The sequence below is a fragment of the Protopterus annectens genome, chromosome 10.part0 (assembly GCF_019279795.1).
Source record: "Protopterus annectens isolate FY-2018-M chromosome 10.part0, PAN1.0, whole genome shotgun sequence".
Lineage (NCBI taxonomy): Eukaryota > Metazoa > Chordata > Ceratodontiformes > Protopteridae > Protopterus > Protopterus annectens.
Window position 1 is genome coordinate 252,539,759 of NC_056744.1, and position 142,218 is coordinate 252,681,976.

The window sequence follows — 142,218 nt, forward strand, 5'->3', positions numbered from 1 at the left end:
TCCATTACTACCACAGCAAAAGAAAATTTGGAAGTGCATATAGGCAGGAGAGGGCACAACCAAGGTCATGGTGCTTCTGCAGTGCCCTCCTGGTATGATCAGTGCTCACAGTCACACAGCATTCCCACCACTGGCCATGTATGTGACATTTGGGAAAGGCAGTTTCTATGAAAGGGAGATGCAGCAGATATTTGCACTTCTTCCTTGGCTGCCATCAACCTGTACATACAAGATCCAGCCTCAGTACCCACACCATCTGTTGATGCTGTGTGCCAGCATATCTACTCAGACTAGCTTGTAATGAATGCCCCCATACATTCCTGCTGTGAATCTCTTGGGTTCTCAAGCCAGTAGAATCAAGGAACAGTGGATTGATTTATTTTGAAATTGTCCTTTATTGGAATCTGCCTGGGTTTATTGTGTTTTTCTCTAACCAATTAAGAACAAATAAAGTACAAATACCCCTGCATTTCGAGCATAAGATAGTGTACCATTCTTCCTAGGATTTGCTAAAGCAGTTAATGTTATACTTACTTCTGTTCACTCTATGGTGATTCCAAATGAAGTCTTACTGGGACCTTTTTCCTCTGGAACCCTTATGTTTTTGATTCTTAGCATGGCCCTGTTCAAGTCGGGATCACTATGCTGCAAATGCATCCATGGTATGCTGTAATGCAGGTATGAGAATATTGTGTGTGTGTGTGTGTGTGTGTGTGTGTGTGTGTGTGTGTGTGTGTGTGTGTGTGCGCGCGCGCGTGGGTGAATTTTCTATTTCCCATCCACTCATCAAGATTTCTCTTGAAGAGGGCCAGTGAGGTGCTCTGCTTGATATTTATGGGAAGTCTATTCCATATCATGGGCAGTCTCTGGGTTATGAACCTGTCCCTCCAGCTTGTTCTGTTGATTGTGGTAATAAGGTTGAGGTCTCTGGAGCATGTAGTGCAGAGGGATTGGGTTTTCTTTAGATGCAGCATTTCTAAGAGAGCTGAGTCAGATATGGCTTTGTAAGTCAATCAGAAATCACCTCTAAGTAGACGATCTGAGACAGGGAATAGTTGGAGTTTTTTTGAGTCTGTCCATATAGGACAAATGTGTAAGGCCTAGGATCCTCTTTGTGAGGTACTTTTGCGACCTCTCCAGTTGTTGCAGGTGACTAGTGAGGTACATGCTAAATAGGGCATTGTACTCATTGACTGGCCTAATGGGGGAAGAGTAGAGGGAGACAATGCCCTCTTTCTTCCTGGATGCAAAGCCCTTAGTAATGAGATGTGCCACATAGAAGGACTTTCTGACCACAGCGGCAATGTGGTGGTCAAAAGAGAGGTTGCTGTCAACCTGTTTTCCCAGATCTCTTATAATGCCTTCTGTGTTCAGAGGACTACCATCGATGTGGTAATTCATGGGAACTAGGTTTTTCCTAAAGGGGATGACGACACATTTTTTGGCATTGAGCTTAAGGCCATGGTTCTGACACCAGTTGTTGGTCTCAGTGAGGCCTTTCTGTATGATGTCAACATCACTTGGGGAGTTAATAATAGCTCCCAACTTGTAATCATCTGCGAACTTTGTCAGCAAGAGTCCCTTCATTTTGGCCTGGACTGCACAGAAGTAGACACCAAATAGGGGAGGACATAGGACCAATCCCTGTGGTACTCCACTCATAACTGGTCGGCAGTCTGACTTGCAGTCAGCTACTTTCTCACTGTGGGTTCTATCTGTGAGCCAGTTTGCAACCTGCCTAGTGATATATGGGTTGATGCCTAGCTTAGTGAGTTGTTCTATGATTTCTGAGTGGGGAATGATATCAAAGGCCATGGCCAGATCAAGTTAGGCTGTATGAACCACCTTTCGTTCATCTACCCTTCACAAAACCAAACTGTGCCTTGTTTATTAGGTCCATGATGATGCATTCCATAACTTTGCATATCAGATTTGTCAGGCTAATGGGGCGATAGTTCCCAGGGCCTGTAGTTACTCCTCCTTTGTGGAGAGGAATGACTGTAGCAGTGCACCATTCAGTAGGGGCAAAGCCTGAGGTGAGGCTGTTATTGAACAGGGCACACAGGTGAGGTGCCAGTTCACTCTGTAGTTCATGTAGAACACAGTCAGGGATATTGTCAGGTCCCATAAAAGCTGTATTCTTGGCCTTGGACAGTGCTGTTTTAACCTGTGCAGCAGTAATACTGGGTGCCTGGCAATCTACTGGTATTATGGCTGATCCCTTGGGGGAGAGGGGTAAAGTTGGCACTGAATCTGTTGGCCAGTATATTGGCAATATCTGTTGGCTCAGTATAGGAGGTACCATTGTGCAGTAGCTGAGAGCAAAGCTGGGTATTGCCGTGGAGATTTTTTACATAACTATAGAAGGCCTTGAGGTTGTCTTTACTATCTGCTGCAATTCTGTTTTCATAGCTAGCTTTAGGGGATTTGATGAGGGATCTCAACTTTTTGTTGAGGCTGATAAGGGAGTTTTTCCATTCTTGGGACTTCACCTTATTCCACATCAGTTTCCTCCTTCTGTTGTAGAGTTTATTAATGACAGGGGACCACCAGATTGGCTTCCTTTTTTTTTGCAGGAGAGCATCTTGATTCTATTGGGTATGGTGAGATCCTTGCATCTGTGTGCGTGTTCGTACAGTGCATTGGTGTATGATTTGGTGGTCATGCAACTATTCTCCATTTACATGGGTGCCATGAAGTTAGCCACCTCTGTTTTAGGACCCCAAAGTTAGCTTTAGAGAAGTTTTTCATGGTGGTTACCTTTGCGGGGGGTGGAAGGTATGTGGATTTCCAAGGTGATTAGTTTGTGGTCAGATCTAACCAGGGACGAGTTGACAATTGGTGTAGAGCAACGGTCGCCCATGTTAGTAATGACCAGGTCAAGGATGGTGCTACCTCTAGCATATATTCTGTAAGTATAAAGGAATTGCACTGCAATTCTTACTACTGCATGCAAAATGCACATCTCTTCCCAAAATGTCTCCCCTACACACCTAAGAAATACAGCATCTTAGCCATTGTCACCTGCCACAATTACTTGAAATATCACTTTGTGAAGAGTAATATTGTGATCAAACAGATTGTGGAAAGTAGGTTACACCTTCTGACAGACACCAAATTTAGTCATGATGATTTGCAAGTATGTACTCTTTGCTTGGTTACAACAATGTATCCAAATATTTCTTCTCACACTAGACTGTCTAAACCTTTCTTCTTTTTAAAGCAGTTCTCACCTTGTCTGATCCTTCCCTCCCACTCACATTTGTTGCCATATATACACAAAGCAGGCTGTCAAACCCCATGTTACTGTATGTCAGAGATCAATATTACCCAAGACAGATTTTTTTGGCTATCTCATCCGACTTCACACGTACTACTGGACCTTCCTCAAAGGATTTTTATCTGTACAGGTAAACTTAAGTACTGTTTAACCTAGTCAGCTCATCAGTACAGACAGATTATAGAAACCGTAGGTTAGCTCCTTCCAACAGCACTGTCCTGCATAGAAATCATAGATAGTGTCTATGCATGCAGTGCAGCAGGCCACTGAAGAGCCCAGCCAGTTGTCCTAAAATGCTTTAGATCACAGACTGTTTAAGAGACTTGCTCAAACTCATGCAGCAGACAAATGGTACCTAAGGGAATCAACCCCTGGACTACTGGAAGCAGCTTGTCAACAGCTCATAGCCTTAGTCCTCTGTACTAACATAGGAATAGGAAGTGAAGGCAAACTTTACAGAGGTAAACCAGATATTAGAATTGAGCAATAGACTGTAGACCCAGAAACACAGACTACTTACTGAGTGTCTCTGTGCTTCATGGAGATGACTACCATTCAGAAAAAGAGAACATTTTTATCTAAAAGTCAATAACACAGCTAAAACACGTCTATGTTTAGCCTCTTCTAATATACCCGGCAATGCAGTTGCCACTTAAGTTGTATTTTGGGTAATACACCATCAAGAACCAAGGCACATAAACTATTGCAGCACAACATAAAAGCCTATACCCACCTGAAGAAAGAGAGCAAGCCAAGTAGTAGCCTCATTATCGCCATCAACCCCTGCCTCTTTCCACATTGTTCTACAAAGGGATGGGGTATTGTGTCAGCAGTCACCACTTCTATGTGTTCAGTGCAATGCCTCCTGCTTGCTTCAACAGTCCAGCCTGTCACAGGTCTTCTCTTACACAATCCACCAGTCTCTTGACTGGACATCTTTGTTTCCTCTTGCCTTCCTCCTCTCACCCCTAAATCCTCTTCTGCTTTCCTGCACATAACTAAAGTACCGCAATCTGTTCTCTTTAACTTTTGCTGCAATTGATGATAGTTTGGTGACGTTTTCATTTTTTCATCTGTCCCACAGTGTGCATCTTTCTGCAAATAACAAGCACTTCATATCCATTACCTCAAGTTTCTTTAATTGTTCTGCCTTTACTGCCCATATGGAAGTACTGGTTACAAAAGCTTACCTTCAGCTTTTTTGTCACACACAACGCCTAACACTCTCTACATTTTCAGAAGGGAATGAGGTCTGAAACTCAATGACAGAAAACCACACATTTTGAAAAACAAAAGAAAACAGAGGTAAAATTAGGGACATATTGCAAATGTATTTTGAATATTCTTGCTTGCAAAGCTGGATCATAACTCGAATAATTTTATGTACAGCAGGCAGTCTTCTTCATTCTCGTTCACATGCACTGTATCTTTAAATATTTTTAACTGCAGAAGGGACTCTTGCTCCCTACCAATCTCTCACCCTGCCTCTCACTCGTTCATTGTCCAAGTACCTAAACCAATAGCTTCTACATAATCCATTAACATCTCTGTGATTCTCACTCCACACTGATTGTTAGAACATACATTTCTTGTACTTGGAGGTAACTAAGACAGAAAATAACAACTTAGCCACTATGGCGTACAGGAAACCTACATACTGAAATTCTTTATATGTTAAAAGTAGTCAGCCTTTTCATCAGAAAAAGGGTATTCTGAAAAGTCAATTCATTTGCATTTCCAGGTTAACATCAGATGACATTCAGTGTAAAGAAAATTGAGCTCTTGAAGAGTATGTTCCTGGAATGTGAATACCCTGTTACAATTATTGAGTGCCATGAATGCTGTTTGGAGTTGCAGAACAGATAAATACACACCTGTAGTGCTTAAAGGGTTAGAAAGAGCTCATGATGGAAGGGCACAAACTGACAGATCAGAACTATTTTGTCATACATTGTTCTATGGATGATACAGATGTAAGAAATATTACTTATCAAGAATTGGTTTCTTCTGGGTGATGCAACAGACTTTAAAGAGAAGTTTGACCAACTGACAACATGTATTTACAAGAATAACCCAATATAAAGAGCATCCTGGAGAGGGGTGCTAACAACAAGAATTATAGTGTTGGGGAACACAAAGCCAATAAGTGTGGTCATTGTAAGCAGTGCTGTTATATGGAGGAGGACTATGAAGGACTATTATGAGACAAAATCAGGAACTGGCAGTTCCAAAGTGATCTACCTCACTGAATGTTTTTCATGCACTGCATTTTACGTCGGTAAGTCAAATAATTCTCTGAATAAATCCGTACATCAGCACCTCTATAGTATTAGTAAAAATGACAGTAAAAGTGCCCTGGCAAGGCATGTCATGGAATGTGAACCCTTTGGGAAATTCAGATTCTCTGTGCTTGAAAAGATCAAAGTGGATCAGTGCAGTGGTGATTGGAAGAATTCATTGCTGCAGAAGGACATGAAATAGCAATTAAGGTTAAATGCTACTTCTCCACCAGGTATTAATGAAACAGATACAGAGCTTCAAAACTTTAAGTTAGTTCAGTCTTTGTACTGCTATCCCTTTAAAAATTTTGGCAGACTTTTATAAGGTTACACAGTTTCCTTTTCCTGTTTGTAGATAAGACAGCTTTTGCCTGTGTTTTTATCGTCTTTGTATTCTGAAGATGTCCATCAGTAGAACAAATGAAAGCACTTAATTTTATTTAGTTTTATTAATAAAAACTTGTTATTTTTGTATATTTGTTTTGGTTCCTTAATCATTGGCAGTATTTGGATCATTTTGAGGTTTAATTTTTGCACTTTACGCTCCTGAGTGGTTGCTGGCCGTTGTGATCTGTGGATGCATGGAGTACAGCAAACATACAATAACAGTAAAGAAAAAACAAAAAACTCTTGCATCACATTTAAATGTCATTGAATAAGAACCACTTAATAACAAAAGTAGGCATACAACAGAGCAAGGTTTTGCCCTCCCGCTATTTCAGTTTTGTGAAAAAACGTTACTTTTGTTATTAAGCATTCATTCTACTATGACATATATGCACACACACACACACACACACACACACACACATATATATATATATATATATATATGTGTGTGTGTGTGTGTGTGTGTGTGTGTGCATAGAAAGAGAGATATATACTCCATATGTTATGTTAAAGTCTGTATAGACAACATATTATGGTAGTAAAACATCAGGACTAGCATTGTCTACTGCGAATCATCTGTAAAAGGCTATAAAAAGAGGGATGGAAGCTTACAATGTGGCTGAGGCAACAATAAGTTTTGTAAGAAGATGTTTTAGAAAATGCCAGTAGAATTGAAGGCTGTCCTGTGACTTTATTTAAGGACTACCAGGAGTCTGTCTGTGGGTTTACTCCAGGTGTACCAAGAGGGTAACTGTGGATGTATTTGGGAGTTTTAAGACTGAATATTCAGAGTACAATGCCAAGTCTGTGAACTATGAGGGATACTGTGTTTCACCCTTTTTAATGTCTCCAATACTTTGGGTTTTCTAATACCATGATGGGAATGCGCTCCATTCATAGTCAAGGTATAATAAAAAATTTTTTCACCGATGGCTGAAGAGAGTACCTGTAGTAGCAGGGTAAATGAAGTGGTAAAAACCAGGTTCTCTCACCACGAAGCACTTAGGATATTTAACAAAAAGTCCGATTTCACCAACATGAAATAATTCAGCACCAGCTTTCAGCACAAAATTGACAGTAGTCCAGGAAAAATTAGACGAAGAAAAAAATTTATTGGAGTGTGAGCGCTTTTGCGTAGCAACTACTACGCTTCATCAGACAATACACAAACATTTAAAACTTCCATTTATATAGCAAAACACTGTGAAAAGGCGCCAAAGTTAATATGTGTAATTATATAGTTAAGTACTTGATCAATTAAGTCAAATGAAATGTATTCAAGCATTTCCAATAAACCTTATGCTTATGCAGTATCAGTCAAAATCAAGCAGTATTATATTGCGTGTTGTTTATTAATATTATGTTATTGTATTTTTGTATAGAACATTCAATGTTTAATATTTATTTGGTAAGCATTTTGTTCTAGTTGCGTGCATGTTTTTAAGGAAACAACACACAATATAATACTGCTTGATTTTGACTGATACTGCATAAGTTCAGTTCTGTATCTTTCTGTCTGTGTAGGGCCATTCATCTTCTTTCAGCTAAGGTCATGACACTTAATATCAACTGGGAATGTTAGGTTTACTGAGTGACTACTGGATGTTCATTATCTGTTATTTCAGATTCTGCTGACTGTATGTGCAACTGTCAGGATATAGATTGACAGGTAAAAGTATTCATTTATAGTATCACATATATATATATATATATATATATATATATATATACCATTATGTCTGTCCCTTTAGATTTAACTTTAGTGCCAGCAAATTCTGAAAGTATGACTGTTTAATTTAGGTAGCCCCCTGCTCATTGAATAAATGTTCTATTTTTCTGCTTTTAATTTTTAATTTATAGTATTCACTGGAAGATTAATGTATGGAATTGACTGCAGTGTTTTTTCACTAGTAGCTGAAAACTATGACTGATTAATCGGAAAAGTATAAAAAGAGATAAAACAGATAAATGAGGAACTAATCACTGAGAGAAAAAAAACAGTATCATTCAAAGTGATGGGGAATAATTAATTGTTTGCAAAATACTAAGAATCTAATCATTGTAATACTTCATGTTAATAAATAAATATGAACAAAATCAGCCTTTCAGATAAATCCTCAATATTTATTTAAATTTATGCACTTTATTAACACAGAAACACTGTGAGGCAGCAATGAATTACATGCTACTGTGCCACTCCTAATTTATCCTTAAATATTTTTCCACATTTCATATGAAGTACACTGCCCTACCATTAAATACCAGGTATTTTATAGCAGTTTTCTCATTTCATACACTGCCCATAGGATGAAATTTAACCTTGGTCATTAATACTGCATTCCTTGGGGCTGGTCAGTGTCAATATAATTTTTCTCACTGCCAGAGAAATAAAATGGGCAGAAATTTGCCAAGTCAAGTTTTTCATTAGTACTCCAGTAGTAGTTCACTGAAGCTCTGCAAAACTTCACTACATGTTAAGGGAGATTCAATAGGTCCTGCACTGAGGCAATAAAATTTAGATTCAGTAAGCGCCATGTAGAGGCACGTACCCCCGAGCAAACAAGGTAAACAGCATGGCATGTAAATTACAGCATAAGCAGCTGAACTGCATGCTATTCAACCAATCCAACATGGTAGAGCTATTCAACAAGTTACAAACTATCTGTATAGATTCCATGATGGTTTTTCCTGCAAACTCCAAAACTTTTGGAAACCGCCACAGAGAGAAATCTACACAGACAGAATGTTAGGGGTTGCTGCTGCTTTAATTCATTTGTATGTGCTACAGGCTGAAGCCAACACTGCTGCTGCTGCTAGGCCTAGGCTGAGAAGGAAGAGAGTTTTCAGGCCTTGTTTTTAACTTTTCACAACTAACATGATGTAGAAATTGTAGAGCGCTACAAGGTGGATATGGACGCACTACAGGAACTCAGTTACCTCTGTTGTCTTCAACTCCTAATAAAATATGAAATAAACCAAGCAACGCTAATATTAAACAAGTGTTTAAAAAAACAAAGCTTTCAGGTCAAACAAATCCTTCATCAGTGTATAAAATACTAACACATACTAACCATATTTATACTATCAAAAATCACACAGCCATTAATTAATCAATTGAACAATTAACATCCTGATTAATAACAATAATGAAAATTTTAAGAACATAGGTCTGTATTTCAAGCACATTTGTTTATGTCTTAATACAGGTTTTAAAGAAACAGTTTGATTTAAAGCCGGTAGTACATCTGCACTAAGACATATTATCCACTGATATTCCTTCATCTCAACTTTATTATTTAAGTCTCCACCACTTACATCTTTATATACTCTATCACTCTGAAAGAAAATTTATGTGCATTACCATATTCATTAACATGTTTAGCCAGGGAGTTGGTATTAATCTTTCTCCTTATTTCCGAATGGTGCTCAGTTATTCTTTCCTTCAGTTTTCTAGTTGATTTCCCAACATAAAATGCCTGACATCTTTTACAGGTAGCCAAATATATTATATTTGTTGTAGCACATGTTGCTGAACTTAAAAATACATAATTCTTTTTTGTTATTGGATGTTGAAAAATATTATTTTTATTAATAACATCACAGCAACTACAGTTTTAACAAGGCAGGGTACCTGGTTTAACTATTATTACCCCACCATTCTTAACACACATCATTATAACACAGCTTCCATTTCAAATTCTGTCAGTTTCTATATGAGAAGCTGGGTATCATACATACCAGCTATGGGACATATATCTGGTAAAGATGTTAATATACACCAATTATTATTAATAATTCTTCTTACCTCAGAAGTAGCTCTATTATATGTTGTCACAAAACATAGTTTACCTGGGTTTGTGTTAGTAATTACAGAGGATGATTCCATTGTGTTTACTAAAAAGTAGGGTTTTGTACTATCTTCCCTACAGCCCAGAACATACTCAATTTCCATATCTAAGGACTCATTGTTATAGCCCCTTTCTATAAATTCATCCTTCAATTTCTTTATTTGTTTCTTACATTCTTCCACGGAAGTAATGAGTTTACTAATCCTAATAAACTGGGCTTTAGTAACACTCTTAAACACATGGGGGCATGCATGCTGCTCCAATGAAGGAATTTATTCCTGTGTGTGGGTTTTTTAAACAGTAGTTTGAATTTCAGTGCCATCAATTAAAATTCTCACATCCAAAAAGTTAATACTAATTTCTGAACATGTTATAGAGAAGCATAAGAAGTTAGTACTGTCATTCAAATAGTTTAAAAATATATCTAATTCATCCCTACTACCATGCCAAACAACAAACAAATCATCCACATCTCTTAAAACAGCTAATATTCTGAAAGTACTGCTGTGGCCATGGTATACAAATTCAGTCTCCCACTTATCCAGTGCTAGACTGGCATATGTATTAGCAATGGGAGTACCCACTGCTATACCAGATACTTGGTGAAAGGTTCTTTCATTAAATACAAAATAGCTATTAGCTAGTACTAACTGAAGAAGTTCACATATAGTTTCACTAAATCTACCAGAATATTGCCCATTTTTTACTAAAAGTTTCCTTACAGTTTCTACACCGTAATTGGTATGTATAATGGTAAAAAGTGACTGAATATCAAGAGTCGCCATCAAGAACTTGCTTGTAGTACCAAAGGATTTATATGTCATAAACCAACTAGAAAGGTTTTTCAAAAAATCAGCAGTATCCCGTATATAACTTTTTACATACAATAGTTGTTTAGATAATACATTTTGTAAGTGTACTGAAATGGGCTCCATTGCTCAACCCCTCCCAGATACAATTGGTCTCATGGGGGAGTTTCCAAATTTTTATGGACCTTTGGTAGCCCATACAAAATAGGTTGTTTAGGATGTGCTACAGTAAAATACTGGTACAGCTCAATGCTAATGTCATTCAACTGTAAATCATATATCATTGTATTGATGTCATTTATAGATTTATACACATCATCCCTACTCACACACTTAAAAGTACTTTCATCAGCTAAAAATGAGAACATACTATTGAAATACATTTGTTTATCCATAATGCTAACAGCACCACCTTTATCTGCTTCTTTTATAGCAATGTTATCATCCTAAATATTTTTTTTCAAAGAAGCGCATTCATCAATAGATAAATTAAACATCTTTCTAAAAGAACATTTATTATACACTTCTCTAATCTGTCTTTCACAAATGGTAGATAAAGCAGCAACCACACTGTGGCTATTTGGTATAAAGACACTAGAGCGTTTACATACATTACTTTGCAGTTTCTGCTGATGTTTAAATATGTTTTAAGTCTAAATTACGAGCAAAGACCTTCAAATCTGTTAATATAGAACTTAAACCATCAACAGCACAGGGAATGAACTTCAATCCCTTATTTAACAGTGTTAAGTCATATGTTGTAAGTTCTGTCTTAGATAAATTAGTTCACATTAACAGTACTTTTCAGAAAAGTTATTTTTGAATTCTGAAGTTACTTCGGCTTCTTCCTCTTTTCTTTTGTATAGAACAACCCTGGAATGCTCTCATTTCTTCATCATAACCTGTTCTGGTAACTTTGGGAGTATGACCATTTGTTCTGTTGGAACAACCGCCTCAGTGGACAGGGAGTTCCTTATCATTTGTGGGCATGTATCTGTTGCTGATTTTGATGGCGTTTCATTGGTCAAACTAGCCGTCAATCCATTTTGCTGAAGTTCATTACAGTCAAACTGTATATAGGTTCATAGGTAGGTACTAGGCTATCAGCCCAAGGGCCTAAGTAAGTCTAGCTAACAAGGTTCCCTTGCTTACGCCACCCCAGAAATGAATTTCCTGTGCCTCTATCAAGCAGAGCCACAGAAGTGATCCCCGGGGTGTATTTCCTATTTCTCATCCACTCATCAAGATTTTTCTTGAAGAGTGCTAATGAGGAACTTTGTTGACATAGATGGGTAGCTTGTTCCAGGGTATAGGAAGTCTCTGGGACAGGAATCTATTCGTTCAGCATGTCCTGTTTATTGTGGTGACAAGGTTTAGGTCTCTAGATAGTATAGCTTGGAGGGATTGGGATTTTTTTAGGTGTAGCATGTCCAACAGCTCTGGCTTTAAAATAGCTTTATATGTTAGGCAGAGATCTCCTCAGAGTAGGCAATATGCTACAGAGTAAAGCTGGAGTTTTTTGAGATGGTCAGTGTAGGGCATCTGTTTGAGGCCAATAATCCTCTTTGTGAGGTACTTTTGTGGCCTTTCCAGCTGCTGCAGATGTCTTGTGAGGTACATTCCAAAAGGGGCGTTGTACTCTATAATGAGTCTAATGAGTACAGAATGGAGGGGAACAATGACCTCTTTTTTCCTGGATGAGAACTCTTTTGTAATGAGGTGTGCCACACAGAAGGATTTCCTGACTACTGTGGCGATGTGATTATCACAGTAGAGGCTACTGTCCACCTGGGTCCCAAGGTCTCTCATCACACATTTGGCATTAAGTAAACTGCCGTTTATGTGGTAGTTCATGGGTACAGAGTTTTTACCAAAGGGGATGACAATGCACTTTTTGGCACTGAGCTTGAGGCCATGCCTCTGATACCAGGCATCTGTCTAAGTGAGGCCCTTCTGCAGGATGTCCACATCATTTGGGGACTCGACTATAGCTCCTAATTTGCAGTCATTTGAGAACTTTATTAGCCAGAGGCCTTCTATGTTAACCTGTACTTCAGAGAAGTAGATACCAAACAGGAGAGGTCCCAGGACTGAACCCTGTGGTACTCCACTTGTCACTGGTTTGAAGTCAGGTTTGGAGTCTGCAACTTTTACATTGTGGGTTCTGTCAGTGAGCCAGTTGGAAACCCATCTTATGACAGGGGATTTATACCTAGTTTAGTGAGTGTAGCTATAATTCCAGAATGGGGGATAGTGTCAAAAGCCTTGACGAGGTCAGGATAGGCTTTGCAAACCACCCTACCCTCGTCTACGGCTTTCACAACTGCCTCAAAGAAGTCGATCAGGTTCAGAAGGCATGATCTACCTTTCACAAACCCAAACTGGGTGGGGTCCAAAGGTTGGAGGTTACCAATGTCTTTGTTTTTGAGTTCCATGATGATACATTCCATGGCCTTGCAGACCAGGCTCATCAGGCTAATAGGGCAATAGCTCCCAGGATCAGTGGTGGCTCCCCCTTTTTGGAGTGGGATAACTGTTGCTGTGCACCATTCAGTGGGCACAAAACCTGACATGAGACTATGATTGAACATGGTGCTTAGGTGGGGAGCCAGTTTGTTCTGAAGTTCATGTAAAACACAGCCTGGGATGCATATTATTCTGTTGCACAGGATTTAAAGGCAAAGTAACGTCATCCACTTCATCTAAAGAGTTAGACTGCTTGATAGGAACAGGATCAACATTCTTAGCAGTCTCAATATTAAGTTTTATTTTTGGCTAGGCAAAGATCTGGCCATTGCTACAGTCATTAATGTCCCTGTTTAATTAATGCCTTTTAGTTTTCTCAAAGCTCTCATCCAATTTAGAGAACTTCAAGCAGTTTATTGTACTCGGACACATATTTAGAAAATAAATTAGATCCAGAAATGTGATTCCCTAACTCATGTATCTCAATATGCAGTTCTGCTTCTATCTTAACAAAAAAGCCATTCATAAGCTTCATATATTCTAAACCAAGTTGTAAGTTCATCTCTTGCCACTTTTGCAACAGGGCAGGATATAAATTGGCATATGAAGGCATTTTCAAGATCCTCAAACCATGAGGTACTATGCCCAACTCCAAATATGCCAAAAAACTGTAACATCGCCACTGTAGTGCCTTGAATTTTCTTACCTTCTTCTCAAGAGCAACAAATTGATGTAGATAATTACGTTCATTGTCACTTTGTTGTAAAGGTTTATTTTGGGAAGAAACAGTTCTTTTAGTACAATCCAAAAGTGGATTAGAAGATAAAACCAGGATCTCTTGTAGTTAGCAACTCATTTGCAGGCTGTGTTGTACAATTAGAGCTTCTCTGCATCCAGATGTTTGCACAAATCTCCAAAAGCCAAACAGTTGCAGAACAAAGCTTAGTTCATAAAGCCAATGCTGAATAAAATATGAAATAAACCAAGCAATGCTAATATTAAACAAGTGTTTAATAAAGCTGCCATGTTTTGTGACAAGATATAATAGAGCAAATTGTGAGGTAAGAATTAGTAATAATAATTGGTGTATGTTAACATCTTTTCCAGAACTATGTCCTATAGTTAGCATGATGCCCAGCTTCTCATATAGAAACCGTTATAATTTGAAATGGAAGCTGTGTTATAAAGACCTGTGTGGAATGGTGGGGTAACAATAGTTAAACCTGGTAACCTGCTTTGTTACAACTGTAGTTGCTGTGATGTTATTAATAAAAATATTTTTCAACATCCAATAACAAAAAGTATTTTTAAGTTCAGCAACATGTGTTACAACAAATATAATATATTTGTCTACCTGTAATAGATGTCAGGCATTTTATGTTGGGAAATCAACTAGAAAACTGAAAGAAAGAATAACTGAGCATCATTCAGAAATAAGGAGAAAGATTAATACCAACTCCCTGGCTAAACATATTAATGAATATGGTAATCAGGTTTATTCAGTTTTGGCTTTATGAACTAAGCTATGTTTTGCAACTGTTTGGCTTTTTGCGATTTGTCTTCAACTCTAGCCAGAGCAAACTGAGGGGAACCCATCCCAGTGATGAGAAAGGTATGTGTAGCCCTTAGAATCTTAGCTACAGGTACCTTTCAGAATGGAACAGGGGACATGCTGTGGGGGTCACAGGCATCATCATCCAGGATCCTCAACCAATTCCTGAGTGCTATGCTCCAACATGCTAATGACCACATATATTTTCCCCATAGTTCTAAGAAGAGGGCCAGAAATATGCAGGAATTCCACTGTATAGTACCCTACCCTGAAATACTGGGTGCCATAGGTTGCACATGTATTGAAATGAAGGTACCATATGAGAAACAGAGTAGGCTCTACATAAACAGAAGGGGCTACCACTCTATCAGCTCCCAAGTCATGTGTAATGCCAAAGAAATCATCTTGAATGCCTCTACTGGCAACCCTGGCAGGTACCATGACTCACAAATCTGGCACACCTCCCAACTGTATCAGATGTTTGCTAGGGAGGAAGTCCCACAGGATCATTTACTGGAAGAATGCTACGATGAGGCACACACTCAAGCCAGAAATATAACAGCGTATGTGTTTGAGCTGTGGAAGTCGTGGTTCAGGTGCCTAGATTCATTTGGGGGAACCTTGCAGTACAATCCATGGACATGTACAGAAATATTCACAGTGTGTTCCATGCTGCACAACATAATCCTGAGGAAACAGCTTCAGCAGGATCAGCATGGAGAAGTGGCACACATCCCAACATCAAGGCCAAGGTTTCCAAAGCCACAGACAGATGAAGAGTCAGAAGAAGAACCACCAGCTGCTGTAGTTATAGGGCAATGTAGGCATGCTCAGTATGCCATTGCATTGGCTAAGAGAAAGCATACCACACTCACTCACCACCTAGGGGCCTAAAATCGTTCTCCTACTCACATACGTACAGTAACATTGACAATGACTCCCACAACTGTTACCCTCCTCATGTATTGGCTGTGTACTGCTTGGATCAGACAGAGTCAGTGCTAAACTACAACTGTGTCAACTGCATTGATAAGGTAAATCTGGAACCTGGACTGCATTGTTTAATAATATGAATGTGTGGCATATCCTAGTATTTCATTAGTTGGTATGGTAAGAAAATAAAAGGTGGGAGATTAGTTCAGAAATCACCTTAACATGTGACAGCAGAGACTTTGTGCCCATTATTAAGTAGCAGGCCTCAGGCATCAAAGATTCACAGTCACACCTCTCAAAAGTACTGATTATCAGTGCATGCCCTCAGATTAGCACCATATGTTTGTACTGGAAAATCATTAAAGACAGAACCTAGAAAGTAATGATACACATCATAGTTTCTGACTTCACAGCCCTCACAAGATCATTCACTGTAAATTTGGAAAATGTTGATGCTATCAACTGTCTAACTTTCCAAGGCCAACATAAATCAAAGCTGCAATTACCAGTTCAACACAACAAAATGCATATATACTAAGCACTAAGTTAGCTATGCACCCTGAGCATCAGACACAAAGTTTATGTATCCCTGAATATAAAAGATAGAAAACAGGGATAGGGCACACATCACTTGCACAGGGTGTTGTGTAGGGGGAAGGAAGCCTAGACTGGCACAAAAAGTCGATGAGTGTGTATGAGTAAGAAAGAGAACAGGCAGACATTTTAATAAACCATCAAATGAACAGTGAGACAAAATAAGTAACTGGTGTGTGTGTGTGTGTGTGTGTGTGTGTGTGTGTGTGTGTGTGTGTGTGTGTGTGTGTGTGTGTCGGTGTGTGGCTGTAGGGGACCTCTAGGTGAAATTGGTGTGTGAGTGTCTGCATGAACACAGCCAAGCTCTGTTATGGCTCTGCACTTTGGTATGTTGGACAGGTGTGCGCCTTGCAAGGTAGAGGTGGCAGTTCATTGTTGTCATCCCCCAGCATGAGAACTGGCTCTGTCAGGAGTTGCACTGGCACATCCACACCCAAGTTCAGATGCACTGCTGCTATCAGAATGTGACTGATGTCTGCTGGATGAGTTCTCTTAACACAGATACCCAGGACCATGGCCCCATGGCCTGCCATGTGTGGATGCGGACAGCACACTCACTGATGGAGCACTGGAAGTACAGTTATTAAAGACATTTTTGGAGAGCAGCAGATGGCTGCCACTATGGGAGTGTGACCGGTCATAACCATGTTGGCTGACAGCAGATGATGTGGCTGGCCTATGCCCATGAGGATGCCATTCCCTTCCCAGCAGATGTTCCATCACAGACAATGCTCATTCTGTGATAGATGCTAATCAATCCATCTCAGACACCCCTAATTCCAACATGTCATTCATCTAATCTAATGAATCGGCAACACAGTGGAGGCAGTCCAATGTGTCAGACTGGGCTACATTTACAACCCTGTGCATTTGTTTGGAGCACCTATGGGAATTTGCTTGTGCCTCCATGATGGCCCTAAACATACATTGAGTGGCATGGAAAGAGACACCTGCACTAGGTGGAGGAGGGACACAGGTCCCCTCCAGGCACCCTTATCAATCATCCTGCATGGCACCTCACCCACACTTTGGTTACGATCAGAGTTAACAGGCACTGAAGCCACAGCAGCCACACTTCCCTGATCAATGGCCTTGCCTCCACCTGTCCAATATCTGAGGGCTCACTGGAATGGATAGGCATAGGCCTACTAGCTGAGTCTGATGGAATTGCAGAGGATGACTATATGTCAACCTCAGTGCCAGAGTTAACCTCTGTACCTTATGACTGCGCCTCAATTTGGCCACAATCATCATCAGAGTCTGCTGATACACTGACATCGATGGCAGAGGGCCCACACTCCTGCTGTCATAATAACCTGTGATAAAAAATCAACACACACAGGAAAAAAATTGATACCTGCACTACTATAGTCCAATATATGTTAACAACACAACAGTACTGCCACTATTAGCAATAGTATAGCAATACACACAACAGGTATGACATAACAGCATACATTAAAATATTTCTTTAAATGGTTCAGCAGTACTGGCATAAAAATATTTGGCTTACCATTTGCAGATGAGATGATACTCTACAATTCAGACAGTCCTGGAAAAAGTTATGCAAAATGTAAGGGAACAATATCACAATTAACAGTAACACAGGGGGTAATAATTTTACCCCCTCCACAAAGGTGGTCTAGCAAAAGACCCATGGAATTACAGACCCATAAGCCTGAGCAGCCTCATCTGTAAGGCCATGGAACATATCATTATGCATCTCAAAGACATAAATGACCTCCAAACCCTGAATCTTACCCAATTTGGCTTCATCAACGGCATATCCTGCCTGTTAAATCTGGTGATTTTTTTTGAAAATGTGACCGGGGCCATTGACGAGGGCAAATCAATGCACATAGCATACGTCAACTTTGCAAATGCTTTCAACACAATCTCACACTGAGTCATTACCGATAAACTTACCAAACTGAATGTAAACCCCTTCGTTGTAAGATGGGTTTCCAACTGGCTCACAAACTGAACACACACTATCAAAGTGAGAAATTCCACAGCAACTAGCAGACCTGTTACCAGTAGGGTGCCACAGGGGTCAGTGCTGGGCCCCTTATTGTTTGGTATATACTTCTCAGAAGTTCAGGTCAAAACTAAGGGGTTGTGGCTGAGCATGTTTGCAGACGACTGCAAACTGGGTGCAATTATTGAATCCCCAAATTATGTCAGTATACTCCCAGAGGGTTTTACACAGACCAACAACTGGTGTCTTAGTCATGGTCTCAAAATGAATGTAAAGAAATGCATCACCATTCCCTTTAGCACAATGTCCCTTCACACTATCAAATCAACAACAATACCATAAGTACTCACAAAGTGGTAAGGGACCTGGGATCACAAGATGACTGCGACCTTAACTTTGACCACCATGTATCTACTCTAGTAAGGAAGGGTTTCTATGCAACACAAGGTGATAGTAAAGGCATTGCCTTGAGAACAAAGGAGGTTATATCCCCTCTATATTCAACACTAATCAAGCCAGTAATTGAGCATAACTCCCTATTCAGCATGTACTGTAACAATGCACCTGCAGCAACTGGAAAGAACTCAGAGGTTTTTAACAAATAATATCAAGGGACTTCAGCATGTGCCTTACACAGACTAACATCCCTGCCACTATAGTCTGTAGTATATGGACTTCTTAGGTTGAGACTTATGCCTGGCTTACAGCGCAACCTCAGACCTAAACTTAATGAACTTGCTGCATATCTATAAATCAAAAGGGACTAGATTGATTTCAATTCTTTGCTGCAAAGTTGTTGGTGTGGCAAAGAGGGATAAGGCACCCATCCTATGTCCTGAAGATGTACTGGAGTGAGCGTTCAAGTATATGTCTATGTAGACATACCTGATGTGAGCCATCATTTTCTTGTGTGTATGTCATACAGTGATTTTCCTCATATCAGCCACTTGCCCCTTTTTTCTTTTTCCCATTTTCTGTCTTTGTTAGTCTAATTTTGTTTTGGGACAGTGTTTGCACAATGTGGCACTTTACACAATCATGGGAATGAAGGAAATTAATGCCGGATTTTGCTGTGCTTATCTCATTTTCATGTAGCATGGCAGCATGCAAACTGGACAAATGGACCCCCAGGAAGCAGACAGGACCCAGACAACCAAAAATAGAAAGCGGATGCATTCGATTAATACTACTGGGTATCACTCAAACCCACTACGCAGCGTAGTGTGGCAGGTAACAGCAATATCCTAAGAATCATTACTAAAATAGGCAATGTCATGTAACTCATCCTGTGGCAGCAGGTGTAAGTGAAGGCCTGGCATACAGATGGTCTTGGTTTCTAGTACAGGGTGTGCAACCTTTTGTTTCACTCTTGTGACATTGCATTCTATGGCAATGAACTGAAAGACAGACGAGTGGACTTTAAACCTTCTTGTGGCAACAGGTGTAAGTGTAAGACTGTCATACACATGATCCTGGGTTCTAATACAGGATATTCCAAACACTATTAGTATTGTTCTACTTCCCATTATAGTCACTCTCACTGGGAATTGATATACAGTAAAATAGCCATACACAATGATTAATAAAGTAAATGACTGCTTGCTAAATATGGAACAGCAAATATTGCATGTGTGGCATTGGCGGCATAGCCTGTAGTTTGTCCTACAGCCACCTGAATCCCCTGTGCCATAGACAGCAGGATAAATGAATCAACTGAGGAAGGCAACAGCAGTAAATACTGCGCCCTCCTCACTATCACTTCACAGAGAGAGGAAGACACACATGGTGAGTGTGGATCTTTACCTAAACTTACCTACCTACTGAAAGGGCAATGATGTCCGCAATCTAAAGCCGTGATGGAAGATTATATTTCATTATATTACTCTGAATGAAAAGCAGCTATCAGCAACAATATATTTGACTGAGACACCATCATTTTGCAACTATGCACAACATACAGCATCACGCACATGGCAGCAGTTGGACACCATTTGCATGGCACCACATTATTGGTTGTGCCAAAATGATGCACTCTTCTTATGCTCTTTATATAGCTACAAGTTGACAAATCTACTACAGGCTGTGTCCATAAAGTATCACTAATTAAAAATATGTCGCTTGAGGCATTTGGATCATTCATTTAGACATTCCATATGTCAACATTATCTTCCCTCATAACAGATTTAGAAGTGCTAAAACTAAGGAATCTAAGCTGGAGATTTTTAGGCAAAAAGAACTAATGATATAACTATCACAGGATCTAATTAACTGCAAAGGTTTATTGAAGACACAGGATTTGTTTGTGCATTTCAAAAGACCAGAGTTTAAAGTGATTCTGTATTTTTGGTCCAGATATACTTTTCAACATTTAGTGTACTCACCCCTACATCAAACAGAAACTCTCCATGGTAGCTATGTAATACCACTGCTGACTCAATTTCAGAACAATGACATGCTAATTACTTAGTCATTAAAGAAGTGCAACACGTATTAAACTATGTGTTATGTTTCTATGTTCCTCATAAAGAGAGCTGTTATCCATAAGTAAGGGGCTGAAATCATGGCTAGATTACTATACATATATCTACTTTTTTAAACTCCTGGAACAAATGGCAAAATGTAATTAATAAACAGCAGAAAGAATGAGTAGGATGATTAGAGGAATATAGTTGTGTTATAAAGGAGAAGAATGCACACAGGATAAGTTGGAGAGGTTAAGCATCAATACACAGTACAAAGGGGATAATATATACTATGTACTACTTACTATATATGGTTTACTATACAATAAGTACTGTATACTACATGGTATTTACTATATACTATACATTACATATTAAATACTATATAAATTATGTGGTCTCTCGTCTTGATGAACAAGTATTCATTAAGATTTATTTGATGAGGAGTAGACAAACCTTCATGAAGGGTTCCTATGGCCTCTCAGGAAGGCTGTAAAATGCACAAATAATGGTATCAAAGGTATAATTATCACTAATGTATAAATTATATTATATACTAATGTATAAATTAATTATCAATAATGTATAAAATGGATTTGCTCAGGGGCATTGCTGTTTGCTGAATGTATGGAGGTGTCCCTACAAAGAATAGGGAATGAACGGAATAAATGGGAATCATGTTACACTCTTATTAATTGCACTACAGGAGACATCATGCTGTCCAGACCTTTAGGTATAATTGGCATATGTGCCAACCAGATGAGTGTTATGCATGGCTGGCAGATGGCCCAGATTACTGGACTATTGATGGATGAACCAAACTGTAAAGATAGATAAGAAACATGGCTACCCATATCACTATCATTAAAATGTTTCAATAAAATCCTCCTCTGTGATTCCTTGTGAATGTTAAACTAAATTGCTGATTGAGTTGAATAATAACACACTCATACATGGAGCCATATTAATTACTTTATTTACATTATATCTATAAGGTTCTGTATCATTTTGCCAAAGGTAGCTTTGACTGAAAGAAAAGCAGTTAGGGTGAAAGATTGAAATTACATTTGACTAAAAAGCAATTTAATCAAAAATACTCATCACAATATATAGAATAAAAATCTGTTTTTTGCAAGGGCACAAGCCACCTGCACTAAAGTAGATACAACATGCTGATAGACATTACTAATCTATTCAGAATCTTCAAAATCCCATCTCCAAAAACTCCCACAATCAAAAATTACACAAGAAATACCATCTGTAGACTTCTACAGTTTTTGTCGAAATGGTTTACAGTACATGTATAGAGCCACACACATATATATGTATATCTATATGCATATCTATCACCTTGATTCCTAAATAATGTAACATAGACTGCAAATAGTAAACATTCCACTGATAAACAATGCTGAAAAGAAGCTACCTATATAGTGTTAGGATAAGGTATAGGATTAGGGTCATCATTAAATCTAGGACTGAAGTTACAGTTAGGGTTGGAGTTAGAGTTAGCACACATATGTAAGGGTTCTGCTGGGGACTCAGCCCTCCCTACATCACCTTACTTACTTACTTATGCTAACCCTAACTCTGACTCTACACTGCAACACACTACACTAAAACTGGTCTTAGCCAAAAAGTTGCAAACCATATGCCAACCCAAAACATAATGTGAACCCTAACCCTTTCCCTAGCCCTTCCACCATAGAGGACATACACATGCATACATACATATACATTCTCGCCACATCAAAACATTTGACATTTGTGTGCGTTTCTGTATTCTCATGCACTTGCTTTTCTATCTCGTGAGATTACAATCAGACTCATTCCTTTTGGAAGATCATGTTCAATTAATATATGTATATAAATGTGTGTGTGCATATATATATAAAGAGAGAGAGAGAGAGTGATACACATACAGAAACAATGTCAATTTCCTAGTACGCATGTGCCAATGTTGCTACTCTGTGCACGTGCCAATATTACTTGAAAAAAAAAAATCCCCCTGTGTGGGGAGTACCTGCTAATTATATATTCTAACTCAGAGACCACACAATCCATGGTTAAAAGGAATATTCCCTTACCCAGGGACTGTCAAACTTGCACACCAGTTATCTATCTGTATAGTTGACTAAATGCAGTTGATTAAACAGATGTTTATATATGGAAAGTTATAATATGTCTGCGCAAGTACTACCCAGGCAGTCTCGAATAGTACAAGTTCATCAAGTATATGTTACACAGTGCTCCGAAGTTCAATTGATATCAAAAGTATATGAATATAAGTAGGTTCTTTGTCTCTTCAGACCAGGAACTAAACTCTTAAAAGAACACCAATATCCAAATAATAAATCCTCCAAAAAAGACGAAACAAAACTGTCGACTACAGTTTATTGCACAAGATAATAGGCAGGTGAGCGCTTTCGCTTTTCAGCTTTATCAAACCATAAAATACTGCTAAAAAATCCACAGTATATATAGCCTTGTCTACAGTCAATTAATCAATTAACATGAGCTAAATTATACAATAAAACAATAAATTTCTTAAAAAGACAATATCATTCAACCATAAAAAGTATAAACATTCCTATAAATATGTAAATGATATGCCAAACAACTTCAGCAAACATACGATATAAAAAAATTTTAAAATAATATAATATACCAAACAACTTTAGCAAACATATAATATAAAAGATTTTTTAATCCAGGAAGTAACTTAATTTAAAAACTTTCTATATATATATATATATATATATATATAAATATATCTTATTAATATTTAAACCTTCTGTTCTTTAATTTTGGTTTTAATGGAATCTTATCGTTAAGTCCTGGATAATTATGTGCCTGTAATTTAATAATCCAGTCTGCTTCAAGTTCCTCTGTCCGATTCCTTATATCTCCTCCTCTTGGATTGGGTATATTAATATGCATAATCATAAAATTAAATTCATGTTTAGAACATCTAATGTCGAAGCTCTTGCTCTGAATGTTTTAGAAACAGATAGTCACAGTTTAGGAAATAATCGAAATGTTCCTACTATAATATCTAGTAACGTAGGAGAAAGAGCTATTAGTAATATAGATCACTTTTTATGGTCTTTTTTGGAGGATTTATTATTTGGATATTGGTGTTCTTTTAAGAGTTTAGTTCCTGGTCTGAAGAGACAAAGAACCTACTTATATTCATATACTTTTGATATCAATTGAACTTCGGAGCACTGTGTAACATATACTTGATGAACTTGTACTATTCGAGACTGCCTGGATAGTACTTGCGCAGACATATTATAACTTTCCATTACATGATTTACCTTGAACTCTGCAAGTATTTTTGTTTCTTGGTGGTGTTAAGTTTTATTTTATACTTATATATATATATATATATATATATATATATATATATATATATATTTTTTTTATATTTGTTGACTGGGAGAGTCCAACTGGATACTTGCCCATTTTAGTGGAGGCCCGGGGAGAAAAGCTCCACAAATCAATTAAGAGAAATTATAAAAGTATAACAGCAACAATCATATTTACATAGATAGTACATAAGCATGAAAATTAAAATTAGATACGTAGAATAAAAAAAAAACATCTTTACGATTTTATACAGTTAGAATGAACCAATGCACAAGTAAGAAGAATTACAGAATAAAATACAAATGTGAGAGTTGCATCTTGAAAGTTGCATCTTTTACAATTTTATACAGTTAGATTACGTACAAGTTTGACATAGACAGGTTGATAGTAGTAGGTAAAACATCAGAGATGAGTGGTAAGATATATAGACTAGATATTAAAGAAAGTGTAAAGATGGAGAAAGAAAAGACAATTTAAAAAAAAAACTGCGCCTAGCAGTATTTTAGTGCCCCTGTATGTATAGGTACTAACTGAGAGGCCAGGTGTAGAGGTGATACTGTGAAGAAGCTGGAAATTAAAAAAAAAAGCTGCAGTTCATCTTAGCGGTATAGTTCTGAAACAGAGACCATGAAATTAGAGAAGAAGGTGGATATGGTTGGGGAGGTTAGCCTAGAGGTAAGCATACACATCCATGTGAGTTTTAGGTGTTTTGAGTAGTCTTTTAAATGTAACCTTGGAATGTGTTGAGGTAATAGCAGAGGGTAGGGAGTTCCAAGTTTTACCAATATAATTAGGGAATAGGCTTGTCCCCTACTGTTTTTTTTGCTCTTGGTAACTTTGATTAGCTTTTTATCACTAGAGTGTAGTTGCCTAGGGTGAGTTTGTAGTTTTAGTAGGTTGGCCAGTACTGGAGTTTTATCTGGAAGTACTAGTAGGTTGTGTGCAAATGAAAGCTGATGAAAAGATAGGAGATTAGGACATTCAAGCCAGTCAAGTTGTTTAGGGAATGGCAGTGGTGGGATCGGTAGGGGGCACCAGTAGCAAATTTGGCAATTTGATTGTAGCAGGTGTTGAGCTTGACAGTTTCTGTTTTGGGTAGGTTGGTAAAAATAGGTGAGGTGTAGAACAGTGTAGAGAGGAGGTGAGTTTGAGCAATTGTTGTCCTGTTGGTTTGAGTTAGAAATAGTTAATTTTTATATAGACTACCCAGTTTTTTGTGGATGTTTTTAATGGTTTGATTTATATTCAGATCAAATTTGAGATCTTCATCAGTGATCACTCCTAGCAGTTTAGTATGAGTGTGTGGGAAGATAATAGTCCCATCCCTGGGCACAATATTAAATGGGCTGGGTATTGTAGTTGCTTTGTTTGGACTAAATAGCAGGTTTGTTTTTTTGGGGAGGGATTTAGTATTAGTTTTTTTTTTAAGAAACCAGGTTTTGGTAGTTTGGAAGACGTTTTGGGTGATGGAGAGGAGTTCCTGAGGATCACTGGGTGAACAGAGTAGCATTAAGTCATCAGTGCATTTAATAACAGTTGCCTCTTGACAGACACTGTAGAGATTATTGGTGAAAATGGAGAATAGAAGGGGTCCTAGGATGGACCCTTGTGGGACTCCTGTGGTGATTGGTAGCAGTGAGGGTAGGTTGTTGTCCCACTGAACTGCTTATTGTCTTCCTTGTAGGTAATTCTGAAACTATGCTAATGCATGGTTAGTAAGGCCCAGGCCAGTAAGGGCCTTAAGTAGTTTAGGATTGTTGACCATATCAAAGGGCTTTGACAGGTCCAAGAATATGGCAGATGTTAGGTTGCCTGTGTGTTTTGGCTGATGAAGTTTGTGAAAGAAAGTAGAGCAGTGGTGGTGCTGTGAGCAGGCCGAAATCCATGCTGGGTGGGAGAGAGAAGTTGGCTGTTGAGTAGGTATGGCATGAGTTGGTGGTGTACACATTTTTCAATTATTTTAGCTAGTGGAGACAGGATGGGAATGGGGTGATAGTGGGGTTGGTGGAGGTACTGCCTTTGTGGAGGAGGATGATATAGGAGGTCTTCCAGATAGGTGGAATAGTGTTTTGTGAAATAGATCTGTTTAGAAGGATGGATACTGGGAAGGCAATTTCGTTGGCAGTCAACTGAAGGTATTCAGCAGGGATGCCATCAGCTGCCAGCGTAATAGGATTAAGTTTGGTTAGCAGCCTTTTGATATAGTTAGTAGGGATGGGATGAAACTGGAAGGTTGTTTTGGGTCTATGCATAGGTATGGATCTATAAGTGGTGGTGGATGTGGACAGTTTTTGAACAAGGCTGGAGGTTGTTTCTATAAAGTGTTTGTTGAAGATATCTGGTATATTTGTGATTTCACAAGTGGAGGCAGGAGATGGTGTGGAGGGATTGCTGTGGTGGAGTAGTTTATTTATTCCTGCCAGAATGTTTTGGGATTGTTTCACTGCCTGTTTTGCAACTGTATGAAATTAATTATTTTTATCTAGGAGGACTGCTTTTTTGTATCGCTTCTAATTTTTTGGAATTGTTCCTTATCTGGCGGGGTTTTAGTAGTGCTCCAAAGATTCCAGGCTCTGTTCCTTACTGCTATTTTATTTTTAGTCTCTTTGGTAATCCAGGGGGCTGTTTTCACTTTGAGTTTTGCAGTATGGGCTGGATCATAGGCATTTAGGATTTTTAGGAAAGTATTACTGAAGTGGGTTACAGCTTCTTCTAGGGGAAGTACTTTTAGTATGTTTCAGTTATAGTGTTCTAGCTCAAGTCTGAATTTGTTAGGGTTGAAGATTTTTGTGTCCCTGGTTGTTTATAATAACAGACTAAAATAGTTCTGGGTTTTGAATTTTAGTAGAAAGGTGGGCTGGTGATCAGTGAGGGTGTCAGGAAGGACGCCTGCTTGGTAAGAGGTGTTAGTCTTATTTAATAAGATCCAGTCTAGGAGGCTTTCATTGATTCTTGAATGTCCTATCCTAGTGTTTTATTGGATGACTTGAGAGAAACTGTAAAGGTTGATATGGTTAGTGGATTTTTTGGCTGAACATGTGTTCCAGTCGATATTAAAATTGCCGAGGATGATAGTTACCTGGTGTGACGGATCCACACAGTTTACCTGATTTTTGATGCCCTAAGCCATTGAACTGCTGTGTGTTTGTAGGTGTGCTTGATGTTAGATTGATATGCTGTTAATTGAATAAATACATGATATGCTGCTTGATGTTATATACATACATGAAACCTAAAAGAATTATGCTTTAAAGGCAAGCCTTGCACACTGATGCTGGTATAACTGAACTTTAGTTAACCCTTGGAGTTGTTTGCCAGTTTAAAAGTTGTTTACCAGACAGAGGGGGATTTCAAAGAGGAACTATACCACAGGTGTGTGGGCAAATGGCTTTCTGAAAGGAGGAAGTAATGTATAAAACTAGACATTACGGGGCTTGTTGACAACTCAGGAAATGATTTGTAATGTTTTAAAAACAGTTCATTAGCTCATGAATAAACTGGTGATCTAAATATCATCAGCTGAATGATTACCTAATGGCCTAGGTGTAATCAATTGAACCTATTGACCCTATGGCATGCTCAAACCTATAAAAGGCTCAGAGGTTGGTAATAGACTGGAACTCATCATCATCCGGATCTGATTGATGCAAGAGCCTGAACTGAGCATACAGCATTGCCTGCCAGTGTCGGCCCTGTCTTGACTGAACAGATAGCTGCACTGAATAGGTTTGGAGTCCCCCTATCAGTGGCACAGATGATTTTCTTTTTGCATATGCTTGTAAGTACATGATTTAACAGTTTTTATAATTGTTAATGTGATAGGTCATAGGTTAGGTTTTGCATATTAATGTGATAGGTTTTTTTGCATATTGACTAGTCAATTGCTTTTTTTTTGTTACAAACCTTAATTGTTAAAAGCTAAAAATAAAATTGCTAAAGTTTGAGCCTTGGTCTCTTGTGTCATCTCTAATACTGTATTAACCACAGAATTTAGTAACCTGACCAGAACAGCTGGCGTAGTCGGCAAGGTCTGTGGTTTGCAGTAGATATGTCACAACAGCCAATGTTTTTTCCATTTAAGCACCTAGGTGTAGGGTTAAATAAGAAACAATCTGTAGATGCCAAAAGTAAGGGAGGGGCAAATGTTGAATTTCCAGCATTGTTTGGAAAATGGGACCCCCTTGCTAAGGCATTGAGTCCGGTTTCACCTCCACCTTCCCCAAAGTCCTCACCAGTAAACCCAGTAGACCCTGAGGAGCTGGCAAAGGCCTTATCAGGTTTAAAATTGGAGGATAAGGGAAAGAAGGTGAAAGAGGGAGTTGGAGCAGCTGGATGGCTGTTCTTTGAAGCAATACAGGAGTCCCTCTTGGCTTGGTTTCTTCGGGTCTGGGATACAGGGGGAGAGGCGGTGTCACTGAGTGATGAAGAGATGCACCAGTGTGCCTGTTTAGTATTTCACCCCCGGCTGAAGCAGATAGTGAACAATTGTGACCATAAAGATCCCCATATCAATACATTGGTGGTATGGTTAGCCTCAGCCTTCGGGCCACTTGGCCGGATGCTACAGCAGTAGCAGAGGAGTGCAAATCCTGGAAAACGATAGCTGAAGCAATCCAACAGCTAAGGGAAATGGCCATGTTAGCAACTATTTACTCATTAGAAATGATAAATGGGGAGTTGCATATTCCAAAAGGGCCAGACGGACAAATCTTTACTGGTAATATGAGGAATAAGTTAATTAAAAATGCCCCACAATGGTGGAAAGGGCAGCTTATCGCTGCCTTGGCAGGGTGTATTGGCCAACCGATATGGGATGTAATGTCTACTTTAAACCAGCTGGCAGAGCTGGTAGAAGAGAAAGAGCAGAGGAAGGCCAGAAAGGCAAATACAGACAAGTTAAAAAGCACGAGTAGTGAAAAAGTAACAAGGAGACAGATGTTTCTGGATTTGCTAAGATGGGGGGTAGAAGCTGCAGAAATAGATGGAATAACTACAGAAGAAATATACAAAAAATGGAAACAGAAGCAGAAAGGAAGAGAATCAGATCTTTCAGGAAAACAAACCCCTGCAAAAAGCCCAAACAGAAGTACCACTGAAGGGAAGAAAGGGTGGAATCAGTTGTATCTTGACATCCCCACTGATGAGGAGCTAGCACAATGGCAGAGGGGAGAGTTTACTGATGAAAGAGATTGGGGAGAGAAGGGGTGGAAAACCCCAATGGAAAAAATAGAAGCAAATTGACTAGAAGGCGGGTCCCCAGTAGCTAGAGGCACAGTTAGAGCCATTACACCTGGGGACTGACGCCCCTACGTGCCTCTTACCATTTTTTGGAGGGGAGGACCACAACACGTAATGGCTTTAGTAGATACTGGATCAGAAATAACTATTTTTGCAGGCAACCCCCGTAAATTTCGTGGACAGTCTGTAGAGATTGATGGATATGGGGGGGCAAAGATGATAGGTGTCAAAACCAAAGTAAGAATAGCCTTTGGGGATGGTATTCCTAGTGCCATTGTAGCCGTGATAGCTCCTGTACCAGAACACATTTTAGGAATAGATGTTCTAAAGGGTAGGACCTTAGAAACTACAGTAGGGCCATTTAGATTTGGAGTACGGCACTGTTCAGTCAATGCAGTCAAAGCTGTTGTTCGAGGTGATGCCAAGTGGGAACCTTTGCATATTCCCACACCAAAAGTGGTGACCAACATCAAACAATATCGCGTTCCAGGGGGCCATTCAGAAATTACTGAAACAATCCAGGAATTACTTCGTGTTGGCATACTCGAACCAACTGTGAGCCCATTTAATAGCCCGGTGTGGCCTGTCAAAAAACCTGATGGTTCCTGGCGTATGACGGTAGATTATCGGGGCTTGAATAAGGTGGCTCCACCTTTAACTGCAGCAGTGCCGGACATTGTTACCATTGTAGAGAGACTTTCTTCTTCTGCTGGGCTGTACCATGCAGTTTTGGACTTAGCAAATGCTTTCTTCTCCATACCTATAGCAGAAGAGAGTAGGGCTCAATTTGCATTTACCTGGGAGGGGAGGCAATATACCTTCCAGGTACTTCCACAAGGATATCTACACAGCCCAACCCTTTGCCATGGGCTGGTGGCCAGAGATCTGGCTAAGTTGCAGTTAAATAAAGTGACTGTATTCCATTACATTGATGACGTCCTGATTACAGGAGAAAAGCCGGATGTGGACATTCCATTGAAAACAGTGATTGAACACCTTCAGAGCCGAGGGTGGGCAATAAATGAGGATAAAACACAGCAGGGAACATCAGTGAAATTCCTGGGTATGATATGGAATGGAGCAAAAAGAGAAATACCTGCATCGGCCTTAGAAAGCATTCAAAGATTGCAGCCCCAAAACAAAACAGCAGGCACAAGCCTTTTGGGAGCAATGGGCTTTTGGAGAGCATTTGTACCACACCTTGGGCAAGTTTTACGACCTATTCACTATGTGACTAGAAAGAAATGTGACTTTCAGTGGGGTCCTAAACAGCAGATGGCCTTCGAGGAAGCGAAAAAGCCTTGCAACAAAGTGTGGGACTGGGTCCAATAGACCCACAGCAACCTTTTATTTTGGAAGTGACTGTTGCTAATAATGTCATGTCCTGGGGATTGTGGCAAAAGAATGATGTGGGAAAGAAAAGACCACTGGGATTTTGGTCTAAATCCCTGACCGAGCTCAGACTAGATACAGCCCTCTCGAACAGCATGTACTGGCTGTATATACTGCCTTGATTCATGTAGAGGGGCTGACCAAACAACAGACGGTGACAGTGAAAGTAGACTACCCAATCCAGGGGTGGTTACGAGACAATACTCTGATGACTTCTACTGGAAGCTGGGAAGAGCGTTGTTTGCAGTGACTACCAAACCCACCTTGACATGGAATTTGACCAGCACAGAATACATCAGAACTGTTTGTAGATTAAACTGTGACAGACATCCAGAGAAATGCACTGCCAATCCTGCTGGGGGCTTATATCAGAGACTGAATGAATCAGGATTTTCTCTGGCTGAGTCTCCATTAGATTGTTCCTGCATAGCCGAATTTCAAAGGGAAAACAGCACTGCAGAAACCAGATCTCCAAATTTGGAGATATATGCTATGGACAACAGTTCAACTGTATTTGATGGTTTAGGACATATAGTAAGATATACAAGAGGATGTAAAACTGTAAGTAGTGCTAGAATTGTTCAGCATGTTAAAACCATTAGATTTCACATGTGAAAATGACTCTTGCATATTGATCTTTGATTATCTTGCTAGTAAAAAGGGAACAAAACAAGTTTGTCCATTTGTAGCATTGCCTTTGCAATTCGGAAGTAATTGGTGGGTGCCTCAGATAGAATCTAATCTCATTGATTATAATGATATGCCCATTGATTTAGCAGGATGTGAGACCTGGCTCCAGGGGTGGGTGTGCATGCTAATTAAAAGAAAGCCTCATCCATGTTTACATAATGGGACTGGAGAATGTGCTTGGCATAGATATATAGTGAATGGGACAGACATTTATCAACTCAATGATACCACAGCTTGTGTAGTATCCTCCTGTAAGCTGGCTTGGAGTGATGGAACAATCACAGACAGTGGAGCACATTGTAAAAGTAATGCACATGCAATCATTGATTTTTGTACTGGGGAATTGATCAGATTGACTAGATGGATGGACATCACATTAAATGCTAGCATAGAACCATTGCACACTTTTCGATGGCCATCTCTAGTCCACCCGGACTTTAAACAAATTAAGCAGGAAGGGCAAGCTGTACTGCTCCTGCTGAATAAGACTTTACATGATGCGCATCAAATTGTAATTAAAATGATTAAAGACAAAGGTACCATTCTTCAAATTGCAAATGAAATTCAAGACATGACTGTTTCACATTGGTATGATATTTTTATGTGGTCACCAAAGGCTTCTGCCTGGTTTAACTTGCTTTGACACCCTTTATTGCTGACCACAATAGTTTCAGTGTTGTTCTGCTTAATTTCCTGCTGCATTTATTGTAAGGTCATGAAAAAATACAATAAGATGCTGTCAATTTTGCACATTATTAAAAGCACACAGCGATCATTGCTTAGTGCAAGGGGTGGCCTGTGACGGATCCACACAGTTTACCTGATTTTTGATGCCCTAAGCCATTGAACTGCTGTGTGTTTGTAGGTGTGCTTGATGTTAGATTGATATGCTGTTAATTGAATAAATACATGATATGCTGCTTGATGTTATATACATACATGAAACCTAAAAGAATTATGCTTTAAAGGCAAGCCTTGCACACTGATGCTGGTATAACTGAACTTTAGTTAACCCTTGGTGTTGTTTGCCAGTTTAAAAGTTGTTTACCAGACAGAGGGGGATTTCAAAGAGGAACTATACCACAGGTGTGTGGGCAAACGGCTTTCTGAAAGGAGGAAGTAATGTATAAAACTAGACATTACGGGGCTTGTTGACAACTCAGGAAATGATTTGTAATGTTTTAAAAACAGTTCATTAGCTCATGAATAAACTGGTGATCTAAATATCATCAGCTGAATGATTACCTAATGGCCTAGGTGTAATCAATTGAACCTATTGACCCTATGGCATGCTCAAACCTATAAAAGGCTCAGAGGTTGGTAATAGAATGGAACTCATCATCATCCGGATCTGATTGAAGCAAGAGCCTGAACTGAGCATACAGCATTGCCTGCCAGTGTCGGCCCTGTCTTGACTGAACAGATAGCTGCACTGAATAGGTTTGGAGTCCCCCTATCAGTGGCACAGATGATTTTCTTTTTGCATATGCTTGTAAGTACATGATTTAACAGTTTTTATAATTGTTAATGTGATAGGTCATAGGTTAGGTTTTGCATATTAATGTGATAGGTTTTTTTTGCATATTGACTAGTCAATTGCCTTTTTGTTACAAACCTTAATTGTTAAAAGCTAAAAATAAAATTGCTAAAGTTTGAGCCTTGGTCTCTTGTGTCATCTCTAATACTGTATTAACCACAGAATTTAGTAACCTGACCAGAACACCTGGGGCAAGTTTTGACTTGTCCATTGTAAGAAGGCTTCTAGGGTAGGGGTATTGTCACCTGGTGGTATGTAGAAGGAGATAATATTGATTGATTGAGTTTAGCTAGGAGGAGTTCAGTATTATTAAAGGATGGGATTTGAACATTAAGAGTGGTTATTGTTTAGGTTATTTTTATAAAGTGATGCTACTCCTCCCCCCTTTTTAGACAGTCTGTCATGGTGCAGGACATTGTATCAAGCAGGGACAAACTCATTGTCAATTGTTGCAGGCTTTAACCAGGTTTCAGTAAGACATAGTATGTCAGGGAAATAGGTGGATAGCAATGCATGCAATAAATGTACCTTACTGTTAATGCTCTGAATATTTATGCTCAGTAGTAATAGTCTGGTTTTTGGTCTAGTAATGGGTAGTTGGCTGGAAGAGAGGGATGAGCTAACTGTGGTAGTCTGTATTGAGTTAGGCCCTGGATTTGGGTGTATGTTTCCTCCCAGGATTAGCTGGTGGTTTATGTGGTATAAGAGTTTTGCGAGTTTAGTTAGGATGGCAATTTATTTGTTTGTAGTTGGTGTCCTAGGAGTAGTTGAGAGCAGCATGATTCAGTTTTATTTAAGCAGTTAGCACAATAACAGCCAGAAAAATAGCGTTGGAAAACTTGGATAGAAATAGTATGTTGGTAGCATGCTCACTGGACTCCTTAGCCTGGAAGATGTCACCAACATTGGAAAAGTGTTGTGCAGTACTAAAAATGTATAGCAAAATTCAGCAGTTTAAAGCACCCAGTATAACAAAAGCATTGCACAGACAATAAAAAGTACAGAATTATATAACAATAACAGCTTTACATACAACACTTAAGTGACGTCCACACTTACTCGGGGAGCAGAGGAAATTCCTTTCATAAGGATAAAAAGGCTGTTTGAAAATGGTGCCAGTTGTTGAGGGAAAATAAGTAACTGCAGAGAGGAAGTTGATCACAGGGGAGGGGCAGTTAAGTGCTATTTTAATGTGATGGTATGGGCTTGGGGATATGTGTAGGCTGTAGTAAGAAGTGTGAGGATTATAAGTGGAGGTATGTTTTGTTGGACTGCATAGGTAGTAGTAAGTGTGGTAGTGTGTTAAAGTTAGGATAAGGAGGATAGTTGTATTACTTGTGAGGATAGTGGATAACTTGTTATCCTGTCAGAGTTTCATATTTGTAGGTGGGGGGGTATGGAGATGGAGTTTAATGTGGGTAGGCTAATGGAGGGTTTCTGGTGAGGGTATGGGGATGGGCTTAGATGTGGGATAGACTAATGGAGCTTTTGTGGTGAGGGATGTTCTAATTTGTGACTGGCTGAAGTATTGATTGGAGGCAGGGCTGCACCGAGGTCCACAGGTAAGGAGCGTCAACAAACAATCAGTAAAACACTTAAGTGGCATGCACACTTACTTGGGAAACAGAGGAAATTCCCTTCATAAGGATGAAAAGGTTGGTTGAAAATGGCTTCAGTTGTTGAGGGAAAATAATTAACTTCAGAGAGGAAGTTGATTACAGGGGAGGGGCAGATGCAGGCCAAGTAGGAGGCAGAGAATGAAGGGAAATGTAGTCAAATACAGTTGCAATGGGATGCAACCCTTAAGGCAGCCTACGAGACTACAGTAGAAACAATCAGTTAGCAATGTGTGCCTCAAGACAGTGGAGCAGTTAAGAGTAGTCAGTTCTCTGAGGTAAGAAACGTACGCAGGTAACAGCAACCTATCACTTGTTGCTTTATTACTTCTGTACAGTTTTACAGCTCTTGGTATTAGTTGCTAAAAAGAGAAAAGACTGGAGAGAGAAAGTTCAGGGGAAAGAGTAGGGGAGTCCAACACTATTTGTTTGAATTAGTGAGCGTGCCACTAGTCAAATAAGCATTAAAATGTTTCACTACACAAACTTGCCAAGTACACCAGGAAGATTACTGAAACTAATAGTTTCCCTGCACATGAGATGAATTGTTGTATTTCTTGCCACGAGGAAGCTGTACAGGGGTGGGTGATCCAGTTAAGCAGGGTTAGTCAGGTGTGCTTTTTGGGAATATGAGAACAGCAGATGTAATAGGAAAAAAATGTTAAGACAGGGGTTTTAGGAGGGATCTAGGACAGAAGATATGATTGCTGAGGAAGTGCTTCAGCATTGTAATAGCAGAACTAAATAATTTTACAAAATGCAATCAATAGAATTGGTAATTGTAAGTTTTTTAAGGGACACAACAGCACAGTACACATCAGTTAAGTAAATGCTGCTCTACAAACAACGCAGCTTAAGTAGACATGAGGCAGTAAGTAAAAACACTGTATAGTAAGTAAAAATAATTTACAAAATGCACTCTATAGCAACTGCACTAATCTCTTCAGTTAACTATAGTACATCACTGTAGCTAACAAAACAGATATAATAGAGACAAGCCCCAGAAATACCTAAATAGAAAGCAATATATCAGTTATAATAGTGCCCAGAAAAACATGCAGGTAATACTTTAAACAGTGGTTATGGAACTTGGGATACAAAAATCTCATGGATACAATTAGATGTTAAAGAACCTCACAACTGCATCTGAAAGATGCAGGCAGCATGATTCAGTTTTATTTAAGCAGTTAGCACAATAACAGCCAGAAAAATAGCGTTGGAAAACTTGGATAGAAATAGTATGTTGGTAGCATGCTCACTGGACTCCTTAGCCTGGAAGATGTCACCAACATTGGAAAAGTGTTGTGCAGTACTAAAAATGTATAGCAAAATTCAGCAGTTTAAAGCACCCAGTATAACAAAAGCATTGCACAGACAATAAAAAGTACAGAATTATATAACAATAACAGCTTTACATACAACACTTAAGTGACGTCCACACTTACTCGGGGAGCAGAGGAAATTCCTTTCATAAGGATAAAAAGGCTGTTTGAAAATGGTGCCAGTTGTTGAGGGAAAATAAGTAACTGCAGAGAGGAAGTTGATCACAGGGGAGGGGCAGATGCAGTCCTACTAGGAGGCAGACGGTAAAGGGAAATGTAGTCAAATACAGTAGCAGTGGGGCACAGACTGTAAAGGAAAGGGGAAAGAGAGGTTAAGTGAACAGAAATGATCCCTGGGAACCTTGAGGCAGCTGAGCCAAACAGACCACAGTAGAAGCAATCAGTTAGCAATGTGTGTCTTAAGACAGTGAAGCAGTTAAGACTAGGCAGTTCTTTAAGATAAGAAACTTATGCAGGTAACAGCAACTTATCACTTGTTGCTGTATTAGTTCTGTATAGTTTTACAGCTCTTGGTATTAGCCTATTATTGGTATTATTATATGTGTGTGTGTGTATGTATGCATGTATATATATATATATATATATATATATATATATATATATATATATATATATATATATATATATATATATATATATATGGGTTCCTATGAGTTCATCGACATTTCAAATCACAGACACTCACCTGTTCGGCACCAAACCATCGACTTTCATATCATCGACAATTCGATGGCGATCTTCCCCCTTGCAGGACCCATGGTAGCGCTTGTTTCTGTGTTACAACGAGTAGGGTTTACGTGATTCTGTATAATTTACCTTGAAAGTATTGTTATTTATGTCGCACCAGAGAAACAAGTGCTACCATGGGTCCTGCAAGGGGAAGATCGCCACCGGAATTGTCGATGATATGAAAGTCGATGGTTTGGTGTCAACAGGTGAGTGTCGGTGATTTGAAATGTCGATGAACTCATAGGAACCATATATATATATATATATATATATATATATATATATATGTATATATATATGTATATATATATATATATATATATATATATATATATATATATATATATATATATATATATGTATATATACATATATCTATATATATATATATATATATATATATATATATATATATATATATATATTTATTTATTTACCAACTCCAAGGCTGAACTGCAGTGGAGGAATGGCAAATTCTCTGATTCTCATGGCATAGCAGTATTGCACACATTTAAAATGCCAGTATGTGTGATCAGCTGATTTATGACCATACATACCAGCTTTTATTCCTGGTCAATGAAAAAACATTTGACTAAAGAAATCTAAACATTATAGATATATGTATGTATTCCACAAAAAAAAAAAGACTTGTAAATACAGACACATGGAGTAAAGCAAAAATACAATCAGAGGAAAATAAATGCACAGATCACATTGAAATGTCATTGAATAACAAGCGGTTAATTACAAAAGTAGGCCTAGAAGAGACACGTTTTGCCCTCCCACTTTTTCAGTTTTCTGAAAAAAGTTACCTTTGTTATTAACCATCTGTTCTTTTATGACATTTTTATGATGCCAGAGTATTTTTTCTTGTGATTCACTATATGCATAAATACATATATATAGATATGCTGTTTTGATGTGCTCTATATACGCCATATAACATTATGCTAAGAACTTGATGGAAGTCTGTATAGACAACGTATTATGGGAGTAAAAAATCAGGACTAGCATTGTCTAATGTGAACCATCTGTGAAAAGCTATAAAAGGAGAGCTGGAAGCTTACAATGTGACAGATATTTCAGCCAGATTCAATAAAAGCCTACATGGTATGTTTATACCTTTTAAGCACCATTTTAGATTCAGTAAGCGGCTCTACACACATAGCTACAGAAACAAGGTAAACACTGGTATGCAAATTTACAGCATAAGTAGCTTGAGTGTATGCTAACTAATCAATCTGAGATGGAGGAGCTATTCAACAAGCTATAAAGCAACCATGTAGACTCAGTGCTGGTATTTCCTGTGAGTTCCAAAACCTATTGGAATCAAGCCATGGAAAGGAGTCTACACTGAAACAATGTTAGGGACAACTGTTGCTTTAATTCATGTGTATGTGCAACAGGCAGTAGTCTATGCTGCTAAAAGACCAAAGACAAGAAGAAGAAGAGTTTTCAGACACTGGGTAACTTATCACAACTTACATGATGTGGAACTCTGCAACCTCTGCCATCCTCAACTCAGAGCCAGGGAAAACTCAGGGGAATCCATCCCACTAGAAACAAACGTATGTGTAGCACTTAAAATTGTAGCTACAGGTACCTTTCATAGACCAACATGGGATATGCTGGGGGTGTCACCACTTCAATATTCAGGATCCTCCGTTAGTTCTTGAATGTCATGCTCCAATATGTCAGTGACCACATATATTTTCCCTGTACTCCTGAGGGTAGGGCCAGAAATGTGATGGAGTTCTACATTGTAGCACACTACCCAGAAGTAATGGGTGCCATAGTTTGCACACATATAGAAATTAAGGCATGACCTGTTGACCAGGAAGGCTCTCTATTAATAGAAAGAACTACCACTCTGTTAGCTGCCAAGTCGTATGTAATGCCAAGGGAATTATCTTGAACTTGTGTGCCGGTAACCCTGGCAGTTACCATGACTCATATATCTGGAACAACTCCCAGCTGTATCAGATATTTGCTAGGGGGGATGTCCCAAAGGGTCATTTACTGGGGGGAGCAGGTTGTGTACAGGAATCATGGCTGATTACACCCATCAGGAATGCACACACACCTGGTGAAGAATGCCATAACGAGGCGCACACTCACATCAGAAATATCATAGAGTGTGTGTTTGGGCTGCTGTTCTGATGCTTAGATACATCTGGTGGAGCCCAGCAGTACAATCCACTGAAATATTCACAATATGTGCCATTCTATACAACATCATCCAGAGAAAACAGCCACAGCAGGATCAGTGAGGGGAAGGAGCACACATCCCACTACCAATGTCAAGGTCACCACAGCCATACGCAGATGAGGAGTCATAGGGGACCAAGCAGCTGTTGTGGGTGTAGGCAGATGTAGACATGGTCAATATGCTCATGCAGTGGCTTAAAGGCAATCCATAGCACACTCACTTTACAACCTAAATGACTAAAACCTTCCTCCAAACTACATGCATAGATGCCATTGATGCCAGGCAGCTCTCACAATCTTTATCTACCCATATATTGGCTGTGTACTGCTTGCATCAGACAGCACTTGGCTAAAACTGTTGCAACTACTGTATTTACAAAGTAAGTACTGAACCTGGAGTGTATTGTGTAATAATATGAATAAGTGGCATATCCTTGCATTTTGTTACTAGGTAGTGTAAACAAGTAAAAGTCACCTCAGGCTTTGTGCCCACTGAATTGCGCACAATGACGGTTATCCCGTCCCACAAAGGGGGAGCCATCATGGATCCCGGGAACTATAGCCCCATTAGCCTAATGAGCCTGGTCTGCAAGGCTATGGAATGTATCATCATGGAAATTATAAACAAAGACATTGGTAATCTCCAAACTCTGGACCCCACTCAGTTCAGGTTTGTAAAAGGCAAATCATGTCTTCTAAACCTGATTGACTTCTTTGAAGCAGTCACCAAAGACATAGATGAGGGTAAGGTGGTTCACACAGCCTATCTAGATCTTGCCAAGGCTTTTGACACCATCCCCCACTCTGGAGTTATATATGAGCTTACTAAACTAAGTATAAATCCCTATGTCACAAGATGGGTTGCCAACTGGCTCACTGACAGAACCCACACTGTAAAAGTAGCAGACTCCAAATCCAACTTCAGACCAGTCAGAAATGGAGTGCCACAGGGTTCAGTCATGGGTCCTCTCTTGTTTGGTATCTACTTTTCTGAAGTACAGGCTAACACAGAAGGTCTTTGGCTAATGAAGTTCACAGATGACTGCAAACTAGGAGCCATAATTGAAACTCCTAATGATGTGGACATCCTACAAAAGGGCCTCACTGAGACAGATGCCTGGTGTCAAAGCCATGGCCTCAAGCTCAATGCCAAAAAGTGCATTGTCATCCCCTTTGGTAAAAACTCTGTAACCATAAGGTACCACATAGGTGGTAGTCTACTTAACACTGAAAGTGTGATAAGAGACCTTGGGACACAGGTGGACAGTAGTCTGTCCTTCGATAATCACATCGCCACAGTAGTCATGAAATCCTTCTATGTGGCACACCTCATCACAAAAGGCTTCTCATCCAGGAAAAAAGAGGTCATTGTTCCCCTCTACTCATCACTCATTAGACCCATTATAGAGTACAATGCCCCTTTTGGTATGTACCTCACAAGACATCTACAACAACTGGAAAGGCCACAGAAATATCTCACAAAGAGGATCACTGGCCTCAAACAGATGCCCTATGCAGACCATCTCAAAAAACTCCAGCTTTACTCTGTCACATATTGCTTACTCAGAGGCAATCTCTGCCTAACATACAAAGCTATGTCAAACCCAGAGCTGTCTGGCATGCTCCACTTAAAGAAATCCCAATCCCTCCAAGCTACATGCTCTAGGGACCTAAACCTTGTCACCACAATAAACAGAACATGCTGCAGGGATAGATTCTTGTCCCAGAGACTTCCCATATATATATATATATATATATATATATATATATATATATATATATGTATATAAAATGCTCCTCATTAGCACTCTTCAAGAAAAATCCTGATGATTGGATGGGAAATAGGAAATTCACCCTGGGGATCACCTCTGTGGCTCTGCTCGACAGGGGCACAGGAAATAATTTTCTTGGGTGGTGAAAGTCAGGGTACCTTTTTGGCTAGGCTTGTATAGGCCCTAGGACTGATAGCCTAGTATCTACCTATGAACCTATGAACTTATGGGTGATTTGTACAAAACATGTGACAGCAGAGACTGATATGATCTATATGTAACCATTATTAAGTTGTAGGCCTCAGGCATCAAAGCTTCACACAGTCATAACCCTCAAAAGATGTGATGGTCACTACATGAGCTCAGTTTACCACCATACATTGGTACTGGAAAATCATTAAAGAGAGAAGTTAGAAAGTAATAATACACATTGCAGTTTCAGATTTCACAACCCTCACAAGATCATTAACAATAAAGATGGAAAATCTTGATGCTATCAACTGTCTAACTTTCTAAGACCAATAGAAGTCAAAGGTATAATTACCAGTTCAACATCACAGAAGCAGATATACTAAGCACTAAGTCAGCTATGCACCCTGATCATCAGGCACAAAGCTTTTGTATCTCTGAATCCAAAAGATACAAAAGAGGGATATGGCACTGTTATCATTACTTACACAGGGTGTTGGGGGGACAGGAAACCTAGGCTGACACAAAAGGTCAGAGAGTGTGTGTAAGAGAGAGAAACATAAGCTGCAAGGCTGAACCATGTAACTGTTGTATGTGTATTTGTAGGAGTCCTCCAGGTGAAATTGTTTCATGAGTGTCTGCATGAAGACAGCCAAGCTCTGTGCTAGCTCTATGTCTTGGTATGTCAGACAGGTGTGAGCCAGGCATAGTAGAGGTGGCAGTTCATCATTGTCATCCCTGACCATGAGAACTGGCCACCCAGTTTGCTAGGAGTTGCACTGGCCCATCCACACCCATGGTCAGATGCACTGCTGCTGCCTGAATGTGACTGATGTCTGCTGGATGAGTTCCCCTCATGAGTACACCCAGGAACACAACCCTATGGCCTGCCATGTCTGGGTGTGGACAGCTCACCCACTCATGGAGAGTGGAAATACTGCCACTATGGCAGCATGATTGACCATGGCCACATTAGCTAACATCAGATGATGTGGCTGAGCTACACCCATGTGAATGCCGTCCCATTCCCAGCAGACATTCTATCACAGATACTGCTCATTACAATGTGTCATTCATCCAATCCATTGAACTGGTGACACGGTAGAGGCAGTCATGCATGTCAGCCTATGCCACATCTACAACTCTAAGCATTTCTTTGGAGTACCTATGGAAAAATGACTGTGCCTCTATGATGGCCCTTAACATAAGTTGAGTGGCATGAGTAGAGACACCTGTATCAGGTGGCAAATGGGCAGCAGGCCTTTCAGAGCATCCCTAACAACCCACCCGTAGCACCTTACCCACACTTTGGCTACAGGCAGAGTCAAAAGACACTGAAGCCACAGTAACCACACTTACTTGATGAGTTGCCTCACCCTCCACCTGTTCAATATCTGTGGGTTCACCAGAATGGGAAGGCATAGACCTTCTGGCTATGTCCTATTAGAATTACAGGGGATGGCTATATGTCAACTTCAGTGGCAGAGTCAACAACTGCATCCACCCCCGACTGTGCCTCTGTTTGGCCACCATCATTATCAGAGTCTGCTGATACTCTGACATCAGAAGGTAGAAATCCCACAATTCCACTGTCAGGATCACCTATGATAATAAGCAACACATACAGGAAAAAATGAATACCTAAACTACTATATTCCAATATATGCTAACAATAACAGTGTTGCCACTAATTGACAATACAGCAATACACACAACATTCCTGACATCAATATCGCACACTTACATATTTCTTTGTCATCGGTACTGACATAAAAATGTGTGGCTTACCATCTGAAGATGAGGGTATCCTCTGCATGCTAGATGATCCTGGAAGAAGTTAAGCAAAAGGTAAGGACAGCATGATGACAATTAACCATAACACAGGGGGTAATAATTTTGCCCCTTCATATGACCATTAACTATACTTTCATAAGAACTTGGATGACAACTCCATCCTAAGTTAATCAATCAGATTGTATTGTTAACTGTAGCAATCATCAATCTCTGCCAAAAAAAAATCTTGCGAAACAGAGGTAACATATTGATTTAAATTGTTTTACTATACAACAATATTCAGCAACTGGGATACAAAAGCCTACCTGGAAGCTGTTCCAAGGACTTGGTTGCTGTCCCTGAAACAGTAGCCCCAGTTGAGGACATGCTATTCTGCACTTTCCTGGGAGCTGTCTGGATCCCTGAAAGTGGACAGGAACTCATCATCTGGTGTTAGTGGTAGAAGTATAGAAGTCTTGTTACCTATCCAGTCACAGCCCACTGTAGCTGCTCTCCTCCATGAAGATGAGATCACATCAGTGGCTCTGTGATGCACCTGGTCATATGTCCTGCTGTGGCCACACACAGCATTAACATCATCTACAATCTGCATTCTGCGTGATATATCTCTCATTCCCTTTCAAGCAGGAAGGCACCATGTTGCCTAAAAGCGTCAATAATGCCATGATTTTAACCATCAGTGAAGGGTGGTCTTCAAAGACTGAGATGCCTGGGTGACATTGTCCTAGGTGTCCAACAAGACAATAAAATAATACACATAAGCATCACATAACTACAGAATAACTGTTCCCAGATAAAACAGAAAAGGTAGCATTTCAGAATTACCCACTGGAGAAACATAAAACAGTTTACAGATTTGAAATACAAACAACAGACTGGATGCAAAAAAGGAGAGTAACAATAGCAACATATCCTTGTTTTTCCATAACATAAATACAACTTTGCACCCCCTAAAAAACAACAGGCAAATGGCACATTTTGCTAGCAAACCGTATTTGAAATGCTAAAACTGCTATCCAATGAACTGTTCCTGAAACATGTCTACAGATTTAACACAGAACATTCCATTTTAAGGTATTGCCAATTATGCATACCTATGAAATGCCCTGACAAACATGCCAATGGCAGCCATACACTACACTTTTCACTAATGCATACAGATAAAAGTATAAAGGCCTTTGCTACAGATTGTTCTTAATTATGTGCCAGCATATGCAATATGTAGCTGACAAAATGCAAACATATCTTCTCAAGTTCAGTAATCTTCTGTGCAGATAAATCCCAATGCAATAGCCTCTTTTCTGAGTTCTCCACATAAACAAGTCTCCTCACCTTCAGTATGCCTAGCTACATGCTTGCCTTTGTATGGTGCAGATTCAGGGCTATTAGCACAATAAAAATGCAAATCAGGTGTGAACTCATTAGAATTGGTGAATCCCAAATATTTAGTTTATGCAGCAGATATAAGCATAGTGCAGGCACTCCCTCAGGGTTTGTTTTTAATGGATTGCAACTGTGTATGATTACTGTTTGGGAGAAGGAAAACAACAGCACTGCAGGCTGCCCTACATCCAGTGGGCGTGCCAGGTTAGACTTACAAAATGTTAGATGTGAGGTTGGAAATGCAAGTAAGCAGCACATAATTCACAGGTTCTGTTCATTAATATCCAACCACCCCATCATTTGTTGGCAACTACATATGATATTATTGCCATTTAATATTATCATACATTTTAAGGACAATGATACAGAATGGCTTACAGACTGCATGTCTCAGATTACTGATCAGATAAGAGAAGAATGACCAACAAAGGCAGACAGGTAAGACAGACCTGCATATTTGTAAGCAATAGACATAACTAACTGTGTGATCACTTAGTGCACTACATCCAAAAATAATAAACATACAAATAACAGTTGTATGGTTTCATATTACTGTAGATGATGTTGCAGTTGGTTGTATGCAGAATGATTTAAGTTCCTTGCTGTAAAGCTGTTTATGTTGCAAAGAGGGATAAGGTACCCTTCCTGTGCTCTGAAGGTTCATTGGAGTGAGAGTTCAAATCCAGACCTATGCAGAAATACCTCATGTGTACCAACATTTTGTAGTGTGTATGTCATAGATTGCCTTTCCTGATTTCAAATACTTGTCCCTTTTTTGGGAGGGGAGGTGCCTGTGTTTGAGAGATGAACCACTTAGTGCACTCATGGGAAATAGAAAAAAAAAATGAATGTCAGGTTTGGCTGTGCTTATCTTGTCTGCACAAAGCACAGCAGTGTGCAAACTGGACAACAGGCCCATGCAGAAAGCAGACAGAACACCTGCAGACAGGACTCAGACAGCCAATAATTGAAAATGGATGCATTTCATTAATTCTGTTGGGCACCACGCAAACCTGCTAAGTAAGGTTGCATGGCAGTTTACATGGGGACCTTAAGAATGATTAGAAAATGAGGGAATGTCATCATCCTGTGGCACAGGTGTAAGTGTAGCACTAGAGTACAGATGGTCCTGGGTTTTAGTACAGGGTGTGAACATTTTTTTACTGTTCTGACAGCGCAGTTTATAGCAATGAACTGAAAAATAATGAAGTGTTATTCCAACATTCTTATGGCAACAGATGTAAATGTAGGACTACCATACACATGGTCCTGGGTTCTAATACAGGATATTCCAAACACTTTTACTGTTGCTCTACTTCCCATTATATTCACTCTCACTTATAATATTTTAGATAGTGGAGGTGATATGAATTATTTGTATGAGGGATGAGGCACCATTATTGTGTTATCAGATGTATGCTTGAGGGTTTACTATGTACTATATTTCTGTAAGTATAATTCTGCTATTTAGACTTGCACTGTCTTCACACTTACCTAAGACACATACACAGTTGGAATTATATCCAATAACCTCATCAGGTCACACGCATACATGTATAACAGCTCAAACTGTATTTATGTATGTTTCCTGTCTATTCCTGAGCAGCACTACTTCTGTGACAAAGATGGAAAATCAACACTGGAAAAATGGTTTGTCCATTATGCCTATGTTTGAATCCAACAGTGTAAAAATAAATTTTATTAGTGTATAAAGGTAAATAAAAAGTGTCAGGTCATTACATTTATGTCCTCAGTCCTTGTCTGCAAACCTAATTCACCTAACAGTTACCTTCCAATTTCCAGTATATATATTTCCAGGCTACATCAGTAGGCACCCCTCAAACTAAGGCCAAGTGTCAGACTAACCTTCCAATTTCATGTATTTAATTTCTCCTTGCTTGGCACTGCTGCTCTCTGCTTAACATTGTGCAAATGTGGTTGACATTGTTGCTCAGGTTTGCACACCATCAGTAAATGTGATAACTGGAATTGTCAGGAAAGCATCAGTTTTCATTGGTCTAGTTCAACTGGTAGACATTACTGGCATTAGAGGGGGAAGGAGTTGGATTAGGGCACAGATGTGGGGTATCCAGGAGTTTAAAATATTTATTGGACTCCTGATAAAGCACCATAGCTAAAGGCTTCTGCAGGGGGACTATTCTGGCTCCCAGTACAAGTCTGAGGCATGGAATAGTTTGGCTCAGGGTGTATTCAGTGCTACTGCTATCCCATGCACTGGAGAGCAATGTAGGCATTATTTTAATGAACTATACAGGTGAAAAAGGGATACTCTCAACCGTTGGTTGGAGGAATTTGAGACTGCAAACATCTCACAGCTGTGTTAGTATGACAATAAGAGAGTACTTGTAAGACCTAGAAAGCTAAATATAAGCAAGACAGTTATGCATTATGCTCTTCTGTTCTTTTCTGTTCTTTCCCCATATTCATTGAAGTGTGAGTTCAATCATCAAGCTCATGTTGCTCAACTGGAGAGACTGAAGGAAGCAAGTGGTACGTATGCAGCAGAAGAGATCTGTTATTGTAACATTAAAAGTTAAAGACAGCTTTTTTGGCCTTTCATAAAGTTGTATCAAATTGAGCATGCATATCCCAACTGTAAAAGCAAGTATGCATGCATTAGTCTGTAGCACAAACCAGGTGTAACAGCCCAATATTAGATTGTAGTCAGAGGTTTCAAGTTCAAATACCACAATTCACAACTATACAATACTGTTATTTCTTCACAAATATTTGCATTAAATTAAAAGCTCTATACCAGTGGCAAAAATGCCCTGCTGTAAACTGTAATATGTATAATTGTATGTATACTTAAATGTAATTCTTCAGATAAAAGAGTTGTATAATTGTATTAATGCCTTGTATGTCACATATGTACTAATTTTATCTTATTTTTTTCTCTCACCCCCCAACCCTTATCTCTCTTTTTTTATTTTTTATTATGTGCCGTCAAAATGTCTCCATGTTATACATGTTTACCACATCACTATATGCTACACAGCACAGAGAGGTAGGCCAGCTCCATTGGATCAGCCTGTCCCCACTCCTCTGGCTCCTGGACCGGTGCCCAACACATCTGTGAGCCAACCTGGCAGAACTGCCTCTACTGCTCCTGCATTACCTGCACCCTCAGGTGGTACTGCTGTGGAAGCTGGTACAGTGGTACCCTCTGGAAGCAGTGGTGGAGATGGTGATTTCATCACCTGCAGGTGGTTGCCAAGGATGGTATGTAGGGTCATGCACCACACCATTGGTGTACTCTTATTCAGGATGGAAAGACTGCTCTCTCTCATGGTCCATAGAAAGAGGAGGAGACATCAAGCACTTCAACTACCACCAGTGTAATGGGACAGTGATAACAGTCCAGTGGGTGAGAACTCGATTCTCACCTTCTCCAAGCTTGATATCCATGCTCCTGTATTGTCCCCTCCCTCACCCCAATCATGGTGTCCTTCAACCTTTTGTGACCATCCCCATCCCTTTTGCTTGTCTTGTTTGTCTTGTATATTTGCCACTTGACCCACACATACCTATGTCCCTTACCCAACAGTCCTTTCTTATTGAATAAAAAAAAAATGGGCACCTGTCCCACACACAAAAAAAAAAAAAAGTACCATACATAGCTGTCCATTTCACATATGTGTCTTCTTGACATATTTGAATCAGTCCACTTGGGCTATACAACATGATTGCATAGTTGTCACCTCTTTATGGAGGTGACAGTCCAAATTAATTTAATATTCTGCACGTTTTATTTTCAGTTTGCATTATTAAAGAAATGGATAGCTATGGTTATTTTCTACCTCCATCTTGCACATTCCTGCATTGCCTTCCCTTTGTTCTTCCTCCTCTTGCTTCCCATTTCACCACTTTCCTATCTACCCCATTTTAACACCTTTAATCTGGTCAAAAATAGAATCACATACAAAACACAAAAGTAACAGAAAAAAAATCAATGCATCCCCTCACTTTTTGGGCTTCATGTTTGCAAGGAGTTTCACATCACACAACAATGCATAGAGACTATGAGTGGCATTAAAATGCTGCAGTTACCTCTATGCAATGCCAGTTAACCCAGCTGCTCCATGCCAACACACAGCAAAACGTACTATAAAGAATTCATGTCATTGCATTATCAATGTTTATTTAAAAGTCTTTAACAGTATTGGATTCACCTGCATTTGAACCCAGTATTGTATGGGTTCAGAAAAACATGTCAGTAAATTTACACCTGCTGCCACATAGTCAGTTAAACAGCAGGTGTGTTTCACAGGCTCAGTCCTAACTTTTAGACTTTTTACAATGTGGCTTACATTTGAGTGCTGCTTAACTATGCACAGACATAAAAAATATTTAAAATGTGTGTCTTGCATGCGCAAACAATTTGCCAACCGTAGCACAACTCCACTGCTCGCTGGGCTATGGAAAAGTAAATATTATTATGTATTATTGCTGTTTACTATCTATTTCCTGTCTATGACATGAAATTACATGTAAAACATGAAATACTGAAGGCCCTAACAATATGTTGCATATTGTCAATATAGGCATGTGTTGCATCCCCCCAAGCTCTGCATTCCTGGTGTCTCAGTACTTTTTCCACACATATATCACCTACACTACAGAAATTAATATAAAATGTTGTGTGATATGCAATGCCTCAGCCTGGTAACATGCAGAACTGGAACTATTGACCCATAAGCCTAAAAAGCCATATCTGCAAGGTTAGGGAAGGAATAAGGATGGACCCACAATGACATAGGTGACCTTCAACACACTTGACCCAACCCATTTTGGTTTTGTCAAAGGTAGATCTTGCTTATTAAACCTAGTGGACTTATTTGATACTAACCCCAAAGACCTAAATGAGGGATAATAGGACACACCATCTATAATAATTTATCCCAGGCCTTTAACACTGTCCTCTATTCAGGTATCATAGAGAAAATCTCCCATCTGGGAATTAACCCATATATTAGAGGATGGATAGCCAAATGGCTCACCAACAGAAGAACACTGTCAAAGTTAGGACTGCAGCTCCATCACTAGATCAATTACCAGTGGAACACCACAAGGATCTATGGTATGCCCTCAACTGTTTGGAAACAATTTATCTAAAGTCCAGGAAAAGGTTGATGGCCTGTGGCTTACCAGGTTTGCAGATGACTATCAACTTGATGCAGTCATATAGAGTCCCCCGATTATGTCAACATATTACATAAGGGGCTGACACAGACAAATGACTGTTGCCAAACTCATGGACAGAACCTTAAAGCAAAAATGCCTCATTGTATCCTTTGGCAATGAAGTACCCCTACTAATTATGATTTAAATAGCACCCGTCTAAGCTCAAGTGCAGTGTTGTGAGACTTGGTAACACACGTTGATAGCAACCTACACTTCAATCACTATGTGTCCGTAGTGGTGAGGCAGGCATTCTACAATGCACACCTCATAAAAAGGCCATCACATCCAAAAACTGGGAGGTCATAACTCTGCTGTACTCCACCCTTATCAGACAACTAATTGAGTATAATACTCCTTTCTGTCTGTACCTCATCAGACATCTGCAGCAAATGGAGAAAAAACAAAGGTTTGTGACCATGACAATCTAGGGCCTCCAAAACATACATGGAAAGACTGAAAGACCTGTCACAGTACTCCGTATCATACAGACTGCTGAGACGTGACCTATGCCAGCCTGACCTTCACAGCAGTTTCAGACCCTGCCCTATTGGAAATGCTGGGCATCTGCAAATCAAATGGGACAAGAATAATTTGCTCCAGGGATCTCAACCTAGCCTGTGACATAAACAGAACATACTGAATAGACAGATATATGCCCCAGCAATTGCCACTCCTTTGTAATAGGCTTCCACTGCATGTGAAGCAGTGCTCCTTAATCAAACTATTCAAGTGCAACCTTGACAACTAGATGGGTGATTGTAAATTCACCCTTCAGGTGGCACCTATGTCCCTCATGGACAGAGCCAGCTGGTGCTGATCCCAAAATCATCTCTGTTAACAACAACCATCTAATTATACTCAATAAAGGTACTTGTGTTTTTACACTGCTAGGCATGCAAATGTTCTAGGGCCATTAGGCTAGTAACCATCTATGAGCCTATGAAGCTATGAACCTATGCAGGCTTCCCAACATCTTCTTTCCAACATGCTGATGTCATCCACTAAAAGTTGACCTCCAGTCTTATACAAGTCAGACTTATGCCATGGTGCTTGGGTAAATCACTGAGTTCTGTAGTCTGTTTATTTAGATAGGTAGAGGTTCTGATCTTACTGTGGTCAACTGTGTGCTTCTCTAGCCAGAAGAGCAGAAGTGTGCATCCAACAGTTATCACTCAAATCCCATGGATTGACAGTATTTTGATACTTGCACATGTCTATACATCCATTAGATGCAAGCCTCCGAACATCTTCTCTCCAGCATGCCCTTCTAATGTCATCTACTATAAGCTGATCTGCAGTCTTGTAAACGTCAGACTTGTGTTGTGGCACTTGAGTGAAGTACTGAGTTCTGTAGTCTGTGCATTTAGATAGGTAGGGGTTCTGTTCTCACTACAGTCAACTGGGGGTGCATACGTTTGTGCTCTTGCTTAACATTATAGAGAACCTTCTACACCACATGTGGGATACTGTTATTACCATATTTTTCTCAACAGACACTGATGATGTCATCAACTATAAGGTGTTATCTGAGACACTCTAGGTCAGACTTGAGCTGTGGAGCTTGGCTTAAATACAGAGATCTGTGGTCTGTGCACTTAGATAGGCAGGGTTCTAGTCTCACAACAGCCAACTGAGTGTGTTTGTATTTGTGCTCATGCTTGACATTGCAGAGAGTATTATACACCACCGTGTGGGCACTGTTATTACCATATTCTCCTCAACACACACTGCTGATGTCATCAGCTATATCTGATTTGTGGATATGCACTAATTTCAACAGAACAGGGTCAGAGACTGCCTGGAGGTCAGACAGAAGTCAACTCGTCCTATACAATACAGATTACAGTGACATGGCTTTCAGTCTATCCACATACATCATGCCATGGTTTGTAGGACCTGTGTTTTCATGGTATGAAACCTGGTGGTCTGTCCAGCTGCTGCATGTGTTTGGTGATGTACATTCAAAAGAGAGCATTATACTCTATTAGTGTTCTGATGAGGTTTGAGTACAGTGCTGTCATACAGTCCTAAGATCTGAATATGATGGCATGACTTATGATATGCACAACACAGGTTTTCAATACCAGTGAAGGCACTTGGTGGTCAAAGTTCAGATTGCTATCTACATGTGATCCTAGTGCTTGCATCACTGGGTTTCGGCATAGCAGAACTGTTGTCAATGCTGCAATTAGCATGGAATTCTACTTTTCAAAAGGACAAAATAAAGACACATTTCTGCATTTATTTGTAGATCATGTGGCTTTGTCACCAATCATGTGTCTGTGATAGGACATCCTGTTGTATGCTATCATCTTTTGACTCAATGATTGTACCCAATTTGCAAGAGTCATGAAGCTTGGTAAGCCAAAGGCCATATACTTTAGATTGAACTGTCAAGAAATAGATTCAAAATAGTAAAGGGCCAAGCACAGATTCCTGGGGTATACCAATGGTGACAGCTCTACTGGTATAGGTTGATTCACCAGGTTTTACAGTATGTGTTCTGTCAGTGAGATAGCTGGTTATGCATCTAGTAAAGTAAGGGCTAATCCCCAGCTGGGAGAGTTTCTCAATGATACCTGCATGGGGGTGATGTCAAAATCCAGGCTGGATCAACATAGACAATGTGCATGGCCGTAGCTTCATCCAGGCCTATCACAAAGAATCAATGGGCTGTGACAACATCACAGATCACCTATGGCATGACTCAGCACATGCACCTTATTGATATTGTTGAATAAACACTTCTACACACCCTCTACATGTCTATGTTCCAGTAGAAGGGTGTACATCAACATGCATCCATCTGAGATGGGGGGGGACCTGATGTATGCATGTAGAGACACATCCTGAAACTCCTCATCTATGAGGTAGACCAACATCTCATCATGGACCTTTTCTAAATGGACACTAGTAATATCCCAGCTGTGTGCAACAGACCTGTGTGAGCTGTTAGTGCTGCATCCTGTCTGTTACATCTGATAGATGTCCTCTAAGAGGTCATTGAGGGCATGCACGATGACAACAGCATCATCCTTCCAAATCCACAATGAGGTATTCAATCAGCACTGCCAGATGTGGCTATAAATATATATATATATATATATATATATATATATATATATATATATATATATATATATATATATATATATATCACCAAGTGGGGAGACCAGTGGATCACATACATGGCTTCTAACTATGTTGACATGTGTGAAATGACATATATCTCAGGTCTACTGATCAGGTCCATACTTCAGGGTTGTCTGCTAGGGCCTTTCCTGTGTATTATTTAAGTGATGGGCATCACAGATGACATACACATCGAATGTCCAAACAGCTGCATGAAGGACTATAGATCATGGGCAATCATTGACTCCAATTATAATATTATTATAATACATACAGTATCAACACACACTAAAGATTGCTGCCACAGCCATGACAATACCTGCAATGACAAGAAGATATGGGGGGATGTGATACATCAGGAGAACAAGCACATAACCTAAGTATAATGTGGATATTACAACCTATAATCAGAACAATAGGTATGTGACTTGTATCCTAGGGTACATGGTAAGTGGAACATCCATCAGCATGTGGTCACAGTGCTGACTACTCCTTTTTATGTAATAAAACTATCGAGTTTGTGAAGGACATGCACATCAGAGGCCATAATACCTCCATAGTTCCTAGCTTTCATCACACCAATAACTGAGCACAACGCACCCTTCTTCATGTACATTCATACACATCTTCCAGTGATGTGTAACTGACATGTACCACCTTTGTCACAGTGAGCTGTCACATAGCTTATTAGCCATACCTAGGTATTCTTTTTGTGGCACAAACATTACTGTCTGATGGTGTGAACCCCCATCAAGTTGTTACACCAGATGCATGAGTGCTACCCATTCTAGTAATGCATGCAGTACATACAAAGATGTTTGACAACATTCATGACATAGGTAACATTCATAACAGTGAGAATTGGGATATATATATATATATATATATATATATATATATATATATATATATATATATATATATATATATATATATATATATATATATGCTACGCACACCAGCCAAATAGCCTGTACTGATCATAATGTCACATACAGGTATAGCAGTGTCCCTAACACCTCCAGCAGATGTTACAGTGCCAGGACAGTGGGCATGATTACCCTCATAGAGTGTGGATGTATCATACTAGCTATACAAGTGTGTTTGTGCAGAATCATCTCTGATCACTCTAAATCATGTATGTTATGTCAGAGGTATGGGATTACTGGTGGTATTATTTTGATATTGTCCCTGATTGAGGTTGCTTCTTTTAATGCTGTCTATGAGCCTTTACCTGTGTCCCAGTTGCTGGAGACCTCTGATGAGATTACACTCATATTCAGGCAAATCGCTTTGCACAGCTTCACAATATGCACCCTACCCCAATTGTATGTCAGATCCCTGATAGATGTCATCTGCATTATTCACACAAGGATGATTATCTCAAACAGACATCTTTCCCATTGTTATGTCACCTTGTGTGACAGTCACATAATACACATTTTCACTGTGCAATCCCTACTGTACCGCACATATATGTGATTGGTATTGCTGCTACAACCATCTTCTATTGACATGACCTCATCTGCTGTACATTATGTCGTTTCACCTGTCCTCTTTCCCTGTGTTCATTCCTACCATTCATCTGCATGTCTATATTCAATAAACACACCTTCCCTGATTGTTTACTTTACATAGCAGTCCATGTACCCTTAAAGTTCTTTTACACAACTTCAGTACAAAATACCAGGAATGGGGTTTCACAATACTCTGCACTGTAGATACACTGTAGTGTGTTTGGCCATATGCTTAACATTCATATCTCCCAACCATCCAGATTTTCACAAAATGTCCAGATGTGTTCCTTATCAAGTTTGTGGCTTTCTGCCATATTACTGGGATGATTTCAGGACTGATGTGACTCAATATTACATACATTTGAGTTTCAAACTTCAAACCCTTCAGAGGATGTACCTTAACACAATCCCCTGGTTATTCTAGAACATTTCTATAGTGCAAGTATGTCAAATATGTCCCAGTTTCTGTTTCCTTGCCCCCCCCCCATTATGTAGGCATTTGTCCAGATGTCTTGCACTAAGAGATTGAGAGATATCTGTGAAGCCCTGGTGTTCATTGGGGCATTCTGCGATCATTGTGGCATTCAGCGCAAAGCTGCGGACCATCAGTGCTCTGATTTAAACAAGAGTGCTATCCATGTTTGCTTACATGATTTCCTGTTGCCAGCCATGAAACCTCACTTATTTACATTTAAACTCAGTGCACGGCATGAATATGCAATGAGTGCTGCTGCTCACTGTGCGGCACAACCCACACATGTAAGCTCCATATAGGCTTTGCTTGAAGCCTACACAGAGTTTATTGAATCTCAGGGTTTGTCTGTCAGGGAGTGGGTTTTGATACCATCAATGGATAAGAAGATGTTTTGGAAAATATGAGTAGAATTGAAGGCTGCCCTATGACTCTGTTTAAGGAGTACCAGGAGTCTGTCTGTGGATTTACTCAAGGTGTACCAGAAGGGTAATTGTGGATGTATTTGGGAATTTTAAGACCAATTGTCCAGAGTGCAATGACAAGTCTATGAACTATAGGGGATACTGTGTTTCACCAAGAGATGTTAACAGTATTCTGACAAATATAGAACTGAACTGTAACTGAAAGTGTGTTAAATAAAAGCATGAATTTTAAAGAAACTTTGCTTTGACTTTTTCAATGTGAAAGAACGTCTCCAATGTATTGTATTTGCTATAATAATGGTTTCACTGGATACATTTGGATAATTTATACTAAATTAAATTATCACAGCCTACAAGTGTAAAACTGTTTTGCATTAATTATCTTACCTGAAAGGAAAGAAAGCAGTATCTGTTTCCTTGACTTTTCAACCAAAGATTATTTAAGCTCAGTTGTGTATCACTCTGTCTTTGTGTAGAGCCATTCAGCTTCTTCCGGCTAAGGTCATGACACCTAATACCAACTGGGAATGTCAGCTTTACTGAGTGACTACTGGATGAGCATTATCTGCAGTTTCAGATTCTGCTACTATATGTGGAACAGACAGGATATAGATTGACAGGTAAAATATTAATTTATAGTAATATATATATATATATATATATATATATATATATATATATATATATATATATATATATATATTATATATATATATATATATATATATATATATATATATATATGTATAAAACATTATGTATGTACCTTTACATTTAGTTTTAGTGCCAGCAAATTCCAAAAGTATGACCGTTAAATTAATTTAGGTAGATTTACCTTTTCACCCTGCTCACTGAATACATGTTTTTTCTGCTTCTAGATTTTAATTTATAGTATTTGCTAGAAGATTAATGCACAGGACTGATTGCACTGTATTTTCAGTACTAGCTGAAGACTATGACTGATTAATCAGAAAGTACAAAAAGAGATAAAATGGTTAAAATGAGAAATAAATCAGTGAGAAAAAAAACAGCATTGTTCATCAAAGTGATGGGGCATAAGTAATTGTTTACAAAATACTAAGAATATAATCATTGTAATACTTGATATAAATAAATACATATGAAAGAAGTTTTAACCTTTCAAATAAATCCTCAATAGTAATTTGACTTACTGCACTTTATTAACACAGAAAATGTGTATTGCTGTAAAATAGTGTAGGAGACAACAATGAATTACATCCTACTGTGCCACTCCTAATTTGTTCTTAAAATAATTTCTACATTTCATATGAAGTATGCTGCCCTACCATTAAATAAGAGATATATCTAGCAACTTTTTTCGTTTCGTATATTGCCCTTAGCATGAAATTTAGACCTAAGTCATTAATACTACTTTCACTGGGCTGGTCATTATCTATATAATTTTTCTAACTGCCAGAGATATAAAATGGGCAAAAATGTGCCAAGTCAAATTTTTCAACAGTATTGAAGCAGCAGTTCGATGAAAGACAGTTCATCAATATTTTATATGACTCTCATCTATTTTACTGTTAAGATGTAGTGCTGCCACAATACTGCGGAGTTGCTGAAACAAATTTGGGATGAATAAAATGTCCAGAAATGTAACTAGTTTCTGATTAAGAGGATGCTATTTTTTTCTTGCTTTCATCTACAGCTTTAAGGTATCAGAAGACATGTAGTGAAATGCAATTGATAAGTGACTGCCAATATAACAGAAACTGTACTGACTTGGCTTTATGCATTTATGAAATGTAGGCTCTGTTCTTCAGTTTATAGCACATTCACTGCTGTCTAAGAGCAGTGTATAGAAGGCTATTCAAGCTACCCTGATAAGCAGGTATTCATCAGGAAATCAGTAAGTGATTACACGTTTGACATCATACAAGCTGCTTCCTGCAAGTGGAGATGTTGGGGGTGGCAGAAGTTCCATTCCACAAACCCTTTCCAATTTCACAGAAATACTTTCTCTGTCCTCAGTCATTCAGTAAACTGTCTCCTAAAACAATTAGTAAAAGGTCACGCAGGAAAAACAACTGGGTAAAAAATACAAAAAGAAAAATCTAGCAAAGCTAGACTTTCCACTGTGTGATACCTTAAACCTCTTATATTAGAGGCAACATGGGATATATGCAAATTACCCTTTAAAGATATCATGTGTTTCAGCTAAAACAGGGCTGCTTTCTATATAACATATAAAGTTGCAAAAGACTGAACCTACTATTTATTTATGTCAGTATTTACCTATTTATTTTATTTTTAGTGTGTTGACCAAGCTATATATTTTTAGGCAAAACATAAGAAAATACATACTATATAACCAAATATGGCAATGATCCAATAAAACATGTAGAAGGAATGTGACAGTGATGATAATGCACAATGATTGGCTGACAGTTTTCATGGTATTTTTTTAATTAAGAAAACATAATGTATCAAAACTGAAAAGGCTCCCTAGTAAAATTTAACCATCTACAAGGTCTTGCAAAATACCCCGAAGTACTAGAATCTAAAAGAGGGTGATATTAACTTTGGGAAAAGTGGGGGACTGTCTAAGGAGCTGCACAAGTCAAGAACTTTTGTACACTATAAATGGATTTTCAATCCATTCATCCAAGATCAGCTTGACATAATATGAATCATGTTATGCCAACTTTAAGAAAAAATTAGAACAATATCTGAATACATACAATTATTCTGGATTTAGATAATGTGGTTAATAATTTCCCTCATTAGGAGTTCCAAGTCAAAGGATAATAATGCCTCTCATTTTCAAATTTACATTAATACATTAATCTATGTCCACAACAGTGCAATACTGTTTCTAATCACATAGACAAGTTGGATTTAGTATTCAACTCTTGTTCATGACTGTTCAGTTATATATGTGCAAACCATTTAAGTCCATAACTTGTTTCTAGTACTTCAGTGCAAACACTGTATGTATTAATGCACAATTACAGATCAGGTGGATTGAACATATACATATCATTTATATTATATGTCTAACTGTGGCTATCTGTACAATTATGGTTATACAATCAAACGTTTATTCTCTGAACCACTCAACTCTTTAATGTGTAGATGTAACTAATGAGCATGTCTGACAAGTGCTCAGTGGCAATGAGCACTCTGGACAGTAATGAGTGCAAAAATAGAGCTGTGCCCAGCCTGCCCTATGGCAAATGGTTTAAGTTCATGTCCAGAATACAGGTGAGCCTGGGTTCTATACTGGCACACTCTAACTTTTATTAAAACTGTTCCACTCAATTTTTACAAATAAAGGACAATATACAACTAATTATACATAACAATAACTATGCATAGCAGTTGGATATAATATGAATTATATGTGTGACTGAGTTTATACTGAAAATTATGTTTCCGTACATGTGCTGTGGTAGCGTTGTCACCTCACAGTAAGATGCTGTCCGGTTCGATTCTCAGCTAGAGCGTCTTCTGCATGGAGACGTGCGTGAATGGGCGTACCTTAGTTGAAGGTTGTGCGTCAGGCCTGGCAAGCCAGTACGTAAAAATCAACTGCCAATCATTAGCGGACCGGAGTTCCGCTGTGGCGACCCCTAACCGGGAAAAGCCGGAAGACACAAACAAACAAACTTAAAAGTGTCTTTTCTGCCCTCGGATGGACTTCATACTTGAATGATAGTGATGTACATGTGAACGTATAAACCAGGACCTGATCAAGTCACACACACATATACATGGTTAACCATTCACTCTTTAATGTCTCTATATAATTAATGAGCTTGACTGACAAACACTGCTTCTGTTACAAGGAGGTACAAAACACGTATGTGGAAGAATATATATTATCTGTTTTACATAGGTTTGAATCCTACATTGCACATTTATATTTATCAGTGTGTAAAGCCACACAAAAATGTGTTGGGTCATAAAATTTATACATCCTGATACATGTCTGAAAAGTTAAGTCATCTAATAGGTACAGTAGCATCCAACCCATGAACTAATATTATCTGTCACATTACCCTTTTTTATTCATAAAATGCTTTTCTCTCTGTTTGGTATTGCTGCTCCCTGCTTAACATCACACAAATGCAGTTGACATCGGTGTGTGGGTTTGCATACTGACCATTAAAAGCAATACCGCAAATTGGTGGGAAAACACTTAACTGTTGCTGTATGACTTGTGTGGACATGGCAGGAACTAGAAAAGAAGTTGCCCAATTTAGGGCTCAGAGATGGGGTGGAGAGGAGTCCAGAATATTCACTGGACTCCTTGAAAAGTGCCACAGCCATAGGCTATTGCAGGGAGAATATACTGGGTCTCAATACAAATCAAGGCTTTGAATAGTCTGCCCAAGGCTGTCTCCAGTATGACTGGCATTCTGTGCACTGGAGAGCAAAGCAGGCACCACTACAATGACCTGAAAAGGCACAAGCAGGCACAACTTAACCACTGGCTGGATGAGTTTAAGACTACTGACATCCCACACTTGTGTAAGTATACAGGTAAAGATGCTTTAAATTATAGTCAGAGCTGGAGATAGGTAAGACTGGTATGCATAATGCTCTTCTCTTTTTCTCTCCTCTTTATTTTACTGCTGTTCAGGAGAATGCAGAAAACAGGAAAGTCCATGCTAAACATTTAAGAAGAATAACAGAAGCAAAGGGCATGTATGCAGCACAAAATTATTAGTTTATTAAAAGTATTGCTCTTCTGTATGTCAGCAGTAAATTAAGCATGCATATGTTTACTGTAAAATCAAGCATGCATGTTTCATTCTGTAGTTGAAGGTAATTGTAGGAGTCAATTATAATAGTGTGTTCAGATGTTGTGGATTCAAATCCCACAGGTAACAAATACAGTGTAAAATAATTAAAAATTATTAAATATTAATTTCAACAAAATTGTCATATATACATTGTTGTTAACTTAATCTGTATTATTTCTAAAAGCATATGTGCAATATATGCATATTGCAAGAATTACTTGGAACAATTCTCAGTTCTAGTTGTAGTTTTTGAAAAAGTATAGTTAATGTAAAAGCAAAAATATATTACTATTATAGTAATTTATTGTATATGACATTTGATAGTTCTAATTATTTTCTTATTTTTTTTGTCTTACCCCAGCCCTTATCTCTTTTATTTTTATATGTGTGATCACAACATTCTGATGTCATAAATGTCTGACAACTGACAAAATGATTTCCAGCACAGAGTGGTAGGCCAACCACTCCAGCTCAGCCTGCCACCCCTATGGTGCCACACTGGCACTCAGCACATCTGGCATGCAACCTGCAATATTGCCACTGCAGCCCCTGCATTACCTGGGCCTTCAACATCAGGTAGCATTACCCAGGCAGCTGGTGTGTTAGTACCGTCCTGGAGTATCAGCGGGGGTGGGGATTTTGTCACCCACCAGGAGCTGCCAGGCATGACGCGTGAGGTCATAGAAAGTACCACTGGTGCACATCTCAGCCATCTGGAATGTTGAGAAAACAAAAACATCAAGCACTCCAATTGGCTGAGGAAGGTGATGGTGATTGCAGTTTTGAGGGTGAGGACTAGATTCTCACTGTCCCCATGCTTGACGGGCATGGGCCTCCGATGTCCCCTCTCTAGCCCAGATCATGGTGTCCCCCAACCTTTTGTGTCCCTCACAATCCCTGTCTCTGTCTTATTTGTTCTAAATTGTCTGCACCCACTTCCTCACCTACCCTACTTACCTGACCCTGATATACCGTCATCCCTTACCCGACATTCCTCTCTTACCAAAATTAAAATAAAAAACTGGGCTCCTGAATCTACAAAAAAGATCATACCATACATAGTTCTCCACTTAACACAAGTCTTCTCGACACACTCGATTAGAACCAACTGACTATACAACATGATTGCTTTGTTGTCACCTATCTGTGGTGAGGTGACAGACCAACTTCATCCAATATTCTGTCTATGTTCATTTTACACTGTTGAAGAAGTGTACAGCCATGGTTCTTTCCTAACCCCCTACTACTCATTCCTATATTGTTTCCCCTTTGTTCATCTCCCTGATTGTCCCCATTTTATCACTTTCTAATCTACTCCATTTTCACACTTTTAGGCCCCATGCTTGACACGCATGGGCCTCCAAAGTCCCCTTCCTATCCCAGATCATGGTGATCTTAAACATTTTGTATCTCTCACTATCCCTGTCTCTGTCTTGTGTGCCCTGATTTGTCTGCACACACTTCCTCACCGAATAATAAAATCCCTAATAAATCCCTTCAATTTTTGTCCACTTCATTTGTGCAGAGTTTGGTATTGCACAGCAATGTCAAGTGGTGTTGAATGGTTCTTTATATCCTAGTTACCTTGGTGCAGTGCTGCTTAAACTAGATCCACTAGAGGAACACACAGTTACAGGAGAGTAAAGACACTAATATTACATATTTACTCTAGTATTTATTTAGACTGCCAAATGTATAAAATGCTAATCCATATGCATACTGCTAACATAAATCAATTGACTGATGTTAATTTTTATACAATGCTTCACTGTACTCATTGCCTCACACATTTGCAAAAATTATCACATTTGATTATGTAATGCCATCCTGACTATATGTGTAAAAAATTAGATTGAGCTGGATTCGAACCCTGTATCATTTTCCTCAAAATATGAGCTCTCTGCTGTCACACCTGCTACCACATGGAAAGCTACACACCAGGAGGTTTTATCACACTCAATACTGTCCAAAGTGCTGATTGTTATGCCTCACCATTTAGCATGTTTGTGTGGAGGAAGGTGAGCCATTACAAAAATCAATTTTTTCCAAATTAAGCAGAAACCCGCTTTTGCTCATCGCTTAACTCCATGCAAATGGGGAAGGCATTATCAATTGTACTTAATGTCATTAACAGTTATGATGCAACATTTCCAATGGAAGGCCAACCCACTTAGGTCCTTAACCTTGAATTATCTTCTGTTTCTCCTTTTTCCCTTTCCACTTTACTAGAATCTCCTTGTGTTCTGACCTGAGTGTGCTTCTCAGCTGATAAGTATATATTTAGCAGTTTTTAACTGTTCAGAGTTGAATAAACCAATAAAATTGAAGTCAGTTCAGAATGCAGTTTGAATAAATTGCATTTATTTAAACTGTATTTGCTTTAATATTGCTACACACTTAAGTGTGCTAGCTTGCACTACACTTGAATTGTTTTTAGTGCAGTTTTAGCTGGTTTTCTGTAAAAAAAAAAAAAAAAAAAAAAAAAGACATTCTAAGCTTGGTTCCTGCCTTTCCTGTAACTGGTCTAGTCCAGATAAAGATTTGTTGTATCCAGGACTGTATGTAAGTTTCTGAGACTCCCAAGGCTTTCTGTGTTGGAGGGAAGCCTTCTAGCATATCAGTGGGAGTCGTAAGCACTAGGTAGCCTATCTACCACAAGAGGAGTGGGTTCTGGCCCAGAATTTGTAGTTTATTGGCCATTTGGGCAGATTTTCCATCTCTTTCAACTTTCTGGTTTAAAAGCCCGCATTTGTGCTTGTTTCCCACCTTTCCTGTAACTTGTCTAGTCCAGATACAGATTTGCTGTATCCAGGACTGTTTGTAAGCTTCTAAGATGTGCCAAAGCCTGCTCTTCAATTTTTCCTTAGATCTGCTAGTTCTCTCCTGTACTGCACTTTTACTAGCTTATATGTCTAGCACTTTGCTATACCAGACTTCTTGTAGCAATTATTGTAGTACACAAAAGTGCTACCAGCACTAAACATTCTACAAGGAAACAGCTCCAGTGCTTATTATTAATGTCCACCCCTCCAGGCATGTCTAAAGGTCAGTTCCCTGTGCTTTCTCCTATTAACCTGATGAACTTGGGTATCCTGAGGCAATGTAGCAACTGTGCATATACGCTGACAACTCTCTCCTCTTACCTCCCAACACACAAACTTGCGAGAGCTGCACTTCTATATCCAAATTGGAAGCCACACACTCTCCAGCCAAGACTGGACTAGCTGTTCAAGAGGAGAAGGTCAACACTTGCACTGCACCACATGGAACACATAGCTCTCCAAAAAACACACCAGCACTGCCTTCACATTAAAACACAAACCACACACCAATCTTCGTGGAAGATCTCAATATAAATCTACCCAAACAGCAAAGACCTCCAAGGCAGAAACACACTCAACCAACACAACACAACACTAATCCTGAGACACATAACTCTTTAAAACAGTGTGCCACCCAACCAAAGCCCCTAAGGCAAAACAGCATGCCCAGCACACTAGTCATAGGTGACTCGATAGTGAGGTACACTGATGTTCCACTCACTAGGTTGAATAAGGAGAATGTAACATGTGACAGTCAGCTTCCTGTCAGGTGCCAGGATCCACCACATAACGCATGCACTCAGGTCCCTCAACAACAGGTACATGTGGGTGTGAATTACCTGAGATGTACCTCCCTGGACTACATGAAAAGAGACATGGAGGAGCTCTCAGATTGATTATGTAGCCCAGATGGGTATGACCCTATCCCTGAGCAGCATCCTACCATCACCAAGAATGATACCACAGTACAAGCAGAAAATGATTGATTTCAACAATTGGCTACATTTCTGGTGTCATTCTAAGGGGATCCAGTATCTGTCTACCTGGAATAACATGATTGACAGACCTTGATGCTTTGCCAGAGATGGCCTGTATCTGTCACCCTTGGGCTTCCAGATACTGGCCAAGGCTCTTACCACTCATATAGTGCCTTTTTTTAGGTGGTGTTCCAAAGATCAAATCACCACCATAACAGCTACAAACAAATGTAATCTGAGGGACAAGCTGCTCAATGCTAGAAGTCTAAATCTCAAAATGCACTCACTTAAAGCACTCATTAAAATGGAGAACATCGACATTTGTGCTGTAACAGAGACCTGGTTCAAGGCAGCTAAAGCACCCCTGCAGCACCAGACTATAACTCATTCCACATCTTTCGGCCCCAGAACTTGGACTGAAGCTCCAAAGGTGGTGGTGTTTCCATATTCAAAAAGGATGCACACACTTCTAGACTGGTAGCCCAACATAACATATCAGAGATACTTCAGGTGCAGCTAACATTGGGTAGGACAGCAATTCAGGTCATAGCCTGCTATAGGTCCCCAACCATGTCCCAAGACTCACACTCCACGTTCCAAAGAACCCTGGAGAATATTAGGGTCCAACCTAACACTTTCATACTGGGTGACTTCATCTACCCATCCATTAACTGGGAAAACTATTCATGTACCAATACACTTGCCCAACATTTCCTGGAATTCATTAATTACAATGCCCTGGACCAGCTCGTACTTACCCCCACTAGAGGTAGCAACATCCTTGACTTGGTCATTGCTAACATGGGTGACCATTGCTCTACACCAATAGTCAACTCCTCCCTGGTTAGATCCGACCACAAACTAATCACCTCGGAAATCCACATCCCTCCCACCCCCCATGCAAAGGTAACCACCATGAAAAACTTCTCCAAAGTTAACTTTGGTCTCCTGAAAACAGAGGTGGCTAACTTCATGGCACCCATGCAAATGAAGATTAGTTGCATCGGCCGCCAAATCATACACTAATGCACTGTACAAACATGTACACAAAAGCATGTATCTCACTATACCCAATAGAACCAAGATGCTCTCCTCCAAAAAACAGAAAGCCAATCTGGTGTTCCCCTGCCATAAACAAACTCCACAACATAAGTAGAAAACAGATGCAGAATAAGATGAAGTCCCAAGACTGGAAAATCTCCCTCATCAGCCTCAACAAAAAGCAGAGATCCCTCATAAAATCATCTAAAGCTAGCTATGAAAGCAGAATTGCAGCAGATAGTAAAGACAACAACAATACCTTCTATTGTTATGTAAAGAATCTCCATGGCAATAATCATATTTGCTCTGAGCTACTGCACAATGGTACCTGCTATACCAAGCCAACAGATATTACCCATATACTAGGTGACATATTCAGTGCCAACTTTCTCCCCCCAAAGGACCAGTCACAATAGATTGCCAGTAGATTACCAGGCACCCATATTACTGCTGCACAGGTTAAAACAGCACAGTCCAAGGCCAAGAATACAGCTTCTGTGGCACATGACAACATCTCTGGCTGTGTTCCATATGAACTACAGAGTGAACTGGCACCTAAGTTGTGTGCCCTGTTCAATCACAGCCTAACCTCAGTCTTTGTCCCCACCAAATCGCACACTGCTATAGTCATTCCTCTCCACAAAGGAGGAGTGACTACAGACCCTGGGAACTATCGCCCCATTAGCCTGACTAGTCTGATATGCAAACCTATGGAACACATCATCATGGACCTAATAAACAAGGATATAAGGAATCTCCAAACTCTGGATCCCATACAATTTGGTTTTGTAAAGGGTAGATCATGCCTGCTAAACTTGGTCAACTTCTTTGAGTCAATCACCAGAGCTGTGGTTCATACAGCCTACCTTGATCTGGCCAAGGCCTTTGATACAATTCCCCACTCAGGAATTATAGTAAAACTCGCTAAGCTAGGCATTAACCCCTATATCACTACATGGGTTGCAAACAGGCTCACATAGAACCCACATTGTGAAAGTAGCTGACTCCAAGTCAGACTGCCGACCAGTCATAAGTGGAGTCCCACCATCATCGGCCCTGGGTCCTCTCCTGTTTGGTATCTACTTCTCAGGAGTCCAGGCCAACACAAATGGACTCTGGCCGACAAAGTTCGCAGATGATTCCAAGTCGCAGATGATTGCAAGTTGTTTTTAGTCGTTTTTATGTTCAAATCATCTGTTTAACTGTTGTAGGCTACACATTCAAGTGTGCTAGCCTTTTCTGAGCATTTAAAGTGTTTTAGAGTAAAGTTACTGTATTTTTGTGAAAAAAAAGAAGAAAAAAAAACAAAACAAAAAAATTATTGTTTCCCACCTTTTCTAAGCTAATCTAGTCCAGTTTTCAGGTTCTGCTGAATTTATGGCTGTAGTACAGGTTCCTGTGTTGCCCATACCTTACTTGGATAGAAGGAAGATTCTCTGTTCACCAGTGAGAGTGGGGAGCTTTGAGCAGCCTATCTGTCCCTGGAGAAGTGGTCTCAGCCCAGCAACTAGTAGTTTATTGGCCATTTTGGACTAATTTCTATCTCTTTCATCTCCCTGCTATAAAACCTGCATTTGTGTGTTTTGCACCTGTATACAGCTCAGTAAGCTCCTTGTGGTGTCCTGCAGAGTCCTACAAGCAGCAGAGTAACAAAAGAGAGACTTTGGATTGATTAAGTATCATTTCTCTGCATTTTTTTTGCTGTGATCGCTAATTTCATCTAAAACACAATTTTCTAGCGTTTTTGTGTTCTAAAAAGCTTATTTATGCTGCAAAGTGTACTTCTTTTTCTGATTGCACTTGTTAAAGTCATTTTTAGTTATTTTTGTGTTCAAATCATCTGTTTAACTGTTGTAGGCTACACACTCAAGTGTGCTAGCCTTTTCTGACCATTAAAGTGTTTTAGAGTAAAGTTGCTGTATTTTTGTGAAAAAAAAATTTAAAAAATAAAAAAATATATTCTTGTTTCCCGCCTTTTCTAAGCTAGTCTAATCCAGTTTTCAGGTTCTGCTGAATTCAGGGCTGTAGTACAGGCTGACTTACAAAGCCATGTCTGACCCAGCTCTATTAGAAATGCTACTTCTAAAGAAATCCCAATCCCTCCATACCACATGCTCCAGCAACCTCAACCTCATTACCACAATCAACAGAACATGCTGGAAGGGACAGGTTCATAACCCAGAGACTGCCCATGCTATGGAATAAACTTCCTATACATATCAAACAGAGCACCTCACTGGCCCTCTTCAAGAAACATCTTGATGAGGTGATGGGAAATAGAAGATTCACCCTGGGGATCACTCCAGTAGCTCTACTCGACAGAGGCACTGGGAACTAAGGTCAGGTGGCACTATGCCAGGGTAATCCTATGGGCTACACTTGTAAAGGCTCCAAGGCTATTAGCCTAGTACACACCTATGAACTTATGAACCTATATAAACTACAGTATAAACACCATATTATCTGCCAGCTTTTTCTGTCATAAACTACATGCATGATTACTTGTAAAGTTCAAGTTGTTTTCATTAAATGTGAACCTCACATGCTCAACCACTCTGCCATCGATCACACAAACCACTTGCTCAATAATGCACTACAGAAAGAGCTGATTGGCATGTATTACTATGTTTACTGCCCAGTTAATCTTCATCCCATTATAATTCATGTAAAAACACAACCAAAGGGAAGGCGCCTGTTACTGATTGAGCACATATTACTCAGACTCATGCCTGCCCTGCAACCATGCATTGATATGTCAGTATTAGTTCCCAAATGTCAACTACACTACAAAAATAAATAGCACAACTGCACTGTTACATCATTTAAACTTTTATACTGACATAGACACTGAGATTGTTTCTTATACATGTCTTAATCTGGTCATCAGTATATCACAAATATGAACACATGTGCATACACAGTTGCATCCATGCTGATCACATAATGTTTGTGCGTGTTTATGTGTGTGTGTGTGTGTGTGTGTGTGTGTGTGTGTGTGTGTGTGTGTGTGCGCGAGTGTGTGTGTGTGTGTGTGTGTGTGTGTGTGTGTGTGTGTGTGTGTGTGTGTGTGTGTGTTTGTATGTGTGTGTGTGTGTGTGTGCGTGCGTGAGTGTGTGTGTTTTTGTCAGTTTGTAATGTACACAACATATTGAGAAACAGGTACACCACAACAGCCACATTATATGTGTGTCTGTATGTATGTGTAAGTGTGTGCATATAGTTACAACAGCATGTGTCTGTATCCTACTGTCATCAATCCAGTCCCATGGATAGCAAATATTTCAACAGCTGTATATGGCTATACAGCCATTTCATACAGGCCTACCAATATCTTTACCCAAACATACAGTGGTGCTGCCATCCACTATAAATTGTCCAGCATCAGTGCAAAAGTCAGAATAGTGCTGTGGCACATGTGTTAAGTACTGAATTCTCTATCTTATGTAATTAGTTAGGTAAGTATTCTAATCTCATAATCTCACTGAATTCAACTGGCGTGTACATAGTCAGAAGAGTATGAGTCTGTATCCTACTGTCAGCAGTCAAATCCCATGGAGAACAAATATTTTGACAGTCGTACATGCCTACAACACCACTTAACAAAGGCCTCCCAACATCTTCTTACAAACATGCACTGCTGATGTCATCAGCTATAAAGTGTTGTCTGATACTATGAAAACCATACTTGGTGTTGTGGGACTTGTGTTAAGTACTGGGTTTTGTAGATAATTAGATAAGAGTTCTAGTCTTACTATGCTCAAATGGTGAATGTGTGTGTGTGTGTGTGTGTGTGTGTGTGTGTGTGTGTGTGTGTGTGTGTGTGTGTGTGTGTGTGTGTGTGTGTGTGTGTGTATGTGTGTTTTGTGTTCATAGTTCACATTTTACAGACCATTTTTAAAAAAGCATGTGAGACACTCCTACTTTCATCTTCTTCTCATCAAACACTGCTGATGTCATGAGCTATAAAGTGTTTTCTGACACTATGAAAGCCAGATTTGTGCTGTGGCACTTTAGTTAAGTACTGTGCTTTGTAGATAGTTAGGTTGGGATTCTAGTCTCACTGCAGTCAATTTGTGTGCGGTTGTGTTTAGTTAGTTCACATTTTAGAGACCATATGAACATATGAGACACTTCTACTACCATCTTCTTCTCACCAGACACTGCTGATATCATCAGCTATAAAGTGTTGCCTCACAGTACAAAAGCCAGAGTTGTGCTGTGGTGCTTGTGTTAAGTACTGTGTTCTGTAGATAGTTTGATAAGCATTCTAGACCCCTGCTGTCAACTGGTGTGGGTGTGCGTGCAATTAACAATCAGTATGGTGACATTTTTAGTATGGTATGTAAGTCCACAGCTATGTCAGACACTCCTCTGAACATCTTGTAATATACACTAATGATGTCATCTTATATAAAGTGCACTCTGACATTATTCAAGTAAAAATTGTGCTATTGCTGTAATGTTAAGTATTGTGTTCTCCAGCTTCTGCAACTAAACATTTAGAAATTCTAATCTGACAGCAAGCAACTTGAGTGTATATACATACAAATAATATTTTTGTGACAATTTTACACCAAGATGTGACTTCACTTCCATGTCAGACACTCCTCCCAACATTTTCTTCTCAGCATACAATGATGCTATCACACTGCATAAAGTCCAATGTGATGGTGTTAAAGTAAGACATATGTGGTGGTGCTAGTGTTACATAGTATGGAATTCAGCTTCTACACCTACACAGGTGTAATGTTTAAATCAGACCCAGTCTACTGCTGTGTGTGTGTGGTTGGTGGTGCATTACAGTCATTGTATGATCTTATGAATTGCTTTTCATTTCACTACCTCTTAGGAGAACCTTTAACATAGACCCATACATCCAACATCCCCTTTTTTCCTCTGGCCACAGGACATCCTTCCTGCAGAGGAGTGGAAGATGTCCTCATATCAAAGATGCATACAGTCATCATGCAGCAGAGTCCTTCTATGAGACTCTGCAAGCCAGCTCCACAGCACTGATTGCTAATTCTGTCATAGGATGGTGCAAGTGTCACACATGGACAAAGACAGTATGTAATGCAGTCAAACAAATACACACATGCACACAATAGCCTTACTATCTTCCATCATACAAATATAGGGAGTTTGCTTTAAATGGTATAATAATGGATAGGATTTATGTGATGCTGGCTGTAAGCTTAGTATTGTCCTATGACCCTATGAACATTTTGCATGTCAATGTTGCTGTCATTGACATGTGTTATGTTGAGGTAAGAGGGCATTACAATCTGTGATTTGAGGTAATGTTTCGGTGTCGATTGCTGTCATTGCATTACATGCTTCTGTTGTAACAGCTGTAGTAATATGCCTCATGAGGACTGTTGACATGGGATGATACTATCTATATTATTGACTTAGTAAGGCATGTGTTTTTGTATTGGAGCAGATAAATATTCTTCACATTTTTCATTCAACCATCACACTGACAATTGCAGTATGGCATGTGTGCATGTTTATACCTACCATTATTAAATGGTCTGTGACATGCTCTAATATAAATTTCTACTGATTACACAGGCACATAAGCCTTGTTTCACCCACATATTGTAATGGTGTAATATACACAAAAATATCTCATGTTTTGTTTCAATTGCAACCTTGTGGAATTCGTTGTATGTGCAATTGTGTTGCTATTCCCAAGGATTACTGAGGTGGTCACCAGCACCATTGTGTGACTATCCTCATGTGTGTCAGTAACTGCTCTGCATGAGCCACAACCAATTCTTTTGTAATGTGTCTTTATATGGTAGGATGCTTAAACACAGCTTTCCAATGAAAAATATATAGATATATGTTGTGCAATTGATGTAATTACTTGACACTGGGAGAGTTTTATGACTGTGTGAACAGTACCACTGTCTGGCACGTGATGCATAAACAAGGTTGTATTTGGGAGTGTTGCCACAAATCAATGATTTAAATAAGTGTGAAATGTTAAGGTGAATACACAACTAAATGTAGATCTGTTTATGGATGGCACCGACCATACTCAGCCAGAGAAAATAGGCAATCTGCTAGCTGACAGTTTGTCTCACATTTCACCCTTCTGTCCCCACTAGCCATCAGCCAAAGTATATATACAGACATTACTCATTTTATTTCCTCAGAAGAGCAGCTCATCTGTGTGCTCTCTAAGGCTAATAACACAAAATCAATGGGCCCTGACAACATCCAAGGTTACCTATAGCATGACTTAAAACCTGACCTAGCAGACACAGTTGGATCCCCACTTAAACACAGCCACCAGACAACCTATGTTCTGGCAGAAGGTTGTACAGCAACAAGGGGGGGGGGGGCATCACCTGATGCAGAGAATTTTACATCCATAACCCTGACTCCCTTCATCTGTGAGGCAGACCAGTGACTCATCATGAACCTTATCAAAAAGGACACAGGTAATGTCATGATGGTGCACCAAACCCATTTTTTGATTAGTTATGGCTGCATCATGCATGAGGAAAAAGTGTAATCCCACATAACCTGACCTGGCCAAGGCATTTGGCAAAAAATGTACACTCAGGTATTGCAGAGAAACAGTCTCAGGTATGCATCAACATCTACATAACCAAGTGGTTAGACAAATGGATCACACACAGGACAGACAATGTTGAAGTGTGTGAAGTCACCTCTAGGTAGAGTCCAGTGACCATTTCTGTACCTCAGGGTTCTGTACTAGACCCCTTCCTGTTCAGTATTTAATTCTCAGACGTCAATAGACATCCTTTGTCATACCAGCTTTGTGGATGACTGTAATTTGAGGACAATCATTGAAGCCAAAAAGACTATGATGAATATCCTGCAAAAAGTATAAACACAAAAATGATTGTGGCCAGAGCCATGGAGATACACTAGATGAACAAAAAACATGATTCGTTTCTTTTTTAAAACAAATACACAATTTAATTGCAATATAGACAGCACACCCCGATAAGCAAACCAAGTGGTACATGATCTGGGTACTCAGGTAGATAGTAAGTGGAACATCCACCAGCATGTGCCCATGGTGGTGACAAATCCCTTGTATGTAGCACAACTATTACATATCATGGTTATAAATATAACATTTATTAACATAAATGATGGTGAACTGAAAAAATGGATTTCAACACATGACCTACATATATTACCGAAGGATACATTTTGGACCTCTAGGCTGCCACAATAGGAGAAAAAAAGGTAGTTTTGAGATATCCTTATGAATATTTGGAGTACCAAAGATTGTGGGAATAAATGGAGAGTTATTTTTCAAAAAGTGAAAAGAGATAGACTGATTATACTTCTACCAAATGTTTTCTAACTATATATCAATATTTCTATCATCTATATCTGTTTCATTTTTGGACATCAGTAAATAAGTACTGGTGTCCTGAAGGATGTTGAAAACTTTGCCAATGTAATCAATTGTATCAAATAACCCCATTCTCCCTCTCTTGTCAGATTTCATAATTCTCAATGGATGTATCACTGCTGAGGGAATGGAGGCGGCCTCTTTCATCCTTGGAAAGACAGAACCCCTTTGTTCTATGACCACCACCATAATGCTACTATATGTCTTTTCACAAGCCTTTTCAAATGCTTGCACTAATGGGTGTGTAGTGGGTGTAAATGTCATTTTTTTGGTCTGAATGTGGTGTTTCTTCCATTCTCTGGACAGGACTTTTCTGTATTATTACAAAAACTGAATGTCCAAGTTAAATTTGCTAGTATGCAATTTTATATCTACTAAACTATGTGGAATGTCAAGATATTTACTTGGGATAAAACAAAAACATCTCTCAATGAAAATGGTTCACATTGAGTTTCAAATGACTGTAACTAAGATTGTAAAACAATTGTGGATTGAAACCCTTCATGTTCTACCATAACAGTGTCACCAATTCTAGCCTTAATGATCTCATTCCTTATAAACAGATTCACCCCCCTTCCTTTCCCTCTGTTGTTTCTTTGTCTTTTCCATTCTTGTAGATAACATGGCAGTAGTGTGAGAAATTACTGAAATGGATCCACCACTTTGTGAGATCTGAAGGCCACCCTCTCCACTCTACAAAGTGGCAGAAACTCTAAAGTGTCAGTAAAATTAAACCTAGAGTCATTACATCTCTACCACCTTTCAAATTGTTACTATTGTGATTACTAATAGGAAGATGTTGTGAATCATATCTGATAGGGTTCTGGGGCATAGGATAAGCAGTGCATTTATTGCATTGTTTTGCACCTCCAATTAATTTTTTGTTTTTCCTGTCACAGATTGTCTTAACCTGTCTAACACCTCAAACAAAAACAGCATCATATTGACTTTTATACATAGTAAATAACAAGTAATTTTGAATGTTATCATTTAGGACTTGTATCTCATCAATTAACATGTTAATGACAATTTGATTATGATGAATTAAAAGTTCTGTCAGTTTACTGCTCTGTTTATCATATAATACTGTTAAATCCTTATAAAGGGCTGAATTTATATCTACCCCAATCAGGAACTTAGAACATCTCGGTCCTTTTGGGACCCTTTTGTGTTTAATAATTTCTTCAAAAAATCCATTGTCTAAATGGACTCCATCTAGCATAAATAATTTCTTCTCCAAGAATTGAATACACTTTCCAGGAGTGTGTTTTAAGTCCACATATACATTAGGTGATGGAAAAAAAAACAGTTTAGGTAACCATTCTCCAAACCAATGTTGTCTCAAATCAATGTAAACCAAGGAATCAAACTATTTCTTGGTTTCAATAGAAATATCTACAGTACCTGCATCCATATTGGGGCCATGTTGCTAATATATATATATATATATATATATATATATATATATATATATATATATATATATATATATATATATATATATATATGTATGTATATATATATATATATATATATATATATATATATATATATATATATATATATGTGTGTTTGTGTGTGTGTGTGTGTGTGTGTGTGTGTGTGTGTGTGTGTGTTTGTATATTAGCAGTTGTTTTAACTGACAAACGTTTCATGGAATTACAACTAAATTGGACAAATGTGACTGAAAACCCACTTGACTGAATAATGCATTGATTGAAAATTTTATAGAAGCAGTGATTGACTCTGCATTTTCCTTTTTTTCTCTTTTCTCCACTGCTGTGTGACAGTGGAGTTAGTGTATTTAACCAAGGTGGATATGGGGAGAAAAGCCCCCCCACATGGGTTGGTGCTGGGGACTCCCCTCCCTTCCTTTTTAAGGAGTGTTTCCTCTAAGGAATTTGTCAGTTGGAAATGTTTAAAGTAAGCAATGATTGACTCTGCAGGTGTTTTCATATTTCTTCACTGTTGCATGTCTATGGAGTTAATATATTTAAGTAAGCGTTAAAGACTTTCAATGAAATATGATTCTGTATATTGAGATTTCAGTCATAATTTCAGTCAAATTTGTTCAGCCATTTGTGATTTGTTGAAGTGTGATTCATTCATAAAAGCTACACACATAAGTAGATAGATAGAATGATATCTAGCTAGCTAAATAGATAGGTGTGTGTATGTTTATTTGTGACAATAACCCTATAGTAGCCCCATGATCTAGAGGGATAAAGACTTTATTGCTCATCAGATGGCACTAGTGTTGAGATGACTGCAGGGGTAGAGAGGGATGTGAGTTGCTGACCTCTACTTGCTTATCCCGGGGTGCAGGAGGCAGCTGAGACTCACTGCAAAAAAGCAACATTATGAGTCTGTCAAGCTCCTTACTGCCTAAGTAGTGTGAAACTTAGGAGGATGTGCATGTGCTGGAGTGTCATGCACCTTCCATGGCAGCGATTGCAGAGGTCATAAGGCTGCTGTAGGGTGATGAAAGTTAAAGCAAACTCCATTGCAGCAACATGATGATACACCAGCGTCCTTGGTCTAATCAGCAACCCCAGTCATGTGACAGGTTGAGCTCAGAGGAGGCTAATGAGGGTCCTGTACCTCTAGTGAATGAGATGGCAGCTAGTGGCAGATGATGGTCAGCTGTGAGGGCAGACAAAATATATTTAGTTTATTTATTTATTTTACATTTGTTGACCGGGAGAGCCCAACTGGATTACAAGTCCATTTTCAGTGGAGGCCCAGGGAGAAAAGCTACAAGACAACAATTTTTTACAAAACATAGTTTTAAGGTCAGACTTTTCACATATAATTTCCATAGAAGAGACTTTGACATACATATTAACTAACAGATTCTATCTGTTATATTCTATTCTAACAGAACTAATACATTCATTCTCTACAATATAATATTACATTTTAGAAGATATTCCTAAGTTTAGGATTCCTGTGATAGATTTACTATCAGAGTAAAAGCAGAGAGACATAGAATAAGGCTTTGAGAGAGCAGATGATGCTCCCTATAGTTGAGAATGATAACATATTGATTCACTATATGTCTTCACCTGGTTTTAGTTGAGAAGGATAACAAATTGATTCACAATATGTCTTCTCCTGGTTTTAGTTGCTTATGGAGAGCTCAGCATTGCTGGGATAGTTTTCCCTAACTCCTGGAGAGATGGGATGAGCAGTAGATTAACAGTCCTAAGTGGGTACAGTACTATGATTGGTTGGCTTAGCAGAGTTACTTAAGGTAGGTGAAGTGTTCTAATGAGACATTAGCCAGGGGGGATACAGGATCACAGTCGATTATTCAAAAAGTGAGTTTTAACAAGTTTCTTGAACTGTGATGGGGACTTAATGTCAGTTATGTGGGCAGGGAGGGAGTTCCAGGTTTTTGCTATACAGTGGCTGTAGATAGACTTACCAGGTTCATTGTTATATTTGGTTACTTTAAGGAGGTTTTGTGTGGTAGACCTCAAGGGCCTGGCAGTTGTATAGGGTTGCAAAAGATTTTGTGGGACTGGGGTGTTTTCAGAGTTATGTATTATTTTGTGGGCTAGTAAAAGTTGATTGAGTTGAAGTAGAAGTGGTAGTTCTAGCCAGTTGAGTTTTTTTAGGCATTCACAGTGATGTGTTCTGATGGGAGAGGTTGTAGCGAATTTGACTATCTTATTAAAACAACTATCAAGTTTGTTTAGGTCAGATTTGCAGAGATTTGTAAGCATGGGGGAGGCATAAAGTAGGGTGGATAGTAGGTGAGTCCTCGCTATTGTAGTTCTGGAGTGGTCAGTGATGAATTTTTTATTGTGATACAGTAGGCCAAGTTTTTTATGTACTTTTTTATAGTTATAGAAATATTTAGGTCAAATCTAAGGTGATTATCTATTTCAACCCCTAAGAGTTTGGTATGATTTGTGGGGGTGATTGTGGTCTTGTTAAAGGAGGAGATGAAGAAAGAATCAGTGGGAGGTGTGGCTCTGTGGGAGCTAAAGAGTACTAGCTTTGTTTTACTTGGGTTCAGAATGAGCCTTTGGTTTGTAATCCAAGTTTCTGCTAGGGAAAAGCATTCTTGTGTTAGGGAGTGAAGGATGTCAATTGATTTGGCTTCCCATATTATGGTGATATCATCTGCATATTGTACTATTGAGGCTTTAGGAATACTGATTGGGAGCTGATTGGTGAAGAGGGTAAAAAGAAGTGGCCCCAGAATGGAGCCTTGGGGTACTCCTAGGGAGACTGGTAGGGAGGGAGAGAGTTGGTTTTGCCACATAGCAGCTTGTTTCCTTCCTTCTAGATAGTTTTTGAACCAGGAGATGGCAGGGATGGTAAGGTTTAGAGTTGCTAGAGAAAGAAGGAGTTTATTGTGGTTAGCCATATTGAATGCTTTGGACACGTCAAGGAAGGTGGCAGATACAAGGAGTCCATTGTTTCTGTGAGTACTGACAATGTTGGTGAATTCTGTTAGTGTGGTGGTGGTGCTATGGAAGGCTCTAAAGCCATGTTATTGTGTTGCTATTAGATTATTTTCTAGGATATATTTCATTAGTTACTTGTGTATTACCCTCACTAAAATTTTAGATAAATGGGGTAGTATGGCTATAGAGCGGTAGTTATTGAGTTCCAGGGAGGTTCCCCCTTTATGTAGAGGGATGATATGTGATATTTTCCATAGCTTGGGTATTATACACTCGGAGATGGATCTGTTAATTATGATGGAGACAGGATATAATATGGCTTCTGCAGTCAGGTGGAGGTATTCAGAGAGTAATTTATCTGTGGCTAGAGACGTTGGTTTGAGCTTGTGGAGTAGTTTTTCAATAGATTTGGTTGGTTGGTTCTGGGTGGAAGCTGAACTTGGGGCAATTGTTAGTTGGGGTAGGGGGTGAATTTTTAGGGGGTGTGGATGTTGTCATAGGGTTGGTTGTTTGCAAGCACATTTAACCTGTTATAAAATGAAAACCACAAAATATATGAATATGATTTTTGTCATATTTCTCCCATTTTCCAGAGAGAAAAAATACAGGATATATGTCAAATGAGCAGTAGAAATGGAGCAATAACACTGGGCTTCATATTTCACTTCTTTCTCTTTGGATATTTTGCTTCCTTGGCTAATATTTATTACATAGAGTTCAGCATGACATTGTCTACTGATAAGACTTAGCCTGTAGTAACATGCATTAAGTGTTTGACTCTCTGTTGGAGTTTTAAAATCAGAAAAGAAGTCAGGGAAGTCAGTAAGTTTCTTTCATTGTTTCTGTGCTTAAGCTAACTGATATGGCCATTTACAGCTGTTGTCTGCATTGCATGTTCTGTTTTTCATTTTTAACTGCTTTGAGTAACTCTATACTTGTATTTTTCTTCTCTAAGAAATATGTTGGCCTGGTGATTTTCTCAACCACCTATCCAATCCTTGTTGTGCTTTTAAGCTGGTTGGCTTTTGAATTGCCTCTCTTACTGTTAATTTAGCTTTAGAAAATCATCTCAGTCTGTTTTATATTACATTTTATTTCTGGATTTTCCACCACTTTTTCCTTTTTGTATCAAAATTACAGTTGTTTGTAACTTTAGCCAGGTCTGATGGCATAGACTTGTAGCTACACTCACAGTAGTGGGAATCCTGTCAGTTACTGCATGATCTGTGTTCCAAACTGTATTTTTATCAAAACTGAAGTTAACAGCAAGCATGTTCTGTCTTTTATTACATATTTAAGCTGTACTTGCCGTCCCCTGCATTTTGATACATTTGTTTCTGTATTTTTTCTGCCTTTCTCACATTTTACATAAAAAAGTTACAGTTACCTAAATTCCAGCCTGGTCTGGTATCACTGACCTGTAATTTAGATTCACTGCAGTGAGAGTATTGTGATGTACTGCAGGTCCTGTATCCCTGATTTCCCACTAATGTTTTTGCATTTTTTTGACTGGCTTACTGAATTAGCTTGTCTTTTATAACCTGAGCTGTACTCAGCACACTGATGTCATAGGATTTACACCAAAATGAGTAGTGTGTGCAAGAGATTTTTTCTACAAGAAATCTGCCTAGATAAACTGACTGCAGTGTTCTAAACCTAGGAACACTATCAACTGTGCTGAGTGTAAATATGACATTCTAAACCGTACTAAGGCATGTCAAGTATTGTAGTTTCCCCTAGGCTAAGATAAATAATGTACATTTATACAAGGAAGACGTCACCTCAGACTACCTATCCCAACAGGTACCATCACCCCTGCACCCCAGAATCAAATCCAGCTAACTACCCTAGCATGTGACAACCTCCGTACCCCTAAAGACAAACCTGTTAAAACCAAGGGGCAGCACTTTTCCACAATTTCTGTAACCAGCCTGATCGAGACTGGCATACTGAAATTATGTAGAAATTGTCTCAGGCAATGTATGAGATATATATATATATATATATATATATATATATATATATATATAGTACTTACGTATTATCGCAACCAGATTTTCGCGGTTGCGAATTTAGAATACTTCTGTACAAATGAGGCCACAAACCACTGTAAGGTGGTATTTAGGGTCTGTTTTTTATTTGTTGCGGACTAGCTTTACATTACAGGGTCTGTGAAGGGGAAGACAAACATTTGAGGAAACCCGCTTCCTGTTTTCAGAGTGCCTTACACATGCACGCTTGAATCAGAATGCCTGCTGTTGTTCTGACGAATGGATTCTTTTGACTTTGTGGAAGGAAGCCTTTTCGGGTCTTAAAGGGCACAAAACAAGGATGCCCATTATCCCCTTTAATTTTTGCCCTTGCTATATAACCCTTTGCCAATTATATAAGAAATAACATAAATATCAAAGGTTATAAACTAGATAATGACCTATCACCCAAGATCCAATTATTTTCTGCTGATTTATTACTAACTAGTGGAGATATTGAAACATCTATAGATTATGTAGTGAATGCTTTAGATTTATTTGAAAACATATCAAGTCTAAAATTTAATCATGACAAAACCCAAACACTCTTAGTGAGCAAACAAGTCAGCACTAAAATGAAAACCTTTAAATATTTTAATTGGGATACTACACACATTAAATATTTAGGTGTATGTATATTAAATATAATCTTAAAGAAATACTATCAATAAATTACAAAAATTTAGTTAATTCAATCATTAGGTTAGTTGATAATGGGAATAAAATGTTTTTTTTTTCTTTCAAAGACAGATTAATATTAATCAAAATGATACTACTACCAAAATACTCTTCATTAGGCAATCCCTGATAATCCCCCCACTTAAAGAAATACCAAAAGAGTCAATGACATTTTGTTAAAATTTCCTTGGCACCCCCCCAAAAAAAAAAAACACAGATTATCTTTATAAAGTCATAATGCAAGTTGAGAAGAGGAAGGTTTTGGGTTTCCTAACACTGATCTATACATAAACACTGCCATCATAAATATAGTGTTCCTGTGGAGCAATCCTTTATACACATCATACTGGAAATTAATACATGAAAAAAAATGTTATAAAATAATAACATAATGTTACTTGAACCTCTTTTTAAAATAGATAATGACCTATCACCCAAGATCCAATTGTTTGCTGATGATTTATTACTAACTAGTGGAGATATTGAAACATCTATAGATTATTTAGTGAATGCTTTAGCTTTTTGAAAACCTATCAGGTCTAAAATGTAATCATAACAAAACCCAAACACTCTTAGTGAACAAAAAAGCCAGCACTAAAATGAAAACCTTTAAATGTTTTAATTGGGATACTACACATATTAAATATTTAGGTGTATATATTAAATATAATCTTAAAGAAATACTATCAATAAATAACCAAAATTTAGTTAATTCAATCATTAGGTTAGTTGATAATGGCAGTAAAATGTTTTTTACTTTTGAAGACAGATTAATATCAATCAAAATGATACTACTACCCCAAATACTCTTCATTAGGCAATCCCTGATAACCCCCCCCCCACTTAAAAAAATACCAAAAGAATCAGTGACATTTTGTTAAAATTTCTTTGGCACCCCCCAAAAAAAATAAAATAACACAGATTATCTTTATAAAGACATAATGCAAGTTGGTAAGAGGGAGGTTTTGGGTTTCCAGACATTGATCTATACATAAACGCTGCCATCATAAATATAGTGTTCCTATGGGACAATCCTTTATACACATCAGACTAGAAATTAATACATGAAGGAATGTTATTAAATAATAACATAATGTTACTTGAACCTTTATTAGAATAGACAGAAATATATTCATATTGTTATTAAAAATATATATACAAGACAATAAACAGAAACTAAAATGCTGTTCCTTTATCAATCAAATACTATTACATTTTAAAAGACTTTTACAATCCAACCACTTAATCAAAAGTGCACTATTATCCATCTTTCCATTTGCATTTGCTAATGAATGTCTAATTTCCTTTGATGTTTGCAAAATGTTAGAACTTAAAAAAAGACATTTGTTATACTGGAATCAATTCTTATCCACAAATAAAATTTATTCAGCAGACTTCTTAATTGTTAGATACTGTTTACATAATAGTAATTGGCTAGACATACAAATTTGTAGAGTTCCTCCATAATAAAGTTATACTATCACTACAAACGAATGAAGACAATTTACCCAAATTCCTAAATGTAATATCTAATGTGATTAATGGTTCTCTAAGAAACACCTAATTTATATCTCTAATCTATAAAACATTTATGTCGAATTTCAGTTTTATAGATGTCTCCTATTGGAACTACTCTACAAAAATATACAAAGCAGAATTTAGTACTACAAACAAAACAATCTATTTAAGATCAGCAGGAAAAACTACAGTTTCTCCCTGTTGGAGAATATATACTTGGAAGTTCCTTCACAGATGTTTTTTGACACCATATAGAATTGCAACGATATATAAAAAGAATGCTGCAAAGTGTTGGAGATGTAAATCAGATGACGCTGATAGGTTTCATATGGTTCTTGCATGTAAAATGATATCCATGTTTTGGATTGAATGTAAAATTTTCAGTAAAGCTTTATGGAATGATAATTGCATAATTTCTGACTCTCTCATCCTTTTTAATGTATCAATTCCAGAAGTTGTACCTAAAACCCAAACACCTATGCTATGGTCATTACTAGCAGTGGCAAGGAAAGCTGTAACGAAAAACTGGAAAACTGAATCTTCTCTGTCATTTAACAATGAATTAATATATTTAGCCAAGTCTCTATGTGATAAAGAAATCCCTACCATAAACCTGAGAACAAGCAATCCAACGCATAAATTAATTGCTTGGGAAAAATTACATCTATTACTTGAGAAATATTAGGTGATTTCTGATTTGTATTATTGTTATGAATGTAAATGTATTTTGGTTATTGATCTTGTTAAAATGAAAACATTTTTGAAAAAAAATGTTGTATATTTCTTCTGTAAGGCCTGGAGTCATCATCCTCAGTTTCCATGTGCCCAGCTTAAAGGCTGGTCCATTTTGCTTGTTTTTTGTTTTTCCAAGTATATGGTTAATGATCCGCCTGACACCCAGTGGAGCAAGTGGACTGTTGTGATGCAGCGCCTATTTGGCTGGGGCTGTCCTGATTAGGACAGATGGTAGCTGCACAATGAGATCAAAGTATCTCTCCCACCATCGGAGTCAGCCCCTGGTGCCTCACTCTATGCCAGTTGAGTGCCTTGGCTTATTATCAGCAACTGCTACTTCCCATGTTGTGTCATACTCACAAAGCAAAGCTGGAGTGTCCTCTGCAGTGTGCATTCCTGGGCAAGTGAATCTGAAGAAAGAGCTGATGACCAGCAGCAGGTTCCTCCTGTCCATGCTACTGATATAATCAAAGGGGAAAGATAAGGCCAGTTCAACTTGGCTTCAGTGTCATCACATGAGCTGCCAGAGTGAGGTTGAATACAACTTCAAATTGCCTTAGGGCTCCATCTCTGGAGTTTACTCCTGAAGCCTTCACCATGACAAGGTACTGCCGCAAGGCAGTGGATGTTTTAAATCAGTTTACCTTCTCCTGGGTGGGTTGCTCTCCCAGTCTGATGAGCCACACATGCCCAAACCAACTGGATTTAAGATGCCAGTCACCCATCTTCACCCCTTCTCCTGTCAGTACAAATGGTTTTGCTGGACATATTAGCTAAGCTACTCATAAAGGACAGGAGCTGGATTTGTGTTGTCAGAGGCTATTAGAGATGCATGTCATGGGAGCATTTTATAGATAATGAAAGCTTATCCCCACTACAACTCACAATTATGACAACCTTTGAAACCTTGAAACACAGAGTCTGATATATCTTTGTATACTATTTGCTGTCATCACTCATAATCTTCTTCGTCAAATGGGCATAATGGTGGGAGGTTGCCATCCTTGTCTTTTAATAACCAATTTGTGTACTTCCGTATCTTATTTTACTACCTATGCTGCTCAGAGTTTGGGGAATGTCATGTCTGTAGCCTAATCTATACCATCTACTTTTGAATATTAAAATTTTGGGCTCATTTAAATTCCTATTTCAGGATGAGTACTTGCCATCTAAGTTTTATATTGGAACATCTTTCTTTCAATCACTTCTCTACATTAGCAATCATTTCCTCACATTCCTTAATGAAGTCCGTTCTGTTACTATCCTTGCTCTTCTGAAAGACAGCAGTATAAAAGGTATTAATTTTTGCCTACACACCTTCAAGAGCTCCTTGAGAAATATATTACTCATGTTAACCCAACAATCTGGAATAGATTATCATACACTGTTAATACTTCCAAAAAATGTTTTTATTCTTTAAGAACAATTTGGATGGATGACTAGGTAATGACATGTTTAACCCACACTTTAAGGAGTCGATGTTTTTTTGAAATGCCTTCGAACCAATGAACAATGGACAAACAAACTTCAGAATTTTTATGGTCTCCCAACTTAAAGGCCTCACATTTTGTCTGCATGGAGAATGGGACTATTTATTTAATTAATCAATTTGCAGTTTGATAACCAGCAGGTGAGCTGGTCCACAGATTCTTTTCAGTCACAACCCAGATACAGTAGTATGAATTAGTCATTAGGGGAGCAGTAACTTTGGGTAGTATTGTTAAACAAAGTAAGATGGAGTAAGACAGTGAAATAGATTGTTAGCATAGTAAGTTACAGTAAACATGACAACATAATTAGTGAATTACATAATGGAAAAGTGCTTAATATTTGAAAGTAATATATACACAACAATGAACAATTGTTATAACTAGTACTGTTTAAATTATTATATTTGGGGAATAAGCTTTAACATTTTTGCAGAAAAAAACAGCTACATTTTGGAATGTACATAAGTTGAACAAAAGCCTTAATAGGTTTTATAGTAGCATGGCAATAATTAGGGGTAGAAATAGAGTTTAGTGCTAAAAATTACATGACGTTTAAGTTGATGTCAAGCCATAAAGACAATTACAATAGGTTACATCTACTTCACACGTTACTATGTAAGTGCTCTCTTAGAGCAGCTTTAGGTCGAGAAAACTCTTTCACCATGACATTCTTGAATCTTGTTTGAGATAGTGTTAGAGGCTCTTCTTGTATACTTCTTAATTAGTAATTAACATTCTTAGTTAAAAGTAATCTTTTTAGGGATTGACAATATCCGGTTATAAGGATTTTAGAACTCAAGTTTGCATACAGTGAGATAGCTCTTTCTATAATAGGAAGCCAATTAACTTGTTTTAGTAGGTTGCAGTGGTGCATATTCATGTCTTTGAGCAGAGTACACTTTTATGTTTTATTTTCAATGGTTTGTAGTTTTTGTGTATTCTAAGCTAAATGTAAACTGAGAAAGGGAAACCATATTCTAGTTCTGGTATAAGAAAAATTTTTATTGATAGATAGCCAGGGTTTAGGAGACTGCATGTGTGAGAATCAGTAGCAGACTTTTTGTGGCATTTGGAATGACGAGTCCATTTGTTATCTTACGGAATAATCAGAGGACAAGCAACAAGTGTGTATAGTAAAGAGTATTATATTAGTTTTGGCAGCATTCAATAGGAGTTTGATATTATACATAGGTTCATAGGTAGGTACTAGGCTATTGGCCCTAGGGCCTATATAAGCCTAGCCAAAAGGTACCTTGGCTTTCTCCACCCAAGAAAATTATTTTCCTGTGCCCCTGTTGAGCAGCCCCACAGAAGTGATCCCCGGGGTGAATTTCCTATCTCCCATCCAATCATCAAGATTTTTTTTGAAGAGTGCTAATGAGGAGCTTTGTTTGATATAGATAGGTAGTTTGTTCCAGACTATGGGAAGTCTCTGAGACAGGAATCTATCCCTCCAGCATGTCCTGTTTATTGTGGTGACAAAGTTTAGGTCCCTAGAACATGTAGCTCGGAGGGATTGGGATTTCTTTAAGGGGAGCATGTCCAATAGCTCTGGGTATGACATAGCTTTGAATGTTAGGCAGAGATCGCCTCTGAGTATGCAATATGTGACGGAGTAAAGCTGGAGATTTTTGAGATGGTCTGCAAAGGGCATCTGTTTGAGGCCAGTAATCCTCTTTGTGAGGCATTTCTGCAGCCTTACCAGTTGTTGTAGATGTCTTGTGAGGTACATACCAAAAGGGGCATTGTACTTTATAATGGATCTAATGAGTGATGCGTAGAGGGTAACAATGACCTCTTCTTTCCTGGATGAGAAACCTTTTGTGATGAGGTGTGCACTGTAGAAGGATTTCCTGACTACTGTGGTGATGTGATTATCAAAGGAGAGACTACTGTCCACCTGTGTACCAAGGTCTCTTATCACACTTTCAGTGTTAAGTAGACTACCACCTATGTGGTAGTTCATGGTACAGAGTTTTTACCAAAAGGCATGACAATGCACTTTTTGGCATTGAGCTTGAGGCTATGGCTTTGACACCAGGCATCTGTCTCAGTGAGGCCCTTTTATAAGATGTCCACATCATTAGGAGTTTTGATTACAGCTCCTAGTTTGCAGTCATCTGCAAACTTCATTAGCCAAAGACCTTATCTGTTAGCCTCTACTTCAGAGAAGTAGATACCAAACAGGAGAGGACACACAACTGAACCCTGTGGTACTCCACTTGTCACTGGTCTGAAGTTGGGTTTAGAGTCTGCTACTTTCACAGTGTGAGTTCTATCAGTGAGCCACTTGGCAACCCATCTTGTGATATAGGGATTTATACCTAGTTTAGTGAGGTTATCTATAATTCCAGAGTGGGGTATGGTGTCGAAAGCCTTGGCGAGATCTAGATAGGCTGTCACGTTTAGGAGACATGATCTGCCTTTTAGAAACCTGAACTGGGTGAGGTCCAGAGTTTGGAGATTACCAATGTCATTGTTTAAAAGTTCCATGATGATATGTTCCATAGTTTTGCAGACCAGGCTCATCAGGGTAATGGAGCGGTAGTTCTTGGGGTCCATGGAGGCTCCCCATTTGTGGAGTGGGATAACCATTGCTGTGCACCATTCAGTGGGCACAAAGCCTGAGGTGAAGCTATGATTGAACATAGTACTCAGGTTGGGTGCCAGTTCATTCTGTAGTTCATGTAGAATGCAGCCTGGAATGTTGTCAGGTCCCATGGATGCTGTATTCTTGGCTTTGGAGAGTGTGTGTTTTTACCTATGCAGCTGTGATTACAGGAACTTTGCATTCTTCCACTATAGAGATGGGCCCTCCAGCATGTCCTGTTTATTGTGGTGACAAGGTTTAGGTCCCTAGAGCATGTAGCTCGGAGGGATTGGGATTTCTTTAAGGGGAGCATGTCCAATAGCTCTGGGTATGACATAGCTTTGAATGTTAGGCAGAGATCGCCTCTGAGTATGCAATATGTGACAGAGTAAAGCTGGAGATTTTTGAGATGGTCTGCAAAGGGCATCTGTTTGAGGCCAGTAATCCTCTTTGTGAGGCATTTCTGCAGCCTTACCAGTTGTTGTAGATGTCTTGTGAGGTACATACCAAAAGGGGCATTGTACTTTATAATGGATCTAATGAGTGATGCGTAGAGGGTAACAATGACCTCTTCTTTCCTGGATGAGAAACCTTTTGTGATGAGGTGTGCACTGTAGAAGGATTTCCTGACTACTGTGGCGATGTGATTATCAAAGGAGAGACTACTATCCACCTGTGTACCAAGGTCTCTTATCACACTTTCAGTGTTAAGTAGACTACCACCTATGTGGTAGTTCATGGTACAGAGTTTTTACCAAAAGGCATGACAATGCACTTTTTGGCATTGAGCTTGAGGCTATGGCTTTGACACCAGGCATCTGTCTCAGTGAGGCCCTTTTATAAGATGTCCACATCATTAGGAGTTTTGATTACAGCTCCTAGTTTGCAGTCATCTGCGAACTTCATTAGCCTAAGACCTTATCTGTTAGCCTCTACTTCAGAGAAGTAGATACCAAACAGGAGAGGACACACAACTGAACCCTGTGGTACTCCACTTGTCACTGGTCTGAAGTTGGGTTTAGAGTCTGCTACTTTCACAGTGTGAGTTCTGTCAGTGAGCCACTTGGCAACCCATCTTGTGATATAGGGACTTATACCTAGTTTAGTGAGGTTATCTATAATTCCAGAGTGGGGTATGGTGTTGAAAGCCTTGGCGAGATCTAGATGGGCTGTCACGTTTAGGAGACATGATCTGCCTTTTAAAAACCTGAACTGGGTGAGGTCCAGAGTTTGGAGATTACCAATGTCATTGTTTAAAAGTTCCATGATGATACGTTCCATAGATTTGCAGACCAGGCTCATCAGGGTAATGGAGCGGTAGTTCTTGGGGTCCATGGAGGCTCCCCATTTGTGGAGTGGGATAACCGTTGCTGTGCACCATTCAGTGGGCACAAAGCCTGAGGTGAAGCTATGATTGAACATAGTACTCAGGTTGGGTGCCAGTTCATTCTGTAGTTCATGTAGAATGCAGCCTGGGATGTTGTCAGGTCCCATGGATGCTGTATTCTTGGCTTTGGAGAGTGTGTGTTTTTACCTATGCAGCTGTGATTACAGGAACTTTGCATTCTTCCACTATAGAGATGGGCCCTTTAGGGGATGAGAGGAGGATAAAGTTAGCACTGAACCTATCTGCCAGGATGTTGGCAATATCAGTTGGTTCTGTATATTTAGTGCCATTGTGCCGTAACTCAGAGCAGATCTGAGTGTTACCATTGAGATTCTTGACATAGCTATAGAATGCTTTGTGGTTGTCTTTAGAATCAGTGTTGATTTTGTTTTCATAACTAGCTTTGGAGGATTTCATGAGGGATCTCAGCTTCTTACTGAGGCTGACCAGGGAGTTCCTCCAATCATGGGATTTTACTCTTATTTGCAACAGTTTCTTTCTTCTGTTGTTGAGTTTGTTTATGGCAGGGGACCACCAGATTTTCTTCCTATTTTTGGAGGATAACATCTTGGTTCTGCTAGGGATTGCATGATCCATGCACTCGTGTAAGTGCTTATAAAGTGCATTTGTGTAGGATTCAGCAGTTGTACCTCTATTGTCCATCAGCATGGGTGTCGTGAAGTTTGCCACTTCTGTCTTAAGAAGTGTGAAGTTGGCTTTGGAGAAATTTTTTATGGTGGTTTCCCTAATGGGGGTGGGGGTGGGATGTGGATGTCTAGGGTGATTAGCTTGTGGTTGGATCTGACCAATGAGAAATTGACCTCTGGTGAGGAACACCGGTTGCCCATGTTGGTAATGACCATGTCTAGGATATTGCTGCCTCTGGTCAGGGTGTGGATAAGTTGATCCAAGGCATTGGAATTTATGAATTCCAGAAAACATTGAGCACAAGAGTTGGTACTTAAGTTGAACAAAAGCCTTAATAGGTTTTATAGTAGAATAACAGTAATTAGGGGAGCCTAGTCTGGAGAAAGTTGTCTAAAGTTTATATTGCAGTGACTGATGTGTAGTTCAATCATTACAATCTCATCCACCTTTATAACTAAATTACAGTTTTGGAGGTCAGAGGTCAAATCATTAATAAAAATGGAAAGAAAGAAGAGACACTAGCACAGAGTCCTGATGAGCTTCAATATTTACAGAGCCATAATCAAATAGTGAATGATTTGCATAAACTTGAAAAGTTCTTAATTTTAGTTAGTTTTGGAACCAGTTTCTTGTGGTGCTCCCAAAGTTTAATTTGTGTAATTTGTATATGAGAAGGCTGTGGTTTACTGTTTCAAATGCCTGATCATGTCAATAAATACAACAGCAGAGATAAGACTATTACTTATATTGTATATTGTGTATATTTTGTTGATAACTGTGGTGAGAGCAGTTGTGCTACTGAATGAGTTTCTTATAGCCATGTTGCAGAATAGACCATACGTGCATGTTGTTTATAAAGCTGCTTTTCAAGTATTTTAGTAACTGGATAAATGTTAATGTGTCTGAAGTCTTCTAAGTTTGTGGAGTTTCATACCTTGGGTAGAGAAATGATGACAGAATGTTTGACTATGAAGGGAGACCTTCTCATTAAAGAGTGACATGTTAAATATATACGTGAGTGGCTTGGCAATGTTATTGTCTGCTAATTTAAGGAAGGAGGCGTGAAGGGTGCTTAATTAAGATACATAGACATTTAGGTTTAGTAGATCTTTCTTAGTTTGCTTCTTAGTTTTCTTATCAGTAATTGTTGAGAAGTGAAACAGGCTGCATATTCTGCAAGACAGTATAACTATGGTTAGTTAGCATTGTTAGTTAAGAGGTTAGTGTACAAAGGAAAACAGTTTGCACTGCCTGGTATGATGGAGAGGAGAAAGTTCATGAACCGGTTTGGGGGGTTCATCACCATGTAACTTATTTTTGTTAAGGTGATTTGAGGTGTCAGTGCGCTGACCTGTTAAGTGTTTTATTTCTTTCCAGAAGAGTTTTGGTCATGAGGATAAGACCTGTTGTCTGTTTCTTAGGTGTAGGGTCTTTGCACTATTAGTGGCTATTTTAGTAGTTTTTGTTAGTTCACAGTGTTCATGATGTATCTGGTCATTGGTCATTTTTAGAATTAGATTTACAAACTTGCCATGCAGCATCCCTTTGCTTAATTTCTTCCTTAATGTTTTCTATCAACCAAGGGCATTGTTGTGCTCTTAAGCATCTACAATTGTGGAGGGTAATGAAGATCCTGAATATTGGATAAAGTTGTAAGAAAATAAGACCATGCATTCTTGTGGTCAATTTCAAGTAAAGTGGTGATCAATCTATGCTACTTAGGAAATTTTTTGAAAGTAAGTGTTTTTTTTTTTTTTTGAAGAAAGGTCTGCTAACAATTGTTTACAATGCAGCTTTCTCAGTTTTGAAGGACCAGCAGGATAACACTGGACAATGGTCATGAAAAGTATTGGCTAAGATATTAACAATAATACATGTGTGTTTTATATCTGATATTATAAAATCAAGGGTAGAATGATTCTTGGTTTGATTATTAGGTCTACTTGATTGTTGTACTAAATGTTCAAGATTATTGTACTGTAACATTTTGTTGAGAGGAATTTATTTTGGACCTAATGCATTAAGGTTACCAACACCTGATATAAAAGTTTTTTTTTCTGTAGAAGCCTTTAGGAAACATTATATAAAGTGTGTTGTAAGTATGAAACAGTAGCGGGTGTTATGATATAAATTAATCAGTTTGTGGGAAGGTAAGATCTCCGACAGTGTTATGGGCTGTGACTCAGCGGAGGCCTCTGTCATCCAGAGTTTGAGTTATTTTTGAGTAGCAGAGGGTCACACTTTTCAAGGGAGGGACATATCTTAAATCTTAAGTTCTGAATTGCATATGACAATGTTCTTCTTTCGGCTTTTCCTGGTTAGGGGTCGCCACAGTGGAACTCCTGTCCGCTAATGATTGGCAGTAGATTTTTACAGTGCCGAGGTGCCAGCCCGATGCCCAACCTTCAACGAAGGCACGCCCATTCATGCATGTCTTTCAAACACCACTCGACCATGGGGAGGACATGCAGACTCCACACTGAAGGCACTGCAGCCGAGAATCGAATGGGAGAACCTCTTGCTGTGAGGCAGCAACGCTACCACTTCTTTGCTCAAAAAGAGAGAGACTAATTTTGTTAAGAACTCTACTATCACTCCTAGCAATATATTGTTAATAAACAAATTAAAAAAGAAATTATCTTTATTGCCAATGCGGGCCAGGGCTAGAAAGGATAAAGGGTGTTTCAAACATTTTCTAAAGAGAGGCCATTTAGAAGTTTTTGAGTAATTTTGTATTTTTGAAAAGGTGTTGTTTCTCTTCAGGCAGTCTATTTGGGTCATGATCTAATGCCATACTGAACTAACAACCTCACTGCATAAGAATATTTCCTATATCTTAACTCTTCAAGTGAGTCTGAAAAGTCAAATATAGGAACGCTATCATTTTTTGGGGTCCATAAAGAATTCTTTGAAGTGACATGCCAGCCGTAGTGATTTCCTGACTAGATGACCATGCTCCCCTTCTATCTAGTCCTGTTTCTAATAAAGAACAATTCACATCTTTGTGGATTAGCGTCAGACATCATCTCTTGGTTAGTGATGTGCAAGCTCTGAATCTCCAGTGATATTCATACACCTTAGGGAATATTTCCTTTTGTAAATTTTGTTTCTAGAATAAAAAACAACTAAAGGTTCTAAACTTTACTTTTACTGCTGGAATCAATAATACCCCTAAGTTTTATCAAGAATCTTATGCTGTTAAAACTTAGTTATCATTTTGACACAAGAAATTTAACCAATAATTCTTCTATTAAAAAAAGATTCCTTTAGATGATAGGTTTATCCTCTGAATCATTTGCAGTGCAAAATGTGATGATAAAAAAATGACATGAAGTTTGCAGTGAATGTGGCATGTGAAAGGAGTTTCATGCATGAAAAAAAAATATTTATGAATGGAAAAGTCAGGGAAAGTTTGCAGAAAGGTGTTGCAGTTTGGTATAAATAAGCAAGTCAGAAGTGACTCTACTCATTACCCAGTGGGTTGAAGACATGGTCTCTGGAGAGAGACTTGGAATAAAACAAAGCCATAGCTAGATCATTACTACTTTTTTCTCAAGTGGCTTTCCCTGAAGATAAGCTCCAGCTTTCTGTTTTATAATGCCATTAGCAACTCACCCTGATTACAGTGGTCCAGTTCAGATGTGGTCAACACCCTTAGAACCTTTTCTTGTTCTCTTACTATGTTTTTAATTTCTCTAAGTCTTTTGGGTTTCTAATACCATGATGGGAATGGACCCCATTCCTAAGTCAAAGGGCAATTAAAGTTCACAAAATTAGTATTGTTTCACTCTTTGATGTTAGCCAAAAGTGATCTTAGCAGCACCCGCAATGTGCCCAGTAGTGACTCCTTCTGCAATTCATATGATGTTACATGAATTGGTAACATATCTAAATACTATTGTAAATTATTTTTTATAAGACCAATTACTCCTACTACTATTGGAACTGTCTGGGTATCTTTCTTCCACATGGCTCTCGTTTCTGCCTGCAGATCGAGGTATTTTATGACTTTGTGTCTCTCTATGTGCAAGACACTGTAGTCACTAGGTGTGGTGATTTCAATGATCAATGCTACTTTTGTCTTCTTTTCTTGGACCACTATATCTGGTTTTCTAGCATCTATCTTTGGACTGTTGGTATTGGGTGATCCCATGTGATGTAAGCTTCATCATTTTCTATGATTCTCTGTGACTCATATTTCCAGTGTTTTTCAGCCACTTTGATACAATAATGTTTGCACAATCTCTAGTGTAACAATCTCGCCACATTATTATGCCTTTCAGTATACAGTCCCTCTGCCATTAGAGAGTCGCAACCAGCAATAAGGTGTGTGACTGTTTCCAATTCGGTTCCACAAAACCTACATATGTCTGTTTCCCCCACATGTTCAATGGACTTAGTAAACCAGGGTGTACGCAGCCCATTATCTTGGGATGCCAATATTAACCTTTCATCTCTTGATGTAAATTCACCTCTCCTTAACCATTCCTGTATTCATTCTTGATCAACATGAGGCTCTTCCAGAAGTTTTTTATACTTGCAACTATATTTATGTTTTTTCCACATTTCTTGCCTTCTCATCTGGTCCTTCACCTTATATTCTTTCTTTTGTTTTTTAGCACATTCAGTTGCTGCCTGGTTTTTATCCACTTCTGGTTTGATTTCCATTCCTGCTTGATGTCGATATGCTTCTGCTAAATTAAGCAGAGATGTCATCTTAGATTTATTCTCCTCATGTTTCAAAATTTTTACCACATTTGGATCTTGTGAGGTCAATAGATATGTGTGGAGTCCCACAATGGCAGATCTATACATGTAATCAATTTCAAGGAGGCCCATTCCTCCTTCAGAAGGGGGAATATATAATCTTGGTATACACTGATTTTTATAAATCATTTGGTGAGCATGTTTTAATATTCAATCCATCCAACACTTTTTGGGGCCAGTTAATCACTCCAAAACTATAAGTTAGGAGAGGAAGAGCAAATTGATTTATAGCTTGGATCTTGTTCCTAGGTGTCAATGCTGTTTTCAGGATTAATTCAAGTCTTCTAAAGTACTCCTTACTAAGCTTTATTTGCATTTGTTCATGCTTTATTGCTGATCCTTCATCAATTCCCAAGTATTTATACACCCCCTCTTGCTCAAGTTCTTTTATATCACATTCTTGTCCCAAACTGATGTTTTCCTGGTGCTGCAATTTTCCTTTTTTAAAGGTTGCTTTTGCACATTTATCAAGACCAAATGACATTCCAATATCATCTGAAAAAGTTTTGACAACCTGCAGCTGTGCTTTCAGTTCCTCATCTGATAAGCTATACAATATTAACCCAACATGATGCTATGCAGGTAGGTAGATGCGCGGCCAAACCAATCAAGTAAACAACAAAAGGCTAGCAATATGTGATCCAGAAGTAACAAAAAGAAAATAATTAGATCAAATACATACAGATGGCTGAATAGTAACCCTTTATTAGACACACCAGTTTTGGCAACCAATGCCTTGTTCAGTGTATGAACAGTTCACCAAAAATGCAATCCATTTATAGACACACCCCACCTGAGAGACGGATGGAAAATGCAACCAGTATATATTTAAAGAGAAAGAACCCAAAATATAAACTGCAGTAATGCATGATAGTAAGTGCAATCTTGACTTGACAATATGTAACAAATATAACATATAAATAGGTACATCACTGAAAATTTAAAAATACAAAATAGAAAGTATGTTATGAGCTAACCCCCACACATTGAATTATATAACATAAATGTAAATAGTATAATATAACTTATAGTGTAGTTATGCTGAGAACATATATCATGCATGCTGTCATAACCATAAAAAGCATCACATCCAAAGCATGAAAAAAGTGCGATGAATATTCCAACAGAAAACATGTGGTTAGCAATGGATGATGTAGCTGAATTCGAAAATCCATGCTTAGTCCAATGTTCCAATATAGTTCGTTCAGCTGTGATTGAAGAAGGTATGTCGATATGCCTTTGGCTGTCCTTCATCGGATCCTATATGACACATTAGAAAAACTATAAAAAATATGAGAGATAGAGGCAAACAGATTACTATAAACCAATATTCATAATTATTCATGATGTAAATAAAATATATAAATCATTATGTATAAACATAAAACATAAACTGTACCAACCTATAACCTCATATTTACAAATGGTCATTTAGTCCAGGAGGGACTAGAGCACCCAATGTAATGATCCAATGTTGTTCCTTGTGAGTAAGTATTTTGTGCCATCCTTGGGGATTACTACGGTCCCCCAGAATTCTATCTATAATGACAAAAGAAAACTGTGCTTCAGGATGTTTCAAAATGTGCCTATATAAGGCATTAGTTTCCTTCCTGGTTTTAATGTCTGATCTATGTTCGTTGATGCGTGTTCTGAGTGGTCTAGAAGTTTGGCCTACATAAAAAGCTTGACACCGACATATTGCCAGATAGACCACCCAACTGCTGCTACAGTTGCCAAATATTCTGCATTGGTACACTTTACTGGTATTGCGACTTGTAAATTCCTTGCTTTTATTAATTTGTTTACATGAACCACAATGGCCACAAGGGAATGTACCCACTAATATATCCCCTGACATAGTCATTTGCTGGTGTATCGCTCCCCCACTTTCTATATGTTTAAAATGTGAAAAGAGAGAGCCAAGAGTTCTGCCTCTCCTATAGGAGAAATGGCATTGTTGATCCAATATTGTTCTCAAATATTCATTGGCCATAAGAATATTCCAATGTCTATTAATGATACCCTTGATAGCATTAGAATATCTGCCAAAGGTGGTGACAAACCGAATGATATTCGTAGAGCAATCCCTAATTTTAGATTGATATTGTAACAAAGTTTTTCTCTCCATATTATTAGTCCAATTCCAGGCATTAAGAATGTCTTGATGTCTATAACCCCTGCAGGCAAACCTGTGATAAAGATCCAAGCCATCCCTGTCAAAATCACCCTGTGTCGAACTCAGGCGTTTGATACGCATAAATTGGGACTTAGGGATGTTGCGGATGGTGTGGCCTGGGTGCATGCTAGAAGCATGAAACAAAGTGTTGTATTGAGGGTATTTGCGATAAGATCTAGTATTCAATGTATGGTCTGTGTTTCTGGTAACGGTAACATCCAAAAAATTAATGCTTTGAAGATCGTGTGTTACCGTAAACTCAATTCCCCATACATTTTGATTGAGATATTGAATGAATTCCTGTAAATACCTGACATCTGCCCGCCACACCATCCAGCAATCATCCCACTACCTGCGCCAAATATCTATTTCTACCAGATAGATATTGTGTAGTGGATCATAGATCATGCATTCCTCAAAGAATGCCATGAATAAATCGGCATAAATGGGAGCAAAGGATGCTCCCATCGCCGTACCCTGCAGTTGCCAATAGCATTGTCCTTGAAAATAAAAGACATTCTTATTGAGGACATGTTCCGTCATACAGATAAGCAGTGTATTGAACCCTGGGGAGTGTAAAGTAGCCCTATCCAACCAATATTATAGGGCCTGTAGGCCAGCCCAGTGTGGAATGCTAGTATATAGGGCCTTAACATCCAATGAGCACATGAGCCACCCCGACTCAAGTTGACAATCCTGTATAATCTGTAGAAATTGGGTCGTATCCTGCAATCTAGCCCTGACAAAACACAACAGTGGTTTGAGATATTGAGTAAGAAAGGCAGATAAAGGCTCCGTAAAGGACCCAATTCCAGATACAATCGGTCTGCCCAGAGGATTTGTAATGGACTTGTGTATTTTTGGAAGTAAATATAAGATTTGTTTCTGAGGATCCTTGACTGTTAACTGAAAAACACAATTTTTGGTTATGATGCCCTCCTCAAGGGCAAGATTCAGAAAAGTGTCTATTTCCTGTTTGAAATGAGTGGTAGGATCATAGGCCATGTACATATAGCATCTTTTATCAGACAGTTGAGATTGGCCCTCATTCAAATATGAACTCATATCCATCACAACTACGGCTCCCCCCTTATCTGCTGGAAGGATGGCAATATTTTGGTTCTCCCTTAGCTCATTAAGTGCAGTAGATTCCTGTGTTGATAGATTAGATCTCATTATGTCATATTCCCTATGTTCAAAGTGTAGGTCCCTAAGGACCGCTTGCATAAAAACAGAAACATGTTTGTGCATAGGTGGTTGAAAATCAGACTTGATGAATCTAAACTCATCAGTTGTTTGAGAGTCTCTATCTGCAAAAAACAATTTCAAATTCAGGTTACGACAGAAGCTCATAACATCAGTGACAGTGCTATATTCATTGCAAAAAAACCCAGGAATAAAACCTAAACCTTTATTCAGAAGTTGTAAATGCTGTACAGACAATGTTTCTTTACACAAATTCAAAACATTTTGATTGACCCCCTGATTTAGGTTAGAAAATTCTGGATCAATCCCTCGAGGGAATTGGGCATGTTTGCCACTTTTGTGTTTGCGTCCACCCCTACGCCTGGGACCATGTCTAAAGGGATTGTTCTATTCGATTTTTTTTCTATGTGGTGAATCCTTGTTACTGTAACTATCATAATCGGTACATGCTGGCACTTGTTTGATCCCTGTTTTTCAAAATAGACCATGGTCTTTTTTTATTAAAATTGTTACTGGGAACATTAGATGTAGAACCAGAACTGGTACCCATAAATCTCACTGTTCTCTGGGATTCAAAAGGATGCCCCCTTTGGTAGTCCATATAATCTCTTTTAAAATTTTTATTTTTCTATCTTTAGTAATTTTATCATGGTTTGTAAGTTCCTGTGATAATTTGTTAATAGAGTCTTGAAATGTGGATTGAGACTCAAATCTTTTGCAATCTAAACACATAGTTTTGACTTCCTGGAGATTAATATCAATCATACGTTCATAATATGGGCCAGTATGTTGACAAAAAGCATGGACCCTTTCTGTAAGGCTTCACGCCACTCATTAGATAATCTGTCTTCTTGTCTGCCAACCAATGGTTGTAGCCGAATTCTGAGACCCCTAGGGGCTATGTTTTTATGTAGATATGCCCGGAACAAACGTAAGTGCCATATGTTTGATCTTAGGTTTTTAAGACCCTTGGAAAGGGAATTAAATGCCAATTCACAATTCATGGCTGATTGTTCTCCTGATTCATTGGAATTGCTGCCTGGCGAGGCATGGATACCAAAACCCCAATATCCTCCCGATCGGCACACAATCCAGTTAAGATACTGTCTAGGTCCATGCTGGATATATGATATAAGCCAAAAGACAGAGACCACAAACCAAGATAAAAGACTATAATAGAGAATCAATATTCAATAATAATATATAGTGATAATGGGTATCAGCCCCTGTATCGCATCAAGATTCCCTACTGACTATCAAAAAATTATTGTACAAAGAGGAAAAAATACAGAGCCAGCACCACAAGAGAAGATGTCATATGTTAAAACAGAAAACAGAAATCTGTATATGCACTATATTCAACTTTGAATTCAGTGTTGATGACCTCTTAAGACGTAGGTCTATCATACAAGCATCAGAAACAATGCAAGTGTATAGATAGGCCCAATAAATGGCCAAAGTCAATATGATGTTAGAGAACAATCGACACCACAACACTAAGTGACACAAATGAATTATTAGGCCTACAACTGCACCAGAATTATGCTTGCTAAAACCGTCAGTGCCCAGGGTAAGAACTGATAAGGTATATCCAAGACTGATATGTTGATGTAAAAAACATACAATGGTAATAATGCCTATAATAACAGATAGACCAGACATATGCCAATACTATAATACTTAAATGGTAAAATGTATGGTACTTGTATTTGTGAGAACCGTATAAAAAATACGTATTCAAAACTGTAATGGTTTAAAATAGTATACTTGGCCCCCAAAAAAACATGCTACAATTATGATATATGTATATGCACACAGAGAAATATTATTTGTGACCAACACAATAGAGAGATACCATAGTATGGGGAAAAAATAATCTGGCACAAGAAAGGTGTTCCTGATAGTGGTGGGCAGTCCTTGACATAAGAGATGCAAAACGTTGTTAAAAATGCGTCCTTACAAATGTAAGATGACATATACATATGAATAAAGTTGGAAAAACATATGTTGAAAAATATTAATAGTCCCAAACAAGTTGTATCATCCCACCAACAACTTCGAGTCTTGTTCGCCAAAAAATCTCTACACAATCGGATGTACCAACTGATCACCAGCTTTCTGTTGTTGTAAACAAAATGATCAATATAAACCAAAAGTCACTAGTGTCCCAAACATACAAATCTTGCTCTTTGTGCTTGTCCAAAATCCACCACTGTCTGATGTTCCTCCAGTTACATTAAGCATGGACATTCATAGTTCCCCGACCAGTTATAATATGTAAATGGCGAGAGTTCGACTGAAGCACCCAGTTAGTTGAACAAACAATTGAAATAGCCAAGCAGTCCGATGTTACCACTTTTTTCCATAAAACACAGCACCAACCCCGCTTTGTCGAAGATCATACAGTTTATCACACTTTGTACTGACAGCCTGAAATGCCTCCAATTACGTTAAGGTCATCCAACAAAATAAAAATCTGTAATTTTACCCACCAGTTGTTTTGTAAAGTGGAAAAAATGCGACTGAAGCTCTCAATGGTTCAAACAAACATTTTGAATTCCCAGACAGTCCAATATAACCTCCTGCTTCAATAAAACACTACACCAACCCTTCGTTACATATATTCAAGCCAAATCAAACCTTGGATGTGTGGTCCTGGAAACAACAACTGCTCGTTTAAACATGTGTTGCGTATTCCCCATAAGAATCCACAAACGCCACCAAGGTAAGCAATAAACCAATGTCCAAAGAAGTCACGAATCCAATGCCAAGGAATTCGAAAATATCATTCAATCGTTGGTTGCATACATATTATTTTCCTATACTCACAGGTGAAATAGCCAAATAATTCCAAAAAGCTATATGTGTCAGGGGAGGATTCCCCTGTACTCGATAACAATAGCTTCCAGACCTGTCCTACAGCATAGCTAAGAAAGCACAACCCAACTTGATGCTATGCAGGTAGGTAGATGCACGGCCAAACCAGTCAAGTAAACAACAAAAGGCCAGCAATATGCGATCCAGAAGTAACAAAAAGAAAATAATTAGATCAAATACATATAGATGGCTGAACAATAACCCTTAATAACATGTCCTCAATAAGAATGTCTTTTATTTTCAAGGACAATGCTATTGGCAACTGCAGGGTACGGCGATGGGAGCATCCTTTGCTCCCATTTATGCCGATTTATTCATGGCATTCTTTGAGGAATGCATGATCTATGATCCACTACACAATATCTATTTGGTAGAAATAGATATTTGGCGCAGGTACTTGGATGATTGCTGGATGGTGTGGCAGGCAGATGTCAGGTATTTACAGGAATTCATTCAATATCTCAATCAAAATGTATGGGGAATTGAGTTTACAGTAACACACGATCTTCAAAGCATTAATTTTTTGGATGTTACCATTACCAGAAACACAGACCATACGTTGAATACTAGATCTTATCGCAAATACCCTCAATACAACACTTTGTTGCATGCTTCTAGCATGCACCCAGGCCACACCATCCGCAACATCCCTAAGTCCCAATTTATGCGTATCAAACACCTGAGTTCGACACAGGGTGATTTTGACAGGGATGGCTTGGATCTTTATCACAGGTTTGCCAGCAGGGGTTATAGACATAAAGACATCCTTAATGCATGGAATTGGACTAATAATATGGAGAGAAAAACTTTGTTACAATATCAATCTAAAATTAGGGATTGCTCTACGAATATCATTCGGTTTGTCACCACCTTTGGCAGAAATTCCAATGCTATCAAGGGTATCATTAATAGACATTGGAATATTCTTATGGCCAATGAATATTTGAGAACAATATTGGATCAACAATGCCATTTCTCCTATAGGAGAGGCAGAACTCTTGGCTCTCTCTTTTCACATTTTAAACATATAGAAAGTGGGGGAGCGATACACCAACAAATGACTATGTCAGGGGATATATTAGTGGGTACATTCCCTTGTGGCCATTGTGGTTCATGTAAACAAATTAATAAAAGCAAGGAATTTACAAGTCGCAATACCAGTAAAGTGTACCGATGCAGAATATTTGGCAACTGTAGCAGCAGTTGGGTGGTCTATCTGGCAACGTCGGTGTCAAGCTTTTTATGTAGGCCAAACTTCTAGACCACTCAGAACATGCATCAACGAACATAGATCAGACATTAAAACCAGGAAGGAAACTAATGCCTTATATAGGCACATTTTGAAACATCCTGAAGCACCGTTTTCTTTTGTCATTATAGATAGAATTCTGGGGGACTGTAGTAATCCTCAGGGATGGCACAAAATACTTACTCACAAGGAACAACATTGGATCATTACATTGGGTGCTCTATTCCCTCCTGGACTAAATGACCATTTGTAAATATGAGGTTATAGGTTGGTACAGTTTATGTTTTATGTTTATACATAATGATTTATATATCTTATTTACATCATGAATAATTATGAATATTAGTTTATAGTAATCTGTTTGCCTCTATCTCTCATATTTTTTATAGTTTTTCTAATGTGTCATATAGGATCCGATGAAGGACAGCCAAAGGCATATCGACATACCTGCTTCAATCACAGCTGAACGAACTATATTGGAACATTGGACTAAGCATGGATTTTCAAATTCGGCTACATCATCCATTGCTAACCACATGTTTTCTGTTGGAACATTCATCGCACTTTTTTCATGCTTTGGATATGATGCTTTTTATGGTTATGACAGCATGCATGATATATGTTCTCAGCATAACTACACTATAAGTTATATTATACTATTTACATTTATGTTATATAATTCAATGTGTGGGGGTTAGCTCATAACATACTTTCTATTTTTTATTTTTAAATTTTCAATGATGTACCTATTTATATGTTATATTTGTTACATATTGTCAAGTCAAGATTGCACTTACTATCATGCATTACTGCAGTTTATATTTTGGGTTATTTCTCTTTAAATATATACTGGTTGCATTTTCCATCTGTCTCTCAGGTGGGGTGTGTCTATAAATGGATTGCATTTTTGGTGAACTGTTCATACACTGAAGAAGGCATTGGTTGCTGAAACTGGTCTGTCTAATAAAGGGTTATTATTCAGCCATCTATATGTATTTGATCTAATTATATACAATATTAAATCATCGACAAAGAGAAGATGAGAAGTCATTAGACTTTGTTGTTTTCTAGATGCCAAATTATAGCCATGACCTAAGCTGTTGAGTAAACAGCTTAATGGGTTAATGGCAAGGCAAAATAGCAATGGTGACAGAGAGTCGCCCTGGAATATCCCCCTTTGGACTTTTATCCCTGGGATAATAATCTTTCCTTTATCATGGCTTAATTGCAAAGTGGTCTGCCACTGTTTCATGGTTACTGTAATGTAATCAATCAGTGTAGGATGTACCTTATACATTTTAAGCACTCTTTTATCTATGAATGTGGGATACTATCAAATGCTTTTTTATAGTCAATCCATGCCATACTTAGATTTTTCCCTTTCTTACAGTTCTCCACTATAACTTTATTTAATAACAAATGATCCTTTGTTCCATATGACTTTTTTTATTGCCCTTTTGGTCTACTGCCATAATTGAGTTTTCTTCTAAATGACTATATACTCTGTCGGCGTCAATCCCCTTGTATAGTTTATACGTCGTTGGAAGACAAGTTATTGGTCTATAATTTTTAGGGTAGCTTTGCAGGTTCACTCTTAAGTAAGAGCATTGTTTTTCCTGTTGTTAACCAGTGTGGTGTCTATTCGGGGTGTGCATATAAATAATTCTTACTCCTGGCTAGATCCTCGTGTAAAGAAGTTAATACTTTAAGCCAAAAGTTAGGTACTGCATCTGGGCCTAGGGTTTTCCAATTAGAGGCTTTTCTCAACTTTGTTTCAACCTCTCTGGCTGTTATTTCATCTCATTTCATATCCTGTACCTTTAAACTACTTATTCTTTCTTTTACTTCTTCTATCCATTTAGCAACTTTGTTATGTTCCACAGGATCTTCATAGATACTTCTCCAAAATGTATCTACTTCCTCTTTTTTCGGCGGTCTATCAGTTCCTTTTACCTTATTTCCCAATTCTCTATAAAACTTTTTTTGGGGTCATCAGTAAATTGCTTATTTTGTGCCTTTCCCTTATATTTATCTTCGTATCTTCTGAGTCTTTCCACCTGTTTTGAAATTTTTAGTTTATCTCCAATAGTGCATAATAAATCCTGGTCTGTTCTAATACTGCACATTGCTTTTATCACATCTAGCTTTCTTAATATTTTTGTTGATCTGTTCCCTCTTATATAATCTTCTAACAATGACACTTCTTGTCTTAGCTGCTTTATAGTTTTCTCTATTCAATATTTCCATGATGGTATTCAGTTTAAACCCCCTTTCTCTCGCTACCCTATGTTCCTGTGGTAGAATTTTGTCAGTTATTAATTTAGCAGCACAGTAATGTATTCTGTTTACTTCTGTTATATCACATGGATCTCTATGGGCAGTCCTAATTACTGTTTTCATTTGTTTTTTCAAGCTTCTGACTTTTGGGGTTTTATTAACCTTCTGCAGTCTATTTCTCTCATTGATCTTGATATATCTATCTTTGTCAATTAAATCAAGCAACTCTTCTCTTAACTCATTTTCTTCCATACTGATGGCACATCCCTTGTTTTCCATTTCATGTGGGCATTCTATAGAAAGTTCTATAACATCTTCTTGTGGCACATTCTCTTCAATTTCATCCTGTGTCATCTGTTGTTTTGTCATATGGAAACTCACTGGCCTATCACTCCTCAACATTGACTGCATCAGAGTTTCCACGGTTTCCTGTTCCTTTCCTTCCTGTCTAGCTTCAACTGAACTTTTATACTGGTTTCCTGTGGATGGTTCCAAAATATCTTGATATGTCACCTGACCTGTTGCTTCCTATAACACTGGTTTCCTCTTGATTTGGATATCCATTACTCTATCCTATTGTGCTTTCTGCATTTGATTTTCTACACTGAATCCTTCTCTTTGCAGCTGTTCCATTACCTCATTTTCTATTTCTTTGACTTTTCCATTACTAATCTCTTTTTCTACTTTTCCTCGTAGTCTTCTTATTTTTTGTATTGTAAAGTTTTCCATATCTGGATTCCTTTGCCTGTATTTTTCTTCACATATCTTTGGTGCTGCTCTTTTTGTATTAGTTAGTTTTGCTTTCTCCTTTAGATAAACATTACACCATATTAAATCTCTTTTTCTTTCCCATGTCCATATTTCTTCTTCACATGTCTCCTGATCTTCTTGCTTTTCCTTATTCTGGGGACTCACCCCATCATGCTGTGATGTAATCTGTTTTAGACCTTCTACATTAAATCCTTCACATTGCAGGCACTCCATAACTTCAACTTCTATTTCTTTAACTTCTACTTTACTAATCATCTTTACTACATTAAATCATTGTGCTTTTAGTCTTTTTATTGTGAAATTTTCCATATCTGGATGCCTTTGCCTGTATTTTTCTTTGAATATCTTTGAAACTGCCTTCTGTATATTAGTTAAATTGGCTTTCTCCTTTGAATAAATATTGCACCATATCAAATCTCTCTTTCTTTCCCATGTCCATATTTCTTTTTTATATTTTTCAAATATCTCTAGGTTTTGTTGTTTATATTTTTTCACTTCCTCAGAAGCTTCTTTTTCCAAAGAGATCAAAGTTTGTTGATACTGTTTTTCAAAAAATCTGTTGTATTAATGAAAGCAAATTTTTATTTGAAGCTTGTGACAATTTTTCCTGCGGAAGTATGTTTCTTTCCTCTAATTTCTCTCTTAATCATTTTGTATATCCTGTATCTGGAAATTCTGGGCTTTTTACATAATAATAACAATGCATAATGTCTTTCTTATCATCAATAGTCCACTCTGTCATCTTTATGTCCCTTCTTTGGCCAATCATTTTTTGTAGTTTTTGTGGACCACTACTTCCATCTACAACAGAGGGGCCATCCTCCCCCTGAGCCTGGCCTGGCCCCATTGTAGGATTGTTTCTATATTTTGAGGATTCTACACTGTTATTTTTTTCCAGTCCTGGCACCAGTGCACCTACCAGGATTGGGCACTTTTTTATCTTGGGTCTTGTGCACCCAGCTACCTTTTTTATTTTTGATTTGCTTCTGTCCATGATATATGCTATATAAATACTACATATAATACATATTACTATGCTTTATGCTCTATCAGATGATACCTCATACCAGGATTGCTGTGGCCCATGTGCAATATATTTTTCTGAACTGAAAACTAGCTACACCTTTCATTCTACTTTGTCAGCCATACCAAATATGTTGTTAAACTCTGTTATCACATGATCATCCGTTATTGCACCTCTCACCTCTGGTATCAGTGTAAAGCTAAATCGTATGACAGATTAAAGAGTACCTGAACTTGGATACCCCCTCCAGCACTATACTAACTACTTGACGTATTCTTCACATTGTCTTTTTCACCATGACCTTTTTATGTCCTACTATTCATCAATGAAGTAATTAAGTTCTGTAGCCGTGATTCTATTTCTGGGACCTTCGTATCAGCAAACTGTGCAAAATTGACTCAAAAGTATAGTGACATTAAGGCAGGCCACATCTATTGATGCTCGCCTGAATATGTTTTTCCCTAAACAGTCATAAATAGAAAATATAAATACAAAAGTTATACATCGGCTCACTTCTTGTCCTCAAGCACATTTGCATTAGCCAGTGATCTGTTAAAATCTTCCATCAGGGAATCAGCCAACACACAGTGACAAAACTTAACAGGACTGTGGGAAGCAAGTAACATGCTCCTTATACATTATCCTGTACTAAGGTAACAGGACTGTGGGAAGCAGGTAACATGATCCTTACACATTATCCTGTACTAAGGAAACAGGACTGTGGGAAGCAGGTAACATGCTCCTTACACATTATCCTGTACTAAGGAAACAGGACTGTGGGAAGCAGGTAACATGCTCCTTATACATTATCCTGTACTAAGGTAACAGGACTGTGGGAAGCAGGTAACATGCTCCTTACACATTATCCTGTACTAAGGAAACAGGACTGTGGGAAGCAGGTAACATGCTCCTTACACATTATCCTGTACTAAGGAAACAGGACTGTGGGAAGCAGGTAACATGCTCCTTACACATTATCCTGTACTAAGGTAACAGGACTGTGGGAAGCAGGTAACATGCTCCTTACACATTATCCTGTACTAAGGTAACAGGACTGTGGGAAGCAGGTAACATGCTCCTTACACATTATCCTGTACTAAGGTAACAGGACTGTGGGAAGCAGGTAACATGCTCCTTACACATTATCCTGTACTAAGGTAACAGGACTGTGGGAAGCAGGTAACATGCTCCTTACACATTATCCTGTACTAAGGTAATAGGACTGTGGGAAGCAGGTAACATGCTCCTTACACATTATCCTGTACTAAGGTAACAGGACTGTGGGAAGCAGGTAACATGCTCCTTATACATTATCCTGTACTAAGGAAACCTATTTCCTCTCAGCCTCCTTATCTACTCTGGCATTTGTCTACTGTTTTCCCCATTCTGTCCTACCCTCCCTTCTTGCATGGTAGCTTTATCTTGATTTCCTTTGCAAGAACTTAAGCAAAATATTCATTCCATATCCCCACTTTTTTCCCAAACTTCTGTGATCTCTTCCTTATCTTTGCTTACCTAACTAAGTTTATAGTCCCTTTCTTCTTTCTGCAACATGCAAAAAAGTCTTTTTCTCCCCTCCCCAACCTCTTCATCTGTGTGTTGTTTGCCCTCATTTGCTTTTGGTCATTCAACTAGCATTCTTATACTGTACTTTTACAAACTCATCAACTATTACTTTCCAGCTCTTGTAGGACGCATTTCTGCTCTAATCCTTAGCCTCTCCATCCTGTGTAGCCCCAATTAACTTCTTTTCTTTCTACCTTTTTTGTCCTCTGTAGTGGCCCTATGCCTAAAACACCTTCCATCTACATAACTCTTGTATTCTCTTCTCCGGTCTCATCATTCACTCGTGAAATGGTTTTGGGCTGATACACCAAGACTCCCCCACTATTTTCTAAGTTAACTGACAGAAAGGTTTCCCTTGACTATGAATCTGCTCACTCCTTTGGCTCCTTCAAGGGGCAATGTTACTCCTCTTCTCTGACCTCACATTATTCTTTCACATCAATCCTTCCCTTTGCCACCATTCCTGAACAACCTACACTATCCAGTTTCATGTCTACTGGTCAATTGTTCTGTTCTGTCCATGTCTAAATCCCTTCTGCCACTGGCTCATAACCCTGTGATATGTGCAGTGTTCTCTATTTTCTATTACATTACTCTGTGAAGGTGCCCATCTTTATAAACACACTCATTGCATTCTATAAAATACTACCCTACCATGCAATATGACCCCTTGATTGTTCTTCTTATATCCATGTGGGGTTGGGAGGACTGCATTTTAATGTATTAAGAACCTTTATAGTAACTATAATCACTGCATAGCATAATATCAATGGCTAGGAAAGGTTAAGCCACTTGCAGGTAAGTATGGAGGTAAACAGTACTTAAATCAAGTGCTATCAAGTATCAGCAAATGTTTATACCTATGAAGCGTATATAACACAAACACACATATGCCATACTTCTCAACTCTACAGATTTTCACAGAATGCTCATATTTTTCCTCATAGTTTTGGTCTGTTCCTCATAAAAAATTGTGTGTGTGTATTTTTTTGACAAATCACTGGGATGATCTAAGGATTAAAGTCACTAAATAATTACATGTATTTGAGTTTCAGACTTCATATCCTACAGAAAATGCATGCTAATTCAAATCCTGTTATTCTAGCAACTTTTTTAAGTTTATAAGAGCAATTTTTAAAATTTGTCCCTATTTTTAGGCCTTTGTCCCCCTGTTATGTCAGGCTTTGTCCAGATTTCTTGTGCTAAGAGGTTGAGAGGTATGACATACGTGGGCACGCTCCTGCGCACGCGTGCGCACACACACACACACACACACACACACACACACACACACACCCACGCACCCACGCACCCACACACCCACACACACACACACACACACACACACACACACACACACACACACACACACACACACACACACACACACACACACACGCACACTAGTATGCACACATAGCCTGTGTTGAAGTGATGATTTGAAAAAGATGATAATGTTAGACAAAAAATTCTTAGTAAATTCAGAAGGGTAGATTCCAGAGCTACAGTTCAGAATGGTGGCTTTGAAGAAATATCTCTGCCTTGTGGCAGCAGGTGTAAGAGCAGTGAGCCATATTTTAGGGTGGAGGTTGGCATAATAGTTAAGGTGTTTATCTTACAGACTCAAGTGCAGGGTTTGATACTCACATGGAGTAATGGGCTAGGCTTAAAATGGCCCACAAGTTAGTTAGCCTAGTACAAACCTATGAACCTGACAATTTTAGGATTCACTCCTAACCCCTAGTCACTATATGCCTGGATTCTGCATGCTCTCACATTGTCTATATAGGTTTTGTCTCAGTAGTCTGGTTTTCTTCTGTCTACTGAAAACATGCCAGTTGATTGTATATGGTAATATAGCTACTTATTTATATATCTTATTTACTGTTCCCCTTGTGGCTGAGGATGGGTCAGAAAAGGGTCTGTGGATCAGTTGACTTACCTGGTTGACAAATGTGAAATAAAAATAAAAAATAAATGAATGAATGAATACAAGAAAAGAGACGGTATGCTGAGACATGTTGTCTCTTAATGGATTCATTGGGTGAAACTGACAGTAGTGGTCAAGATTCAGATTGCCTTGAAGGGAGTGAACAGGTTATCAGAAGTAACATTCTACAGATGACCAGCAGGAATGCATTCTTAAAAATAGTGGTCCGTGATGTTTAGGTTTACATGAGTGACTGAAATGTTTGAGGAATGTAAACACTTTTAAGAATACCAAAGATGTACAGTTCTGGTGTGATATAATTTATATAATTTAGTTACTGTCATTTGGTAAACAACAACAAAATAAGGAAGAAAAAAAAATAAAGAAACAGTGGCACAGTATCTGAAGATGACAGATTTTACGTGGTTGTAAGGTAATGTGGACTGGGCAGTGGCTTGGCTGAAACCAACACTGTTAAGTTTAAAAGGTTATACGACAAGTAATGTTTTCTATATGAAGAAGGATAGATTGAGAATAGAAACCAGTGGATATAAAAAAATGTCTTGTTTCCCTTTCAGACTGGAATGCAAGAGGTAACTAATGAATGTAGACTTCTGTTTAGTGTGATAAAGAAAAGCAGTAACTGTTAACTTTATATGCCAACAGTTTGAATATTACGTTCCATGCACAGAGTCAGCGCCTCAGCTAATCTGTCGGCTCACTCTCTCTGTTTGAAATTCCTTTCCATCTTTGCTATTTGTACTGCATTACAGTAGATTTGTCGTATGCTGGGCTAGTATCTTATTTTAGAATATTTCCATTATGTACGTTTACTAACATGGTGTACTTCCTCTTCTACTCTAGCTTTCTCATTCTAGAATATGCAGACCAAGTGTTATTTCATCCACATCCATCCACAACCTGTTTTTCCCATTTTTGCACATGGGTTGGAGTGTCACTTAAACAGTGACAGTCATCTAGTACCAGGGTTTAAAAAACACTGCCAGGTGGCTAGCCCTGCTGCAGAGATCTTGCCCTTTTTTCAATCTAACACCATAACTTTTGCTGCCCTTTTGTGAACAGTACCTAACCTGTTTCTATATTTGTAGACGTATGTGACCTACTAAAAATCAACTTATTATCCTGTATATGATCTTATGAATTGCCTGCAGATGTAATGAAAAACTGCCTGATTTTTACTCAGTTTTCCCCTGTACATCTCATTCTCCTAGAAGGTTTACCTACTGACTTTTTTTCACCAAATACTATGCTTTGGTCAGCAGATAGAATTAGAGATGTATTCCTTTCCATTCTAAACTTTCATTATGTTTATTATTCTCTTTTTTGCCTTTTTTATTTAGGTGTTTTGATAGCCTATCCTGTCACTCCTCTAAATTTCCTAAACCTCATCTTATCAACTTTCCACTATCTCCACTGCTGACTCTGTTATGGTTCATTTTATCAGAGGTGAATATGCACAGTTTTAAAATCACCTGCAATGTCCCTGAGCTAGGGGTCAAAGATACTTCTGCATTCTATTGTCCAGCCAGCATTTAACAAAATACTCCTGGGACCCATCACAAGGCTAATTAACATGTGCATTATTTATGTGGGACATTTTCAAAAAGCTTGCTACAGTCAAGCTTAACTACACTCACACAGCCTAACATGCATATTACTTTGATGAAAAACCCACTGAGGTATATTGGATATGTCTGACATGCCAATCTACTTTGAAATATTTATTACTTTTGACTATGGCCAGCTGATATTGCCATGCTAAGTAATGCTTTTCCTTTAAAGTGAGTCATTCAGTATTCCATGTGACATCAAACAAATTACATTGAACTGAACTGACAGTTCCTTTAACATTGTTTCACATACAGTAATTACATCTGCTGTAGTCACATCTTCTGGTACTACAATTTTCTCAAGTGACTATTTCTGTTCAGTACTCCATTCTTTCAGAATTCACGGTAAGTCTCACTGAGTCTCATATTTTTGTCAGTTACAAGAGTTCATTCAAAACCCTTTCTTACATGAATGGAGTTTTATTATCTTGGACCGCCCACACACCAGTTCAGATTTAAATTACTTGTTATTTCATTTTAGTGTCTTAACATTCTATAGTTAGCACTAGTGAAATTAAATACTTTCCAACTATTGCTGTGTTTACTTGACTACTCAGGTACTTACCCTTTCATAACTTTTTTTTAGAATTTTTCATGCACATTTCTTTTGTTCCCTAATGTGCCTGCCTAGTAGTTTACTTACCTTCTTGGTGTGATTTGCTCTACAAGGCCTTGTCACTTGGGGTATTTGTTTAATTACTGCCTTTCCTACTTTTCTTTGTCTAATCTGTTATTTCTGTCACCTCATTTCCACTTCTGCCTTCACTGCTTTCCTCTGTCTCATTTATTTCTCTCACCTGTGTCAATAGTTTGATGTTCTTTAATTTTCAGATGCATTAATCTATGCTGCTACATTAAGTGGTAGGTGTATTAAAATCCCAGCAGGCTACGGGCTTAGGGAACAAAAAGGGAAATAGATAAATAAATGCTCACCTGACTTAGAACGGACAGAGTATGAACAGCCTGACTTGGAAATATGAAAAACTGTCATAACTGTCAGTAACCAGATTGAAATAGACCAGTCTAAAGATTTTTATTTACTTTCAGTGCATACACTAATTTAACTGCTTCTGTCTTTCAAAACTTAATGTATCAAAACATATAGCAGGGATAGGACAAATAAAGCAGTTATTGTCAATCTTATACTATTGGTACCTGGTAAAAAAGGTCACTTCATCTTTATGTGTAACAAACTGAGGTATATCAACTCATTTCACTGAATGTCTCAGCCATTAATGGAGTATGATATGTCTAAACTGATTTTGTCACATTAATTAATGTTTCATTAAATGTCTGATGATTGCTTCCGATTTTTCCATATGGCTTCAATTTTGGACAGCTGAACACATTGTGATACTTCATTCCCATGTCACTTTGACTGTCAAAACAACTTATGGAATTCTATAATAATTTTTTGTTGGGGGGATTTTTCTAGCACTGATTCAGTTGGGGACCAGAGTGTAGGTGGTTGTGACTCATACGGGAAAATGCTAGGTTTTATTTTTGTTTCCTTTTTGACTGAAGTTCTTCTAAGAATCTAAAATTTCACAGCAAGAAAAGATGAAGGGCAAGAAGATGAGAGTATGTTTATATCTGAATATACCTGCCAATTATTGCAGATCAGGCAAATTGATTATTTGTCTGTCTTCCTAGAAATCTATCAGTGCAGAGAAATGGACAACAGATGTAAGGTATGCACCATTTAGAAATGATAGAAAGGGTAGTAATACTTTGGTATAAGAAATACATTAGAAAATGTTAAAACTTGCATAAGCTGCTATAACTAATATAGTTCAAATACTTCAATGCAAATTTCATTACTTAGGGTTCAAAAAGAACAGCCACATCTAGCAACTTCTGTCAGGTCATAATCGTTTTATTTCCACAGGAAAGATTAATACTAAATTTAGGGTGGTATTCATAGTCCTGAGGTTTGTACTTATGTAGCTGATATTCGCAAAAGGTGCAGCTACACCTATATGTTAATTCAGTAATCACAACTTATTTGCACTAAGTAAATGCAAAGGTGTTTAAAAAATGTCCACTTGTGGCAAAAGCTGAAAATAACTCAAATTAATCTTTAAGTATGTATTTTTATTTATTTTTTTAATTTATTTAACATTTGTTGACCGGGAAAGTCCGACTAGGTTCCACAGATCCTGTTTTCAGCGGAGGCCCGGGGAGAAATGCTCCAGAAGCATGTTTTTAGAAAGTATGAAGTATTATGTGAAAATGTAAAATATCTTATCTTTTCATATGTTTTCGGGTATTGTGAATGAACATCGCTATAAGCAATTACGCTTTTACTATTTAAGTCAAGCAGTGCACTTTGTAGCTTTTCTTATTAATTTTTAAAAATATAAAAGGATTTTGTATGTCTTATATAGGGATATCCTTATGTGGATACCCTGTTGACAAGGGAGCCCGCAGGATTTTTTCCAGGGGGGTGCAAAACCCAGAGCCCCGCCTATGCAGCCCCGCCCACGTAGCCCCACCCCCTACCCCCACTGCCCCTCCCCCTACCCCACACAGCCCCGCCCCCACACAGTCCCTTACATACACACACACACACATAGCCATTCCAGCAGTGTCCCATTACTTGGTTATTTCTCACCATTTGCCACAGACACTGTTCAAATCTATCAGTATGCATACTGTCTCATGCTTTACTTCTACAATGATTACAGATATTTGGATTTAATTCACAACTTTTATTTCAAATTTTATAGCAGAAACACTGCAGCACGCATTTCACATTTACTAAACAAAGCAACAGTCTTGCAATGAAAACAGACTTAGCATTAAAACTTCTCTGCTTTTGATACTCACATTGATGGAAACAGCATTGAAACCGACATTCAAAGAGAATGCATCTGGGCAGTGGCAGGTTAAGTTTACCTTTGGGCCGTTTTCAAAGCATATCAAATGCACACATTTTTAGGCCCATGCAAAAGTATGGTGATTCATGTTCCTGATGGGAGATAGGAAATTCACCCCGGGGATCACTTCTGTGGCTATGCTTGACAGTGGCACTGGAAAATAATTTTCTTGGGTGGCGAAAGCCAGGGTACCTTTGGTTAGGCTTGTATAGGCCCAATAGCCTAGTACCTACCTATGAAACTATAATTGAATTATATCCCTTGTACAGCACCTGCACCACCTGCTAGAGTGTATTTTAAATTTACAGTTTTGAAAATTTTCCAGTAAGCAGTGAAACAATTCAAAACATATGAACCAGTAATGACAAACTGCCTAGTTCAGAATATTTCAAACATAAAAGGCCACTCAAACTTCTATCATTATAATCCACCAATATTACTCCATATGCACAATCTCTGCAGTCTGCAGAAGTCATCTGAATTCCACATTACAAAGATCTGAAACTAATGAAGAGATTGTTGCTATAAAACATACATTTCAGTGTTTCATCTACAAATGTAGTGCCCATTGCCCTAGAAGAATAAATTGCCTATGTTACATTAAAAGAAATGGTATGCTGGTATATTGCAACAGGGAATATGTAACAAGCTGAAAACTATGTTCATAGTTACTAGGCACCAAAGGGACATACTCAGGACAGGACTGCAGCACCCCATCCCCTTAAAATACACATTTACATGCTGTGGGAGTAGAAGCTACAGCCCTCTGTAGCAAGATGCAAGTATGCTACCTGCTGTGCTACTAACACTGCTTTAAAATTCTATACTACAATGATACCATTTGCTAAACAAAAGAGTTGCACATTTGTACAAACCTAGCATGATGAGCAGCAGTAAACTTATCTTCCCTTGAAGCTCTCAATTCCTTGAAAATAAATTCCACCTGCTAACTCTAAGTAGGTCATTTCAGACACACACACACAGACTAGAAATATAAAGCAGAAATCTGGACACTGAAAATCTGTACATTTGACAGGTATGACACACATAAATCTCCATACCTACCTTGTAGTACCTCCTTAGAAAGTGGATAGAGCAAATCTTTGCGGTTTCTATCATCGTGACAGGAATGTACTGCATTCCTAAATCAAAGTATGATTAAAAGTTCACAAAATCAGTACGGTGTCATCAATCTTTGATGTCTGCCAAAGTGCTCTTCAGAGTACCTGCAATGAATGTGCACTGCCCAGTAATGACTCCTCAGTCCTCCTGCAATTGGTATGGAGTTACATTAATTGGTAACATGTCTAAATACGAATGTATATTCTTTTTTAATAAGACCCATTGCTCCTACTACTACTGGAACTGCCTGGGTATCTTTCTTCCACACTGCTCTCATTTCTGCCTCCAAATCCTGATATAGTAGGAGTTTGACTTTGTGTCTCTCTGTACATAACACACTGCAGTCAGTGGGTGTGTAGAGTTCAATGATCAATGCTACTTTTGTCTTCTTCTCTTGGACCACTAATATCTGGTTTTCTAGCATCTGTCTTTTGAGCTGTTGAGGATGATCCCATGTGATGTAGGCGTTAGCATTTTCTATGATGCTTAAATTGCAGCTTATGTTTCCAGTGTTTTTAAGCCACTTCAGTACCATAATGTTTGCACAATGCTCAGTACAACAGTCTTGCCACATTATTATGCTTGTCAGTATACAGTGTCCTTCTACCGTATGTTGCAGCCATTAACAAGGTGTTCAACTTCAACCGTTTCCAGTTCTGTTTTACAAAACCTACATTTGTCTGTTTCTCCCACATGTGCAATGGACATTGTAAACCAATGTGTACATGATAGTCCACTATCTTGTGCCGCCAATATTGACCTTTCCTCTCTTAGTTCGAATTCACCTTGCCTTGACCATTCCTGCTTTTGTTCCTGATTAGCATGAGGTTTTTCTAGAAGTGTTCTATACTTGCAACTATATTTATGCATTTTCCACATTTTTTCATCTTCTCAATTGGTCCATCACCGACCTTGTATTCTTTTGTTTCTTGGTACATTCAGTTGCTGCCCGATTTTTATCTACTTCTAGTTTGATTTCCATTTCTGCTTGATGCCGATATGCTTCTGCAAGCCTAAGCAATGAAAAGCAGAGAAGTCATGTATCTTAGATTTATTCTCATTTTTCAAAATGTTCACTACATTTGTGAGGTCAGCAGATGTGTGGAGTCCCATGACTGCAGATCTGTACATGTAATCAATTTCAAAGGAGGAATATCCCATCTTCAGAATGTGTAAAACATATAATCTTGGTATGCTAATGCACTGATTTTTTATAAATCATTTGGTGAGTAAGAAGCATCCTTGTTTTCCTATATAATCTATGCAACACTGAGGTCAGTCAAACACACAAAATTAATTTAGGACAGGAAGAACAAATTGGTTTATAGCTTGGATTGTGTTCCCCTAGATGTAAATGCTGTTTTCAGGATTCATTTAAGTCATCTAAATTATTCCTTAGTAAATTTTGATTTTAATTTGCTCATGTTTTATTGTTGATTGTTTTATCAGTTCCCATTCCCAAATATTTGTACTCTTGATGAAGTTGTTTTATGTCACATTCTTGTACCAAACTGATGTTTTCTTGGTGCTGCAGTTTTCCTGCTTTAAAGGTTTGTTTTGCACATTTATCAAGACTAAATGACACTCTCTTATATTGTCTGACGTGCAGTTGTGCTTTCAGTTCCTCCTCTGAGCTGTACAGTTTTAAATCATTGACAAAGAGAAGATGAGAGGTCTTTACACGCTGTTGCTTTGATCCTTAATCTATTGTCAAATAGTTATATACTCCCTCTTGCTCAAGTTTTTCATATCACATTCTTGTCCCAAATTGTTTTCTTGATGCTGCAATTGTCCTGCTTTGAAGGTTGCTTTTGCACATGTATCAAGACCAAATGGTCATGTCATTCTGTTATCATCTGAAAATGTTTTGACAACTTGTTGTTGTGCTTTCAGGTCTTCCTAGGATTAGCTCTTCAGTTTTGCATCAATCGACAAAGAGAAGATGAGAGGTCTTTACACGCTGTTGCTTTCTACGATCCAAATTATAGGGCAAAACAGAGTAGCAGCAGTAACAGAGTCACTCTGGAGTATTCCCCATTGAAGTTTTTCCCTGAAATAATAATTTGTCCTTCATCATGGCTTAATTGCAAAGTGCTCTACCACTGTTTCATGGTCACTGTCATGTAATCGATCAGTGTAAAGTGTATGTTATACATTTTAAAGTGCTCTTTTATACATTAATGTGTGATACTATCAAATGTTTTGCAGTCAATCCATGTTGTACTTATTCTCCAATATGACTTTAACAATAAATTATTTTTTATTCCATATGACTTTAACCGTCCTTTTGTTCCATTGCCATAACTGAGCTTTCTTCTAAATGACTATAAACTCAGTCAGCATAAATTCCAGTGTACAGTTTATACAGTGTCAGGAGGCAAGTTATTGGCCTATAATTTTCAGGGACGTTTGCAGGTTCAGGCTTAAGTAGGATCATTTTTTCTTATTAGTTAGGTTGGTGTCTGTTCCTGGTGTGCATATAAACGGTTTACTCATGGCTTTATCTGCTAGTGATCTTGATTCTTGCCTTACTGAGATTGTCATTCCTAATGTGGTCTATTTCAATGAGACTGTTGATATGTTGTTAAACCTTTACCAAGTTGAACAGATTGCAACATCTGGGCAATGGGCTCAGAACTGTTGAGTAATTTGCAATAATGGAATAAGAAATATGCATGAAGAGCAAGCATTGAGTAAAATACTGCAAGTGCATTTTGTCTGGTTTCACTGACAGCGATCTTTTGAAGATCATCCAGGCAGTCAAATATTTTATCAAACTTCTGACTAACTAAACACATGAATGGATTTATATTTCTCGGTCCATCATGTCTCCACAGAAGAGGTATATTTGGTACCAATGCTCATCATTTTGGACTGTCACAGAAACAAAATTAATCTTGATAACGTCAACAGCACTCTATATTTCAGGACCATCATTCAGATCACACTGACTACCCACTGTGCTGTGCTTCTCAGACTAAACCTTGTAAAGGCTGCTTTTGGATACTTTTCACGAATCTTTGCTTGAACACTGGATGCTTGCCATTATGAAACAGCCATCATAGCCTTGTCCGAGTAACTTGTCCAAGTCTAGGCCGTACTTTGTATCAAATGTCATTGTCAATGAATGCATAGTCTGTGCATCTTTCACAAAAATGTGAACAAAACCAATAGTTATTCTAATCATATTTCAAAACTTTCAGTATGTTGTGTCTTGTGAGGTCAGAAGTGTGCATCCCAGGATTGCAGATCTGTACATGTAATCAGTTTCAAGGAGGCCCGTCCCTCCTTCAGAAGGGGATATATAATGTTGGTATGCACTAATTTTTTATAAATCATTTGGAGAGCAGGAAGCATCCTTTTGTTTTCCTGTTTAATCTATCCAACACGTTTTGGGGCCAATCATCTCACAACTGTAATTTGGGAGAGGAAGAACAAACTGAGTTTCAGCGTGAATTTTGTTCTTAGAAGTCAATGCTGTTTTCAGGATTAATTTAAGTTTTCCAAAATACTCCTTACCAGGTTTTACTTGCATTTGTTCATGCTTTATTGATCCTTAATCTATTGTCAAATAGTTATATACTCCCTCTTGCTCAAGTTTTTCATATCACATTCTTGTCCCAAATTGTTTTCTTGATGCTGTAATTGTCCTGCTTTGAAGGTTGCTTTTGCACATGTATCAAGACCAAATGGTCATGTCATTCTGTTATCATCTGAAAATGTTTTGACAACTTGTCGTTGTGCTTTCAGGTCTTCCTATGATAAGCTGTACAGTTTTGCATCAATCGACAAAGAGAAGATGAGAGGTCTTTACACCGTTTGTTTCTAGGAGCCAAATTATAGGGCAAGAAAGAATAGCAGTGGTGTCACTGACAGTCACCCCAGAATTTCCCCCATTTAATTTTTATCCCTGGAATAATAATTTGTCCTTTATCATAGCTTAATTGCAAAGAGGTCTGCCACTGTTTCCTCATCAACATCACTGTAATGTAGTCGATCAGTGTAAAGTGTATGTAAAGTGTATGTTACATTTTTAACCACTCTTGCCCTTAAATGTGTGGGATACTATCAGGTTCTTTTTGAAGTTAGTCCATGCCCTACTTAGATTCTCGCCTCTTTTACAGTAAACTAGTATGACTTTAACAAATGATCCTTTGTTCTTTATGACCTTCTGTATTGCCCATTTGTTCTACTGCCATGATTGAGTTTTCTTCTAAATGACTATAAACTCTGTCAGCATCAGTTCCAGTGCAGAGTTTATACATCGTCAGAAACGAGGCAAGTTACTGGTTTAGGGTAGCATGCAAGTTCACTGTTAAGTAGGAGCATTGTTTTTCCTCCTCTTAGTTCGGTTGGTGCCTGTTTGGGGTGCGTATATACATAGTTATTACTTGTGGATAAATCTTCGTTACGATGTTAATACTTTTAGGAAGATGTTATGTACGACATCTGAGCCTGCGGTTTTTCAATTATAGGATTTGACTTTGTGTTAATCTCTGGCTGTTAAGTCATCCCATTTTATAAATTGTCCCTTTAAACTTGTTATTATTTTACTTCTATCCATTTAGCATCTTTGTTATGTTGCGCATGATCTTCGTAAGTACTTCTCCAAAATGTATCTTTTGTCAGTTCCTTTTAGCTCATTTCCAAATTCTCGAAAAAATTGTTGGGTCATCAATAAATTGCTTATTTTGTACTTTTCCCTTATATTTATTTGTGTATCTACTAATTTATTCTTCCTGTGCTGAGATTTGTACTTTATTTGCGATAGTGCATGATACATCCTAAGCTGTTCTAATACTGCGCACTACCTTTATCACATCTATCTTTGTAAGTATTTTTGTAAATCTGGTTCCTCTTCTGTGACACAGTGACAACACCTGTCTCAATTGCTTTATAGATATTTGTTTCCATGATGGCATTAACTTTCTCACCTTCTTTTCTCTCACTACCCTGTGTTCTTATGGCTCAAAAGCGTTATCAGTTATCAAATTATCTTCATAGTAATATAGCCTGTTTACGTCTGTTATATCGCATGAATCTCTATGGACAGTCCTAATTACTTGTTTCACTTGTTTTATCAAACAAACTTTCTGGGTTTTACTGACCTTCTGAAGTCTGTTTTCATAATTTATCTTAATAACGTCTCTCTCTGCCAAATCGAGCAACTCTTAGCTCATTTTCTTCAACTCTTAGCTCATTTTCTTCTAAACTGAGGACACATTTTTTGTTTTCCATTTGCAGTGAGCATTCTATACAAAGTTCTGTAGCATCTTCCTGTGGCACACTGTTTCATCCCATGTCACCCATTGCTCTGACATAAGGGAACTCATTGGCCTATCAGTATCACTCCTCAACAATGACTGCACACTTTGCACAGTTACAGTTTCCTGTTCCTTCTGTTGCTGCCCAGCTTCAAGTGAACACTTAGACGGGTTTCCTGTGAAAATTACTAATATATTCATATGGCATTGGCATGTGTGACCAATTGCTTCCCGTTCCATTGGTTTCTTTTCTCTCGCTACCCTGTGTTCTTATGGCTCAAAAGCGTTATCAGTTATCAAATTATCTTCATAGTAATATAGCCTGTTTACGTCTGTTATATCGCATGAATCTCTATGGACAGTCCTAATTACTTGTTTCACTTGTTTTATCAAACAAACTTTCTGGGTTTTACTGACCTTCTGAAGTCTGTTTTCATAATTTATCTTAATAACGTCTCTCTCTGCCAAATCGAGCAACTCTTAGCTCATTTTCTTCAACTCTTAGCTCATTTTCTTCTAAACTGAGGACACATTTTTTGTTTTCCATTTGCAGTGAGCATTCTATACAAAGTTCTGTAGCATCTTCCTGTGGCACACTGTTTCATCCCATGTCACCCATTGCTCTGACATAAGGGAACTCATTGGCCTATCAGTATCACTCCTCAACAATGACTGCACACTTTGCACAGTTACAGTTTCCTGTTCCTTCTGTTGCTGCCCAGCTTCAAGTGAACACTTAGACGGGTTTCCTGTGAAAATTACTAATATATTCATATGGCATTGGCATGTGTGACCAATTGCTTCCCGTTCCATTGGTTTCTTTTTCTCTCGCTACCCTGTGTTCTTATGGCTCAAAAGCGTTATCAGTTATCAAATTATCTTCATAGTAATATAGCCTGTTTACGTCTGTTATATCGCATGAATCTCTATGGACAGTCCTAATTACTTGTTTCACTTGTTTTATCAAACAAACTTTCTGGGTTTTACTGACCTTCTGAAGTCTGTTTTCATAATTTATCTTAATAACGTCTCTCTCTGCCAAATCGAGCAACTCTTAGCTCATTTTCTTCAACTCTTAGCTCATTTTCTTCTAAACTGAGGACACATTTTTTGTTTTCCATTTGCAGTGAGCATTCTATACAAAGTTCTGTAGCATCTTCCTGTGGCACACTGTTTCATCCCATGTCACCCATTGCTCTGACATAAGGGAACTCATTGGCCTATCAGTATCACTCCTCAACAATGACTGCACACTTTGCACAGTTACAGTTTCCTGTTCCTTCTGTTGCTGCCCAGCTTCAAGTGAACACTTAGACGGGTTTCCTGTGAAAATTACTAATATATTCATATGGCATTGGCATGTGTGACCAATTGCTTCCCGTTCCATTGGTTTCTTTTTCTCTCGCTACCCTGTGTTCTTATGGCTCAAAAGCGTTATCAGTTATCAAATTATCTTCATAGTAATATAGCCTGTTTACGTCTGTTATATCGCATGAATCTCTATGGACAGTCCTAATTACTTGTTTCACTTGTTTTATCAAACAAACTTTCTGGGTTTTACTGACCTTCTGAAGTCTGTTTTCATAATTTATCTTAATAACGTCTCTCTCTGCCAAATCGAGCAACTCTTAGCTCATTTTCTTCAACTCTTAGCTCATTTTCTTCTAAACTGAGGACACATTTTTTGTTTTCCATTTGCAGTGAGCATTCTATACAAAGTTCTGTAGCATCTTCCTGTGGCACACTGTTTCATCCCATGTCACCCATTGCTCTGACATAAGGGAACTCATTGGCCTATCAGTATCACTCCTCAACAATGACTGCACACTTTGCACAGTTACAGTTTCCTGTTCCTTCTGTTGCTGCCCAGCTTCAAGTGAACACTTAGACGGGTTTCCTGTGAAAATTACTAATATATTCATATGGCATTGGCATGTGTGACCAATTGCTTCCCGTTCCATTGGTTTCTTTTTCTCTCGCTACCCTGTGTTCTTATGGCTCAAAAGCGTTATCAGTTATCAAATTATCTTCATAGTAATATAGCCTGTTTACGTCTGTTATATCGCATGAATCTCTATGGACAGTCCTAATTACTTGTTTCACTTGTTTTATCAAACAAACTTTCTGGGTTTTACTGACCTTCTGAAGTCTGTTTTCATAATTTATCTTAATAACGTCTCTCTCTGCCAAATCGAGCAACTCTTAGCTCATTTTCTTCAACTCTTAGCTCATTTTCTTCTAAACTGAGGACACATTTTTTGTTTTCCATTTGCAGTGAGCATTCTATACAAAGTTCTGTAGCATCTTCCTGTGGCACACTGTTTCATCCCATGTCACCCATTGCTCTGACATAAGGGAACTCATTGGCCTATCAGTATCACTCCTCAACAATGACTGCACACTTTGCACAGTTACAGTTTCCTGTTCCTTCTGTTGCTGCCCAGCTTCAAGTGAACACTTAGACGGGTTTCCTGTGAAAATTACTAATATATTCATATGGCATTGGCATGTGTGACCAATTGCTTCCCGTTCCATTGGTTTCTTTTTCTCTCGCTACCCTGTGTTCTTATGGCTCAAAAGCGTTATCAGTTATCAAATTATCTTCATAGTAATATAGCCTGTTTACGTCTGTTATATCGCATGAATCTCTATGGACAGTCCTAATTACTTGTTTCACTTGTTTTATCAAACAAACTTTCTGGGTTTTACTGACCTTCTGAAGTCTGTTTTCATAATTTATCTTAATAACGTCTCTCTCTGCCAAATCGAGCAACTCTTAGCTCATTTTCTTCAACTCTTAGCTCATTTTCTTCTAAACTGAGGACACATTTTTTGTTTTCCATTTGCAGTGAGCATTCTATACAAAGTTCTGTAGCATCTTCCTGTGGCACACTGTTTCATCCCATGTCACCCATTGCTCTGACATAAGGGAACTCATTGGCCTATCAGTATCACTCCTCAACAATGACTGCACACTTTGCACAGTTACAGTTTCCTGTTCCTTCTGTTGCTGCCCAGCTTCAAGTGAACACTTAGACGGGTTTCCTGTGAAAATTACTAATATATTCATATGGCATTGGCATGTGTGACCAATTGCTTCCCGTTCCATTGGTTTCTTTTTCTCGCTACCCTGTGTTCTTATGGCTCAAAAGCGTTATCAGTTATCAAATTATCTTCATAGTAATATAGCCTGTTTACGTCTGTTATATCGCATGAATCTCTATGGACAGTCCTAATTACTTGATGTAATGGGATCCTATCTCGCCTACATTCATGACAGATGGGGGGGGGGGTTCGGAGCCGATCCATCGGCTCAGACTCGGCAACTAATACACTAGCACAAAGTCTCTCATTGGCTGGGCTACTCCCTATCCCAGGATGCACTACACCTGCTTCCCCAGATCTCGTTTGCCGCTTTACAAGCTGGACGTGGTCTCGACTTGGCTGGAGCCAAGTGATTCTTTTTACCTTTATTGGTCTTTGACCTTGGGGTTTTTTGTCATATATTAACCAAACAGCTGTTTTAACAGCTATTCCTTGTTATTCCTTACTATTTGCTACTTTTGAGTGTTTGAGTGTCTTCTGGTACTTTATTTTTTTCAGTCGGGCAAGGCCCGTTTAAGTTAGAGGGCCTTTGCCCTACCTTGTGCTTTAGCTTTATTACCTTTGTGGTTAATTGTTTTCGGACAAAGCCCGTTTAAATTAGAGGGCTTTGGGCCGTGGATTTGCTTTGTCTGTTTGTTTGTGAGGTAAAATCTTTTTCTTAAGTACTCGCGCCAGTGTGTCTCGCGCTTGTCAGTTGGCGCATTTTTTGTGATAGTGCTTACTAATTGTGGTAAAGTCTTACTTGTTTGGGGCCTGTACTATGTCCAAGGAACACAAGTCATTTAAAAAATGCACTCGGTGCAGTTATAAAATGTCCATCACAGACAGTCATTCAGTCTACGTTTATTGTTTGGGGCCGAAACATCTACAAGAGACTTGTAGCGTATGTCATGCTTTCTCTGCTAGAGTTCTTCAAGAACGCAAGAAGTTGATTTTGAAAGGGCTTATAAAACCTTCGTTTGAGGAAGCCTTAAATCCTCCTGTTGCTTCCAAAGAAAAGATCGTCGGCACCGACAAGTCCGGAGCCGACTTCTAAAAAGACTAAATTGACCTCTTCTTCCTCGGCTCCACTGACTTCGGGGCCGAGGGTCAAAGGGTCTGCCTCGGTACCTCCTACTTCGGCTCCATTGCCTTTGGAGCCGCAAGTTGGAGTATCGAGAGGTGACTCACCTCCATCGGTTCCAATGGCTTGGGCGGTGGAAGTGTGCAGCTCAGACTCTTCCCCCTCGGCTCCGAAGAAGGCTCCTTCGGTGCCGATGGTGGTCCATGATGTGGTGGAGTCAGCGCCGACAGTATTGGAGCCGTTTCGGAACCGGTCCCCTTCTCTCTCGGAGCCGAGAGGAAAGTCTTCTCAGTGTCTACCTCCTCTAAATCCTCGAGACTGTCAGATTCGGACCTGGATAGGGTTTTACAGAGGCTTTTCCAATCTCCAGTGTTTACTAAAATGGTCTCGGCTCCAGCACAGTTTGCTTCGAGCCGATCCCCTCCCAACACATTTGATTCCTCCTCCAACCTCTTGGAGCCGTTGGAGCCGGTGGTGGTGGAGCAATGTGGAGCCATACAGTCGGAGCAGAGACCCCTTACAGGCCTTCGGCTCCGACTATGCTTCCTACCCTGTCCTCCGGTTCAGGGTTTGGTACTGCGACCTCTTCAGCCGGGCCCGAGGGGAATACTTTGGGATTAGGTGCTTCGGTGCCTAGTCTTCCTCTCGGAGCATTGGCTGCTGGAATTCCCAGTGCCATCGTGGCCTCTAGACCAGTGACCTCCTTGGATTCTGGAGGTCCGGCCTTTGAGGCCATGAGGAGCACGCTGGCCATGCCTTTGCCGGTTCAACTAGATTCTACCTCACCGTCCCTAGATTTGGAGACTGGTGCCTCTGTTGTGTTGCAGCCCCGGCAGCGGGGCCCTAGGGCCTGAGGATACCCCCATCGGGTTCCCTTCTTCGGGTGGTCCGTCCGAAACTGCTTCGGACGAACCCCCACGGAAGAAATTGTGTAAGAGGAAGCACGTAGACTCCCAAGATGAGTCTATTACATCGGATACTGACCTCGATGACGCAGAAGGGTCCCCCAAATCATCTTCGGATGATATCTCCTTCTCAGATATCTTGGAGATTCTGAGACAGAGAGGTGACTGGTAAGCCAAAACCCCTTCAGCTGAGGAGTCAGTCTTCCTCAAGGCCTTTGGGGCCCAGCCCTCCGCCTCCTGGGTGTCTCCACCCTTCGATGAACTCCTTGATTTGGTTTCTCGAAGGGTGTGGGAACACCCTGATTCTGTGGAACCGGTGCCTGCGAGGCCCAATAAATTTTTGTCAACCCCCCCCAGAAAGAATTTCTCACAAAGGGTGTGCCTGTAGATGCTTTGGTGGTGGCTTCTGCCACACAGCAGGACGTGGCAGAGGCTTCGACGTCTATTCATCCTCCTAATAAGGATTCTAGGAGTATGGATAGGTACGGGAAGCGTACCCTGTCCTCAGCGGCCTTTACCTTACGGTCGCTGAACTACTTATGTCATTTTACGAGGCTCCAAAGGGATCTTCTCAAAGAGCTAAATGACTCTCTTGTTGATAATCTACCTGAGGCGCTGGCCCCGACTGTTGGCGCACAGATGACTACCCTCTTTTCTATTGTTAACTCGTCCATGAGGCTCATTTCGTATGCGGCCGAAGGGGCGAGTAGAGCAGCGGGAACAGGCGTTGCCCTCAGGAGGCAAGCCTGGTTACGCTTGTGTTCGTTCACGGAGGCCTTCAAGTCTTCCTTCGCCGACGCCCCCTTTGATGGGTCATCTTTGTTTGGACCCAAGGTGAAGGACATGCTAACTCGGTGCGAGCAGGAGGGCAAGACTTTGACTGCCGTTGGGGCCCGTTTTTCCGCTCCTTCCAGGCCTTATCCCAAGGCTGGGAGAGGAGGGAAAATGTGGTTTAAAAAATCCCAAAAGTCTTTCTCTACTCCACCCAGTGATTCCCCCTCCAGAGGCAGGGGGGGGTGGAATTTTGGAAGACTCCGCCCCAGAGGTGGCAGAGGCCCCTGTAACTCTGGAGACCGCGATTCCTTTCGTGGTTCTTCATACAACCAGCGTTCCTGAGTTGTTGCCCGACTGTGCAACTCTGGAGCCAGTCGGGGGTCGCTTTGCGGTGCATCCACAAGCTTGGGAATCCATAACAAGCGATCGGTGGGTGCTTCGCATTATTACCGGAGGATATATCATCCCCTTCAACAAACCCCCCCTTTCTTTAAGGGAAATCCCGGACGTACCACCCAGTCAGCGGGATCAGGCAGCGTTAGAGGTTTCAAAGCTGCTAGAAAAAAGAGCCATCCAGCCTGTCCCCATCGACCAGATCGGATCAGGAACTTACTCAAAATTATTTTTGGTACCAAAAAAGACAGGGGACTTCAGGCCCATTTTGGACCTCAGTTCATTGAATCGTTTCGTAAAGAAGTCCAAATTCCGAATGGTCACTCTTCAATCTATTCTTCCTTTGCTGGAAACAGATGCATGGATGTGCTCCATAGATCTCCAGGACGCTTACTATCACATTCCCATAGCTCAAGAGTCCAGGAGACATTTACGCTTCCGCCTCGGAGCCAGTCATTTTCAATTCAGAGCACTGCCCTTTGGTCTCACCACAGCGCCCAGGGTGTTCACCAAATGTCTGGCAGTGGTAACTGCTCACCTGAGAAGTCTGGGATTCCAGGTGTTTCCTTATCTAGACGACTGGCTCCTTACTGCCACCTCCGAGCATCTACTACTCCAAGCGCTCAGAGCCACGTTCACCTTGGGCCGTTTCTTGGGGATCACGTTCAATTTGCAAAAATCTGTACTACAGCCATCTCAGCGTATTATTTTCATAGGCGCAGACTTAGACACAAAAAGAATGCGCGCCTATTTACCGGCAGCAAGAATTCAGGTCTTACAAGATCAGGTCAAATCCTGTCTCCCCCTACAAAGAGCCCCGGCCCATCGGATCCTACAACTGTTGGGCTCGATGGCGTCGACCATACTTTTAGTTCCCTTGGCCAGACTTCACATGCGAATTTTACAATGGCTACTGTCAGTTCAATGGTCCTATCAGGAACTTCCCTTGAACCACTTAATCATAATCACGGAAAGTTGCCGTCGAGATCTACAGTGGTGGCTTCTCCAATCAAATCTCGACCAGGGCCGACCCTTTATACCTCAACGTCCCATTGCCACTGTGACTACGGACGCCTCCCAGGTAGGGTGGGGGGGTCATTACCTGGACAGGTCGGTCCAAGGCACATGGCAAATCCAGGAAACGCATTTGCATATCAATGTCCTGGAGATGAGAGCGGTACTATTGGTACTCCAAGCTCTCCATCACGCTCTCCCACAGGGCCTGATTACTATCCTATCCGACAACATGTCGGTGGTGTGGTACATAAACAAGCAAGGTGGAACCAGGTCTTACCCACTATGCAGAGAAGCCATGAGACTTTGGCACTGGGCGGTAGCTACCAACCGCTTTCTAATGGCAACGCACATACCGGGGAAGTCCAATGTGATTGCGGACAGATTAAGCAGGACCATTCTTTTACCCCACGAATGGTCCCTCAAACAGAGTATAGCTGTGCAGATCTTCGACAAATGGGGTCTTCCTTGCTGCGACCTGTTTGCCAGCCCTCACAATACGAAATGCAGAGAGTTCTTCACACTGTTTCCTTCTCAGGGACAGATTCCCAGGGACGCTCTGACTCACATTTGGCCCCCCGGTCTTCTCTACGCCTTCCCTCCGTTCCCCCTCCTACCGAGGGTGATACAGAAGGCCATTTACTTGGAGAGCGAGATGATTTTGATTGCCCCGCACTGGCCTCGTCAAGTTTGGTTTCCCTTCCTACAGAGGCATGCGATAGAAGGTCCATGGTTTCTGGATCCGGTGCCAGACCTGTTGACTCATCAGTCAGGACGGCGTTATCCGTCTCTCAGGTCCTTGAAGTTGGCAGCATGGTTACTCCACTTCCATCCTTAGTCCGAGACCATGCTCTTTCGCCGGACGTGGTCCACATACTGTCTTCTTCTCATAAACCTTCCACCATCAAACTTTATTCCAGTAAATGGAAAAGGTTTGCCTTCTGGGCTCAAGAACGGGGTATAGATCCTCTCACTGCACCAGTATCGGAGGTTCTGAATTTTCTGGCCTCCCTTTTTCAGTCGGGCTCTTCAGTTTCTACCATTAAGGTTCAGTTAGCAGCGATCTCTAATTTTCATGCTTCTTTTGAACCTTCATTGATGTCTCACAAACTTTGTAAGGCTTTCCTTAAAGGGGCTTGGCTCCTTAGGCCTCCTTTATCTCAGCCTGTCCCCTTGGGATTTGAATATGGTTCTTGCTGCCCTAACTGCCCGTCCTTTCGAACCAGCTGCTACTTGTGATTTAAAATTTCTGTCTTGGAAAACGGCCTTTTTAGTAGCCATAACATCTGCTAGGCGAGTTTCAGAACTTCAAGCTCTTTGTTCTGATCCTCCCTATTTGATTTTTCACAAGCATAGAGTTTCATTGAAATTAAACCCTGCATTTATACCAAAAGTGGCCTCCTCTTTCTGTATGCAACAAACTATAGAACTCCCTGTCTTTTTCCCAGAATTCTCCAATAACGCAGAATATACTTTGCATCAATTGGACGTACATAGACAACTACGTTTTTATTTGAATAGAACCGCTCAAACGCGGAAATCAAATCAATTGTTTGTTTCCTTCGCATTGAACAAATTGGGTCAACCAGTAACAAAAGCCTCCATATCTAAATGGATTAAAGATTGTATCATTTTTATTTATTCACAGGCTAATAAAGACCTTCCCTTTCCAATCAAGGCTCATTCTACCAGGGCAATGGCTACTTCCGTAGCTTTTCACTCCAAGTTATCAATAGATGATATTTGTGCTGCGGCAACCTGGACTTCTCCGCACACTTTTATTTCTCATTACAAATTGGATGTGGTTTCTCGAGGCAGAGCTTCCTTTGGTTCCACAGTTCTCAGGAGCGTGTTCCAATGAGCCACCCGGGATGTAGGTGCTAGGGACGCTGTCCCATCTGTCATGAATGTAGGCGAGATAGGATCCCATTACATCTTTTAGTTATGTACTTACCATAACCCGGATGTATGGGATCCATCTCACATTCATAAGTACCCACCCTCCTTCCCCCTTCCATTTGGATTTAGAGGAGCTGTAGTCACTTTTTTCTTGGCGTTCTTTCTTGAAGAACTTTAGTTGGTTATAGTGACTACTAGTTTTTTCTGTGTTTGCATGGGTGTATGAAAGCGAACAAACAAGATCTGGGGAAGCAGGTGTAGTGCATCCTGGGATAGGGAGTAGCCCAGCCAATGAGAGACTTCGTGCTAGTGTATTAGTTGCCGAGTCGGAGCCGATGGATCGGCTCCGAACCCCCCCCCATCTGTCATGAATGTAGGCGAGATGGATCCCATACATCCGAAGTTATGGTAAGTACATAACTAAAAGTTTCACTTGTTTTATCAAACAAACTTTCTGGGTTTTAATGACCTTCTGAAGTCTGTTTTCATAATTTATCTTAATAACGTCTCTCTCTGCCAAATCGAGCAACTCTTAGCTCATTTTCTTCAACTCTTAGCTCATTTTCTTCTAAACTGAGGACACATTTTTTGTTTTCCATTTGCAGTGAGCATTCTATACAAAGTTCTGTAGCATCTTCCTGTGGCACACTGTTTCATCCCATGTCACCCATTGCTCTGACATAAGGGAACTCTTTGGCCTATCAGTATCACTCCTCAACATTGACTGCACACTTTGCACAGTTACAGTTTCCTGTTCCTTCTGTTGCTGCCCAGCTTCAAGTGAACACTTAGACGGGTTTCCTGTGAAAATTACTAATATATTCATATGGCATTGGAGTACTCCATAACCTCAGTTTCTACTAGTATAACTTTTCCGCTACTGTCTCCTTTTCTACTTTTTCTATTTGTCTTTGTATTTTCTCTGTTGTCAAGTTTTCGATCTCCAGATTCCTTTGTCTGTATGTGTCTTCAAATATTATTGCTGCTGTTCTTTTTGTATTGATTAGTTTTGCTTTCTCCTTTGCATAGAAATCACACTATATTAAATCTCTTTTCTTTCCCATGTCCACATTTGTTGTTCAGATGTCTCCTGATCTTCCTGTTTCTCCTTACTTTGGGAACTCATTACATCATGCTGTGAGGTAACCTGTGTTGTGTGTTACACGGTACCTACACCGAATCCTTCACTTTCCAGGCACTCCATAACTTATACTTCTGTTTTGCTTTTTTAATTCTACTTTATTAATCTTATTTTCTACATTCCCTCTGTGAGTTGTGAAATGTTGCATATCTGGATGCCTTTGCCTGTATTTCTCCTTGAGTATCTTTGGGGCTGCCTTCTTTATACTGATTAATTTGGCTTTTCCCTTTGCATGAATATTGCACCATATCAAATCTTTTTCCCCATGTCTATATTTCTTTTTTTTTACACTTTACAAAAAGTTCTAGGTTTTGTTATTTATATATTCATACCTCCTCGGATGCTCCTTTTTCAAACGGATCAAAGTTTCTTGGTCTATACATACAGTTTTTCATGCATCTGTTGTAATTAAGGCACATTTTTATTTGAAGCTTCTGACAGTTTCATTCCTGTAATGTCTCTCAATCTTTTTATATACCTTGTGTCTGGAAATTCTGGGCTGTTTACATAATAGTAACAATACATCATTTCTTTCTTATCCTCAATAGTTCACTGTATCGTCTTTATGGCTCTTCTTTGGCCTATCTGTTTTGTGATTTTTGTGGTCTGCTACTTCTACAACAGGGAGGCCATCCTCCTTGCTTTGTGCATTTGTTCCACATTCTGGATATAATTTTACCACCTAAAGGCATATTTTAAATGTCAACATCCATCAAGTGCATAAATCCAAAACTATGTGGACCACCTCCAAGCCTTGCTACTCTTCTTGGTATCAAAGGCTACTGAGGACAGATTTGTGCTACACGTGCATAACCTCATAGTCCTGTCAAAACTCCTGCACATTCATAATTGCAATGAGGGTATAAACAGTAGCTCAACAGGTGTCAATCTGTACTGCAACATAAATGTGGGAAGGACAGATGTTTATCAACTAGACTCCCACTTCTTTGGAATGATCTTCCTCTCCACATAAAGCAAAGTAGACCTCTTACTGTACTTAACCATAATCTGGATGGATAAGCCTAATTTCATTCCAGATTTTAGTAGCCTTGTCCCTCTTACACAGAAACATCATGTTAATATTCAGCTTGCCTCAGGGTTAATAAAATGTGAGCTATACAAGGGGAATGCTGTTATAGATTTCGAATGATCCTTACGGCTCAACAGACTAGCAAGCACCTATGTGAACTTGTTATTGTGCTATACTTTTAATTTTCGAACATATTTTTGTATATGCCTTTGACCTTTGTGACAACAAAAAGGGCCCAGGTAAACTTCTTGGTGAACCATCATAAACTTTTAATAATTACAAATCCTTTTATTGCAGTGTGTAATACTTCAGAAGTCCAGGGAGTCACCACTCTTGGCCATACTAAACTCCTTCCTCTTATCACTCCACTTAACCTTTGCTGCTTAAGTGGATATCATGGTTTCATCTGCTTCTACCTGTATTGTGTGGATCCGGCTCTAAGATAGTGCATCAGAACAAGGATTTGTCAATTTTCACTAAAAATCTCCCTGCGCTAACAGCCTTATAAAGATTTCAGTAACTCTTTTTATTTACTGTCTTTATGCTGCTGCTGCTCTGTACATGCGTGATTCCATGTTTAATTTTCAGAATTTTCATTAACCATGGGTACTGCAGACAGTATCTTTTGCTTGTGCTGCTTGAAATCACCTTATTGTTTGATGAGTAATTTGCAATAATGAAGAGAGAAATAAGAAACGTGCATGAAGAGTGCAGTGGATAAAGGCTGCTTTTGGATACTTTTCACGAATCTTTGCCTGAACACCATTCTGGATGCTTGCCATTATGGAGCAGCCATTATAGCCTTGTCCGAGTAATTTTTCCAAGTCTAGACCGTACTTTATGCATTCACTGACAATGACAATGACATTTGATACAGACTGCACAAACAATCTCATTTCGGCACGTGTTCGCATTCTGCCAACAACTCATTTTGCACCCTATGGGATGTGTACCGAGCATTTCCTGCAGCTGTTTCACTGTGCTGCTTTAATATCGTGTCCCCAGCTTCAATACGAAAATCTAATAAGTCACAGAAATTTCCACCAGAGCCTTCTTTTCCACGAAGAGGAATGTCATGGGTTGCACAGTAAATAATGGTAGATAAAATTGGTTCCAATTTCTTTCGGTTCTCTGCAATTTGTTTTGCTACTGCTGCATCTAGCTGTGGAATAACAGCTGTCTCTGGCTTCTGTCGTACAAGAAAAATTGGCAGCATCTTCAGTAGAACCTTTGTGCCATGATGACTGCATGTGATTTCTTGCAGACTCATTGAAGGCATTATATTTTGTGCACACACTAGTGATGAAGCTGCCTTGCAACCCACGGTGAACTGACTGAGGAAATAATACACAAGTTAAGCAGAGTGGGCCTTTCAAGAGAGGAGAATACGCAAGCCACGGTGAATACTGAGACAGCCAACTATATCGGAATGCTCGCTTTTTGTCTGATGCATCAGCTTTGAAGTTGTAATTCTCTGGAGGGATGTATGGTTGTGTCAGTAACCTGAATTTCATGAAGTCATCAATTCTGTCTGATCGAATGTAACAACCAATATCAGTTTCTGCACATACACTTTGTGGGGTCTCTCGCTGCTCCCCAAACACTGCAGAGACAGCACCTTTCTCGGTGTAACAGCCTTAAAAATATTTCACTGACTCTGTTTTATTTACTGTCTTTATGCTGCTGCTGCTCTGTACATGTGATTCCATGTTTAATTTTCAGATTTTTCAGTAACCAATGACAGTATCCTTTGCTTGTGCTGCTTGAAATCACCTCACCGCCTGTGGATTTCTAGTATGAAATAAGACCAATGGAACTGTAGTATCAAACTCATTTGCTTAGAAATCATACATTTTGTAGGTAACTGCAATTAAAAAGAGAAAAAAACACTGAATGAACTACACGGTCAGTTTAGGCCTATGACTCCTGTGGCGCAAATATAAATTGTAAGCGTCTGCTGTGGGTGCCAAAAGCGTCAATAACTTTACTGATGAACTGCTTCTTTTCACGAATGACACGTTCACGATGAGCACTAATCATGCACAGTGCTGAAAGTCTATCATCAGTCATTGTACACCTTAGCCAGGTCTTGACCCGTCTCAGAGTGCTGAACGATCGCTCAGTGGTGCAGGTAGTGGCTGGTAAGGTCAACACAATCAGAACTGCTTGCTTAACAGCAGGAAAGAAATCACAGTGTTGCAACAAGTCAGCAAAGTCCACTGTTTTGGCTATATCTGGAACCTTCATATGCCAATAGTCGAACCAGTTCATCATCTCTAATTCCAAATTGTCGATATGATATAGTTCGTTACTGACTGCAATTCGTTTTCGGAATTCTTCACGTTCTAGGTTTTGCATCATTTTAGGATGCAGATAAAATAAGTTGAACTGAGCAGTGTTACTGCTGGAAAAGCGAGACGTCAGTGAAGAAACTAATGAGTCAAGATAGGGAATATAAATACTCGTTCTGTAATAACTCTCAAAATCCCCGGCTACTGTATTTGCTCGGTGTGTTTGTCGACTGCAAATCCTTGGCAACACTAACTCGATACCAAGTTTATCTGCTATTGATCTTGCCTTACTGAGAATGTCATTCCTAAAGTGCTCTTCAGCATGGTTACGGTGCTCCTTGAATATTTCAATGAGTCTGTTGATGTGCTGTTGAGCCTTTATTATATCAAGTTGAACAGACTGCAACATCTGGGCAACGGGCTCAAGAACTGATGAGTAATTTGCAATAATGAAGAGAGAAATAAGAAACGTGCATGAAGAGCAAGCACTGAGTAATATATGTGCATTTTGTCGGGTTTCACCAGCAGTGATCTTCTGAAGATCAGCGAGGCAGTCAAATATTTTCTCAAAGTTTTGACTAAACACACGAATGGATTTATATTTCTCAGTCCATCGTGTCTCACACAGAAGAGGTATATTTGGCACCAATGCTCGTCGTTTTGGACTGTCACGAAAAAAATTAATAATCTTCTTGATAACACCAACAGCACTACTTATTTCAGGAACATCATTCAGATCATTGACTACAAGGTTTAGCCTGTGAGACGCGCAGTGGATAAAGGCTGCTTTTGGATACTTTTCACGAATCTTTGCCTGAACACCATTCTGGATGCTTGCCATTATGGAGCAGCCATCATAGCCTTGTCCGAGTAATTTTTCCAAGTCTAGACCGTACTTTATGCATTCACTGACAATGACATTTGATACAGACTGTGCATCTCTCGCAACAATGGGAACAAAACCCAGAAACTCTTCTCTAATACAATCACCATCAACAAACCGAATGCCCAATGACAACTGCTCAATGCCCGAGATATCTGCAGTTTCATCTGCCAATACACTAAATCCAATTGTCCCACGCTGCACAAACAATCTCATTTCGGCACGTGTTCGCATTCTGCCAACAACTCATTTTGCACCCTATGGGATGTGTACCGAGCATTTCCTGCAGCTGTTTCACTGTGCTGCTTTAATATCGTGTCCCCAGCTTCAATACGAAAATCTAATAAGTCACAGAAATTTCCACCAGAGCCTTCTTTTCCACGAAGAGGAATGTCATGGGTTGCACAGTAAATAATGGTAGATAAAATTGGTTCCAATTTCTTTCGGTTCTCTGCAATTTGTTTTGCTACTGCTGCATCTAGCTGTGGAATAACAGCTGTCTCTGGCTTCTGTCGCGTACAAGAAAAATTGGCAGCATCTTCAGTAGAACCTTTGTGCCATGATGACTGCATGTGATTTCTTGCAGACTCATTGAAGGCATTATATTTTGTGCACACACTAGTGATGAAGCTGCCTTGCAACCCACGGTGAACTGACTGAGGAAATAATACACAAGTTAAGCAGAGTGGGCCTTTCAAGAGAGGAGAATATGCAAGCCACGGTGAATACTGAGACAGCCAACTATATCGGAATGCTCGCTTTGTGTCTGATGCATCAGCTTTGAAGTTGTAATTCTCTGGAGGGATGTATGGTTGTGTCAGTAACCTGAATTTCATGAAGTCATCAATTCTGTCTGATCGAATGTAACAACCAATATCAGTTTCTGCACATACACTTTGTGGGGTCTCTCGCTGCTCCCCAAACACTGCAGAGACAGCACCTTTCTCTATACATTCATCAACAGACCCAGCTAGTTCTGTTACTTCATGTTGCTCGTACCTTGCTTTCTTACTAATCTGTTTGAAAAATTTTCTAATGTCCTCACTGTGTGCCATCACATACCCTACTTATTCAATAATAGACAACTTAAAGCATCCGATGATGGGCTAGTGCTACCTTTGTAGTACGTATATTGCAGCTCTATCAATGATGTTACTGAACAAAAGAAAAAAAAAACTGTCAGATATGGGATTAAAAAATGTTTGATGTGTTTCAACATCACCAATGATTAACAAGTTTCTCATGCTAACTTGGACAACAACAGAAAATAAATACATAACCTAGTTGATGTTTGCTTTTGTACATATTTATGCAAGGAAAACTTAATACTGCAGTAAGTACTATCTGGACAGAAATACATACTTTATGCACAGTCTTCGCAGTTTTCCCAAATAAAGCAAATAAATAGTCCCTGTAGACTATGATGTTTGTAGATGACATTGTGATCTGTAGTGACATTAGGGAACAGGTGTTTGATGAGACCCTGCAGAGATGGAGATATGCTCTACAGCAGGGGTGTAGCCAGGATTTTCAAATTTGTACTCAACTCCCAGACTGCTGCTTCCCCCTTAACAAGCCACATCCACATTAACACTGCTGACCAAACCATGCGCCCCTTTATATTGCTGAACTTGGAACAGAAGTATATGCCACGGACCACGGTAGTAATTACACGATGCATGAACATTTTCATTCCAAAAGTATATCTTCCGTAAGTCAAAAAACAAAATACCTTTCCATTTACACTACGACAGATCAGTTTGACCCCCCCCCACCCAAGATTACTCTTCTTCCCCTTGCAGCCCATAACCCTTGTAGTGGCTCATTACACCTCCAGTAATGCTGCTGATTAAATGACTGTCAGGGTCTAGGCATCACATGCTCCACAGTGTTGTGGTCTGTAGGTACAACATATTGTGCTCTCCCTACGTAACACCCAAGCTATGAGCCACAACTACCTCCCTTTCACCAGTATGGGTCACCTGGCAATGCATGATCACTCCTATGGACTACAGTCACAATAAGCCTTTTGGAATGGTAAACCTTACATTTCCAACATAGCTGGGCTAAGTCATACTTCCTATGACAATTAATGAAGATGTGTACCCATGGGAGTCAATCAAGCAAAAAGAAAAGCATTTGAAATTTACATCCTTACTACCTTGCTTACATTCTGTGAATCTGAAGAAGACACCCTTGACCATAAATCTTCTGGCTATCACTAGCAAGCAAGTCTTCAATGCACTCTCCAAGTCAAAGAATACTACCTCAATAGACCCTGAGAATATCTTGGGATACACCTCTTGGATAGCATGAAACATGAGGTATCAGGCACTCTAAAATCAATGTTCAACATTAGCCAACTAATTTGCTTCATGATTACTGAATGGCGGACTGCAGTACTTAATCCTTAGCACAAGGTTTGGCCTTCTACTGACATGGATAACCATAGACCATAAGTTTGACTGTTCTTGTACGTAAATGCATGGAAAGAATCATAGATATTTTAAATAAAGAAACAGGGAACCAATTTTCTTATTTACTTCTACAACTATTACAGATATTGAAATAAAATAGCACAAGCACTGATAGCCATTTGCTAAATATAGTCTCACAATGAAAACAGACTCAGCATGAGCAGTAAACTTCTCTGCCCTTGAAACTCACACTCATTGACATGGCATGAAAACCCACATTAAAAGAAAATGCATCTGACAGTGGAGGATTAAGTTAACCTTTGAGCTGTTTTCAAACCATAAGCTCCTTGCACACATTTATAGGACCATGCACACATGTATGTATTATTTGATTCACCCTCATGATAAATTATATTCCTTATATAATACATCACAATTTGTTAGAATGGTATTTTAATTCTGTAGTTATGAACATTTTTCTAGAAAGCAATGAACATTTTTCTAGAAAGCAATGAAACAAAATGTATGAGATAATGATAAAGCTACCCATTTCAAAAAATGTTGACCATAAAATGCCACTCATACTTCCATCATTAATACAGCAATACTACTTAAAAAGCACAATCTTTTCAGAAGTAAGTCATCCAGATATTTCTAGCTTAAAGAGCTCTGTAACTAAGAAAACTTTACATTTCAATGTTTCATATACAAATTCAGTGCCTGCTGCCTTTGAAGAATAAACTGTCTATGTTACATTAAAAATGGTAAGCTGATAATATTGCAATAGGGAACGACTGACAATCCAACAAGTTACTAGGAATCTTATACAAAGGAGGACACACAGGAGTGTAGAACCCCCCTATACTTTCTTAAAATGCACCAAATAATCCACAGTCAAAATGGCACTGCAATATCAGCACTTCATCTACATGGTGTGGGAGTAAAAGCCTCAGCCTTCTGCACCAAAGACAATTATGCTGCTATGCTAACCCTGCTTTCAAATTCTACAATGCAAACAGTGACCGCCATTTGATAAACAAAACAGTTAACCACTCGCTATATACCAGTGCTACAGAAAAGATTAAAACTGAACTAGCATAAAAAGTTTTAATTTTCGTAAAACACGTCATCAGAATGATAAAAACACAGTTCCGCACTCTATTTAAACCTAAAATGTGTGTGTGTGTGTGTGTGTGTGTGTGTGTGTGTGTGTGTGTGTGTGTCTGTGTGTGTGTGGAGGACTCATGAAGATGTGTGCAGTCATGATGCTCTACTAGGTAGAATCCCACATTGCCAAATAGCACCGGTGGTGATAATTTTTCTGAATCCTTCGGTTTGTATCTAAAAAAACTATTATACACAAGAGCAGTTGGCACAAATCTCTGAGGAGGCACCTTCCTGGCCTTGATGCATAAGGGCTTGGCTGGTAGCTGACAAGGGGGGCACAGAAAGGGCACATGTAAATCCCCTCTAAATGAACTACAGATGCATCACCCTATCTCACAAGAGAGGCCACTGTCAAACTGATATTAATGTGTATATGTATATATGTGCAAATACATTGTGTACATACATATATATCGATATACACATATATGCACAGACACACACACACTATATATATATATATATATATATATATATATATATATATATATATATATATATATATATATATATATATATATATATACATACATACATACACACACACACACACACACACACACACACACACACACACACACACACATACATGCATATACATACATAGGAAAACAAACATCAGCGGTTTTGGAGGACAAGTAGTTGATGAAGAATGAGTGGGTGGCTTGACGCACAGAAAAAACAAAATCTTCATTGTGCATTCATCAAAGTGATAATTGCTTCTGCTTATGTGAATAACAATTACAGCAGCTGAGACTTTTACCAGACAGTGATAATGACTCTGCTATATTGCAACTGCGCTTAATGCTAATGTGATAATGACCTTTGTTTCAGTACTCCAAATTTATGCAGGCTCAGACAAAGGTGATAATTGCTGCACATAACCTGTTGACTAGGAATTCATTACATTAACTTGGGCAGCTGTTGTGTAACACAGACTCATTATCAGTAAAGAGAACACATGAGTAATTCAGTAAAATAGTAAAATAGCATAACACTTAAATATTACTGAGCCCTTCCTCCACCAAAATTCCACACATAGGTAAGTACTAGGCTATTTGCCCAAGGGCATTTATAAACCTAGCCTGAATGTGTCGGCTTTCGCCACACCTTAGATTAGTTCCCTGTGCCTCTGTCCAGCAGAGCCATTAGTTCCCTGTGCCACTGTCCAGCAGAGCCACTGCAGTGATCCCTGGAGTAAACTTCACCCGTCAAGGTTTCTCTTGAAGAGTGTTAGTGAGGGTGATAACAGCCTTTACGCTTGATTATTCATGGTTTCAGACCTCTCAACTGTCCATTTTGTCGCAGAATGCCCAGATGTTTACCTCATATTTTGGTCTGTCCCTCATAAAATTGATAGTTGCCTGGCAAACAACTTAGATTATTTGAGAATTGAAATCACTAAATAATTTTTCAGAATTCTTAGTACTATATGAAAGCAGCAACAACAAAGAAGATCCACCAAAAAAAACGATTTATTAAAACTGACATCTCGGCCACAGCCTTCAAGAAGTGCAAATAACACAAGAAACTGTACCCACATATATACTAAAATAATTAATCAATGAATGCCATTAAACAATTAATTAATCAATGAATGCCATTAAACAATTAATCAATGAATGCCATTAAACAATAATCAATGAATGCCATTAAACAATAATCAATGAATGCCATTCTTAGTACTATATGCTTTACATCCACAACTCCTCTATGGACCAACAAAACTTCATGTTTGAGTGTCAGCCTCGCATTACTCAAAAGCAAGATTTTCATACTACATAGTTCTCTTAGGTCAGATTCACAAAGAACTTCAATAATATAGTGCAAGAGGAATTTCATACACATCTGTCTTTAAACTACCCTTTAGAATCAAAAATTGTAATATTGTCATTACAAAAATATTTAAAATTCAAGTTGCAAGTAAATAATTCTAAATCATTCACAATAAGTGCAATATTCACCCTTTTGTGGGCTGCTTTAAGCCTGACCAATTTTTCTTTTTGTGAATTGTAATTGTCAAATTAACCTACACCATTGACTGATCTCCTTCCACTTATGGTAGCCTCTATATGCAAGGTTTTATGAATTATGAGTTATACCCCTTCTTTCCTTCTACAAGTTTATGGTCTCCATACATACTCAGAGTCTATACACCCTAATAATCTCTTTTACCTTTAGATTTGTCTCCTTAAAAAAACTTAATTTTCAGGTAGTGATGAATTCTATCATGCCTAAAAGAATGTGTTCTCTCTGTACATTCCAAGAAAAAAATGCAGATGCTTATTAGGGACTTTCACTTTACTGACTGACATGCATTGTTGGCACAATCCCAATAACTATGCTGAAAAGGGCCATCTCCCACCAGATCAGGAAACATCACACGGTTTCGTGTTTTACAGCAAAAACATATACCAGAGTTGGATTCCCTAGCAGCTGTGACCCCCCCCCTCACCATCCAGGTACAAAAAAATGTAAACTTCAGCATTCTAGCCTATTTGCTCAATCTCATATCATCCCTCCCTCACCACCATTCTAGCCTATTTGCCCAATCTCATATCACCCCTCCCTCACAGTCTTAACAATGAGCCACAGAAACATATTTGAGTTACTGTCTTGCTTGCATCTACACAAAATGTACATGAACCTTTATGTAAGACTAGGCTAGGTCTAAACAGCTGTATGAAAATCCACAGTTATCATATATTATACATTGCTTTTATCCATAAGTTGTTCTAGCTTACTGTTTTAGCACCCTAGAACCACATTTGCAATTTGAGAAAAGATTGAGGGTGGAATTCATTGACACAGATGTCAGCCTAAGTAGTATGCAAAAGAACTGCAACTTAATTTTACTTCTGCCCCTTAAATATAGCAATAAATTTAGTAATTATCCGTCTAATGTCATAGCAAAAGCATATAATACTTCTGATCAGACTGCACTGCAGGACTGAACAGAAGTACAGCAGAAATAAACTGAAAATATTCAGTTTCTCTCTACTTTATCTGACCAACCAGTCTCCTGTTCTAGCAGACTACAGAGCAATGAAAAGTATATTTTGCTTCTTAGTGCCTTTCCTACCCTACTGCACCCAATCAATACCAGAGAGCAAATAGTCTGGCATTCTAATGACTTCAATGAACAGATGCTCAAAAAACTCATGCACTTCCTTGCAGCTTATCTGCTATATAGTCTGAAAGACTTCCTATCACACATTAATTCTGCATGATTTTCAAGATCATCAAACTTTAACTCCACTAATACTATGGCTGGATGCACTAAACTTGCCTTTTTGCTTAGCTGCCAAGAGGTAGCAGGCCTCCATCTCGCTCACCACCAGAGACAGCCGTTCAAATAGTATGAGCATCTATAAATCTAATGAAGCTTTTTAAAAGTAATTGATCCGGTCATTTTAATCCATGTTGCTTTCAGAAAGGGGATACACTTTTTTTTTCTTGTATGATTGCTCTGTGAGTTATACAAAGGTTTTAATGCCAGAGGAAAAACTAAGTGTCCATCTTGGTCCTGGCCAGCCACTACCCACATCAGATTTCAAATAAAGGGAAAGAAAGTTAAAGCTGGGTACTTTGACAGAGCAAGACCCCAAACAGAGATTATATTTTGTTGTATTTTAGTGGCCCAAGCCATTTGAATCCCACACACTGTGAACAAAAAACAAATCAATATTGCAATAAATTCATTTTACTACTACAGCACAGAGTTGCATGTAGGAAGCTGTGTGACAGTGTCTAAATTCACGGCTTTGCATGGGAGCAGTTCTAAGGGAAGAAAACTGTAGGCCCAAAAACTAATATCTCAGTCATATCAAATTATGACAAAGGGCTTCTTGCTATCACCCAGTACAGGAATGAATAACTATGGCCAAGAGTCAGATGAGTGTCAGGATGATGATTAAAAAACTAAAAAATTTGGACATTGTGAAAAAGAATTATGTACGTGCCACATAATGTGTTCCACGTTTTGTCCATTGTCCACATAATGAGGGCTAGTGTTCCTCATTTTGGAGATGGAAGGTTGAGAGCTATGCTTATGACTAGCATTATGAGAAACATAAAAGAGTAAACGACCATCAGTCTTTGCAACCAATTGGGAAAGCAATGTCTCTAGGAAAAAAAAGAATAATACTAAACAGATCTTTTAAGAAGTTCAGAAAACTGTTAAAAAAACTTGTTGGGGTGTTTATAAATAATACATGCATCCAAGTTTTATTCACTTTAAATAACGCTTTTAAGACCTTATATATGATGAATCATTTCACTGGTAGACTGGCAAAGCCAAGTTATGAAATTTTTTTTACTCAATGCAGCAAATGCGCGGCATTGGGAAAGTGTGTGTGTGTGTGTGTGTGTGTGTGTGTGTGTGCCAAGGCTACTTTGTGCTTACTCTTCGGTGTAAACCCTTAAGCTCTAGTACATCATTACTGTATACACCATCTTTCAGTAGTTTCACATTCTGCAGGTCTTACACAATTTTCCTTCAAGGTGCACTAATTTTCTCGCGCCTGCAGTTTAACGCTTGCATCGCATGCCGCAAAGAGAGGCCATAAATATTGTGCGCGCATGCATGTGCTAACTACTCCATAAATGCTGTAATTTAGTTAATAATAATATATACATCCTTGTCTCCCTTTCTCGTTCTAAAAAGAGTTCTGCTTCTTCAAATTGAAGTTCGATGTACTGCTGATGTGTATGATAGCGACAACTAATTTCATGGAATTTATTGTCTTTATGCACGCCAAGGTATAATATATTGTTTCCTGTGCCCACACATATCATTGATTTATTTTCTTTTCCTTCCTACCTTTTTCTTTCTTTCTTTGTTATTTGTGTTTCTCATTCATTTTTTTTCCATAAAAAAAACAGCTATAAAATGATTGCAGTTGTCAGAGAAATGATTTATGATCCCTACTGGACCAAACAAAAGGGAGTTAAGTTACGAAAAAGTAAGGAAGGCTTAAAACAACTGTCCTGTCCATAAAATGTAATGGGTTGCATAGCTGGAGGCTTTCTTGTAAGCAAATATTGCACCTGCTTTATGGAAATTAATAGGTGTATTTTACTTTGCAATTATTTCATTTAAAAATAATTATCACATCAATAGACAGAGACATGGAGAGTTAGAGTGTGGGTGTTACTGGTACACCTGCTGTTCGTTATAAAACCTCTTTTTTAATCCAAGTACAACAGAACTTTGCAAAGAAGGGGTGTTTTTGACAACCACCCATTGTTTGCTCACATATGTTTTTTACATAACTCCTTCTCGGAAGCAAACAATAAGTTTCCTTTTTCTCTTCCAATCTGTAAAGACTATTATTACCATAATTATTTTTTCTATCATAATACAAGAAAGAAAGGGTGGCAGAAAATGAATGCATGCAAGCTGGGTATAAAGATCAGTGATTTAATTAGTTGCAAGACTTAAATAGCATATCAGAATGTGCTTGATGTGAAGAAGTTGCAGTATTTACAACAAAAAGGGTTACTTTGTCATAGAAATACTTTATCCAACAGGGTGTGCTCTTCCATCTGTAAGTATTTTATGTTTATTGAAATGCATGATGCGTGAGGGGCAAGATACAAAACAGATTATATGCCACCACCACGCCACTTTTCCATTTTGGGCCAACTTTTGGCGCCAAGTGTTCAGTCAGTCTCGTCACCTAACCTTCAAAAGTATAAAAAGTCACCTACCTTCTCTCTTCTTCTAATAATACACCAAACACCATACGCACCACTCACCACACGAAACACGATTGTTTTTGGTTTGAAATTGCTCCGTCCTGAGCATAAAATCATCAAATTTTGAATTTTCCGATGTCCACCGCAGTCTTCTTCTTCCCTCAAGTTACAACGAACTAAACCCGCGAACGCAAATCACGCGATTACTTGGGAGACGGGAGTTTGAGGCTTGTACAGTTAACTTGTCAAGTTGTCAATCATGATGTGTCAGACTCGCGTCAGTCATGTGACTGCCTGCCACGCCATCTCCAGTAACAGTTCTAGTAAGTTAAGTGTAAAAAAAAAGTGTGTAGCGTATATAGCGCTAAGAAAATCCGTTAAAAAAAAAAAAAACTGTGTAGCGTATATAGCGCTAAGAAAATCCAGGGGGGTGCAAGTGCACCCCCTTGCACCTGCCTGCGGGCGCCCTTGCCTGTTGATTCCTGTACAGAGAGGAAAGGGGAAGAAAGGAAAGATGAAAAAAGGGGAGACATAACAAAGAGGGAAACAGATAAGGAAAAATTCAAGATGGTCATGCT

General features: G+C 38.9%; 1 long non-coding RNA gene across 1 annotated transcript; it reads left to right on the forward strand.

Annotated features, from left to right (window-relative positions):
* The first annotated feature begins 32,740 nt into the window (after nucleotides 1-32,740).
* LOC122812783 lies at nucleotides 32,741-114,718 on the forward strand. The gene is made up of 3 exons (XR_006366560.1): nucleotides 32,741-32,775; nucleotides 55,082-55,225; nucleotides 114,488-114,718. It is a non-coding gene; the product is annotated as an uncharacterized LOC122812783 (long non-coding RNA).
* The last annotated feature ends 27,500 nt before the right edge of the window (nucleotides 114,719-142,218 follow it).